This window comes from Garra rufa, chromosome 4, assembly GCF_049309525.1.
Source record: "Garra rufa chromosome 4, GarRuf1.0, whole genome shotgun sequence".
Taxonomy (NCBI): domain Eukaryota; kingdom Metazoa; phylum Chordata; class Actinopteri; order Cypriniformes; family Cyprinidae; genus Garra; species Garra rufa.
The window spans coordinates 18,888,086-18,995,834 of NC_133364.1; the positions used below are offsets into that span (position 1 = coordinate 18,888,086).

The 107,749-nt window shown below is 36.4% G+C and overlaps 3 protein-coding genes across 6 annotated transcripts; 2 read left to right on the plus strand and 1 right to left on the minus strand.

The window, feature by feature from the left end:
- Positions 1 to 23,136: 23,136 nt before the first annotated feature.
- Positions 23,137 to 43,567, plus strand: dnai7 (dynein axonemal intermediate chain 7). The gene is made up of 16 exons (XM_073837770.1): positions 23,137 to 23,250; positions 34,928 to 34,945; positions 35,979 to 36,066; positions 36,149 to 36,240; positions 36,372 to 36,476; positions 38,046 to 38,183; positions 38,322 to 38,456; positions 38,531 to 38,634; positions 38,711 to 39,011; positions 39,096 to 39,204; positions 40,752 to 40,915; positions 40,990 to 41,176; positions 41,283 to 41,497; positions 42,326 to 42,484; positions 42,999 to 43,112; positions 43,218 to 43,567. Exons 1-16 carry the CDS (start codon positions 23,137 to 23,139, stop codon positions 43,491 to 43,493), a joined length of 2,319 nt encoding a protein of 772 aa, XP_073693871.1. The 3' UTR covers positions 43,494 to 43,567.
- Positions 43,568 to 43,849: 282 nt separating this feature from the next.
- On the minus strand, positions 43,850 to 70,985 carry lrmp (lymphoid-restricted membrane protein). 3 transcript variants are annotated; one of them, XM_073838791.1, is made up of 37 exons: positions 70,357 to 70,985; positions 70,160 to 70,270; positions 67,832 to 68,012; positions 67,411 to 67,469; positions 67,222 to 67,297; positions 66,725 to 66,883; positions 66,471 to 66,588; positions 66,133 to 66,183; positions 65,935 to 66,012; positions 65,794 to 65,850; positions 65,511 to 65,570; positions 63,623 to 63,687; positions 63,450 to 63,543; positions 61,973 to 62,110; positions 61,724 to 61,825; positions 61,144 to 61,295; positions 58,748 to 58,859; positions 57,589 to 57,907; positions 55,422 to 55,474; positions 54,866 to 54,953; positions 54,560 to 54,710; positions 54,072 to 54,150; positions 51,081 to 51,127; positions 50,894 to 50,976; positions 50,385 to 50,587; positions 50,147 to 50,222; positions 49,990 to 50,047; positions 49,839 to 49,866; positions 49,569 to 49,709; positions 48,924 to 49,058; positions 48,671 to 48,818; positions 48,539 to 48,582; positions 48,382 to 48,450; positions 48,243 to 48,295; positions 47,909 to 47,995; positions 47,635 to 47,754; positions 43,850 to 44,725 (listed from the first exon to the last, which is right to left on the minus strand). In XM_073838791.1, exons 1-37 carry the CDS (start codon positions 70,967 to 70,969, stop codon positions 44,467 to 44,469), a joined length of 4,467 nt encoding a protein of 1,488 aa, XP_073694892.1. In that variant the 5' UTR covers positions 70,970 to 70,985; the 3' UTR covers positions 43,850 to 44,466. The 3 variants fall into 3 exon arrangements, with proteins under 3 accessions (XP_073694892.1, XP_073694893.1, XP_073694894.1); XM_073838792.1 differs by lacking the exon at positions 47,635 to 47,754; XM_073838793.1 differs by lacking the exons at positions 47,635 to 47,754; positions 47,909 to 47,995.
- Positions 70,986 to 73,480: 2,495 nt separating this feature from the next.
- bcat1 (branched chain amino-acid transaminase 1, cytosolic) lies at positions 73,481 to 92,080 on the plus strand. Of its 2 annotated transcripts, none has more exons than XM_073838060.1 (11): positions 73,481 to 73,576; positions 75,462 to 75,503; positions 86,691 to 86,891; positions 87,012 to 87,122; positions 87,230 to 87,349; positions 87,819 to 87,979; positions 88,335 to 88,477; positions 89,779 to 89,864; positions 90,313 to 90,453; positions 90,608 to 90,682; positions 91,166 to 92,080. In XM_073838060.1, the coding sequence occupies exons 1-11, from the start codon at positions 73,532 to 73,534 to the stop codon at positions 91,202 to 91,204; spliced, it is 1,164 nt and encodes a 387-aa protein (XP_073694161.1). In that variant the 5' UTR covers positions 73,481 to 73,531; the 3' UTR covers positions 91,205 to 92,080. The 2 variants fall into 2 exon arrangements, with proteins under 2 accessions (XP_073694161.1, XP_073694162.1); XM_073838061.1 differs by lacking the exon at positions 73,481 to 73,576 and adding an exon at positions 74,576 to 74,611.
- Positions 92,081 to 107,749: the final 15,669 nt, after the last annotated feature.

Genomic DNA, 107,749 nt, shown 5'->3' on the forward strand with positions numbered 1-107,749 from the left:
AATATTATATACTTTCTATTTCTACACTACCAGTCAAAAGTTTTTGAACAGTAAGATTTGTAAAGTTTTTTCTTCTGCTCACCAAGCCTGTATTTATTTGATCCAAAGTAAAGTTAAAATATTGAAATATTTTTATTATTTAAAATAAGTGTTTTCTATTTGAATATATTTTAAAATGTAATTTATTCTGGTGATTTCAAAGCTGAATTCTAGTCACATGATCCTTCAGAAAGCATTCTAATATTCTCATTTGCTGTTATGTTGAAAACAGTAGAATTCAGTTTTTTTTTTTGATGAATAGAAAGTTCAGAAGAACAGTGTTAATCTTTAGTAACATTATAAATCTAAATATTGATATAATAATAAAATATATTTCTTGAACAGCAAATCAGCATATTAGAATGACTTCTAAAAGATCATGTAACACTGAAGACAAATGTAATAATGAGTAATGATGCTGAAAATGTAGCTTTGATCACAAGAGGTGAGCAAAAGAGGCTTCTTTAAAAAACATTACAAATTTAACAGTTCAAAAACTTTTGACTGGTAGTGTATATCATGTGTCACTGAAGAGTTGAGTAATGGCTGCTGAGAATTCAGCTTTGGCATCACAGAAATAAATTACATTTTAAAATATAAAACATTTATTTGAAGGGGTGACACCCACTGACAAACTGTAGCCCACAATTTATCCTAAATTTAGAAGAAAAACTCTCTCACACACACACACAAACACACACACAAACTGCAAACCTGCTGATGAATAATTAAAACATCTGCACAAGGTTAACACATAAATTCGTTCACACACAAGGTTAGTGAAAGAGACCCAAACTTCTCATAATGAAAAAATGTTCACTGAACATATTCCATAGACTTTCCTAGTTTTCTGGATATTTGAATGTCCCAGAATAGCTCATTTATTCAGAAGTGCTGAGAGGGGGCAAGGGGAGGGGGCAAGCAGCTAACCTGCCACACAACTGGAACTGCCAGGAATGATCCTCAAATCCCATCCAACTAAATTCAAACACTGGACCCCACTAGAAAGAGTTCAGCAAGCGCTCAGAACCAATAAGCGCACGGCACAGATGCACAGGCATCCAATCAGAGAGCCGTACGAGCCCCGAACTGGGGCAGGGAGCGAGAGCATCACGGGTCACGCGCAGCTGTGCGGACGTCCGGCCCAAAGCCACCAGAGTGATGGCCCGAACACATGGCCAGTGCTTTGTTGCTGGGCTGTCTACACAATCCGAGCCCAGAAACTCAGTAACTTTGTTCTTGCTGTGTTTTTTTTTCCACCCCTCATGATAATGACGACCTGTCCCAGATTCTGTGGTTTAGAGAAGAATCACATCAGTTGTATGTCAAAACACAATCACAATGCACTTGGCAGACGGCTCGCCAAAGGAGAGCAGCAGGGAAAGATATCTCTCAATTTGCCAACAATTGAATATTTTATGCTTTCATAAAGAAACTTAGTGTCTTTCATCCATTCTAATCCTGACCTCAAAATTGGGGTATTTTGGTTCCCAATCTATTTCGGCTGTTCTATAAGCCAGCTTCTGCATGGTTAAGTAGAGACAATGTTAAGACAAGCCTTTTAAGCCCATTAGCCTTATAATTCATATGTCTTGGCAAATGCTATTCAGCGTAGTCCAAGATCTGCTAGCACTATCTTCCTGCTGGCTTGTTGGAGCGGGAGAGAGAGGGAACGAGAGTAAGTAAGAGAGGTGGGAGGAAGTGCAAGCTTTTCGCTCATGCTGAAGAGAGGGAGAGAAATGGAAAAGGAAAAGTATGCTCTAGCAGGCCGCCACATGTTGAAGAATTTGTTTACCGTTTCCTGTCCTGTGATCAACACACAGTTCAAACGGACAACAGGAGATGCGGTGGGCGACAGGATTCTGATCTATTCTTCTGTTCCTGAGGGTCAACGTACCTTTAAAGGGACAGTTCACTCCGAAACAAAAAATCAGACATCATTTACTCACCCTCATGTTGTTTTAAATCTGACACAAAAGGAAACATTTTTCACCAATGCTATAAAATGACTTCAAACTAGTCACTTTTCATAGGTTTTTTACACATGAAAGGCAGTGGAAGTAAAAAAAAAAAAAATTAGGAAATTGCAAGGTATGGAGATGGATTTTTCAAAGAGTTGAAGTTCTTTTGTAACCCGAAGGCCGTGTTTTTAGAATGACACTGAAAAAGATGCAATCACAGCATTCAAAAGTTTTCAACCCCTATTATAATGCCTTGGAAAAGAGCAGCTGGTTCACTTGAAAACTTCTCTTTTTGAGTTTCACATACAACTGACGTCAAAATTTTACATCCCCTTTCAGAATCTGCAAAATGTTAATTATTTTACTAAAATAAGAAAGATCATACAAAATGCATGTTATTGTTTATTTAGTACTGACCTGAATAGATGATTTAACATAAATGATGTTTACATATAGTCCACAAGAGAAAAATAATAGTTGAATTTATAAAAATGACCCTGTTCAAAAGTTTGCATCCCTTTGATTCATAATACTGTGCTCTCTTGTTTCTCCTGAACAGTTAAACTGCTTGCTGTTCTTCAGAAAAATCCTTCAGGTCCCACAAATTCTTTGGTTTTCCAGTATTTTTGTGTATTTGAACCCTTTCCAACAATGGCTGTATGATTTTGAGATTCATCTTTTCACACTGAGGATAATTGAGGAACTCATATGCAAATATTACAGAAGGTTCAAATGCTCACTGATGCTCCAGAAGGAAAAACGATGCATTAAGAGCATATTTTTAATTTAGTACTGCCCTTAAGAGGTTACAGAAGATAGTTAAATGTTGGCCAGATGACAAAATAAGTTAAATTTATTTGATCTTCAAATTCAATAAGTTTTCACCCCCTGGATCTTAATGCAGCATTTGAACCTTCTGTAATAGTTGCATATGAGTCCCTCAGTTGTCCTCAGTGTGAAAAGATGGATCTCAAAAGCATACAGTCATTGTTGGAAAGGGTTCAAATACACAAAAATGCTGTAAAACCAAATCATTTGTGGGACCTGAAGGATATTTCTGAATAACAGCAGGCAGTTTAACTGTTCAGGACAAACAAGTGACTCAAGAACAACTATCACCAAACAAAAAAACAAAACAAAACAAAAAAACACAGCTGTGGATCATTCAGGTAACAACACAGTATTAAGAATCAAGGGCATGTAAACTTTTGAACAGGGTCATTTTTATAAATTCATCTATTATTTTCTTGTGTGGACTATATGGTAAATTAATTCACATTTGAAAGATTCTGAAAGGGGGGTGTAAACTTTTGACCTCAACTGTATGAAAAAAGTTAGAAAATTAAGAAAATTCCCTCTAGGAAGCACTCAGAAACTTTTCTTGTTCTGTCTGCTTTCCTTTTCATTATTGAGTTACACTCAATCAAACTGCCATGACTTTTTTGAGTGTCAGTTGAGATGTGGCCTTAGGGATAAGGATCATACCTGGTCTATAAGGCTGTTGTGCCAGAGTGATGTATTCACAAAACCGGTTAAGTGATAATCTGAAGAGCAATGTGAATTTATCTATCTGAATGACGAGAGTAAATGAGAGAGCAAAAGAGAGAGAAAGAGAGAGAGAGAGAGAGAGAGAGAGAGAGAGAGAGAGAGCGCATGCACAGTGATTTTTCTCTCCCTCCCTGCAATCGGAAACCAATCCCTGATTCTGCGTTGAGATATGGAGAAACTCTGCGACTAACACGGCCTAAAATAACTCTTACAGCATGAAGTCTTTTTTTCAATGGGAGTTTCTGTCGGAGTTCTGATATTAAAAAACAGCAACATCCAAGATCTAATGTGTGGTTATGTACTTATCAGAGAGGAATTCATTCAGAACAAAGTCAATGGGTTTTGAATGAAGAAACACATAAATTCCCTCTTAAAAGAGACTCTTGTAAGTGCCTGAGAAAGGAAAAAAATGAGGGGAAAAAGGCTCATTATGCGGCAAGGCTTTGTGGGTAATAGCCAAAACTCACTCCATGTAAAGTGTTAATAAACGTTTGCCAAAAAAAAAGAAAGAAACAGCCATGACCCCACTAAAAAGAAAAGCTGAATTCATTGACAAAACAACAAAAATCATGTGAACTTTTTCTCTTTTGCTCATTGAGCGCTTGTCCTCCTATTACATTACATTTCATTCCTATAATAAATTATAGAAATCACACCAGTTGATTATCTGACTACTTTATCACAACGTTTATGAATTTGTGAACACTGAAATCAATCACCAACGTATTACAGCCAACACTGTAATATACGACTTACTCGAGCAAATTACTTCTCCCCTCTCAACACAAGTCAGCGTTAATTTTTCATGAGATTTATGTGTGAACTCAACAGCTGGATTTTATGGAGTTCACTGCGATCTGTCTTACACCATTACACCATTAAGAGCCATTACAATATTTAAAAATCATAAGCTTTCTGTGCAAGTCAAATTTGTGAATGCAAACAAAATGTGACCCTGAACCACAAAACCAATCGTAAGTAGCATGGTTATATTTGTAGCAGTAGCCAAAAATACATTGTATAAGTCAAAATTATTGCTAAAAATCATTAGGATATTAAGTAAATATCATGTTTAATGAAGATATTTTGTTAACTATCTACCGTAAATATATCAAAACTTAATTTTTGATTAGTAATATGCATTGCTAAGGACTTCATTTGGACAACTTTAAATGCAATTTTCTCAATATTTAGATGTTTTCCACCCTCAGATTGCAAATTTCAAATAGTTGTATCTCAGGCAAATATTGTCCTATCATAACAAAACATACATCAAAGCTTATTTACTTTAAAGAAATTGACCTTTATGACCCTTTTGTGGTCCAGTCTCACAAATGTACAAAGAACGACAGATTGTACAGTACATGCCTGAAATTATAAAATGATGTTAAATATTAAAGTAACAAGCATCTCAAAATCTTGTTCTGAGAGATTTCATAGTTTTATTTAAGAAGTCAAATAATATACACATCTTATTTAATGTCAAAGAGCCTCTAATATGATAAAGTGAATTTAATTTACTGATAAACAGTAATAGTTTTGCAACAGGATAAATTTTAACTGTCAGAAATGCATTACAAATATATATAACCCACTTATCAAGTGCTTATTAAGTGCTTATCTACTGAACATGGCACATCTGTATTCTCTTCATATTAGGTAGTTTAATTTAAGTTTTGTCCTGTTTTAGAATTGCAACATGTATTGTTTTAGCTTAATTTTGGAAACTGTTTGCAAAATAATGCACAGCCTGTGGGCTTGCAGAAAACATATTTTACGAACTCTTCAAAGTGACAAATCTGAACTTGGAGGAAAAACAGCAAATACATTAGTTTAATAAATGCATCTGTGCACATACGCACAGTAGCTAAAAGAAAAGTGATCAATTCCGAGCTGGAGAGAATGGTGAAGCTGACAGCATTCTGCTGCGGTTCAAAGCAGGAATGATCGACTTGCTGATGATTGGAGGGAAACGCGCTCTAATCCCAGCTGGATTACTATGAGTATGGAAAGGGGAAAGATCGCAATAGCAGGCTGAGAGAGAGGGAGAGATCGCGGAGCTCCTGCCCGTTATCGCCGCTCAACAACAGGCAGTCACGGGAGCGCTCACACCGAGCACGAAAACACACGCACATATCACAAGTTAAAGTTCAATGCGGTCTCAATGCACTCACCTAATGCTGTGTACGGCTTCGTCCACGTGTCTCGAAGGAAAACGACCCTCCGGGAGAGGTGAACAGGGTCGGGATGCTTTATTTGGGTTGATTTGCGCTGGTCTCTCAAGGACGAGGTGAAATCCCAGGGCTGGTCACACACAAACAACAACGCCAGAGCAAATTACAAAAGGCAAAGACTTGGGGGAGGAGAAGTCAATTTGTTTCGTGTTCTAAACAACAGGCTCTGAGCCAAGAGTGGTTACCTTAGCGCGGGTACTCGCAAATGTGTCAAAACTGGACCATTTAAATCCAAGACACTGGGCTTGGCTAAAGCGCTACATGCAGTTCAAAGCAGTTAAAATGTGTGCGCTCTACCTGAAGCGCATCGCGAGTTACAGGCGACACGACGTTTTCAGAGTCAGAGTTTCTCGTTCAGGTAATGTCAAATATTTCCGTCTGAACGCAGGCTGTAAATCGTATCCCGCTCTCGAAGACCTCATTTGGGATGTCTAAATGTGAGTGAGCGTATAGGTCAGTTTTGACACACTTTGTTATTCATTCACAGTTGTCCTCAGCCGCGCTTGAACTCCTCTTTACTAGGGTCTAATCAGCGCAAGCCCCTCCAGGTGCCTTATATTAAGGCGCACACGCTTTAAAAATGTCAATAACCATCATGTCATCTCTCGCAAGCGACACTGACTTGGCTACGCGTGAACCTCTGGCTAAAATTACTATCAGGAGGTGGGTAAATGCTTTATACTGTACCTGTGTGGCGCAGGGATGCGCACAGGTGTTCAAAGCGCGCCCCGTCATAAACTCGTGTTTGTTTTAATTCACCTGTCAAGTCACACGCCGGGCATCTCTATTACGCAACACGCTTCAGCTGTACTTGTTTATGTAAATATTCAGGTATTTATATTTACAAATATGTATAATTTATTTAATAGTAAGCTAAAGTATTCATAACATTTCACTGGTTCGTTTTAAAAACAAAAACATAATAGCTATTTAGCTATGAACTCGAAGACAAGGCATTTGCTGTCAAATCTGCACGTTTGATTGCCAAAATGAAATTTGCTACCGATTTGATTTCATCTGTTCGAACAAACATCCGTGGGTTATTTAATAAGGGCTGCATTTAATGGAATTTATTATTTGAGTGAAACATTACATTTCATGCAGCTTAAAAACGATAGTTTTTTATTCACTATCTTTTCAATGAATTAACAATTAGATTTTTGACTGACTTTTAACTGCTTACCTAGTTGTGTGTGTCGAATAGACATGTACAAGTCTGTTTGAAGTAAGTTATCATGTTTTGGCAGAAGTTTGGCTGGCGCCTCACGAACGCGTGCACGCGCATTTCGGGTTCCTCTGCGCGCGCCACCGAACGTGCGCAGTTCTAACCAGATAGGGCTTGTCACGCATGTAATATTAATACAGAATATAAGTAAATATATATCACACGATTATAACTGTGTTGTTGTTGCAGTGATAATACAGACTTTTGCTATAATCGAGAGACTCGGTTTGAAACCACCCTCAATTTTTTTTAAAATAGTGAACTTGAACTCTAGCTCGTAATGACGCTTTTAAATGTGGATAAAAGCTTATTGTGCGTAGACTATTTGCTTGCAAATGTAAGGCCAATTCTGGCATTCAAAACTTCTCCTGACGTTTGTCACATGAAAACAAATGACTGGTTAACATGTGCCAAGTGAAAAGGCATTGATGTTATTGTCCTATGCTGTTAGTCGATCAGGAAAGTCAAGGTTTAAAAAGAAAGAAAGCATTTTCGTTATTTTCTTTTTCACAAAACAAGAATGATGTTTTTTTTTAGCCAAATTAGTTTAGTCAAATAGTTAAAGCTCACCGTATACAGGTTAAATTTTTAGCAGGATATTTAAAAACCTAATGCTTAATCTTTCCAAAGTAGAGGGAAATAAAAAGGGAATACCAAAAATGAGGCTATAGCGTTTTGAATTTTGTCTTGCACCCTTAATAAGCCATATCTAATCTGCTGCATATTATGTTTTATGATACATGCATATGTATTTATAACATAACTAACATGTAAGACATGTACAGCATGTAAATCACATTGAGCGGCTTGAGAGGATATTTTTACACAGACTCCTGTGCTCAGAAATAGTCATAGCTGACCTCTAGCGGTGGATACTTTTTATTGCAGGCAGGTACTGAATTGTTCATTGACAGTCAAACTGCTCAAGACTCTCTATCCCTTTCTCTTTCTCATGTACAGTCATGTATAGCTCATTGCCACGTCGGAAACACGAATCCGTCTGTTCTATTCCAAGCAAAAGAACAAAGGAAACAGTTTAAAAAGACACCCAAAGATATGCATCCTGCGTCCTGTTCAAACCAAACCATATCAGCGATTTTCATCCGAGAAAATGCCCAGAACTAATCCTTCAATTTCTTAGAGTCAGTGACACCCTCGATTAACTGTTCAGATACAGATTTTACTTAGGCTATGTGACAGGCTATGTAAAGGCTAGTCTTAGTGGCTATATTTGTAGCAATATCCAAAAATACATCGTAAGGGTCGAAATTATCGATTTTTCTTTTATGCCAAAAAACATTAGGATATTAAGTAAAGATCATGTTCTGTGAAAATATTTTGTAAATTTCCTACTGTAAATATATCAAAAATGTATTTTTGATTAGTAATATGCATTGCTAAGAACTTCATTTGGACAACTTAAAGACATTTTCTCATTATTTGGATTTTGGATTTTTTTCACCCTCAGATTCCAGATTTTCAAATAGTTATATCTAATAGCCAAATATTGTCCATACATCAATGGAAAGCTTATTTATTCAGCTTTCAGATGATGTATAAATCTCAGTTTCAAAAAATTGACCCATATGACTGGTTCCCAAATGCGTAATAAATAAATGAACATATGAATAATAAAAGTATGATCTTAAATGTTTAGGGAAAAATTGAAAATTGCACACTTAAGGTCATTGCACAAGTTGCATACGTTTTTTTCGGTTTTCTCATATTTGTCATCCTTTCCTATCAAAATGCTTGTTACAGATGCAGAACGCAGAAAATCGAACCTGATCTGAATTTTTAATGATGGACGAAAGTTTCGGAGACAGTGCAAACTTGATTGACATAACGTGAGGTCGTGTTTATTTTTTTTTATGTATGAAAATTCTGTATGAAAATTTCGTACTCAGTGTGCAATGGTTCTCAATGAGAGAAAAAAATATATACAAAGCTGTCAAACCCTTTCAGAAGGTAACAAAATATACCATTTAGGTACTAATATGCACCCTTTAGATGTAAATAAGGTACCAAAAATGTACCTTTTAAAAGGTTACCGCCCCAGTGACTTCTTTTTTACCTTTTTTCTGAGAGTGTGAGGCCTATGTGTGACCCTGGACCACAAAACCAGTCATAAGGGTCAATTTATTGAAATTTAGATTTATACATCATCTGAAAGATGAATAAATAAGCCTTGTTAGGATAGGACAATATTTGGAAAATCTGGAATCTGATGGTGCAAAAAAGCGAAATTGAGAAAATCGCCTTTAAAGTTGTCCAAATGCAGTTCTTAGCAATGCATATTACTAATCAAAAATTAAGTTGATATATTTACAGTTGGAAAGTTTTGGCATAAAAGAAAAATCAATCATTTTGACCCATACAATGTTTTTGGTTATTGCTACAAATATTCCCGTGCTTAAGACTGGTTTTGCAGGGTCACATATGAATATATAACTACTGATAAAAGTGATAAATGTGAGCCGTTACAAAAACACTAGTAACTTTAATTGAAAAATAAGGTAAAAAAAAAAAATAATGACAAAACAAATGGCAAATGTTACATTGTAGGTGATGAATTCAAGAAAGACAATCCAGCTGCCATTACAGTATTTTCCCTAATAAATCTGCTCATGCTGTAACTGAACGGCTTTATTGAAATTAAACAAGCGTCCCAGCACAAAGGCAGCCGGTTCAGGTTTCTCCTAGTAAGTGAACTGAGGAAATGAACAATATTTGTCTCACATTGTTATAAATGCCCTTGCCGCAATGTTCATTTTGGGGGTTCATTATTGGATTCTCCATATTATTTGTTGTGGTTTAAAGTCTTGCGAGTTTTGGGACCCCCATTTGTCTTCGCGGAAGATAAGATGGGAATTTGGTAATCTTCCAGTCTGCTTTTCTTCTATATCTAAATAGCCTATCTGTGTTATAGGCACAGTGATTAATGCTGAAGGGATTTAGAGAGGAGGATACAAATGCAGACAGTCTCTCATCAGCCCATATCAAACAGCCTGGGAGATGTTTAATATATGGGTGTATTTGGTCTCCAGCTTACAGCTGTCTGCTTAAAGCTTTATTACTAAAGAATCATTTGGAGGGGGGAGAAAGCATCTCTTGATAGAGTGAGTGACTAATAACTAAAGCCGACAGCGAGTGCAAAAACGCACTCTCTCTCGCGCGCACACACAGGGCAAGTGACAAGACCGCTCTGTGCGCACAACAGAGTCTAAATGTGACACATTCTTGCTGGCGGTGGGATAAAACTCAATCAACCTAAACCGTCTTCCCTCAGACGAAATTACACACGCATACATGCAACGCACACGAGCGGATACTTAAGGTGATCCCACACAAACCGAGCCACACCAGTCCCACATTTTTTTCATGCAGTGTCCAGTATTTAGTAAAGACTGTCATTAATGCCTTAGGAATGAACTATTAATGCTGTGCGAAAAGCAAATGCCACCACTAAAACGATACCTCACCTCTTCAGGTAAAACAGCAGCCCCACAACCCTGTGCGCTGCATTGGGGAGCAGCAGAGACAGAGAGACAGATTGTGTGAGAGTTGTGTCTAATCCCCATAAGCATCAAGGCAGCAGCTGCCGTGTACAGAAAGAGGGACTTGGGGGGTGGGTTGGGGGGTCACAGTTTGCAAAAGCGAAACATACTCTTTTCCAGCATCCAGTACTGTTGTGAACGTACAGAAGAGAGTACAAGTCTAAAAGAGGTATTTGAAATTATTATTATTATTATTTGTAATAAATGAATAATAATAAATGAATTAAAATGTGAAAGTGCTTGTAAAAAAGGTTATTTTATTTATTACAAATAAAACACACATTATTATTATTATTATTATTTTTTTTTTAATAGTCCCAAAGAGAGTCCTAGTTTTTGACAAAGTTTTTTACAAATAACAATAAAATAGCAACAACAATAAATAATAATAATAAATTACCAAAAGTATTAATGTTTGTAAAAAATATTGTTTTAAATTGAAAGTTGTTTTATTTATTAGCAATAATAACTCTATTTTTTTTATTATTATTATTATTATTATTATAGTGCCAAATAGAGTGCTAGTTCTTGCTTCTTTTAAATCAAATGGTTTTGTTTATAACAAATAACAATAAAATTAGCAGTAGCAATAATAATAATTATTATTATTATTATTTCCCAAAAATGTGAAATATTATATTAAAATATTATTGTAAAATATTATTTAAAAAAATATATATTATTGTTTTTGTTGTTCCAAAAATCTGAGAGTGCTAGGAAAAATGCTTTTTAAAATGAAAGTTGCTTTATTAATCTATTTTATTAAAATTATTAATAATCAAAACAAATTTCCTAAACTCTAGGAGTGCTTGTAAAAATGCATCTTTTAAATGTAATAAAGATTTGTTTATTGCAAACAACAATAAAATAGCAAAAAACAATAAATAATAATAATTTCCCAAGTGTTAGTGTATGTAAAAAATAATATTCTAAATTTAAAGTTGTTTTATTACAAATAACAACTGCATTATTATTATTATTATTATTATTATTATAGTCCCAAAGAGAGTGCTAGTTCTTGCTTCTTTTAAAATTGCGTTTTATTACAAATAACAATAAAACAAAGCAACAACAATAATAATTTCCTGAAAGTGTGAAAGTGCTTGTAAAAAATATTCTTTAAATTTAAAGTTGTTTTATTTATTACAAATAACGACTACTACCATTGTTGTTGTTGTTGCTAGTATAAATGTTTGTTTTTTTACATGACAGTTCTTTTATTAATCTCATTTATTAAAATGATTAATAATCAAAATACATTTCCTAAACTCTAGGAGTGCTTGTAAAAATGCTTCTTTTAAATGTAATAAAGTTTTGTTTATTGCAAATAACAACAATAAATAATAATAATAATTTCCTAAAAGTGTTAGTGTTTGTAAAAAAAATTATTTGAAATTTAAAGTTGTTTTATTTATTACAAATAACAACTACTAGCATTATTTTTATTATTATTATTGTTGTTGTTGTTGTTGTTGTTCCAAAAATTGGAGCAAACAACAATAATAAAATAGTAACAACAACAACAACAACAACAATAACGATAATTAATTATAATCCTGATTTATAAATAAAAATATACTTATAAAAACAAAGTTGTTTTATTCATTATATTTACAATAATAATGATAATAATAATAATCCTTAGGGCACTTTACAATTATTTAGACTAATAAGGGAAAAATAATTAAAAAGAAATTAGTTTATAATATAGTTTATACAGTACTAATTTAGTTATATCAGTTTTTCTTAATTTCATATTTCAGTAACACTTTACAAAAAATGTGTAATTTGTTACCATTAGTTAATGTATTAAACAACATGAACAAACAATGAGCAATACATTACACTATTTATTAATCTTCATTAATGTTAGTTAATAAAAATACAGTCACTCATTGGATTGGATTGGTTCATGTTAGTTCACAGTGCATTAACTATTGTTAACAAAAAAAACTTGTAATTTTAATAATGCATTAGTAAATACTGAAATTACCATTAACTAAGATTAATAAATCAGGTAGAAGTATTGTTCATTCTTAGTTCATGTTAACTAATGTTAACTAATGAACCTTATTGTAAAAGTGTCACCAACATTTCATATCTCAATTTCTTGGTAACACTTTAGTATGGGACCAGTTCTTACTATTAACTAGTAGCTTATTAGCATGCCTATTATTAACATACTGGCTATTTATTAGCACTTATAAATCCTATATTCTGCACAACCATTTTTGACATCCCTCCCAATACCTAAATTTAACAACTACCTTAGTTTATTGAGGCAAAAGTCATAGTTAATAGTTTGGCAATAACAAGAACTGGACTTTAAAATAAAGCATGACCATTTTCTTTTAGATTCTGCCTCCAGGTTTTCGATTTTCAAGGTGATTTTAGGCTTTTGGATTCCACTGTATGTTATGTGATCTTTCCTTGACCCCAAAGTTGCTCCAGACTGTGAACAGTGGGATATACATCTATGTGACGAATTTACTGGACCGTACCGCCTATACCCTCCCGTTCACAGCAAGATAACACGCGGTGACTCAAAATCTTTCAGGCCCAATCCAGTCTATCAACTCAGCCAAAGCCAAGCTTTGAAACGAACTTGACACACATGACAATAGAACAACTGAAACACATTGTGATTCTGCAGACATCTGATAACTTCCACCCCGTGTGATAAAGCGAAAACCCCCGGATAAACAACCCTATTTACGACCTGGACACGTTCTGAGCGAGCTGGGCTTTTTGTCCCGTTCTGTTTTTGTTTGCGCTCCTCGGCGCCGCGGCCTCGTCAATCTTTCACCGTTCAAGCTGTTTAAAGGTGGACGATTTATGGTTAGCGAGGCATGGCAGACGGAGCTGAGGTCACACCATATCAGCCAGCGACAATGGCCATTGTTTGTGCGCTCAACAGGAAGTGGCTGTGTGGGACTTCCTGCGGCTGATACCTAGGGTTGGACGGGGGCGGAGCGGCAACCAGGCAGCCCCGTGGTCGATCACATTGTTCCAGGTAGGATCTCATGGTAACGTCAGTCCCTCGGGAACACATGTTTTCCACCAAAGCGGCCCAGTCCCACAGCCTTAATATAGAGCTGAATACAGTCCCATCGAAACCAATGTAGTCTCCTAGAGTGACACAAACAAAAACACAAACATGAAAACATCCAGACAGAGACATTTTTATATAGTGTTTTTATACGTCGCTGTTAAGGTCAACCTGTTGACTCTTTTAGATTTGCGTTTTCTTTCTTTTATCTGTGCTATAAGACATCTTTGATCATTCCTTTGAAAGAAATTTCACTATATTTCCACCTAGCATTCCTCACCAAAGAGACCCTTTGACCGCTAAAGTGCGTTCTTCAACGCCGAAAGGCTTTAACCTACAAAAACTGTTTTTTGTTGGCAGATTGCAGCTTTCACACCCACATTAGCTGCAACATGCGGTTGTTCGGCGGATCCACTCGAGAACAAATGCCTAGGAATTTGCTGCAATAACCCCCCTATCCAAAGCCATCCCGAAGGGCTCGGAGACATATTTACTCTCGTTCCCGCAGCGGGGCCCGGTTCTTCACAACAGCACCTTTTGTGGCAAGCATTTTTCTATTAACCTTTAAAGAATGGATGAGGATATAGAGAATAGGACAAACAGACCGTGTTGGCGGGCAGTGTTAACGTCGTGCGACAGATGTGCAGATGGTGTGTTACAGTAAAAGATCAAGGCGAGAGAGAGAGAGAGAGCTTTTATACGGCACTCAAACGTTCCTCGTGCCTTTAAAACTCCTCCAACCCAGATTCGGCTCACCAGACCGACTGATATTCGGCACAGGAGATCTGACGCTCAAGTGTGGCCATATTGACGACCGTTTGTTCTCGATAAGAGCGCAATCCTAATGAGAGAAATCAGGCCCTTTGCTAAAAAAAAATAAAGTAGATGTGTTAGTCTGACAAAGGCCTTGTGTGGGAAACATTTTACCCCACCACCACCATCCACTGACGAAAAATAGCCATTCGGCTGATTCATTGGACACAAAGAACGGAATATTTATCGGTCAAAAGCATTCACATCTGTTGATTAGTCGTGAGTCACTCAGCTTTGACTATATATAGTATTGCATCTGACGTTTCCTAGCGTAAACATCCATTGGGTTTGTTTGTCATACCTCTAGTCTAAATGGGGGAGAGCTCTTATGAGGCAGACTGTCCTTCTTCTCCCTTTGGGACATCTGCCAAGCGCAGGGAACTAAATATGGCTGGCTGCTGTCACAGTAATTCAGTTATGGGTGTATTAACATACAATGGGTGTGATTCATTGAAGAGAGCCTTAACAGAGCTAATTTGCTTGTGTTTTCCACTCATAAACGCTGAGATTTCTAAACTGGTCTCTGAATGGTGATGAGCATGAAACTCTTCGCAAAGATCTATCCGGTTCAGCTTGGTTGGTTGCAACCGTGTCTAGGTGAAAAAAAAAATGCTCAGGTAGCACCTCACATCTAATACAGGATGTTTGGGAAGAAAGCAGATCCATGCAACGTTTATGGTCTAAGAAGTTCTGACAAAAAATGACAGTTCTACAGCTTCTGAAGTAAGTCGTAGCAATGGTTTTTGCTACAAGGTGTTGACTGACTGAGACCAAAGATGTCTATAGACAACAAAACATTGCTTTTTTTAAAATAATGAAGGCAAACAGGACACGCTTTCTGCCAACTCGGTCTCTGAACTTGGGTGTGTCAAGAAAACAAATTAGCCAAAACACTGTGTATACTTGCCTTACAGACATGAAAAACATATCTATAGAGAGCGAAATGTCTACTTTTAAATTGAAAACAAATATTCTTAGATTATGTAATCCATATGAGACATGCGTACAGGCGCATTACTACTGCGAAGATGACAAGTCAGTGTCGCCATCTTCATCTCTTAAGTCGAAAACAAGGAAAGCACTAGTTTATCAATAAATTATTAAATTGTTAATGCAGCCTCCTTACTGACACATTCATAATCATTACTTCTGCTAGTGCGCTGTGGCAAGCTTTATGCATGCGTTTGAGCACTTATTAGACTATGTAGGCTCATTATTATGATTTAAATGATTTAATAAATATGCGATTAGTGAACTAATCACTTCAAATGAACGAGTACTAGCCTACCAGAAAAATTTTAGTCAAGGGCAGCCCTAACAAAAATTAAAATGCCATTATTACAAAATATAACATTAAAAGGTGTATAAATAACTTGTTTTTCTAAAGAAACATTATCCAACAGCGACACCAGTGGGTAAAGTTACAGCGGGGAATCCTTGTCTCTCTTGCCTCCCCTAAGCCCATTAAGTTTTAACAGACCCCCTAAAGTGTGTGGTGAGTTTGGTGAGGGGGTAACTGAGAATAAATGAATAGGTGAAAGTCAAGTGAGAGGAGGCAATGCCTCCATCGTAATATAATTGGATATGACTGGTTATGATCAGCTATGATTGGTTCATGCACTTAATCCCGCCTCCCACATTTGCAAATCACTCTGAATGAACAATATAATGGTGTTACTAGGAACACTAATGGAAAAGTAAGTAAACAACTCACGCACTCACAAATAACCACTCTGTTGTGTCAAAATAAGACTTGAAATGGCATAAAAACATGATTTGTGGGAGTTTTTAGTGAGTAATCAGCTTGGTGTATTTTAAAGTACAAAACATCTGTGTCTGTGACCAATATTTATCGAGCTTTGATAGCTGATGATCTGAAAAATTAAAAAAAAATAGTTAAAAGTTCACAAATCAAATATATTGTTTGAATTGTTACTGCCTTAGGTTATTATTTTGGAATAAATGTAAAATGCTTAACACTAACTTGATGAGATTCATACTTGGCTTTAATAAATATAATATTGGTTACATTTATATTTAGTTAAAACTATAAAATAGAATAGTTTTTTTTTTTTTGCTTATTTAACCAAGAAAATGTGACTGGGACAAGAATTTACATTTGATTTTGAAGAAAGAAATAGCTGAAGCAAACAGTTCTGTTCAAGATTTGTTATGCAGCTTCTCCAGGGAATAAATAATTAAGTAATTTTATTATAAAATAATATTGAAGTTTACTATAGTTATATATTTTGATTTTGTTGTCTAGGGTCACAAATGTATTCTGGTCACCAGATTTGGCTTTAGGTCCACCATCGCCCATTTTAAGGTCTGCCAGACAAAAAAAACCAAAAAAAAAACCATTTGATTTGGAAAAAAAGGCCCCCAAAATAGTCCAATTCTGATTTATCATTCACATCAGTAGCACATTTAACGTAGAAACAGTATGGGATGAATTAAATGCCAAAATTGAATTGAGTTCTGAATGAGCAATAGCTGCATTTTGCCTTAGTGTATTAATAGCTGGTGTCAGTGAGCATAAGAAGCTGGGAGGATGTGGAAATGTTGTGTGTTTGGGCTGGGGCCTGTGTCAGTCTCTGGCTGTGTCTCTGTGAGTCAGGCAGGCTGGTGTTGGGGGCATGGAAGAGCTTCTGCAGTGGGCCGCCCAGGCCCTGAAAGAGCTCTTTGTATCCCGTTCTATTTTCACAGGAAACGGCTGCCCTTTTTCGTCTCCTATGGGGAATATGTAACTGTGGTCACCTAATCAAACTTAACACAGGGAGAGGGGGGATGGAGAGAAAGAACAAGCGAAACCGTTAACCCGGCAGCTACAGTTTAGCAAAACACAGAAGCACAATGGCTTGTTTATGTCCTTCTACAGCTCCTTTTCTCTTTCTTCATTTCCCCGGCTCTTTCATTCGATCCTGCTTTTCATAAATCCAACCACGATGACAGCCTGTTGTTTTAGTGACATGGAAGATAGGTATGCAGTCTTAATTTAAACATCAGGAAACGCTAGGGAGGGTTTAAAACCTATCCACCCACTCACAAACACACAGACGCCTCTCATGAGCTTAAAGAGAGACTCTGATACTCCATCTGGGATTAGAGCAGCAGATCCAGACCCTCGGATTAACACTCAAGCCAATCCAGAGCGAGAACGAAAGTTGGGGAGCGAGAACAACCACTGCGAGACAATTGTATTATGGTTAAATATGTCTAGAGCCGTTTTTATACTGCACAGAAGCCACATCAGTGCTAATATATCACATGTTTACACAGATGCACGGAGGCGGCATAAATGTATTTGCACGGATTCACAATATAGGAAGCAGTGGATTACATGCAGATGTTGATGGTTGATTAGCATGTACAGTGGATTGAAAATAAGGCCCCGTTTCAAACACTGCACTAAGCACTTGCGGTTCTTCTCGAAAGTCTTCACTTTGGTTATGTAATGACGCATTTTAATTTTTTTTTTACTGTGGAATCACTTCACTATTTTTATTTTCATGGACTACACATTTTTGAATGATAGTGTCATGTTGTTTACAAAATAAATGAATAAATAAATACAATTAAAAATTGGCAATGTATTCTGACGGATTTACTTAACATTATTATTAACCTTAGGACTCTAGATTTTTGAATTATTATTGTGTTGTTCACCAAAAAAAATAATTAATAAAAAAATAGCAATGGGTACATTAAAAAAAAAAAAAGAATATTTTTAATCATTTAGAATTATTAATAAATCTTATGGGCTCCACATTTTTAAATGATAGTGTCATGCTGTTTGCCAAAAATAAATACATAAATAAATACATTTAACAATTAGCAAAGCATTGTGATGGGTGATTTTTTAAATAACATTTTTAAAAATAAACTAAATACATAAAATAAAAATGAGCAATGTATGCTGATACATTTATTTTAAATAAAATAAAATAAAATGTGTTCTGATGGATGTATTTAATATTATTAATAAATCTAAAACGTACTCCAAATTTTTGAATGATAGTGTCACATTGTTTGCCAAAACATAAAAAAAATAAAAATAAAAAACAGCAATGTATTCTTATGCGTGTTTTTAAAAATAAAATAAAATAAAATAAAACAAGAAATGTATTCTGATAAATGCATTATTATTAATAATAATATTATTAATAAATCTTACAGAAGTTTTGAATGATAGTGCCATGTTGTTTGCCAAAAAATGTATTCAATTAATGTATTGTAATGGGTGTTTTTAAAATAAAATAAAATAAAATAAAATAAAATAAAATAAATAAAATTTAGAAATGTATTCAGGTGGATTTATTTAATATTATTAATAAATCTAAAACATCCTTCAAATTTTAGAATAATAGTGTCATATTGTTTGCCTGGGGTGGGTGTTTTTTTTTTTTTAACTAAAACAAATTTTTTTAAATTAATAATAATAATAATAATAATAATAATAATAATAAAAAGTTTTTTTAATCAATAAAGCCTAATATACTACATCATTGGTGGTGGAGGCGGGGCCTGATTCATGGTTGGTGGGGGAAGGACAACAGATTTGCAATATGCCATTGAGAACAACACTGAAGACGGCTGACAACAGAAGACGTTCAAAGAAGAACAATGAAAGTGCTCAAAAGGAAGAGCTTCAAAAGTCACGAAAAGAAACCCCTTGATACCCTTGAGTGAGTCCACACTGGATTCACAAAAGCGGCAGATCTATGTGGGAAGCAACCCTAGAAGCATCATACAGACAGGCTCTGGTGATTGAAGTAAAAAAAATACCTCTTTCTCCCTCTGTCCTAACCGTGGCCTTGACCTGCTTCACAGCTCTCTTCTCTCCCAGATGAATAGGACCCAGGAACCCAGGCTTGCGTGAGTGTAGGCTTTCTGAAACAGGGTTACACGGGTCATTTTCCAAGCAATTAAGTGCTTTTTTGTCTCATTCATTTTAAAGAAATGCCAATTACAGAAACATTCGCTATATATTAGAGTCACATATACTGACTCTTTAGAAACTGCTGCTATTGTCCGACCGAAAAACTTCAAATCAAAATATTGTGGCATCAAGATACACAGAAAGCAATTACTCAATTCAACCTTTGAAAGAAAGGAGTCATTTTCCTCTACAAGAGTTATTGCCGATTTCTTTGAAGAATAAAAAAAGAGAAAAGGCAAAGCAATCAGGGTGGAAAAAGTTTGAGATGAAGTCTTGAATATGGAAAGCAAGTGGTGGATGAGCAAATTGAAGAGGAGAGAAGAAAAGAGGTGGGATGGAGGGACAGGAGGAGGAAGGCAACACAAAGTCCCATGGCTGCCTCGGGGCATTGTGCAAAATTGATGGAGAGGATGAGAGACCTCACACACACACACACAGCACCTGGGACTCCAATCTCAGACCTCTATCTATGCTTCTCCCTCTCTAACCTTTATAGGCAACAATGAACCATGAAGAAGGCAGGAATTGAATTTTTCTTAAACTAAGCTTGTTTTTTGTTTTGTCTTTGCACGCACTAAACACGCATATGCCAAGTGGCAACAAGACACGTGAAACCAGCAGTTGTTCACACAGGACATGTTCTGTTTTCAAAACTTTAGTCATCATTTGCTTTTGTACGGGGAAAAAATGATGCAATAACAGTGAACAAAACATTTCCTTTTGTGTTTTGCACATGAATGAAAGTCATTTGGTTTGCAGCCACACAGAAATGAGTAAATGATGACAGAATTGTCATTTTTGGGTGAATTATCCCTTTTACATAACTGGTGAAGCTGGGAAATATTGTTGGTTAAGCTAGTCAAAAGCCTGGAGGGAAAACAAGCACACCAGCATCCAAAACACAGCACATGCTGGTGGTCATTTCAGCTGGGAAATACATACCTCTGTCACTTTTTCGGTCTCTCTTTCCATTTTTTCAGCCTGATTTATGGTAGACTTGAAACCATGGACTTGATCAAATCATGTTCTCTGCTGAGAGCGAGGCAACTTTGGGATTTTTTTTCCATAATTCTGTGTATGTGGAACAAAACCAATGGAGAGAGTAAAAACAGACATTCAAGCATGGTACCTTTGCAATGAGCCAGTTTGGGAAATTTCATCCCTGCTACATATTCCATGATCAACTGCAAGTGTATTATTTAAAAAAAGTATTTAGGAAAAGCAGCACTTCCGCAATGAAATGGAAGCCCACCAGGGTTGCCAGGTTTTCACAACAAAACCCACCCAATTGCTACTCAAAAGACATGCAGGGAGTTAAAATACATGTTTTTTGGCAGGGTTCCCCTGGTAAAATTCGCATTCCAGGGGCTAAATATAACGTTATTGGGGTCGCTTTAACCCGCAGACATGAAAAACAATCTGTTGCAAAAGTAGGCGTTTCCATTATAGATTTGCACAAAACTTTAGTGATATTTTATATAAAATATTGATATGAAAGTATTGAATGAAATTAACCGTTCCATTAACCAATGTTATGCGACTGAATTTTTTTTTTGCTGCAGACTTGGCAACACTGAAGACCAAGTAAAGTCACAAAGAGGGGTCACTGAGTGCTCAGCGCATGGTGTGTTAAAGTCACCAACGCTCTGATTCCATAGCTGAAGATTTCCAAGCGTCTATTGGCATTAATATTAGTACAAAACTGTTCATGAGCTTCATGGAATGGGTTTCCATGGCCAAACAGCTGGAGGGGATCTGAGTGACATGGAGTGCCATTGCTGCAATGGACTCTGGAGCAGTGGAAACGTATTCTGTGGAGAGACAAATCACACCTCTTTATTTGGCAGTCTGATGGACAAGTCTAGCTTTGATGGATGCCAGGAGAATGTTACTTGCCTGACTGCATTGTGCCAGAAGTTTCCACAAGTTTGGTGGAGGAGGTGTAATGGCTGTTTTTTAGGGGTTTGGAGTAGGCTCCTTACGTCCAGTGATGGGAAAGCTTAATGCTTGAACAATGGTGTGCTTCCAAATTTGTGGGAAGTGTTTGGGGAACTCCCTTTTTGATTCCAGCATGACCCATAAAGACATGGTTGGATGAGTCTGGTGTGGAAGAACTTGAGCCCTGACCTCAACCTCATCAAAGACCTGAATGAACTGAAACAGAGATTGTGAACCAGACCTTCTTGTCTAACACCAGTGCCTGGCCTCACAAATGCTAAACTGGATGAATAGGCAAAAATTCCCACAGAAACACTCCAAAATATTGTGGAAAACCGAAGAGTGGAAGCTGTTGTGGCCGCAAAGGGGGGAACAACTCTATTTTAAAGCTGTAAGCAGTGTTGAAAGGACCCTCAACCTGTGCTCCACCCACTGGCTTTAGGAAAGCAGCGAACAACCAAATTTGGTGTTGATCTGATCTCTAGGAGAAGTTCGTTTAAATACAACACCTGAAAATGGCACAAAACTTGCAGAGAAATATCAAAACAGACTTCCTATTGGGTTTCGGTCTTCATACTTCATAGACTTTTTTTAGGTAGGTATTGGTGTGTTGGAATTTCCTACATGTATTTGAAAACTTAGCTCGAACTCGATAGGCACTTCATTGAAACTTCAGAAACCCATATCAGATTCATCATATTAGTACATTTTCACCACTTTTGGCGTCTGTGCAAAGTTTAAGCATGTTTAGACCCAAAAATGCAATTAATTTTGGAGAAAAAGAAGAAACTGAGCAATTCCAATATGGCTCTCGCACCATTGGTGCTAAGGTCCCAATTAACGTCCCTGTCCTCGCTACCAGGCAGTATCAGGCAATGACTTTGCAGGCAGCGTTTTTGAATGAAGGCACCTCATGAAACTGATTTCAAACAGGCTTCTGAGGCAGCATAACGGTTTAATGAAAAACAACCAAATAGAATGAGTTTTGATGATAAGTGAACAAATATTTAATTACTATAATGCTGATTTCTCGTTAGAAATAACATAAAAAGTGCAAAAAGTTAGTCAGAAATATACATTTACACAAAAACTATTATTTTTTAGCTCAACTGTCCGGAAATGGAACACACAGATTTGTGGGATATCAAAGGCAGTGAAGGATACATCTATGCTGCCTGCAAAATTCGATCAGAAGGAGGTACCTCCAGAGACAGGAAGTGAAGCAGAATTTAAATTCAGACATGCCTTGATGCCTTCCTGCCTTGGAATGCTGCCTACAAAGGCAGCATTTTAGAGCTTTCGGACACAACCACTGTGTTGCAGTTCCTTTTAAAGTTTTTTTCACTGGGGCAAATGATATATTTTTCGCCAAAGCCCATTTTTTATGTGCATTGGCACTTTGCAAGCTTTAACTGTGGACCCTGGTAGCTCTGAGTCAGTTTGTTATCAGGTGAACTGCACTGAAAATCAAGAGAGAAAACTACTGACTGCTCCCTCTGTGGCTGGCCAGGCAATAAATCGCCGTAATGTGAAACTGAGCTTCTTATTCTCTCATTTCCCTCCAAAAACAAACATGTCTGAATGGTTCACCACAATAGACAATGTGCATTTGTTCAACTGTATAATTCAGCATTACGTGCAGCTCTAGTCCTTAGCATTAGCAATTAGCGCTTGCAAGCAGTATGGTCATTAGCTCTTCTGCACAGCGAGAGAATGGGATCTTGCTTCTGCGCTGGCATGTCCTGGCGCGCAATAATGCCCGCTGGTTGAAATGCCCCATGGCTCCTTGACTGACATAGCGATGGTTTGCTGGATGGCTGAGCTGGCACAGAGATGGCCAGTCTGAGTCACACAAAAAGACAGAGACCGACACACACGCCTGCCGCTTACACACCCACCTGCAGCAAAATTGGCCACATCCAAAGCCCCAAAGAGACTTACTCACCAGTGAGACTTCTCTCTCATTCGTTCAGCCAGGCAGAGGCCCCCCTTTCTCTCTTCTGCTCCTGAACCGAATCGGGCCCCCCGTGTTCAGACAAGGCCCCTGTTGATGGAGGTGATTGGGAAGACGGTGAAACCGCTAGACTCTCAGGAAGGGCCAGAGATGCAGAGCCGCAACCAAGTCATCTGTTAGCAATCGAGCAACGGGGCCTGATATTAAAGTGTCATGCGGGTCACAGACTGAGGTCTCAACGCCCCATAAGGAGCCCTACTGTTTCAAGACACTACTTTCCAGCTGCAAATACGCGTCGGGAGGGTATTGGAAAATCTCTATACAGTATGTTTAAGAGAAAAGACCTTTGTAATGACGTAAATGTAATTATGGTACCAGTGTGGGTGGCTTGAGTGGTTTAGAAAACCCAAGGAACAAGTTGCGATGGTGAATTTTTATGTTTGTAAACACTTCCAAGTAGCCAAGCAGCACTGACGGATGCTTTCAGACCAATTTCTGATCTGCAATCCAAAAAATATTCAAGGTAATTTTGTGTATGGACGGAGGAAAACAGCGAAAGGGTGGAAAAAAAAACCTTAAATGTGACAGGAGACGTTAAGTTGCTGTCCCTGACAAGAGTTTATGGAAAATGAGTGAGGCGTGATTCTTTCCCTACATTACCGCAAGGCCGTGTTAAGCCTTTGAATGTGAAAAAATGGGCTAAAACTTCAGCAGAGGCAGATAATGTGAGAGAAGAGCGGATAAACGCAGATCTAATGTCACAACAACGCGGCACAAAAAAGCGTCAAGGGCCCAAAGCCGCTCTTCATCAAACCCTGTTATTTAAACATTTAACGCAACAGTGGAGGGGAAAGGCAGGAGATGATGATGATTTGCGATTTAATGATTCCATCACTGTATTAGGGGATTAAGATGTCCGTGGAAATAGATTAGTTCTACATCCATTTTCACTCTGACTGGCAGAGACCCAAAAAGCTCAGAGATGGAAATATGAAGAATGAGGCGTGCTGTGACAGATGGCGCACAAGTGACCTGAAGAGCGCCAGCAAGAGCACTACCGCCACCTGCTGGTGGTGACAGGAACATATCACCTAATTTGACAAGGTTATAGAAATAGTTCAAAATAAAAATGTGCTTGTTACAATTTACTTACGTGTGATGAGAAGATTCTAGCTCAAAAGTCAGTGAGTTGAAGCTGAAAACCAGATGAGTCAATGAGATGAGTCAGTTTATAATAAACAGGATGATCTGGATCACATATAGAACGACTCGTTAATATGAGTTCAACTCACCAAATCCAATTCACCAATTCTTGAGTTAACAGCTCACTGGAAATGAAGATTATCTGTCAATAATATGTTAAGTCTGTTTCTCACACAAAGCTACTTTGTAAGAAGTCTTGGAAGATATTTAGGGAAATCTTCAATCTGTTCAAAAGTTTACACCTCTAGCTTTTAATGCATTGTTTTTCCTTCTGGAGCATCAGTAGCATCAGTGAGTATTTAAACCTTCTGTAATAGTTGCATATGAGTCCCTCAGTTGTCCTCAGTGTGAAAAGATGGATCTCAAAATCATACAGTCATTGCTGGAAAGGGTTCAAATACACAAAAATGCTAAAAAACTAAGAATTTGTGAGACCTGAAGGACTAATTTTATGGTGCCGTTTGGCATTTTATGACTGTAGCCAAACTGTTTTTGTCAGGAAAACTGTGTGAAGATTTTTCTGAAATATCTAATTTGCTTTCCAATAAAGAAAGAAGGTCGCAAGCTCAAATCATGGTCATTTACAGGCTCTTGCGCCTCCCGAATAATCAAAATGAGGCCACAAAGTGTTGAGGGAACTATTATTAAATGATCAAATCTTCAGTGCTGACTCGCTCTTCTCCAAACCATCAACTTCAGCGATCTCAAGTCATTACGCTTTGGCTTATGCAAGGTTTAATTACAAGAGCGTGACCCTCCTTCTGCTGTTCCCGATAACATCAACGATGTGGCGGGAACGGTCACATGCTCAAACACGCCGGAGCTCAGGAGTCAATTAGTCGAGAGAACAAAGGAGACTTAGAAGGATGAGGAAAAGACAAATAGAAGACAAATCCTGCAAAGGGAAATAAACAGCAACTTGAAGGGTGTGGGGGGAACAGATGCAAAAGAAAACAACGCAAAAGTGGCTGCAAGTTCATTAATTAGAATTTCAAATCGGACAAACTTGAGATGACAGCAGCGTGCTTGTCAAATCAGATCATGGCCTAGCAGAGCGGAGAACCTCCTGGTGCTTGGAGCCAAAAGCAGGAACAGCTCATCGCAAACAGCTTCCTGGGGACTGTATGTGTATATGGGCGTACAAGCGCGTGTGTGTGTGTGTGTGTGTGTGTGTGTGTGTGTGTGTGCGATTACTGCGGCGTGTAAGCCGTCTTCATCGCCTCTGATTACTGCGGCCTGCCTTTTTCCCGCCTGTCCGCCCTGAGATGTCACTCTCCCCCTAAATGAGAAGTGACAATTAAAACATTCTCTTAAGGCGCTCCAAATCAAGATGTGCTGGCAAGGCTGGCTGAGTGCCTTTCTCCACAGGGCCGGAGCATACGAGGTGGGAGGCCACAGAAACTGTCTGATCTCCCCCCCGGGCATGGAATCAGGGGTTAAAGTGATGACGGCTGTCCTCAGGCCTAGCACCAGCGGGTAAGACAGAGTAACACACCCTCTCAGGGAAGTAGAGGGTCCGTGGAAGAAGAGAGAAGGCTGAAAATGTGTCTTTGAGGGAAAGGAGCGACAATATTAAGGACTTGATTGACTGTGTGCTACTTCAGATGATGAGGGGTAAATAAAGGGAGTGTGAGAAAGCGAGAAAGACGATTTGAAAGGTTTAGCTGAGTCAAGCTAATTTCACAAAGCACATCTTCAATCGGTCAAAAGGGGTTGGGGATCAAGAAGCAAGAATCAAGTACCTTTAAAAAGAAGTACTGGAAACAAATAACTTTGGTTTCATTAATTGCTCTTGACCGTGCCTGTGGACGAAATACTAAAATACATGTACAATGTTTTTGGTATACTATTCAATAACAGTGCAACTGAAGATGTTCAATTCTCAAACTAATGACACTTATGAGCAGCTCATTTTAGTGAATCAAACAGCTCAGATTTAAACTTGTGTAGTTACTGATTGGTTGTTCACATAAGTGCTGCTGTTTTTGTTAATTGAAATGAAGCTGGAACAAAATAAATAAACATATATATTAGATTAGCAATGTAAATTTAAGAAATGAAAATTAGACATGGTGCATTGCCAACTAACTATAAAAATAAATTAAAGCTAAATATAAAAAAAAAACTAATAAAAATGGCAAAAGGTAAAATCTAAAAATCTAAAATAAAAGCTTAATGAGCACTAATAAATCTAAAATAATACTGGTTTTGTCAGTAGTATTTTATAAAAATAAATGGATCAATAAAATGTTACCATATTTTTTTTAATCTGTTAGTAATAAGTATACACATAAAACACAGTATATACTGTAGTTAATTTATGCCACTGTAGATGGACTGTAGAATGTTATTAAAATGTCTATGTAAACACGTTTGCAAGAATTGTTTTAAATTTACTATTACAATTAAATATCAATTGAATTTCATTTCTTTTCTCCAAGTGGTGGCCAAAATTATTAGACCACTAGTATTTTCACCAGCTAAAAAATGTCTTTAAGTCAGTTATTTTTATCTTTTGCTGTAGTGTGTTAGTAGAAAATATCAGTTTACATTTCCAAACATTCATTTTGCCATTAATTGTAATAATCCAGTGAGATTTTTGTTTGCACAAGGAGACTGACAACAACCAGTGCTCCACATAGAGATCTGATCTCATCCTCAAATAGTCTGTCTGGAATGACATGAAGAAACAGAACAAACTGAGACAGACTAAATCCAAAAGAACTGTGGCAACATCTCCAAGATGTTTCAAGAAACCAACCTGTAAAGCTACAGTACTGTTAAAAGTTTTAGGCACTTGTGTAACAATGCTGTAAAATGAGGATGCTGTCAAAATAATGTCATCCATATGTTTTCTTTATCTATTAACTTCTATTAACTGTGTGAACATCAGATCTCTGTGTGGAGAACAGGCTGCTGTCAGACTCCTTGTGCAAACAAAAACCTCACTGGATTATTGCAATTATTGGCAAAATGAATGTTTGACAATGTAAGCTGATATTTCCTACTGACACACTACAGCAAAAGATAGAAATAACTGACTTAAAGCCATTTTAGCTGGAGTGCTAAAAAAATCAATACAGGAATCACTAGAAAACTAAAACAGAAATTATTAAAAACCTCTTCTGAGAGCTTTTTCTGCATGTCAACTTCTGCTTTAGCATTGTACTACTCACGTATTAGAGAAATGTGATATGGTATAACTATTTATATTGTGTTCTACTTTGGATGAATTGCTTCTGCTTTCATTACCATCACATACAAGTCAATTTTGATGAAAGCATCTCAATAATTAAATAATAAACATACATTTCCTGGCAAAAGCACACCACTGCTTACAGAAAAAGAAAGCTTGAGAAAGGGATATGGATTTGTCTCTGTGTGTGGGACACAGTAGAGAAAGAGAGGTTGTTTGGGCAGGATACCAGGTCAGTCAGTAGACAGCTGCAGCGCTAAGGGAGATGAAGCCAAACTAGCCTGGCCTCAGCGAGGGCACAAAGATCCAGACCCCCACCCTACAGAGACCAAAGTTTCGGAGCACAGCCAATGAAGGATCCATTTCAGATTTATCCAAACTCTTTAAAGTAGAACAGAGGTCATCAACTGGAAAGGATGAGAACAAAGGGGCATCAAGTCGAGGCTTATGATTGTCGCACCTTTACCAAGAAATATGTTTTTTCTAGAGACCTTGGCACAGCCACTGAGCAAGAGACAACACAAGCATACAAAATCTGTATTACAAAGACTCTAGAAAGTGAAATATCTAAATGAAATTGCATAAAATAGCAAATTATCAAACCAAGAAGGATCTGCTAATCAATGGACACTAAAACTTTTCTCTGAAATAACTTTGTTGAGATGATTTTCTAGTGTTAAGGCAGATGGAAGCTGTTTTCTGTTTAAATTTGTGACATTATTGCTTTTTATAACATTATATCTCCCGATTTTGACTTGATATCTCACAACTACATAACTGAGACTTTATATTTTGCAGTTGTCTATTCGACTTTTACAGTTAAAGTCAAAAGTTTACATACACCTTGCAGTATTTTCATTTAGTACTGACCTGAATAAGACATTTCACATAAAATACATTTACATAAAGTCCACAAGAGAAAATAATAGTTGAATTTATAAAAATTACCCCATTCTAAAGTTTACATAAGCTTGATTCTTACATTTTCTGAAGAACAGAGGGCGGTTTAACTGTTCAGGACATACAAGGGACTCATGAACAACTATAAAAAAAAATGGTAACACTTTACAATAAGGTTCATTAGTTAAACATTAGTTAGTGTATTAACTAACATGAACTAACCATGAGCAATACATTTGTTACTGTATTTACTAATCTTTATTAACATTAGTTAACAGAAATACAGTTGTTCATTGTTTGTTCATGTTAGTTCACACTCCATTAACTAATGTTAACAAAATTTTAATAATGTATTAGTAAATGTTGAAATTAACATTAACAAAGATTAATAAATGCTGTATAAGTGCAGTTCATTATTAGTTCATGTTAACTAATGTGGTTAAGTAATGTTAACTAATGAACCTTATTGTAAAGTGTTACCAAAAAAATAAATAAAAAAACACAGCTGTGGATCATTCAGTTAACAACACAGTATTAAGAATCAAGTGTATGTAAACTTTTGAATGGGGTCATTTTAATAAATTCAACTATTATTTTCTCTTGTGGGCTATATGTAATTGTTTTTTTTTAATCTGAAATATCTTATTCAGGTCAGTAGTGAATAAAAAAATAACATGCTTTTTGTATGATCCCTCTTATTTTGGTCAAATAAATGAACATTTTGCAGATTCTGCAAGGTGTATGTAAACTTTTCACTTCAACTGTATATCTCTCACAATATGACTAATTTCTCATTTTATTTTAGGTGCCATTTTGAACATGATATCTATAGTTCTGTCATTTGAAACTGTGACTTTATTAAAATTCCACACATTTTTTTTTATGCGACTTAAGTGTCCAAAGACGTTTTAAAGCCACTGTAGATAAAGACAACAAGCATTCTGACGTCCGATGCCCGAAAGGAGTGAGCATAACAACAAATCTCAAGTTTCTGGATGCTTTCCATGTTACATTGTTTAAGCCGAGATTTACAGGAACGTTTAGACGGCGAGTGCCCGCTGGCTTGGCGCTGTCAAGCGTTTGCAGCTTTAATCTGATCTATTATGCTGATGAGTTTGACTCGTTTCCAGAGCCTTCAGTGGCTTCACACTCACACAGCGAGCTGGCAGCCGACTCCATCACCTGCGCTGGTGAGCACACCGACACTTTGTCACTCAGTCACACCTGATCCGAGTCCAAAAGCGGGTTGTTCACACCAATTCTAGTTCACGTTCTCTCCTCGAGCGTGCCAAGAGAACTCCTTTGTCTGTGGAAATTTAAGTAAGAGGAGGTGTGCTTCTCTTCCTTCCTGGGATCCTACGTGTGTATGTGTGTGCGTGTGTTTGGAAGAGAGGCATGAATGAATTAATGATGTCTAAAGTAAGTAGGGCATGTTATAATGATGAATGTGTGTAAAGTGTGTTCATAGGACAGCGGAGCAGGAAGTAAGTGTGAGCGAGTGGAGCTCAGCTTCAGCCCTGCAGCTTCTAAACTCTAAGAGACGCTCTCCAACAAACCCTCTCATATATCATCACAATACACAGTCCCAGCACTCCTCTCCCTCATTCCTATGTGCTCTCGCACCCCCTTCAGCATACATGCACGTTTTCTACAAGAAGCTTTAGAATGTTATAAGCTGGAAAGTAAAGCATAACAAAACTTAAATGGATAGTTCAATCATAAATGACATCTTATACTCACCTTACATGTTGTTCCAAGTCTGTATTTCTTTCCTCCCTGGAACGTGAAAAGAGAAGTTTAGCAGATTGTCCCAGGGTGCTCTTTTCTCTGCAATGTCCAAAAATGCATAACAAAGGAATTTTAGAGGCGCAGAGGAGTATTTTTAGTGAATAATGAGTTCTTCATGAAGCGCCATCACATGACTTTAGAGAACTTAATGATGTTGTATGGATTTTATGGAGCTATTTGTCTTATACAGACCATATACCACCAGTCTATCAGTTTTTATTTTAATATATTTTAACATTTAATTTATTCCTGTAATGGATGCATTTTCAGCAACCATTATTCCAGTTTTCAGTGTCACATTATCCTTCCGAAATCATTCTGATATGCTGATTTGGTGCGTAAGAAACTTTTTTAAATCATTATCAATGATGAAAACAGTTGTTAAGTAACAATTTTCTGATTTTTTTTTTTTTTTCAAGATTCTTTGATGAACAGGAACTTAAGATGAACAGCAACACTACCAGTCAAAAGTTTTTGAACTGTAAGATTTTTTTATGTTTTTTAAAAGAAGTCTCCTCTGCTCACCAAGCCTGCATTTATTTGTTCCAAAATACAGCGAAAGCAGTAATACTTTTACTATTTAAAATAACTGCTTTCTATTTTAAAATGTAATTTATTCCTGTGATCAAAGCTACATTTTCAGCATCCTTACTCCAGTCTTCAGTGTCACATGATCCTTCAGAAACCATTCTAATATGCTGATTTACTTTTCAAGAAACATTTTTTATTGTTATTATTATTATCAATATTTAAAACAGTTGAGTACATCTTTTTCGGGATTCTTTGATTAATAGAAAGATTCAAAGATCAGCATTTATCTGAAATAAAAAGATTTAACACTATACAACATACCATTCAAAAGATTTCCATTTCAGATAAATGCTGTTCTTCTGAACTTTCTATTCATCAAAGAAACCTAAAAACTGTTTTTTTTGAGCAGCAAATGAGAATATTAAAATGATTTCTGAAGGATCATGTGATTGGAGTAATTATGCTAAAAATTCAGCTTTGCAATCACAGGAATAATTTACATTTTTAAATATATCAAATAGAAAACTGTTATTTTAAATAGTAAAAATATCTAAAACCTTAGCTGTTTTTGATGTACTTCGGATCAAATAAACGCAGGCTTGTTGAGCAGAAGAGAAAAAAAAACATTAAAAATCTTACTGTTCAAAAACTTTTGACTTGTAGTGTTGCTGTTAGTTTTAAGTTCTTATCTATCAAAGAATCTTGAAAAAAAAAAGATTTCTGAAGGATCATGCGACACTGAAAACTAGAATAATGGCTGCTGAAAATGCAGCTTTGCCATTACAGGAATAAATTAAACGTTTAAATATATTAAAATAAAAACTGTTGTTTTAAACTGTAATATTTCACACAGTTTTACTGTATTTTGGATCAAATAAATACAGCTTTGGTTAGAATAAAATACTCCTTTTAAAAATGACACCTAACTTTGGAATGGATGAAACAAATAGGGTATCTCTAAACTGTCACTGAGCTGATGATAAAGTAGAAACCTTGCAATCTTCTCTTCATGACTGCAAAACGACAAAACATCCAAAGGCAAATCTGCAAACTCAACGGTAGGAAATTAAAAAAAAAAAAGCCAAAAACAAAAACAAAACATCCCCCGTCCACGACAGGCATGAAGACAAATCCAATTATTTGTGTCTCATGTTGCAAATTTGTTCTAATGGATGGAATAGGAAAATAAATAAGTGCCTGCAAAAGGAAACAAAGGGATGCGATTTCTAATTAACATGAAAGAGAGACGAAGAGACGTGTTAGTAAACCCATCTTTCATCCTTCTCCTCTCCTCATAGCCGGCACATTTGTTTGTGCCCGAATGTTGTCTTTTAGAGGGAAGCGTGTTTCCGTTTCGCCAGCAAATTAAATGTCAACAGATTTAACATCGGCTCCAATCTCGTTTTTTTTCTGGAGCGGTTTGTCGATTTTATTGTTCATTAAGCGTTTTTTTTTCTTTGCATTGCTTGCGCTCAAGCGGCTTTATTTGTCACATCTTGGCTTTGAAGATCACAAAAGCCCGGGACAATAATTAGGTTTAGTGTAATTACGAACTGAGCATAATGAAAGAGTTGAAGGGAAATGTCTGGCCCTATCTGCTCACTGCCTCTCTCCGGATAACCATTAATCCCACATTAGCCCTGCACTGTCACTCTAAACAACGGCTTTGAGAAAGATGGTATGATCAGATGACCCCTTCCAGGTCACACACAAATGCTGAATGTGATATCAAAGATGTGCAGAGGTCAGATCACTCCAGCTGCTGCTTGAAAAACAGGAGTTTAGATCTTGTCAGCAAGCCGCCTGCACCCTTAACAACAGTAATAATGAAGGAGAGGAAAAAAAAGTCATCCATCCAGACTAAATGTCAGTAGCGATGCAAATAAAAGCTTCCATAATGATCTGACTCTACCAGAGAATTATAAAGCGGGAGGTTGGCCTCACACAAGCCTAAACCAGCAATATCTAGTTTGCTGTTGTTCAACTCAAGCTAAGTTCAAGCAAGTGGTAAATGGCTTTTTTTCTCGTTTTGACAAGAAAACACCTTTTTCGATTAGCTTTATAAATACTCCCGTAACTTACCTGATTTAGGGCTTTTATACACTCCATGCTGTGTGTCAATGAGCATGTGACAACTTCTGTGCCTTCTGTGAATATCTGCAAGCTCTTATGGCTGTTAGGAGACACGAGCTGTTTCCGTCACGTAGAGTGTAGATACTACAAAGGGGAAAAAATTGAATGTTTGTTAGTTAGTTTGCTCAAAATTATTATTTAAAAAATGTATATCGTCTCATTAATTACTCACCCTCATGTTGTTACAAACTTGTGCGACCTTCATCTTCACAACACAAATTAAGATATTTTTGATGAAATCCGAGAGCTTTTTGGCCCTGCATAGACAGCAACGCAACTGAAAGGTTCAAGGCCCAGAAAGGTAGTAAGGACATTGTTAAAACAGTCCATGTGACTATTTCATCAGTGGTTCAACTGTAATATTATGAAGCTACGAGAATACTTTGTGTACAAAGAAAACAAAAATAACATCTTATCAATTTCTTCTGTTCCGTGTCAGTCTCCGCCTCCATTCACATGCTTTGCTGTCTATGCAGGGTCAGAAAGCTCTTGAATTTCATCAAAAATATCTTAAGTTGTGTTTTAAAGATGAACAAAGGTTTTACAGGTTTAAAACAACATGAGGATGAGTAGTAATTTTAATAGATAGATATGGCACAACATTATATTTACAAACAATATCAACGATCCAAACAAATGTAATGATGTTATTGTCTGTCTGTGTAACACGCGGCTGCATTTGTCAAGACAATGTCACGCTCCTGTTTCGGTGTCTGGATAGACATGTGGTGTGTAAAAGCACACAGATGAAACTCCAGATGGCGAAGACAGACCTGTGCAGCGTAATGCAGGGAAGAACAGCCTGGGTGTGTGGACAGGTTCCCAAAAGGCTGTATGTGCGGCTTCTGCCAGCCTTCCTCAAGACGGACGAGGACTCTCCTACACATATAAGTGCAACTTACCTTTGACCAGCAGATGATTTTAGGGCAATGACTTTAATAACATCACTTCTCAAAGGTTTACTCACTTTGCAATGGGGCAGTAGCTGAAGATAAGATCACCTTGAGCTGCAACTGCAAAGAAAATGAGAATTTCGTTTAATATTACATTAACAAATAGGCATAACTGGTATTCTTTTATAACTCTGCAAACTTTATTATGACTGGAATGTGTCAGGCTTTTTATAAATAGCATTACTATAACAGTCTAGTGTGAAGTAGAAAAGAAAAGTAGCTAAATTTAGACACTAAATGCTGCATTTTAAAACGATTTCACGGTTTACAGTTTGCATTTGGAATGTCTCAACACGGAGAAAAAATGTTTTAAGTTAACTAATCATAAAGAAAAGCAATATGCAAACAGTGTAGCATGACATGCTATGGAGTGAACATTAAAACAATCTTTGTGCTCAAAAAACAAAAACGAATTTATCTTTGGCGCCATCTAGTGTAAAAAGACTGGGTTATTAAGCGTGACCAGGAGATGGCAATATTGAACCTCTAATGCAAGCTTATTTCTTACAAAATCAATAAAACGCCACTGGACTACGGTATCAAGCCGCTGATAGCACTTTTAATGCTTGTTTGATATTTCATCACCGTATTTTCTTAGGGGACGTTTTCTATAACCGTTTCCCGCTGATTGTTTTCTATCTTGCGTGCGTCGTCTCCATAGTGACAGGACGCCCTGCAACTGCGTGAGAGCTAGTGAACATGGTGAGTTAAGTTTTACCAATGTTTTAAAGACAAATGTCAGTGAAATTACAAACATATGCATATATATGCAATAAATCTTCTTTATATGACTTCTGGCTTCATATTTATTAAACAAGCAGGTAAAGCGAAAGAGACAGAATGTTATGTTATGTTTAACTTAACTTACCATCCTGGTAACTTGTTAGCAGTGTTTGTCTGGTTTATTATTTCCCTTTTTTCAATAATGTTTGTTCCTTAATTAGTTTATTTTTATGTCTTTAACAGCCACCAAAGGATGGAAAGGTATGTTGTTTGATATATGTTTGTAAACAGTTTTCAACTTAAAATGACCTTTAATTGTATTACAATTATAAATGTTTGTAGGTCAGCTTTAGTTAAAAAAAAGTAAAATCTCTTTAAAAATCTTATTTAAAAAATAAAGTCTTTTATGCTCATCAAGGCTGTATTTTTTTTATCAATAATACAGAAAAATACAGTAATATTGTGAAATGTTATTACAATATAAAATAATGTTTTTTATTTGAATATACTTTAACATCTAATTTATTCCTTTGATCCTTCAGAAATCATTCTAATATGCTGATTTATTATTAGAATTATCAATGTTGGAAATATTTTTTTGGAACGTGATACTTTTTTTTAAGGATTCTTTGATGAATCAAAAGTTAAGAACAGCATTTATTCAAAATATAAACCTTTTCTAACAATATAAGTATTTGCTATCACTTTTTATCAATTTAACACATCCTTGTTGAATAAAAGTATTAATTTCTTTAAAAAAAAAAAAAAAAAAAGAAGAAAAATTTACTGGCCCCAAACTTTTAAACTGTAGTGTATATTGTTAGAAAAGATTTATATTTTAAATAAATGCTGTTCTTTTTCCATTTTTATTCATCCTAAAAAGAAAAGAAAATTAGATTTTCCAAAAAAAGTAGATAATAATAATAAATGATAATAAATCAGCCTATTAAAATGATTTTTAAAGGATCATGTGACACTGAAGACTTAAGTAATGAAAGCTAAAAATTCAACTTTGATCACAGGAATAAATCAGATTTTAATGTATATTAAAATAGAAAAACATTATTTCAGATCATAATAATATTAAATTTCTGTATTTTTGATCAAATAAACACAGCCTTGATGAGCATATGCTTTTTAAAAAACATTAAAAATCTTACTGATCCCAAACTTTTGAACGGCAGTGTATATATAAATTTGTAAAATATTTGTAGAACAGCTTCAAACTTAATTTTAATTATGATTATTTTTTAAATCTTGATTTAAACAAAAATAATTTGCAATTTAGGTCCAGTCTGCGAAAAAGAAAGGAGGAAACATCAGCAAGGCTGAAAAAGAGAGACTGCAAAGAGAGGCAGATGAACAAAGACGGAGAGAGGAAGGTACGCCTGCAATATTAATTCAATTAATTTTAAATGCATTTTAATTGATACTAAATCTGTACACTGTGTTTCTGTCCTGTAGAAGAAGCTCGTATCATTGCTGAGCGTGAGGAGATTGAACGGCTAGAGAGGGAGCGCATAGAACAAGAGAAACAAGAGCAACTTGAGTTGAAGGTCTGATGTACTTTCCATTTCGTGTTGCAGACATTTCCCCGCAGGATTTAGTGCATATGCAGCTGTCTTTACTGATGGATTGCGTATGACAAGTTTAAATGTGATTGATTGACGTCTGTCAATGTCCACAGGACAGAGAGCGCAGAGAAGATGAGCTGAATGAACTGCGGCACATTCTAGATGAGAATCACTCTGCAGTCACTGCGTGGGAATCTGAATGCAAGGACAAAGCTAAGGTACAAAACTCATGTACAGTCGTGGCCAAACGTTTTGAGAATTACATAAATATTGGAAATTGGAAAAGTTGCTGCTTAAGTTTTTATAATAGCAATTAGCATATACTCCAGAATGTTATGAAGAGTGATCAGATGAATTGCATAGTCCTTCTTTGCCATGAAAATTAACTTAATCCCGAAAAAACTTTCCACTGCACTGTTAAGAAGGCTTCAGGGCGTCCAAGAAAGTCCAGCAAGCGCCAGGATCGTCTCCTAAAGAGGATTCAGCTGCGGGATCGGAGTGCCACCAGTGCAGAGCTTGCTCAGGAATAGCAGCAGGCAGGTGTGAGCGCATCTGCACGCACAGTGAGGCCAAGACTTTTGGAAGATGGCCTGGTGTCAAGAAGGGCAGCAAAGAAGCCACTTCTCTCCAAAAAAAACATCAGGGACAGATTGATCTTCTGCAAAAAGTATGGCGAATGGACTGCTGAGGACTGGGGCAAAGTCGTATTCTCCGATGAAGCCTCTTTCCGATTGTTTGGGGCATCTGGAAAAAGGCTTGTCCGGAGAAGAAAAGGTGAGCGCTACCATCAGTCCTGTGTCATGCCAACAGTAAAGCATCCTGAGACCATTCATGTGAGGGGTTGCTTCTCATCCAAGGGAGTGGGCTCACTCACAATTTTGCCCAAAAACACAGCCATGAATAAAGAATGGTACCAAAACACCCTCCAACAGCAACTTCTTCCAACAATCCAACAACAGTTTGGTGAAGAACAATGCATTTTCCAGCAGGATGGAGCACCGTGCCATAAGGCAAAAGTGATAACTAAGTGGCTCGGGGACCAAAACGTTGACATTTTGGGTCCATCGCCTGGAAACTCCCCAGATCTTAATCCCATTGAGAACTTGGTCAATCCTCAAGAGGCGGGTGGACAAACAAAAACCCACTAATTCTGACAAACTCCAAGAAGTGATTATGAAAGAATGGGTTGCTATCAGTCAGGATTTGGCCCAGAAGTTGATTGAGAGCATGCCCAGTCGAATTGCAGAGGTCCTGAAAAAGAAGGGCCAACACTGCAAATACTGACTCTTTGCATAAATGTCATGTAATTGTCGATAAAAGCCTTTGAAACGTATGAAGTGCTTGTAATTATATTTCAGCACATCACAAAATCAACTGAAACAAAGATCTAAAAGCAGTTGAGCAGCAAACTTTGTGAAAACTAATATTTGTGTCATTCTCAAAACTTTTGGCCACGACTGTACACTCTTAAAAATAAAGGTGCTTCACGATGCCATAGAAGAACCTTTTTCGTCTAAATGGTTCCATAAAGAACCTTTAACACGAGGAACCTTTGTTTAATAAAAGGTTCTTTGTGGCGAAAGAAGGTTCTTCAGATTATAAAAAGGTAAGGAACAGATGGTTCTTTAAAAGAACCTTTGACTGAATGGTTCTTTGTGGAACCAAGAATGGTTCTTCTATGGCATCACTGTGAAACAACCTTTTAAAGCACCTTTATTTTTAAGAGTGTAGCTCTATTCAGACATCTCAGGTGCATTAGAAGATAAACTGGTCTCTGGTTTTATTAGTGGGAGCGTTACATGCGTTGCGATGGCAGTCCAGATCCATCGGTGCAGCCAGAAATCAACTCCTTCATCAGTTTGTGGAGAGAAGACTCAGAAACACAAATCAAGCAGGTCTTGGAGAACGGTGCTCTGGCTCTTCAGGTGAGTCTATCCAAGCCAGTTTTTAATGACTGAGATTATCCTGGAAAGTCAATAATCACTATTATTGCTGTTCAAGATACCTTCAGTTTTAAACATTGGCAAATAACTCATCCCGCTGTACCCGTTTGCCTTGGACAGTTGACAAACGAACTAGACTTTCTCTTGAGCGAAGCTCCCGACCCCAGTGTTGCTCAGCAGTATCGAGAAACACTCCTGTGTCTACAGAGTCTTATCCAATGGAAACTCAACCAGGCCACTGAGGACCTTCTGAAGGTAAGAGCTATGCTGAGATCATCCTATGAAGCTCACTTCTATTTCAACTTGTGTGTGTTTTGCTTTCCATTCAGTTTGCAAATTCTCATTCTGACATTGAGACTGGCAACATGCAGACTGTAGTCCAGGCTGAAAATATCACTCTTTGCCTGTGGGCAAATCTCAACAAAAACCCAAGGTTAGTCTGTCTTCAAGATGAATTTTAGACCCTATTGTTGGATAAAGGAAAAACTTGATAATTCGTTTTATTCTAGGTTTAAAGGTTTCCGGTTTGAAGAGGCAGGTCTGGGCTTTGAGTTGCCAAAGCCACTTGCTGTGCATGACATTGCTGTTCGGATTCTTCACACAAGATACGATCACCTGTCCCACCACAGCGAGCGAGAACAGCTCCAGAGAAGAAGATCCATGATGGAGAGCGTTCTTCTCACGCCACCAACTGAGAGCGCTGCAGCGGTGCAGGATGAGAAGATGGAGGAGGTTGGAGGGGATGAGTTAGAAAGCTCAAAGTCAGTGGAGGAAGACAGTCGTTCGGTCAGATCAGAGAGCAGAAAGAGGGTGAGTGAGGCTTTGATCATCTGTATGTACTTGTTTTCAAGTGGTTTCTGTTGCTGTTAATATCAGTGTGTGTCCATGTGCCAGAGTGCTGTGAGTGTGATCTCAGCTAAGGAGGGGAGAAAGAGCTCTTCAATCAAGCTGGAGGAGGAAGGAGAAAGTCAGACGGAGGGAATAACAACAGCATTAGAAGCTGGTTTGGTTCTTTCTTTTTATCTTTTCACTTCCTGACTTATTTCTTTTTTCTTATGTTAAAGAAAACCCTGGGTATTAAGACTTGTATGACTTAACATAACATAAACGATGTCTGAAATTAGTATAAAACCCACGAAAGATGTTACAGTGTACAGCTGAGTCAAGTAAGTCAAAAGATTACATACACCTTGCAGAATCTGAAAAACGTTAATTTTACCAAAATAAGAGGGATCTTACAAAATGCAAGTTATTTTTTTAGTATTGAGCTGAATAAGATTAATTCACATAAATACATTTACATATAGTCCACAGGAAAAAATAGTTGAATTTATAAAAATTACCCTGTTCAAAAGTTTACATACACTTGATTCTTAATACTGTGTTGTTACCTGAATGATCCACAACTGTGTTTTTTTTCCCTATGTTTGTCCTGAACAGTTAAACTGTTCTTCAGAAAAATCCTTCAGGTCCCACAAATTCTGTGATTTTTCAGTATTTTTGTGTATTTGAAGCCTTTCCAACAATGACTATATGATTTTGAGGTCCATCTTTTCACACTGAGGACAACTCATATGCAACTATTACAGAAGGTTCAAACACTTACTGATGCTCCAGAAGAAAACACAAAGCATGAAATTGAAGATCAGGGTTAATTTAAATTTATTTTGTCTTCTGGGAAACATGTATCTTCTGTAGCTTCTGAAGGGCAGTACTAAATGAAAAAATACAATATTTAGGCAAAATAAGAAAAATGTACACATCTTCATTCTGTTCAAAAGTTTACACCCCTGGCTCTTAATACATTGTGTTTCCTGCTGAAGCATCAGTACGCATTTGAACCTTCTGTAACAGTTGCATATGAGTCCCTCAGTTGTCCTCAGTGTGAAAAGATGGATCTCAAAATCATAGTCATTGTTGGAAAGGGTTCAAATACACAAAAATGCTGAAAAACCAAAGAATTTGTGGGACCAGAAGGATTTTTCTGGAGAACAGTCGGCAGTTTAAATGTTCAGAACAAAGAGACTCATGAACAACTGTCATCAAGCAAAAAAAAAAAAAAAACAGAATCAAGTATTAAGAATCAGGTGTATGTAAACTTTTGAACAGGGTCATTTTTATAAATTCAATTATTATTTTTCTATATGTAAATGTCTTCAATGTGAAATATCTTATTCAGATCAGTACTAAATAAAAAATAACATGCATTTTGTATGATCCCTCTTATTTTGGTAAAATAATTAAGGTGTATGTAAACTTTTGACTTCAACTGTATATCCATCGCCACCTGTAAACTATTTCAATAGCTGTGTTCATCACATCAGTATTTTATTTCCAAGTTAAATAGGAACGCATTTATCTAAGCATTTCATAGAATGTTTTATTTAAATTAATGAAAACTATTTTAATAGCTTTGGGTAATAATAGCAACAATGCTCAATATTGATTATGTTAAACATATAATGAATATCAAGTGACATGTGCATGACTAGTAATATCACTGTAATGGCTAGCTTCTTATAACTTATTACTTTATCAAATTTTCTCTAGATCAGAATGGTTTTAACTCATCACCAGCCGAACCTGTGATTGACAGTGCTGATGTACATATAGTGGATCTGCAGCAGTTTACACCCCTGGGCGGAGTCTTCTACTTTGATGTGTTCCATCTACCACCGCAGTCTCACATAGTGAAGGGCTGGGAAATGAGACAGGTACGTCATTGGACATAATCTCGGATGTCTGCAAGAGATCATAAAGCATAATGTGCATTAATTGTCATTCACAGCTGTTAGAAACTGGTCTCCAAGTCTTCCCCTATCCCACAGAGCAGTCTCGCGTTCAGAGCTCTACCTCAGTGAGGCCAGATGAACACAGCAGCACTGTTGCCTCATATCCTGTAGGGGTCACTGTAGCTCTGCCAGACTCAATATTGTTTCTGGAGGATCCACACGTGGCCCGTTGGGATCCTAATGGTGAACAAATCACACCACACATATGTAGCATCAGCTACAGCCTCTCAGTTATATTCATATGTTAGTATTTTACCTCAAACCTGTTATTGTACACCGCTTTCTGCAGGTCAGCACTGGCGGGCTGATTGCATTTCTGAGGCATCCTATGACGCAGAGACCCGCAGCATCTCCTTTAAGATGGATGCATTTTATGCCTTCACATTACTGCAGGAGTCATACGCTAATATGCCTTTCCAGTCATGGGAACTGAGGCCTCTAGGCCAAGACTCAGCTGTGTTCACAATCACTGGAGCTCTTATTGAAGTTAGCATCACTGTCAAGGCAAGAGAGGCCCTGTCCAAAAACACACATATTTGACAGTCCATATGTGACCCTGGACCACAATCTTAAGTAGCACTGGTATATTTGTAGCAACAGCCAAAAATACATTGTATGGGTCAAAATTATCGATTTTTCATTTATGCCAAAAATCATTAGGATATTAAGTAAAGATAATGTACCATGAAGATAATGTGTAATAACCATAACCATAACTATATCGAAACTTAATTTTTAATAAGTTTAATTAGTAATATGCATTGCTAAAAAACTTCATTTGGACAACTTTAAAGGCAATTATCTCAGTATTTAGATTTTTTTTGCACCCTCAGATTCCAGATTTTTTTTTTGTATCTCGGCCAAATTATGTCCTATCCTCACGAACCATATATCAATAAAAAGCCTTTATATTCAGATTTCAGATAAAGTATAAATCTTAATTTCAAAAGTGTATATGGCTGGTTTTGTGGTCCAAGGTCACGTATCTTAAACAGCATTTTCAATATTTAAATATATTTAAGGTTTATATGTATTAAAGATCGGTAAGCCAATTACAAATAAATCACTTTATAATTACCATGAAGTATGGGGGGAGTCACACCATGACATTTTGCAACCTGAAGAACCTTTGCATTGCCCAAAAATCTGATATTTTGCCTGTTTGTGCATGTTGATTGGAATTTTTCATGTATTTGACTAAATCTCATTTATCAGTAACAGTATACCATCAGTTCATGGGCAGGCTGTTTGAGATACATACTGAAGACTATAAAAAATTATTTTCTGTCTGTGTGCATCATCAGTACTGATCGTTAGCTTTTTGTTTCTCAGGGTAAGCAGTGTATGCTGCAAATGGAGGAAACAAAGAACCTAGATCATCTTCTAGGGAAGTGGATGAGCCCCTCAGAACTGCAGAAGGCCATGCGGAGAGCTGGAATCAATATATTTGTGAATGAGTATTCAGACAAGTACGTCAGCATCAACCCAAAGGTAACCAAGGAGCTGAATGTCCTTAAACTCTTAAAAATAAATGTTCCAAAAGGACGTTTTTGCAGTGATGAACCATAGAAGAACCATTTTTGTTTCCTCAAAGAACCTTTCAGTGAACAGTTCTTAAAAGAACCATTTGAAAAAAATCCAAAGAACCTTCTTTGACTATAAAGAAACTTTTTTGCATTTGAAAGGTTCCATGGATGTTCTTCTTGGAACCATCCATGCCAATAAAGAATCTTTATTTTTAAGAGTGTACACGCTCAAAAACCGTTTCTGTACTGGCATTGATATTTCCATGAAGAACCTTTAATTTTAAAGTAAACAGTAGGGTTCTTCATAGTGGAAATAGGTTCTTTATGTTATTAAAATGTTATTCTGTGGCATCGATGTTTAACCCTCCTTTCAGAACCCTTATTTAAGAGTATAGAGGTTTTTTCCAGTTAACTAAACCAGTTATAGAAACCCATGACGTAACAACTTACATTTTTATCCATGTTTTTTCCATTTCTAGGACCCCTTAATAGAGCATACAGTGTATGAACAAATGGCTCTAATGTCCTCAGCCGTAGCTTTTTCCTGGAGCCGCTGGAACACGCAGTGCGGACAAGAGCACCTTGTTATTCAGGTGCGTCATACCGTACAGACCGACTGAAGCACTAATGAACTACTTTATATAGATGTTCTTTGTAAGCAGGCAGTACCTCTGACCTTTAACCTTTTGACTCTGTAGGCGTGTGAACAGTTGGAGGCAGGGCCTGTGGCTGAGGCGGCGTGGTCTCTTTACCTGCTGGGTGCTCAGAGGAACCAGCATCTGAAGATGAAGGAGCATGACGACAGCTTCTCTCCTGAGCTGGCCGAGGGCAGCGAGTTCCACTCCACCTTTCTGCACCTGCTCAGACAGGACATGAGCACAGATGGCCAAGCCAGAGTCCGGCAGTCTCACCATCTCTACACAGACACCGTACAGAGGCTTCTGTGTGCAACACGTGTCCTCACATATTCCTGAGAAGAGAAAGCGTATGCATCCAGAAACAGACTATACGCATATACACTGATATATAAAATATTTGATACCTGTTTTGAAGTCATTGCAACATTTTGATGATGCTGAGATGTACTGTAATAACACCCTGTGTACTTCTTTACGTAACAAGCGAGTCGTCCCAAATGACACTGTTGAATGATTGTTTTTGGCATCAGCATTTATAAAAGAACATTTACATTTAAAAATAAACTTGAGAACAGTTGTGCTGTTTAAAAGAGAAGACACCCAAACATTACTTATATTTTAAAGACTGAGTGAAGCTTTGAGATCTATTAAGCTTGTTTTGCACAGTAAATAGTGAGATTAGTTAGATCAGTTTCTTTTATTGTGCAAAGTTTCTCTCCCCCCTCTTTGGAACATACAAAAGTATATGAACATTTTACAATGAACACCAAACCAACAGCTTCATGAGGATAAAAACCATGTGTTTATAACAATAATATCGAAAAAACTACTACTGCATAAAACTGTAAAACAATAAGTTAACAAAAAGGAAAAAATATTTTTTTAAAAATCTCATTTCAATACTCTTTCAAACTGCCCATAAAAATACACTGATCAATTTCAAAATGTTTAAAAAAGGCAGCCTTTTTGAGCAAACGATATTTGATATTTGACATTCACATTGTTGCAGACTGCTCATCTCGCTCCAATCCAAATCTCCACCGTGTGATTGGCTGGCACTGAGTGTCTCATAAAAGTGCTTATCATATTCGTGGGCCAACACGACATCTATTTGTGTACACAGCATCCAAGCAGTCTGCAGTTTTCAGCACATCTCTCTCGAGACGCCCACATTTCTTTTTACCTTCAGTAAGAAATGGTCACAAAGTGTTCTGTTAGAAGGACAGGCAGCAGTGTTGCATCACAGCTTAGTTTTTTTTCTTTTCTGAATGTTAGAACCGGCCACTGCAGCCTTGTCGGCCCCCTGGTGTCACACAGGGGGCTGGCCGTTGTGCCTCAGCCCAGTATAGGGCCACAGAAGCTGCTGGATGGTCATCCAGGAGTCCCCGGTGCCCACAGGTGCTGCATCTACTGCAGGCTGTAACATCAGGCTCGCCAACAGGGCCAGTAGAACAGCTAGAACTACAAGCAAGGCCACCCAAATCCAAATCCCCCTGGTGCCTCTGGACACTGCAGGCCTCCCCTCCATCAGATTGGGTGGAGTGTTATCCGTTGGGCTGGGGCTTGGACTGGGATGGAGAATGAAAGAAACTTTTAAAGAGGGAAGTACAACAGCATACTTTCAGCATACAGTGCTTTCTTATGCTAAATCAGGAAGGAGCAAGTAAAATGTTCATGTTATTGTAGTGAGCTGCAGATGAACACTTTATATATTCTTAGCCATAGAAGCTTGTTTGCCATGGAAAAAAAAAAAAGTGTATTTGCAACTTTTTTTTATTCCCTCCTGAGTTTACATCTCGCAATTGACTTTTTTTTCCTCAGTATAGCTCAATACAAAACTAACAATTCTGACTTTTTCTTAGAATTTAGATATAAACTCGCAATTGCATGTTATAAAGTCAGAATTGCAAGACTTTGTTTTCCAGAATTCAGTTTATATCTTAAAACTGTGACTCTTTCTTCAGAATTGTGAGTTTATATCTTGCAATTGTAACCCTCAAAACTGGATTTTATAATTGCAATTGTGAGTTTAAATCTTACAATTAGAAAAAAAGTCAGAATTGCAAATTTTACCTTGCAATACTGACTTTATTTCTTGCAATTCTGAGTTTGTCACGCAATACTGTTGTGACTTCATATCTCGCAACTGCAAGTTTACATTTTGTAAATTCTGACTTTATTTCTTAAAATATTTCTTATATCTTACAATTCTGACTTTATAACATGCAATTTTCAATTCGGAGAAAAAAGTCAGAATTATGAGATAAAAAGTCACAATTCCCTTTTTTTTTTTAATGGCAGAAACAGGCTTCCACACTTAGCCCAGAAACATACTCTGTACAAGCAGGTAAATGCAACAGTGTGGTTTCACTGTAAATATTTAATGTGCATTCTTTAGCAATCAATAAAACAAAATCAAGTTTTCATAGACTGAAGCACTGACATACACATACTTGTGTAAAGTATGTTATGGGCCACATTTTCATAAGAGAATAGCAGGTCATAAAAAGACAAATGATAAAAAAAAAAAAAAAAAATCAGTCTGAATAGGTAAGACGGCTGAGGCGACCTGAAGAGAAAACATGGAACATTCAGAGGAATGTGAAAAATGACAACTGTTGCTGAAAGCGATACTTGACAAAGTACATGATAAACAAAACAAACAGGAACATTTCAGTGTTTCAAGACAAACAGGGGTTCTGTGATAGACTGATATATATATATTGTTCAGACAGAGTAGTTGGCCAATACTTGACCGTTTTGAGGTCTGCCAATAACTGATTGGCTGATTAACAAAAGCAGTCATTCCAACCATTTCATTACCTTTCATTTTTTACATTATACACACACTTTTCAAAAGCTTGGAGACTTTTTTTATACCCCAAAAGCGAAGTGAATATTCACATTTTGTTACTCACTATAGATTTTGCATCAACCGTGTACTGCATGTAATCTACTCACACAAATAATTCAATTCACTTTTGGTGTGTGCACACCATTATGCTCTCTATGGCTACATTTGTTTGATATATATAAAATGCAGTAAACATAGTATTATTGTAAAATATTATTACAACTTAAAATAACAATTTTCTATTTTAATTCATTTTAAAATGAGCAGAATTTTAAGTTTTCGGTGTCACAAAATTCTAATATGCTGATTTGATGCCCAAGATGCATTTTACTGCAAAAAAAGGCTGATCTTACTTAGATATTTTGACTAGAAACAAGACAAAATTACTAACAATTCTTAAACCAAGAAGCATTTACCAGAGAAGCAAAAAGACAAGATATTTAGTCTTGTTTCCTGGGAAAGGAAAACAATCTTGAAAAATAAAAATAATCTTGTTTTAGGAATAAATTCCTAATTCCCACTGGCAGATAATTTTACTTGTTTTAAGAAAAATTCTATTAAAAATTCACAAGACTAAATAAATGTTTAGATATTTTGTCTAGAAACAAGACAAAAATACTAAGATAGGCCTTTTTTTTAAGCGTTTTCATTATCATCAATATTACAGTTGTGCTGCTTGATATTTTTATGGAAACCTTGAAAATATTCTCAGTATTCTTCAAATATAAAGCTCAAAAGAACATATACAGTATATATACACTGCCCTCCAAAAGTTCCTAGAAAAGTGGGGTTTTGGACAATATTGGCATGAATTAATATTAATAATTTTGCACTGATAAGGGACAACACAAACTACGAAATCATATTTTATTACATAAACAGTTTATACATAGAAAAAACTTAAATTTTAGATTCATCAAAATATCCTGGGCATCCGAGCTGTCAGTTTATTCAAACATTGACTTGATATACTACTTCAAGCCTCCTGAAAGATTGCCCAAAGATGATTCACACTATGCTGATATCATCCAAAACCACACTTTGCCGGGGTGTTTCCAAACTTTTGGAGGGCAGTGTATATATATATGACGTTTTACTGATAATTTTGCTTAGTTTAATGCAATCTTTCTGAATAAAAATATATAAATCAATCTTGACTCCAAACTTTTGAATAGTTTCCCTTCTCCATCCTCCTCTATATTTATCGGTCTACCACTTGTCCTGTTCAAGAAAATACCGAGGAAAGCATCAGCACAGCACACAACTGTGGGATCAGAGTACATTTTCAAATGCCCAAACTGTCCACAAATGTGGGAAAAATAGATTTAAGAACATTGTCTTCTCTCTAAAACCACAGAAGGGCTGCCTAGCTTATTTGCTGGAAACCCAAGCAGAAGACATGCAGTGTGTCGACACTGGTTTCATTTTTCCACTGAAGAGAAAGCAAAGCTGATGAACTTTGTGGGTATCCACATCCAAATACAACATATCTAAAATTAGATTTTCTTAGCTTAGCTGCAGGAGCAAAAGGTAGTTGACATTATTGACAGAAACCCCTCGATTTGTAGTAGATAATGCCTGAATGCTGTTGCAGAGAATAATGGAGGCGGCAGGCACACTAACGTCTTAGTTGGCATTATGAAGGAGGTGATTTTGATGCCTAATTCTGTTAGGCTAGTCCTTCTTTCCTCTGGTTCCTCTTTTCGCTCCTCCTCTGAGTGAGAGTCTGTGTCATGTCCATACCTGTGCAAAGTTCACACTTCACTGAGTGTCCACCATCTTGGCTCTAGGCCTCTACTGTGGCTTTGCATGACAAGACGGTTCGATGGCACATGCGCTTTATGATTCTGGCTCTAAAGACGAAAGGTACACAACAAATCTTCACGCGTGGCCTTACCTATTCATCAGAGTGGGCTCGTCAATGTCAGCCCAAGTACCAGAGCTAATGAAGCGCTTTAGTGGTGGCCTCTTGGCTGCCATGTTCCTGAAAAGCGGTCGAGACACAACCATGACATCTTTTTTTTTTTTTCTCGTGCAAAGACGTGCACATAGTATTATATAAACAACTGGCATGCAACTCTAATAAAGCACAGCGCTTCCAGAGAACCTACTGATAAGTGTTTAAGCCAAGCCAAGTGAATAAATCTTGTTCTGATAAGTTTTGGGTCACACTAGGGCTTTGGTTGTGTTTTGTGGACCATGCAATCTCAAAACAGAATTAGCACACTTACCATGGTGATCGGCGGGAGAGTCTCTCTACCTCACTTTCTGCCATATCTTTGGGCTGTGAATTACAAACCACAGTTTGTTCATAAATTCCACTTCTTTTTTACTAAAAGCATCTCTGTAAGAAGAAACTGGACTCCTCACCATTTCAAAATGGGTTTGTCCTCCACTGCTGCGGGGAATGGTAGCTATACTAATGCGTCGGCTAGTGGTCTAAGGACAGAACACATAAAAATGAGTAAAAATTACCTCAGCAAACTGAACTCACAATCCTGAAGTGGTGTTTTGTGCTTTAACTCACTTTGAAAATGTGTGCGGTTGACTGCTTCTTGTTTCTAAACTCATCTGCAAATCACAAAAGAGAACACATGTGATAGACAAAAGAAAGACTGGCATTGCCACTTTTGTTTAATGAGCATAGATATCAACTTACCCCTCTCAGTGTGTGACCCAAAGGACCTATCATTTGGTGTAAGGTTCTCCCTAAGCTCCAACAGCTCTGCGTGCTCCTTGGTGTACATCCTCCTCAAGTTCTCCACATGCTGAATCATCACCTCCACCGTTTTACCCACTCTGGTCTCCTACACATGCAAGGAATTTGAGATGTAAACAAGCAGGCATCTTTGTTAACTTTGGCTTTAGTGGGCCATTTCAGCACTCTGAAGGGCTCGAGTAAACACGCAAACCTGATGAATGGCCCCAAGCATCTCTGAACGGCTGGACACTCTAGTCATGGATTGGATGAGGACTTCCAGGTTTTTCTGTAGACGATGTATGATCTCCATGGACTGGTTATCTTCCTCACACCTTGGAACCAAGGCCTATATAACAAAACACAGTGTTAAATTTAAGCTACTTGTTCAGGAGGAATTCAGATCAATTTTTTTTTTTTGAGCAACGGACCACTTGTTGCATTGACAACATACACATATATGTGACCCTGGACTACAAAACCAGTCTTAAGTAGCATGGGTCAAAATTATTGATTTTTCTTTTATGACAAAAATCATTAGGATATAAAGTAAAAATCATGTTCCATAAGGATATTGTGTTAATGTCCTACTGTAAATACTGTTATAATAAATAATAAATATAAAAAAATATATTAAAAATGATAATATACATTGCTAAGAACTTCATTTGGACAACTTTAAAAGGTAATTTTCTCAATATTTAGATTTTTAGCACCCTCAGATTACAGAAATATTTCAAATAGTTGTATCCCGGGCAAATATTATCCTATCATAACAAACCATACATCACTGGTTTTGTGGTCCAGGGTCACATATCTTCTGATTTTATCCCAACAGAAAGTGCACAAAATGACAGACCTGCAGTAAACCTTTACAACTGCTCACTTCCTTCCGGACATTCTCCTCAGCCAGGTCCCGTGAGCGTTCCTCCAGCCGTAGCCTCTTCTCCAGGGTAAACATGTCACATTTGAAGCCCAGAGAAAGCCGGTGGAACTCCGCCTGGCAGGAGAGCACATGTTAAACACTCTAGAAACATCACTGAGTAAACAGATACACAGTACATTTGTAAATATTTCAGCTCATTCACTAGATCAGAATTCAGGTCTGTATAAAACGTCATCATCTCACCTCTATCTCTTTATCACTTGGTGAGAGGCTGCAGATGAAATGCACAATTCAGATTAACGGAAACATGAATATGTCAAGTGAGTCATATGAAAGTATGCTTGAATCAGATTAAAATTTATGGATATAAATTCAGTAAACAAAGCATTATAACCTGTTCTTCTCATCTTTGGTGGAATCACTGGCATTTTCAGAGATGACAGATGTGTCACCTGAGGGAGGGAGAAAGAGGAGACTGACACTGAGAAAACACAAGTAGAACAACATGAAGAAAAAAAAAGCAGACAAGGAGAGAGAGACTGTTTATCCACCTTTTTCTGTGGCCACTGAAGGCTCGCCATCCTCCTGTGCTTTTTGCTCCTCGATGGCTTCCATACTGCTCATTTCCTGTAAAAAAGACCACTTAATTTTAACTGTGCAACATATGCATGTCAACATAAGCACATTACAATAGGCATCAGACAACATGTTATGAACGCTCATTCATAGAAACACAATCATTAGTTTTCATTAGTTCATACATTCTAATCAGACCAGAGTGGCTTTTACCTTCTTGAGTTTGCTCCTCAGAGTCAGAGGATCTTTTTTGGAGCCTTGTGCACCAGGGACTGTTGGAAAATTACCCTCGCTGACAGTGGGGTCAAAGGTCATGTCCTTCGCCTTTTCAGCAGGATCCTTCAATGAGTCACCCGAGGCTGCGGAGTTTGAATCAGATGTGACCACTGTCGTATTGCTGTCTGACTTGTCTTTGTCTGAAAAGGAAAATAAAGAAAGAAGGGGCGTTTAGAAGGCAGCTCTGTTCCAAAATCTAATGCCAAGCAGAGAAGGTGAGAGCAAGGTTGATGTATACAATATAAATGATGTAAAACAAATAAATGAATAACAGCTCCTTTTGTTTATCAGTATTGTTCAGATTCATTTTAACATAAAAAGAGAGATAGGCAAATCTAGAAGTGTATTTGATTGTTACAAAAGCAGTCATCTGAAGCAGTACATTCGACATCCCTATTTCAAAGGTCAACAGGGAACATCCTCAGGTGTACAGTATTTCCTCCTACCTGGTGACTTAACCCCAGTTGACATCACCTCCAGCGCCTCTGGCATGGCCTCCTCTTCCTCTGCTACTGGCAACAAGGGAGTCCTAAACAAATAATTAACATTAAATATGATACACATTATAACACTAACACACTCAGTTCAGCAGCCCCTGCATAAATCAATTGCACAAAGAAGAAAAATACTCACTTGTCTGATTTTGCAGACACTTTAGAAAGCTGTCCCTCGCTCAGTTTCTGTAGGTGACAACAGAATGGCATTATGACCCAGTGACACACTCAGAACAGCAACGCATATACATTTGTGTAAATTACCATCATATGCAAATAAGCATCACATGCATGCATTTCCATACCTGTCCCATGACATAGCAGATGAAATGTAAGAGCTACGCTCTGCTTTACAGAGAGAGAAGTGCTAGATACTTACATAATGTGTGTGAGAGCTCTACAGCTGGCAGAGGGAGAGAGAGAGGATGGTAAAGACAGGAAGAGAGAGAGGGAGTGACAGAAAGAGAGGGGGAGGGCTGGAGGGGGAGAGCACTTGTACTGGCAGAGTTCATTGAAGTGGGAGTGAAAAAGTGCTATACTTATTCCAAACATACTGATGAAAAAAAAAACACACACAGCCTGAGCAGCATATTTTATCATGAAGTTAAAAAAACACAAGGAAAATAACAATTAAACAACCAGCAAAAATGGTTGCAGGTCTGTTCCAATTGAGTCACAGTCACCAGGGAAGAAACAAATGCATGAATAATTGGTTAGCTGCACTTTGCAAAGTTAGGATAGCGTAATAAATGGGCTCATGAAAAGCTTCCCATATTTTCTGTTGACGTCAAAGGCTAAGTGCCCAATCTGTCGTTTGGTTGAAGCTAGCCAAATTAGGCAGATCGCAACATTTATTGCACTTGATGTCCAATACAAAACCTGTTAATAAACCAGTTAAGATTTCATGTTAAAAAAAAGTCCCTTTTAACACTTACCAAAAAAAAGAAAAAAAAGAAAAGTGAAACAGTTTAAAACAGGCTATTTTTTCTGATATATTCCTGTGATTACAAAGCTGACTTTTCAGCAGCCATTACTCCAGTCTTCAGTGTCACATGATCCTTCAGAAATTCTAACATTTATTTTAGTAATAGAGTAATCGGTCGATTATTCTGACAACTATTATTTTTTTTATGGAAATAAAAATAGACCCAAGCAAGCAACAGCCTTTAAAATCATTTAAAATGCATATATAATAATAACCGGTTCAAATAAAGCATCAAAAGCAATTAACCATGCGGTTTTAATGGACAAAACTTTGAAAATACATAATGTGTTTAACAATAGCAGTCACATACATTATGCATTATATCAAATGACACCAATGGCTTGACAATTGCTTTTATATACTTTACAGCGCAACCTATCCTTGTTTAATGTTGACTTAACAACAGTTAATTCAAATGCCCACTTAATCTTTAATATTTGCCCATTTCTTTGAAATGCTAAAGTCAGTGTAATTTCTTGAATATGTGACCCTGGACCACAAAACCAGTCATAAGGGTACATTTTTAAAACTGAGATGTATACATCTGAAAAGCCTAATAAATAAGCTTTCCACTGATGTATGGTTTGTTAGGATAGGACAATATTTGGACATACAACTATTTGAAAACCTGGAATCTGAGAAAAAAAAAAAAAAACCTTTAAATTTGTCCAAATTAAGTTCTTAGCAATGCATATTACTAATCAAAAAATAAGTTTGGATATATTTACGGTAGGAAACTTACAAAACATGAAACTATGTATTCCCCTCTGTTGGCTAAGGTTTATAAATATTTACCTTATAAATATGATGAAATTGTATACATTGAGTTTACTGTAAGATTAATCTGGGAATGCAGTCTCACATTAATATGCAGAGATAGAGTTTGAGGTGCTCCACACATATAATTGTGTGGAGATATATAATTAAATGTTAACTGTTTGTGTGGAGCAGCATTTACAGAGTTCATAAATTAAACATGCATTGCATTTGTCCATGGAATGCACCACTTCCTGTATTTTAACAGTTACTCGACATGGGCAAAATGCAATCAAGGATTTTTTTTTATAATAGAGTACTCAAATCAAATTGAATCGAGGAATTGTAACAGCCCCAAATTCTAATATGCTAATTTGGTGCTCAAGACATATTTCTTCTTATTACGATTACTGTTGAAAACAGTTGTGCTTCTTAATATTTAATATTAATATCTTTGATGAATAAACATTTATTTGAAACAGAAAGTTGCAAGAGGCATTAACTGTCACTTTTACTTTTTATTTTACTAACAATTGAACACATCCTGGCTGAATAAATTCTTATTATTTTTTTAATAAAAGCATCTTACTGACTCTAAACTTTTGAATGACAGTGTAAACTAGCTTTTTTCCATTCAGGCTAAAACTGAATACAAAGCATTTCTTTAAAAAAAAAAAACACAATACATGCTATAGGACAGCTTATTTATCCTGTACCTACACCGATGTCTAGTAATATGCTACATACTATTTTAATAGAGGTCTAACACTGCCCACTCTCTATGAATTGAAGCGCAGAAAAGCCCTCAGATGAAGTGCAGTTTATTTTGGTTGCACTCCAAGCTCACCTGAATATCTCCCATCTTATCATTATACGTTAACAACATTGACGAGTGTCAACAATGGGGCAATTAGCACAGTGCATGTGCCAAAGCTTGGCTTTGCCGATTAATAAAATAGACTATATCTGATTCAAAACAAACGGGCAAATTCCACTTACGAAACCAGGCTGTCAGATGTCAGGTGCTTATATAAAATTTGCAAAGCAGCTCACACAAAACAATTCTAAACAACAGCAAAAGCCTAGGCACATCACATCGATAAGAGGGTAGAGGCACGTCCTCTCACGAGCGACCGTTCCTGCTTACCGCCATCCAGAACTCTCTAAATCGGCAAACTGCAGGCTCCCCTTCACGGCACAACAGAAAATTAGCTACTCTTTTACTACACAGGACCACCGAACAGGAAGTTTTTTGCAAAGTAACATGAGAAGAGAGAAGGGCAAAACTAGAAAGAAACAGAAACACAAAAGAGGAAGAGGAAGAAATGGCAAGCCGCGCTACAAACGCAACAAGCTTCCCCTTGGTTTCCTCAGCTTCCTTAAACTGACCTGCGAGTCACTCATGACGGTTGTGGCGGTCGCACTCTCTCCCACAGATCCTCCGTTTGTGGCAGTGGGCTGCTGCGTCCTGACCAGAGAGGAAAGTTAAAGTTGTCACTATATTGTATAGTTGTCACTATACTTTAATTTTGTTTTTCCTGATCTTGTAGGATGCAGCTGCTCTCAGTAAGTGATGGTTTGTGTGCTCCAGCAGAGCATGGATATGGTGTCTGTGCGAGCCTGGCCACACAGGTGCATGGTAAGCATGCAAAGCAATGATCTGTCAGTAGTAATAACTCCTTAATATGTCTACACAAAACAGCCCAACACAGGAAGAGATGTCACACATTTGACTAGCAAATGTGATCTTTGGGTGTGTGGTAGGCATTTCGAACGAAAGCAGACCATAATTTCTTTTTGGTGAATCATTAACTTGCACTTTATATCAGTGAGGCAGAGAAAATCCACAAGCAAATGCTTATATATGGAAACTTTACCTTTCTGTAATGGAATCACCAACTTGAGGCTGGCCCGTGGAGGGAGATACCATTTTGGAAGTCATAAGGGAGGAAGGTTCAGTAGATGAAATAAGGTCTTTGACTGAAGTCACCTGTTCATGGGACATCTCAGAGCTCAAAGACGTATAATCTGGAGAGTGGGGTATTGTAAAAAAAAAAAAAAAAAAGCACATTTTGTGTTATAAAAATCATTTTATTTAAATGACAAATGACATGTACTTCAGTCTAGTACAGCGTTATTAAAATGATTAAGCAGAGAAGGACAGTGAGAGGACAAGCTTTTACCAGCACACTGACTGTGGGTGTGAGGCAGAGGAGCAGCCTGCTCGTGGGCGTCCTCAGGCCCAGTGCATTCTGGGAGTCTGTCTTCCTCCTGCAGTGACCAGGAAAATATTCAAAAAGGCCAGTGAAAACCAATCCTCTACTCTACCAGAAATAAAACAGCTCCCCAAAAAAACGACATTTTGCCATTTTTTAAATGACAATCGGCCGCGAATGCACACTTCAGACATTTGCAATGCAAATTGTGGCCAAGTTTTTTTCAGGTGTGATGTGCAATACACTCTCAATGTGTGTTTGTGTGTGCACTGTACACTAGTTCTAAGGATCATCCAGTTTCCCGCTAGCATTCAGTAGCATTCCCTAGTAAAACTATCAACCTGGCAGTAAGTCACATTAAAAAGGTTATGAAATATTTTGAACTTCAATTTATCAGTGTGCATAAATCAGTTGCTTTTGCATCACTGCATCATAAGATAGACCATAGGAATAACATTTACACAATTATTAATTGATTTGTTGGTTGAGAGGTATTACGAAGATGAGAGAAACTGAAAAACACCTTTAGAGATGTGCAAGGTTTCTGCATTCCTCCCTCACCCACAAACAGAGTTCCTGAAAAAGAGAGTGAAAAAAAAAGAAATGGCATTTATAAACCAGTTTACTTACATAATGTGACATAATTCCTAGCAAAGCAGTATATTCAGTGAGCACAAGAAAGGAATTCACTTTTAAGGTTGAACCAATATTAAAATTATATATTATTTTAAATAAATGTGACCCTAGACCACAAAAGTCATAAGCGTCATTTTTTTGGAAATTGAGATTTATACATAATCTGAAAGCTGAATAAATAAGATTTCTATTGATGTATGGTTTGTTAGGATAGGACAATATTTGGAGATACAACTATTTGACTATTTAAAAATCTAAATATTGAAAAAAAAAAAAAAAAAAAAAAAAAAAAAAAAAAATCACCTTTAAAGTTGTCCCAATAAGTTCTTTGCAATGCATTTTTCTAATCCAATATTCTAATCCAAAGTATACTATTGCCAAAATGCAACCTGGGCTGTTTTTTTTTTTTACTGTAAACGAGACAAACTTATATCTAAAAGCATAATTTTGACAAACGAGCCGTTTTTGAGATTGACTGTGATTTCGTTTTGTGGTCAATGGCCGGTGAACGGGAGTTCTTGGGGCATAACTTTGAGCGCATCAAAATCAAACACTAAAAAGGCTCGACACACCATGAAACTTTGCTCGAAGTATCGCCTGGGTCTCTACACATGAACTCGAGCATTGAGAACATTGTGTACAAAGAGTTTACTAAAAAGAAAGTTTTTGAACAACTCACTTTCACTGTTTGAGTTTCGGCTCGCGGCCGTCTTGCCGGTCAAGAGGTGTCGATCTCTGAGTGCGAGGATGGATAGCTCCTAAAGCATATTTCCATATAAATGCACGGCTAATTCGATGTTTTGTCGCAAGTGAAAAACAATATTAACCTTCTAGTTGTAAAAAGAGCCTCACATAAGCCTAATATTTCCTCCTATGGAGTCTAATCATTCGCATTCGGAGATCGACACCTCTTGACTGGCAAGACGGCCGCGAGCGGAAACCCAAACAGTGAAAGTGAGTTGTTCAAAACCTCTCTTTTCAGTAAACTGTGTACACAAACAATGTTCTCAATGCTCGAGTTCATGTGTAGAGACCCAGTCGATACTTCGAGCAAAGTTTCATGGTGTGTCGAGCCTTCTTAGTGTTGTAAAAATATAGATTTTGATGCGCTCAAATTTATGCCCCTAGTACTCCCATTCACTGGCCACTGACCACAAAACGAAATCACGGAAATCATCAATTATGCTTTTAGATATATGTTTGTCTCGTTTCCAGGTTGCATTTTGGCAATAGTTATCCTTTAAGTTTCAATATATTCACGGGAGGAAATTTATAAAATATCTTCATGGAACATGGAATCTTTACTTAATATCCTAATGATTTTTGGCATAAAAAAAATAAAAAAATAAATCTACAATGTATTTTTGGCTATTGCTACAAATATATAATACCTGTCCTACTTAAGACAGTTTTTGTGGTCCAGGGTCATAAAAAAATAAAACATTAAAGAAATAAAAATCAATTGTTTTAAATGTTAATCAGAAAAATAAAATGTTAAAAACTTAATATCAGTCACTGACCAATATGGTACCAATACACTGTGCATCCCATAAACAATGTTCATTGTAAAACAAAGCCTAAATAGCTAAGCCCAAGTGTTAACAACCAAACAATTCCTCAGTGTCATGTCCAGTTGTTATGATCAGACAATGAGGCTTATGAAGTGATAAGCCCCTGGTGTTATTCGGCAGTCATGCGGTCAAGGATGGGGGACAGAGGATAAAGGTTTACTTCACATACTACCAAAAGATGGCAGAACAATGGTGAAAGGAAAGCCAAAAAAGGTCTGGAGCTAGAGTGATCCTGCTTTACCAGCTTGTGTTTAAGCTTCAGGGATGGCTGCCTGCCCTATGCTGCTAGAGGTTAAGGAAGGATTATACGGCCTGAGGAAACTGACACAAACCGCTTGTCCTTTACATGTGACCATTTACACCAGTTCAAGTTCATTTTAATCCATCTTGCAATTTCAGGTACTAACTTTAAAAGTTATTTAGAATCTTGTTTGGAATTTGAACTGCAGAAATATAACCCTTACTAATCAATTCATTTCTCACCCTGTGATTCTCCGTCAGTGGTGTAGTCTTGTAGAGGCGTCTGAGAGAGAGTGGAGCCTCTCTGTAGCTCCTCGGTCTCTACTCCAGAATCCTGTGTTGCTTCACCTTCTCCTTCAGTCCTTTCTGTGAGGTCCCTCACAGCCTCTGTGTGTTCCACCTCCTCCTCTTCCACTTGTTTCAGGGCCTGTAGTTCCTCTTCTTCACAACAGAGCTCCTGAAGCATCTCCTGGTCAGGCCCGAGCTCTTGTAAAGGTGGAGACTCTGACAACACATACTCCTCATCCCATTCAAGAGAGGGACCATCCAGCTCTTCCACAACCTGAAGGTACAGAAATCACACACAAAAGCTATTTGTGACCCTGGACCACAAAACCAGTCATAAAGGTAATTTTTTTATTGAGATTTATCATCTGAAAGCTTATAAATAAATTTGCTACTGATGTATGGTTTGTTAGAATATCTATCTGGAATCTGAGGGTGCAAAAAAAAATAAAGTTCTTAGAAAATATTACAAATCAAGAATTAAGTTTTGATATATTTACAATAGGATATTTACAAAATAATTTATTGGAACATGATCTTTACTCTGCCATGAAATAATTAGGATTTTTTTTATTAATATTAATTGACCCATTCAATGTATTGTTGGCTATTGCTACAAATATACCCATGCTAATTATGACTGGTTTTGTGGTCCAAAGTCACATATTAAAAGTATATGGGCTTCCCCAGCTGACTTCTAGATCTTACTTAAATATCTTGAAAAGCTTTCAGAGATTTTGGAACAACAAAGTAATATAAATAATAAATAAATGAATTTGGAAAATAATAAAAGTGAATTAAACTAAGACGTGAGCCAAGATCCAAACACAAGAACATTGTGGGGTAATCGGTCAACGCCGTCTAATCCCCTGAGATGAGTTCAAGATGAAGTCAAGTTTCAAACTGGCTCACAAACCACTCTTGCCTCCTACACACACAGCTCTCAGCATCTTGTAATGAGACTGTTAAAGTATCCATCTGTGATCTGCAGAAGCTCACAAAAATCTTTATTTCTGTTTTGCCCAGAGCTGAATCTAAATCTGTCATGAGTTTTAAAACCCACATATGCTAAAGCATGTGCAGGCAGTGAAATAAAGTGTTCGGTGAGGTTCAGTACCTGCTGTAGGTGATCTGGCGTTTGGCTACTGGCCTCTCTGTTGTCCAGCGGAATCTTTAGTCGGTCAAGCTCCTCTCGCAGTTGCTGTTTCTGATTCTCCTGCTCTTGTACCCTAAAAAAATTAGACAAATCCACTGAATTCACAAAACTTCAAAAAGAACATTATTAATAATATTTAATATTTATATTATTAAGAATTATAAATATTCTGGTTATTGAAAAGCATTACACAAGAAAATTTGAAATACATCAACAATCGGATCACAACTTCAATCAAAACCTATTAGTGAGGTACCTAAAGATTCTCCTGTTACACAGAAAATACACTCTAACAGACAATCTCCATACGTCCTTAGCAGATGTCAGAACTCTTCAGAAATGCCACAAAGCAAAAGCTTTACCCAATCCGCAGGCCCAAGCAATGTCCCATTGCTTTTTCACCCCAATCTTAGAACACCACTGGACAGTGCAAGCCTTAACTTTCCTGGCTTCTCTCAACAGCCTTTCCCTTTTATCCAGTACTGTATCCTTGAAAACCCTGTTATGTCAGATTAGAGACACCTCTTCAGTGAACCAAAAACAGCTTGAGGGGATCAACCGGAAAAGCCCCTTGATAAAAGCTTCTAAAGACATTCACACAGACATGGACTAAATTGGTAAGGCCTTGCCTTATAATCCTTCCACTGCTTTAAAAGGGGTGCAGTCTTACCAGTTTTCTTACACAACATTTCACCACATAAATAATTAAGGAAGTAGTACTAGTTTGTAAGTTATCTTATAATCCATTACAGTGTACAAAAAAAATGGCAGCAGCTTCATTTGTATGAAACAATAGAGTGAGTCCACGATACCAGAATGACAGAATTAAGAAATTGTCCACATAATATTAAATTAAACTTTAATAATTTATTTGCTAACCAAACACAAAGCTTCCCCAAGAAAAATGATCAAGCATATAGCACTGATTTAAATTGCCCTGAATGTCGTGACTGACCAATCAGAATCAAGCATTCCACATTTTTTTTTTTTTTTCTCTTTTGGGGGGGTCTTTTTATGCCTTTTATTGTGATAGGACAGTAGAGAGATGACAGGAAAGAGCTGGGAGGGGAGAGGGGAGCGGGATCGGCAAAGGACCTCAAGACGGGAATCAAACTAGGGTCACCGTGATCCGTCATAACAAGATCATAACATAAATAACATCATGAGAAATAGTTTAATAGCTGTGATACTGGGTTTGAAATTAAATGTTTGCATAGTTATGACAGGAAACACGAGCATCTAACAATGCCTTGGAAAAAAACAATCTTAAAAAAATAAAGTATATTTATAAACCCAAATAGGAAAAAAAAAAAAACAATAAGCATGTGTCCTATTCTGTGTCCTAAACTCCTGAAACATTGGTGTCTAATTTTAGAGCATTCAATGCAATTTATGAAAGAAGTCAATTAAATCTGTAAGTGGGGGTGAGTGTGTGAAAAAATTCAAATGTAATCCCCTTTGTAATCTCTGGCATTTTTCAGAAGTAACTGTAATTTAATTACACATGTTTTCTCAGTAACTGTAACTAATTACAATTACATTTATTTTGTAATTAAATTACGTAATTCCGTTACATGTAACTAGTTACTCCCCAACACTGGTAGTGATGTATGAACTATGGAAGACCGTTTTCGGGTTTAAAAACTCGCAATTCAGACTTTGTCATAGCAATTGCAAGTTTGTATCTTTTTCCTTGCAATTCTGACTTTATTTCTCGCAATTGCAAAAGTTGTTATAAAGTCCAATTTTGAGAGGGAAAAAAGACTGATATGTTCTCAGAGTTAAGTCAGAATTGTGAAATATAAATTCTAAGAAACTGACTTAACTGAAATTCTAAGAAAAGTCACAATTGCGAGAACTAAACTCGCAATTGAAAAAAAAAAGTCATAATTGTGAGTTTATTCTCGCAATACTGACTTCATTTCTCAGAATTGCAAGTTTATATCTCATAATTCTGACTTTATAACTTCTTGTAAATCTCATAATTACAAGAAAAAAAAACGTCATTTGCTAGTTTGTACTCACAATTGAAAGAAAAAAAGTCAGAATTTTGACATAAGTTGCAATTACCTTTAAATGTTTTATTCAGTGATGGAAATGGGCTTCCATAATGAACCACCTAGCTGCTTTATGTTAGTCATTGCCGCATTTTGCTAAACCAAACTAAACCGGTTTCAAAATCTCACATGATGAATACGTATATTCCTATATAAGTGGATTTCACCAGTGAAAATTCATAACACAAAGGTATATGTGACTGGAACATGGGGAAATAAAAATGTTATTTTAGTAAACTGTCATTAAAAAAAAACACATATCATACAATAACATCTGTGCTACCATATGAGTCCACTCACTTGACAGACAGGTGCAGGATCTCGGTACGAGAACGTCGCATGTTGCTAGCCATCTTTAGAAGCTCCCTCTCCAAAGAGTCGGTGTACTGGTCCAACTGCTCAAGACTGCGGGTCCAGTCACTCCTCCTCTGCTCGAGCTGCACCTCCAGGCCCTGCAGGAGTTCACAAGATAAACAATGAGGCTCAGTGACTGAATAAAAGCAAGTCATTAATACCAGCGAAGTCTTACTGAATGCAATAAGCAAAAAGTCCATCTTAAGGAGAGTCACAGAGTTACTCTGACCCGACACACTGCCCCCTGACTGAGATAAATATTGGCCTGTTAAGTTGACCACTGGGGAGGACCTCACATACTGATGCGGTCCACTGAATACACACAATAAGAATGACCATGTCCAGCCAGGCAGTTATGCAATGTGGTAGATAAAAGTTCAGATAAGGGGAGAGGAGTTCTTATATAATTTTTAAATGCCCATGTGTATCTCCATATAATGTGACCACTCTTACTTACTTACACATGTGCCAAAATGTCCATAGCTTGATTAATACTTCCCAATTTGAATTTAAGAAATCCTCTTACCTGTATCTTGAGGTCAGTGTTGACCTCCTGAGCTTCACTGTTCTCTGTAAGGCCTCTGAATGCTGTGAGACAGGTTGTGCCATCTTCCTTAAACTCCCTTTTCTGGAACAATTCATATTTGACACACTGTGAACACTCTAAATCATTTTGGACCAGCATGATTGAAGCCAGCATTCAGATGTCTAAAAATGTCTGTATAGATGAAGTTTGCCTAAAAATTGTGAGTGTGATGGCTGGTTAGTTGGTTACCAGTCTGTTGATCAGAGTTTTGAACTCCAGAGACAGCTGCTCTGGAGTCGGCCCTTGGAGGAGCAGAAGAACCTCACGATCTAGAGTCTCATCCAGAGAAGATGCAAAACAAACAGAGGAGGACAGATGTTCCAAACCCTAAAACACAACATATAATTAGACAAAACACACACAAACGTATAAATATACATATGAACACTATTATGTACACCTGTTCAACTGCTTGGTGACGCAAATTTCTAACTCAACCCATCACATGGCAGCAACTCAATGCATTCACACATGTAGACATGTTCAAGACGATCTGCTGAAGTTCACAACGAGCATCAAAACGGGGAAGACGAGTATTTAAGTGACTTTGAATGTGTCATGATTGTTGGTGCAAGACAGGCTGATCTAAGCATTTCTAAAACTGTTGATCTACTGGAATGTTTCTGCACAAACATCTCTAGGGTTTACAGAGAATGGTCAGAGAAAATATCCAGTGAGCAGCAGTTCTGTGGGCGAAAATGTCTTTTTGATGCCGGAGGTTAGAAGAAAATGCCAGACTGGTTCGAGCTGATAGAAAAGCAACAGTAACTCAAACAACCACTTGTTACAACTGACGTCAAACCTTGAAGCTGGTGGGCTATAGCAGCATAAGATTGCACCAGGTGCCACTCCTGTCTCACCAAAAAAAACAGGAAATTGAGGGTACATGAGGACAATAGATTGAAATGAGTCAATTTCTGCTGCAACATTTAAATTGTAGGGACAGAGTTTGGCGTAAACAATATGAAAGCATGGATCCATTATGCTATGTATCAAACAGCTCAAGTTGCAAGTGGTGTAATGGTGTGGGAGATATTTTCTTGGCACAGTTTGTGCCCTTTAGTACCAATTAAGCATTATTTAAATGCCACAGCCTGGCTGAGTATTGTTGCTGACCATGTCCATTCCTTTATGACCACAGTGTACCTATCTTGTAATTTCCAGCAGGATATCATCTCAAACTAGTTTCACATGATAATGAATTCACTATACTCAAAAGGCCTCCAAAGTCACCAGATCTCAATCCAATAGAGCACCTTTGATATGTGGTGTAAGACTAGATTTACATCATGGATGTGCAGCCGACAAGTCTGCGGCAACTGCGTGATGCTGTCATGTCAATACAGAAATTAAGGCAGTTTCAAAAGGCAAAAGCAGGTCCAACTCATTACTAGGTACTACTTTTTTAGTATGTAGCCATCACCAGCTACAATAATGGAATCTCCCTCATGTAGTCGGACTCACTGTAATGCCTAAAGTTTGGTGTAAAGCACAGAGAGGGTGTGGATTACTGAGTGCACTCTATGGCTTTGGAGTGGGAGAGAGAGAGTGGGCGGACGGAGAACAGCACATGAGTGTTGGTGGGAGTGAAGAGAAAGAGACACTCCAAATCATGGATGGGACAAAGACAAGGGAACTACAAACACACACAAAACACACTGCAAACCTCCAGGGGATTCTGTGCCAGTGCCAGTTCTGTCTGAAGAGAGCCTGAACTCATCTGATTTAGTCTGTAGGCCACAGAGAGAGAGAGACCTGGGCTGCAAACACAAACATACACAGTTAAAAGAACATGTGAAGCAATGTCTGATGTTTGTGCATCAGAATAAGACTACCTACATTGTCATATCAGGCTGCATCATCTGCATTTGACTCTCCAGTTTGTTCTTGTCTGCTCTCAACAGCTAAAGCAAGCAAAATGAAGACAACAGACAATAATTCAGCACTCTGGAGTAAATTATTTTGCTTTTTAGGAAGTGCCATTTTGACACTGAAAGTTTTAGCACACTTTGATTTTTAAGCCTTGCAAACTTAAACATTTGGTTTTGTTTTCTCAAACGGATTTTAAATTGCGGTTGCAAATTTGGCTTATGACACACAAATAGTCATCTATTTAGTAAGTAAACTGCAAAAATAACTTGTGGTAGTCTTGGTAGCATCAACTACAAACAAATCAATAATGGTTTAATGAAAAATATAAATGTTTCTAGAAAATATACAAATATATTGTTATAAAATAAAAAGTGAATGTCTTTTTGTGAAATCATTGATACTGGTCTGGCAAAAGATAAATCCTTACTGTTGAGTTCTTTGTAGTAGGCTGTATAGCTCTGTGAAACTTACAGACATGGCAATATGATATCTAAATAAAATGAGGTCACCCTAGAACTATACTAAAGAGAACAAAATCTTTCTTTCTTAAGCTGAAAAGAAATTACGTTTTTTTTTTTAGAAAAACATTCCAGGGTTTTTCCTCCATGTTGCGGATATCAATGGGGATCAACAGGTTAAAGGTCCAAATTTCAGCTTCAAAGAGCTCTAAACAATCCCAGCTGAGGAATAAGGGTTTTATCTAGCAAAACGATCTGTCATTTTATTACAAAAAAATTATATACTTTTTAACCACGAATGCTTGTTTTGCACTTCTACGACTTCACACATTATGTAATCATGATGGAAAGGTCATGCATAGCTAGTTTTTCATCTGTGTACTCCAGTTCAAAAAGGTAGGCTAGAGCTAAAAACTAATTTGTGACCCTGGACCACAAAACCAGTCTTAAGTCGCTGGGGTATATTTGTACCAAAAATACATTGCATGGGTCAAAATTTTAGATTTTTCTTTTATGCCAAAAATCATTAAGAAATTAAGTAAAGTTCATGTTCCATGAAGATTTTTTGTAAAATTCCTACTGTAAACATATCAAAATTTAATTTTTGATTTGTAATATGCATTGTTAAGAACCTAATTGGGCAACTTTAAAGGGGATTTTCTCAGTCTTTTTTATTTTTTTGCATCCTCAGATTTCTGATTTCAAATAGATGTATCTCAGTCAAATATTGTCCTATCCTAACAAACCATACATCAATAAAAAGCTTATTTATTGAGCTTTCATGTGATGTATAAATCTCAGTTTTGGACTGGTTTTGTGGTCCAGGGTCACATTTTATCCTCCAACTTCGAGAGTATTTGACTTAGTCTTTGCATGTTTGCTTCGTAAAAAACGGGTCGGTGCTTCCGCCTACATCACACGTGACCTTTCCAACATGATTGCGTGATGTGTGAAGTCATGGATGCCGAGCTAGTGCAAGACGAACATTTATGGTTAAAAAATATAAAATTGGTAATTTCTTTCTTTTCTTTTTTAACCTATTGTTTCACTAGATAAGACCCTTATTCTTCAGCTGGGATCGTATAGAGCCCTTTAAAGCTGCAGTGAAACTCCAATTTGGACCTTCAACTCATTAACCCCTATTGAAGTCCAATATAGGGAGAAATCCTAGAATGTTTTCCTCAAAAACCTTATCTTCTATTCAACTAAAAAAAAAAAAAAAAGAAAAGAAAGACATCTTAAATGACATGGGGGTCAGTAATTTATCAGGACATTTTCATTCTGGAGTGAACTAACTGTTTAATAGCCAAGCAGTTTTAGAAAAGGAACATTAAACAGTGTTGTGGTATAAATGACAGATCACTAATGTTAGAGACAAAGACAAAGAAAAAGAAAACCTCTGTAACTGAGGAATACTCCACAATTGCCACCTTCAGCTCATCGATCTGTTTATTTTTCTGAAGAAAGAGGGCAGATCTGTTATGATACTGGACATATCATTTGACATGATTGCAGATTGTATAAACATACCACATGAATATAGACAACACTGAAAGATGTTAGTAACAATTAAAGAAAAGCTAAATTCTTCTGTAAAGTTTTATAAACAACTTGAATTTATTTGTCTGGTAAAGTTTTCATATCAAATCATTGTCTTTGTAATACGCAAAATGGACTGACCTCCAGAATTTTTGACTCCTTGTCAGCCAGAATGGCATCAAATGAATGAACTTGGACCTGAGTGTGCAAGAAAACATTCACCAATGACAGAGCTATTTTTTAATAAAAGACCAGAAGTAAACAAACTAAATTAAGGCCTACCTGAAGGTCAGCATTCAGGTCACAGAGGTCATTGATCTTTTTCTGAAGCTCTTCTGCCTCCAGTGTGACTTTCATGTTCTTAGTACATGATGAAGGAGAAATGTGAAGGAAGGAGGACAAAAATGAAAAAAATTAGAACCATTCACTAAACATGTCTGACACTTAGGTGGATAGATGTGTAAATGCATAGAGCCATACCTCCTCTTGTAGAGCAGCAATTTTAGATACAAGACTCTGGTTTTCCCGTTCCTGTACGAAACCACAAAGAAAGGTTATAAAAGTGCTCATGTTTGTTCTAATAATATATACGTCAATGTCAATATGTGGCCAATAAACACCAGTGTGACCGTGGTGTTCATCCGTTACCCAGATTGTTTACTCTGGATGTTTGCATATCCTTGGTTTATGTAATATTACTATCCATCTCATTACGAACATACTGGACGTTATCTGTTTGCATCACTTTATGAGACCTATGGGTCTCATATTGTGGCTTATTAACATCAAAACAGCCTTCAATGAGGTTTGAACCTCACCATCTGCTTTCTTTGAGCTGAGGCCTGAGCTCGACTTTCTTCTGAAGATGTCAGGCTCTGCTTCATCTCCTCGACTTCCTCTTTTAGCATCTTCTCCTTCTGTAATAACTGCTGCCCCCTGCAGGGAAAGCAGTGACGAGGAAAGTCTCAATGTGATGTACACGAGAATCAATGATGATTAAACTAAGGATTTGCATCTTCAGCGGTTAAGAAAGAAGACAGGTGAGACAGAAAGCAATATATGAAGTCTGTACATTTTAGCTTGTGTTTTGAGCTCTTCATTCTCCTCGATGAGTTTCTGGTTGGTGTCTTCCATGTTTTCCACCGCCTGCTTCAGTTTACGAACCTCCTCCTGTAGCTTTTGGTTATTTAGCTGCAGATCTGCCACACAGAAGACCAGATCTGATGTCTCCCTGTACAAACACATACACACACTAAATAAATGCATCTGAAATGGGAATTATGTAATGACCAAAAATGTATTCATATTTACAGCAGTAGTATATTGATTGCAACTTTCTTGTATACATATCCATTTTTTTCTGTATAAATGGCAGAAATAATTCATTTTTCAAAAGCTTCCAAGCGAAAACCTTTAGATCAAAAGGATTTAAGATCATAAGAAAAAAACTCTGTCAACTGTGTCCAAAGTTTTGCTTGATAGATTCGGTTGATAGTCTCACAAATCACATGTGCACTACTGTTAACTCTTTAACTGTCACAAGCATACAACTCACACTCCTAAACTTACAAGTCAGCTCTGGAGGCTTCCCCTCCGAATGCTTCAAGACTACCCGAGGTCATATTTAGTAGAGCAGATCTTCTTGCTAAAGGAAGCAATAGGTGATTGATACAAAATTATAACAACATCAAAGAAAATACTACGCATGAAAAACATTGAGCTTTTAACCATTTTGACATACTCCTGAGAAGATCTCACCTGATAAACTGTCCAGTAGTTTGAATGATTCCTGCTGGGTGTCATTCTTTGAGTCCTTTCTAAATAAAAATGGAAAATCTGAGTCGGGTTTTTATTAAAAAAAAAAAAAAAAAAAGAAAAGAAAAAAAAAAGGTCATGGAGGAAAATGCTGGGAAAAAAGGCCTTGTGATTAAAACTGATTGTTGATTGATAGCAGACTGATGAAAATCTGCAATGTGTCTACAGCAGAGTTGATTGTAAAAACAGATGCTTCCTGTCAACTGACCATAGCCTTTAGCAAAATGATCAAGAAGTAAATAATCAGCAGATTTCCTCAGTTTATTTTTGTCCTGTGCACTATTTCTCAAACTAAAAATGGCTTTATTAAAGTACATCAATGGCAATCAGTGTTTTGAAGTGTGGGGCACGCATATCTTCATACCCCTGGTTGCGGCAGTCATCGATCCACTCCTTCATGATGGCATGGTACGTGTCCAGGTCTATGGAGATGTCCTTATGCTCCGGGTCCAGCATATTGCAGAGTTCCTCAAGGCCGCTGTCCTCTGAACTGCGGCAAGTGGTGTGTCTCAAGAAGTCCACGATGTGCGATACATAAACTTTACCTGCAACAGAGGTCTCTGTGTTACTATGGTTACAGTGGCTACAATCACAGAGGACCTGGGTTTCGTCAGATGTCATCCCAACAAGAAACTCAAACAGAAAGTTTGCGAAGTAACACCTACTTGTTCTGAGTCACCATGACCGTGTCTGAGCATATCGAATCTGTATACACATTATTATATATATATATATATATTATTTTTTTTTTTTTTTTTTTTTTTAAGTCTGCCGCTATCATCTCTTTTAAGATGCGTGAAAAAACATCTTGCATTCATCTAAGTTGCCGTTGCCTTCAAAAATAATGGCTGTAAATGAAAGCAGCTTTTGTCTCCTGTTAGTTTAGCAGTCTGGTCACCACAGAAAGCACATCAGGTCAAATACATCATAAGGAGAGAGCAGGGCTTCATTGAGGACATATCAGACGGTGTTTGCCTCTAGGTTTGAATGCTAAGAAGCATCTCTGCTGCTGGGTCAGAATGAGTCAATGTTCTCAGATGCTCTTAGAGGTTACTTTAGTTTAACCAAACAAAAACACAAGTATATTAGTCAGCTTCACAACCTGTTGAGGAACCTGTGGATTTGAAGGGAGGAAGCAGTTAGAAGCTGTAAGATATCAGAAAATGGCTGATTTTAACACATATTCCTGGTCTTAAAGGTGCAATCATATTAGTGAAGTTTCACGGGGTGAAAAGGTCAACTGTCAATAGTACAGCAATATATGAAACAGCTTACATTGAAGTCACTTTGAAGCCAAGCTTTCTGTTTGTCAACTCAGTCGCAAAATCTGCATAGGTACACTGCCGTTCAAAAGTTTAGGATCAGTAAGAATTGTAATGCTTTTTTAAAGAAGTTGCATTTATTTTATCAAAAATTCAGAAAAAAATGTAATATTCAATGTAAAATATGTTTTCTATGTGAATATATTTTAAAATGTAATTTATTCCTATGAGGCAAAGCATCATTACTCCAGTGTCACATGATCCTGCAGAAATCATACTAAAATGCTAATTTATAATCAATGTTGGAAACAGTTTTGCTGCTTAATGTTTAGTTGGAACCTGTGCTACTTTTTTTTTTTTTTTTTTCACAATTCTTTAATAAATAAATGAAATGAAAAAGAAAAGCATATTTAAAATAGACATTTTAGGTAACAGTATGAACTACCATTTAAAAGTTTGTGGCAAGTAAATATTTATTCTAGAAATATTAAGAAATTAATACTTTTATTTACTAAAGATGTGCTAAATTGATAAAAAGTGACAGCAAATATTTATTTATTGCTAGAAAAGATTTATATTTTGAATAAATGCTGTTCTTTTTAACTTTTTATTTGTCAAAGAATCCTGAAAAAAAAAGATTCACAGGTTCCAAAAAGTATTTTGTTTTCAACACTGATAATAAAAGTAGTAAATCAGCATATTTTAATGATTTCTGAAAGATCATGTGACACTGGAGACTGGAGTAATATTCAGCTTTGCATCACAGGAATGCATTTTATTTTAAAATATATTAAAATAGAATACAATTATTTTAAACTATAATAATATTTCACAATATTACTGTTTTCTTTTCTGTATTTTTGATCAAGTAAATGCAGCCTTGATGAACATAAAAGAAAACATTAGAAATCTGACTGATCCCAAATGGACGTGGAATCCTATTGAAATTACCAAAAACTTGCCAAACAAAGGTAAATGTGACTACGTGTGACTTTGTCAATGCTTTATCAGCACATTATTCTATAAATAAATGGCTTGTCTTTTAAACCTTAAACATACAAAAACACGCATGCTGACACATAAGAGAAGAAATTGTTGAATGAAGTTGTTATTTTTGTTTTCTTTGCACACAAAAAGTATTCTTGTAGCTTTATAAAAGTACGGTTGAAGCATTGATGTCACATGGACCATTTTAACAAGGTCCTTACTACCTTTCTGGGCCTTGAACGTGGTTGTTGCGTTACCGTCTATGCAGGGTCAGAAAGTTCTGGTATTTCATCAAAAATATCTTAATTTGTGGTCCGAAGATGAACAAAGGTCTCACAAGTTTTGAACAGCATATGAGTAAGTAATTAAATGGCAGAATTTTCATTTTTGGGTGAACTATGTCTTTAAAATGCACAAATACACAGCATGATGTACATATGTACCTCTGCACTGTATGTCACAGGCCTGAAAAATTGTGTCCAACAGGTCTTCCTCGCAAATCAGACTGACCTCAGCCATGCTCTCCTTCTTGGGCTCGGAGGGAAACAGAGACCCTGTTCCAAACACAATAAACACAGGTTTTAGCAAAACATTTATAAAGTTAAAAAAAATATATAACCAAAAAGAGACAATTCATTACCCTCGCCCAGTGAAAGTCTCTTAACCACGAGGGCAGGGTAGGCGAGTTCACCGTCCATGCTAGAAATATCTGAGGAGAAGTTCAGATTATACGAGAACAAGCCAGGAGCTGGGATCTTTGAGGTCTTCACCTCTGTGTCGGGCCCCTCCAGCAGTGTTTGTGTTGAGTACCGTGGGGTAAAGTTAAAGTAATTGTCCCCAGCCTGGGCTGCCGGGGTGGAGCAGTTCCGCCGCAACGGCCGGCTGTACGTTCCCATATTTCTCCTCTCCCCTATCGTGCCCAGCGTGCTGGTGATGGTATAGGTGGCATTGCCAGGTGTGATGGGAGCACGAGGGGTGTTGGCGGTAGACCCCGGTCCTGGGGAAGCTGTAGGGGTCAGCATGCTCACAGAGGAATCGTGGTCAGAGTCTCCATCAGTTCGGACGGCACGTTTCTTCAGGATGGCCTCCAGGTTGAAGCGTAGACCCGAGTGAGGGCTGTCGTAGCTGCTGGACTGGAATTTTGGGATCTGAAAGGGCGAGTTAATCTCTTGATCTCGCCGCTGGATGGTCTGCAGCTTGCGGCAGATGCTGTCCACGGGGTTGTGCCGTCTCGGGGTCACTCCGACATCCATGTTGGAGCGAGCAAAGAGAGAAAGCCTCGATCTACAGAAGAGACATGAGTTAATAGTATTTGGGGGATCATGTGACCTCCATGTAGACAATCCCCATATGGTGACCCACTCAATGAATGAAAAAAATAAGTTAAACACATACACTACCAGTCAAAAGTTTTCAAATGTTTTTTTAAAGAAGTCTCTTCTGCTCACTAATCCTGCTCACCAAAATACAGCAAAGGCAGTAATATTGTGAAATATTTTTACTATTTAAAAGAACTGCTTTCTATTTGAATGCATTTTAAAATGTAATTTTATCCTATGATCAAAGCTAAATTTTCAGCATAATAACTCAAGTCTTAAGTGTCACATGGTCCTTGAGAAATCATTCTAATATGCTGATTTGCTGTTCAAGAAACATTTTTCTGGATTAAAATGAATAGAAAAATCCAAAGATCAGCATTTATTTAAAATAAAAAAAGCTTTTGTAACATTATACCATTAAAAAGCCAGTCAGTATATTTTTGTTGTGTGTGTGAGAAAGTAATTAATACTTTAATTTAGCAAGGATGCTTTAAATTGATCAAAAGTGATTATAAAGACATTCATAATGTTACAAAAGATTTCTATTTCAGATAAATGCTGTTCTTCTGAACTTTCTATTCATCAAAGAAACCAGAAAATTTTACTCAGCTGATTTCAACATAATAATGATAATAATAATAATAGTTTGTTGAGCAAATCAGAATATTAAACTTATTTCTGAAGGATCATGTGACTGGAGTAATGCCTAAATATCCGCTTTGAAATCAAATCACAGGAATAAAATACATTTTAAATGTATTTAAATAGAAAACAGCTATTGTAAATAGTAAAAATATTTCAAAATTGTACTGTTTTTGCTGTACTTTGGATCAAATAAATGCAGGCTTGTTGAGTAGAAGAGACTTAAAAAAACATCTTACCATTTTACGGTTTAAAAACTTTTGACTGGTAGTATGAAGAAATAAAAACCTCACACTTTTACCTTTTACATATTTTCAAAGTCTCATCTCACATATACAACTAAGACCATCAAAAACAGACAAGCAAAAAAGGCAAACCAACCTGTCAAAATCCGACTAACGTTAATGGCGAATCAAACATAAACTTTGCACAAACTGACAGACGCAAAACGTTCTTGCCACTTTCAAGATGAAAATACCGGCCACCTTTAGTTTCATACAGGGTGTCTTTTATCTTTAGAGAACGTTTTTAGTGGACAAACAAATATTGAGACGCCAAGGTTGGGAAAAACAAACACACCTGAATCTGTTCAAATGTTACCGTCGCGGTCGGTTCACAAATACAAGCGTGTGAAGCGCCAAGCAGCTGATTGAAGGCCGTATTAAACCCTGTGGCGCACTGACACCGTGCGACCAATGATGGAACTGCAACTGACAGAGGGCGTATCATTCATAATTCCCTTACATTTACACTCAAATAAATGCGCATTTTATTCGTTTTTGAACAGTAAGATTTTTAATGTTTTTAAAGAGGTCTCTTCTACTCACCAAGGCTACGTTTTTACCCAAAGTACAGCAAAAACAATACAATTTTGAAATGCTTTTACTATTTAAAATAACGGCTTTCTATTTGAATATATATTTAAATGTAATTTATTCCTGTGATTTCAAAGCTGAATTTTTTAGCCTAATTACTCAGTCACATAATATTTATTATTATTATTATTATTATTATTATTATTGTCATTATTATTATTGTTTCAGGTTTCTTTGATAAACAGAAAGTTCAGAAAAACAGCATTTATCTGAAATAGAAATCTTTTGTAACATTATTGTCTTCATCATCACTTTCGATCAATTTAAAGCATCCTTGAAAAAGTATTCTTTTCTATAATTTCCCAAAAAAATTAATGAATTAATTAATGCATTAATTATACCGACTGCAAGCTTTTGAATAGCATAGTGTATAAAGTTACAAAAGCTTTTTATTTCAGATAAATGCAGATCTTTGAATCTTTCTATTCATAAAAAAATCTTTAAAAAAATTTACTCAACTGTTTTAAATATTGATAATAATAATAAATGTTTCTTGGATAGCAAATCAGCATATTAGAATGATTTGTGAAGAATCATGTGATACTTAAGACTGGAGTAATGATGCTGAAAATTCAGCTTTGATCACAGGAATAAATTACATTTTAAAATACATTCAAATAGAAAACAATTATTTTACATAATGAAAAAACATTTCTACATTTTCTGTTTTTGCTGTACTTCAGATCAAATAAATACAGGCTTGGTGAGCAAAAGAGACTTTTTTAACATTAAAAAATCTTACTGCTGTTCAAAAACTTTTGACTGTTAGTGAATATTTGAATATTAAATAACCTTCAGGCCAAGTGTCTATATGATATCCATCCCATAATTTCTCTCCATTACACAATCAATAATTTCTAATGATTGCACAAAACCTGTATTTCCATCTTGGTACACTTTCAAACATGTTTTGTTTGTTTTACCACATTGGCTTTGATATGTGTAATCTGTAAGGTTTACAGACGGCGCGCATTTCATCATGGCGAGCGTTGCATCAGCCACGAACGCACCATCATCTCAAGAGGTAAAGACGGGCGCGTCGCATTCATAGCGTTTTAGTTATAATAGACACACATCTATGGTTTTCACCTTCGTGTGTTTTATGATATGAATGTGCTTAAACAATTTCATAACATTTTTGTAATAAACCGCGTATGTAGGCACGTGCGCGCGCGGTGGTCGCGTGCGCGTTAAGACGGAGATTAATGAAATCTCTGTCGTGGCGCATAGGTTTTCACAGTTTTGAAAGCGCTATTCTGTGTTGTGTTGAAATTGACACCAACGTAGACGATATATTGTGTTAAACTGGAAATATGTCGTACGTTATATAACGTGTATATTATCTTTAAAGGTCATGCGTTCGTCAGATGTACGTTGTGTTTACGCACATCATGATGTAGGTTATTGATACACATACGTCACCGGACTACTGAAATAGGGAGGCAAAATGCCCTGTCAGGGTTTTTTAATCAAATATAAAATAAGGTTCTAGTTGCATTAATGTTGACATACTTTCCAGGTTAAACACACGTGGAATACTATCTTACGCTAACAGCGTATACAAATATTGCTTGTTAAATCGAAATATGATTTTTCACAGTTTTGCTTTGCTTGATATATAACAGGTACAAAACTACCACTAATTGTTCTGTAACTATTGCTTTTAGCGTGACCTTCTTTTTAGACTATTAGGAAACATCTTCTCCCAAACAACACTTGAGATAAAGCAATGATCACATTGACATAACACCATTCTCATACTGTGATACTCACAGTGTGAGTAAAATGTGAGCTAATTGTAAGCTAAAAATATTAAGCAGGTCAAATGTCAAATGCTGAATGTGACCTCACATTGTGAAAACATCCTGGGAGTTCACTATGAGATCAAACTGTTGACTGAACTGTAAACATTGCAAGTGTAATGAAGGGCAATGCATGGAGGTGTGCCTTTAATTCAATCCAGCTGATTGGTCACTAAAAATTGGCTCACTCACATATCATTTCATGTTTAAGCAACTACACGTTCATTTCATGACCGAACCTGACGATGTCTAAGTGGGTGAGTTCCTCAGGCATATGAAGTACTTTTTTTTATACTTACTATTATTTTAGGAGGGATTTTACTGGAACAATTGAATATTACAATAATTTTACAATAGTTTTTTGCATTTTCATTTAATTAAAAAGGTCATATTGTTTAGGCCATCATATACTTAAGTATTATTTTGGGATAATTTGCACTTTACTTGAGTGTTATTCAAATTGCTCGGTTACATTTGTAAGGCAAAAATATACTTTTTACCCCAAAGTCTTATTTTTCACAGGACATCAAGTCTTTTTCATCCACTGAGATTACAACCCACAGCTAATGTTCTATAGCACAAATCTGATTCAGTGTAAATTGTATATAGACAAAAATATGCTCTTTCGTCCTTGTAAGAAAACGTGTTATCATTTACCACAGCACAGTCTTCGACCTAAAGAAATATGTTATAATTATAGCTCTTGCTGAACACTTAAACTTAGTTGGTGACCATTCTATAAACAGATAGACTAAATATAAAGGTTTCAGTTTCAGGATGGAGGTTGGTGTCTTCTGTAGACAGGACATTTTTTGCATCCTGATTTCTTCAATCTGTTTCTAAAAGGTTTTACTTACACTCATGGATGTACGTTTTTGACTAGATAATTAAATTCAGCATTATTTTTATATCTTAGCTCATGCATCTTTATATAATAAGACATGAAGTGAATTTAGTTTAGCCTATGTATTCCCATTTTAAGGTACTTAAAGGGCCAAAGAGCTTTGCAAATGTATTGAATCGAAAATTTAAATGAGTTTGCATATGTGATTGCATATTTCAGCTTCAGTTATGCTTGTTATATGTTGCATTTTTGTTCCCTTTTAGGAACTTGAGAATGGTGTGGCTGGCAATGCCTCTAGCTTTAAGGTAAGACATATTATATACACATATTAGAGATTACTGTAAGTGACCCTGGACCACAAAACCAGTCATAAGTAGAGATGCACCGATCTGGATTTTGGGGGCCGATCACCGATCACCGATCACCAAAAGCAGTATCTGCCGATCCCGATATTACCGATCACAGCGTCAAATCCATAAATTCTTCAATATTGTTGTCTCATGTACAAACATTGACATTGTATTATTAGTATAAAAAGTAGGAAATGAGAAAGTATCATGAATTGACCAGTTTTATTGCAGGCTGAGGCAAATTTCAATATTGAACACTCTCAAGACTCTCAGACAACTTGGACTCAGCTTACATAGAGTAAGTGTTGCTTACTATCTTAAACTGTCTTTTGGCAGTAATTATGTACAACACAACATTTCACTCTTTTAGAGCTGACACAATTTGTAAACTATGAACCTTAGTTTTTCTGTGGAAAAAGTTAAATCTAATAAAAGAGTTAAATCTTAAAATAAAAAAATGATTGTGCAAAACACACATGTGCACCATAATAAACATTTAACTCTCAGGAGGCTCTTTCTTAAAATCACAATTTAGAGTTTAGCAACAAGCTTTTTGTGGAAAAATAAAATAAATATGCCATACATATGCATATACACATACATATACATATACAGGGTGCAATTTGTGAAAAAAAAACAGAAGGGGGGATGCTTTTAGAAACTTTTTTTTCTCTCTCCATAGGGAGAGGTTGACCAAACTGTTACTGTAATCTGTTAACAACGCGCATTATACCCGTCTTTTTAGACAAGAACCAGATAATGAGTGTCAGGTCATGCATTTTTTTTAATATGACAGAAGCTGTATTATGTGATCACAATTTAATAAAAACATTGTATTAATAGTAATGGTTTAATTTCAAACAACGAATACATTTTATAGAGAAGGTGAGCAAAGTATCAACGGAGCTTTTTGGAAACTCAGAATCAGTAAACCACTGCGTCGCAAAAAGATTCACTGTTTTGAAGCGCTCCAATCGGATCGCGAATCATTTGATTCAGTACGTTCAACTTCAAAGCGCGTATGGCGAATCATTTGATTTAGACGCCTTTAAAGCGCTTATTGCAAATAATTTGATTTAGATCGGGACGTAGGAGCGGCTTCGCGGGACGTTTTATCCCCACCGTGGATAAAAATAATTCAGCAGAGGCAGGGATGCATAGACCAGAGGGGAGGAAATCCCCTCACCGGCGACGTCATCTTCAGTGTTAATGCGTTGTAGAGACAGCCGCGCCCATTAGGAGACCCTAGTCTGAGAAGTGGGAATGCGTGCTCTGGCGGCTGTTTGTTGTTGTAAACGTCATCTGATCGGCCTGCTTATGGCGAGTTGATAATGCCTTTTCTAAGGCTAAGCAGAAGAAGACGAAGGCGCAGTCTACCCTTCCGTCGCCGTCAGTCCGTGTCAAATTTTGAATGGGATTAATAGGGAGGGCAGACGACGTACCCGCGGCGATGTCACGGCGACGTCACTGTTGGAACCAATAATGGCGGCGACGTGACGGCGGCCTACATGAGAAATGTATAAAAAAATTATGTGTGATAAGTACGTCTGAACTAGGTGCGTCGCCCCACAAGACGCCTGATTCATACGTCGTCTCCTTCAACTAAATTTAAAGTTTGCATTAAAGTAGATGTAGGCTATTTGTTATTGGCTATTACTTTTATTTAGTTAAAACAGTGCATAATAATTGCTGCATAATATGAAGTCTTTTTCGTGTATGATTAAGAATATGTGATAATGATATTTCATGTTCTGTTTAGCTATTACATTAGTTTTGGATTATGTCCGATGCTTCTTTTTCTTTTTGTAATTATTGCATGAGGAGTAGACACATTGTATAATGTCTTTTAAAATGCCTTAGGTCTATGTTAAATTCCCTTAATTATAACATTTTTAGCGTGTTTTTAAAAACATTTATTTGAGCAATAATACATCTCATGTAGACCATTCATATGTAACACGATTTCAAGTCAATAATAGAATCAATTAAAGAGCAAAACAAATAATAATTATAATTTAAATCGTTTTTTTTCTCCAGTCGAAAAAAGTAGCCTAAATTATGTCAGTGATTCTCTCATTTTTAAAGAGTATCTAAAATTATTTTATTTCGATCTGCAGTATAATAAAAAATAAATGAAAATTATTATGCAGAATATTAAATGAACATTATGCTAGCCTAACGAATTTTCTTCATAACGAATAGCCTACTTCAAAACGAAGTCTACATGTATTCATTAATCACGAATATGATAATATAGCATTATTTGTTCATGCATCAATCCATTAAAGAGCAAAAAAAAAAAAAATTCGTCTGCTGTGTATCCAAAATCCAAAATAGCAACCTCCTTTTAAGAAATTGCACAAATGTTTGCTGATTTTAGCATGCACTGAGCACGTTTTTGCACTTTAGAAGAATAAATGAAGATTGCTTACCTAACACGGCAAACGAATTTCAAGAAATCTTTTTTTTTTTTTTTTTGATGGATTCTACAATCAGGGATTAAAATGAATTGTCTGTAGACCTAAGTTAAATGCAGGCTATTTTTTTATTCGTTACATTTCCCAAGTTAATGATTACAACGAAATAAAACACTACGTAATAAATTCCAGTCACTGTAATATCAAAACCAAAGTATACAAAACCATATATATATGGTTTTGTATACTTTGGTTTTGATAATAATATATATGTATATGTATGTGTGTGTGTGTGTGTGTGTGTGTGTGTGTGTGTGTGTGTGTGTGTGTGTGTGTGTGTGTGTGTGTGTGTGTGTGTGTGTGTGTGTGTGTGTGTATATGTATGTATGTATGTATGTATGTATGTATGTATGTATATATAGTTTTGTATCAAATGGATGAGGATATTATATATCTAGCCTATATCTACATATAATTTTGTTTCGTCATATTCGTGATTTATTCATTTATATATGAAAACTTCGTTTTGAATAGGCTATAACTTATGTATATAGGTTATGAAGAAATTCGTTAGCCTAGCCTGAAGTTGTTTTATTCTTCATAACAAATTTTTAGAAGTTAAAAATGAAGGAATTAGCCTGTATTCTAATCTATAGATGGGGCAATAAGCTTAACTTGTGTTAGACTGCCGATCGAAATAATACTTGATCATCTTTAAAAATGAGAGAATCACTGACATAATTTAGGCTATCGATTGAATAAAAATGAAACTATTTAAATTTGCAGGTAAACTTACGAATTGAAAAAGACAAGAAATAAAGCACAACAACAGAGATTTTTCCTATCAAGCAAAATGTTTGATAAAATTACTAAATTAATGCTGAATGACATATGACAGGAAACGCTTCTCCGCTATAGCTGCAGTGACAAATATTAAATGTTTAAAAAATCTTTGTGAAAACGAATGGCAATGACTGGTTCTTGGATTCTAAGATTATTATCTTTAGACACAGTCGGACACTTTTTTGCCAAGAACAGACCCAGACCTACTGGGCACGATCCGTCCTTAAGACCAAATTCCATTCATGGCTGTAGCGTAGCGTGTCGGCTTTAGTTTCAGGAATTTATCATTGGGACGCTAATCGGCCATTTTAATTGAAAGATGAAGGCGGTGATATTAATGTTGTCCACTAGATGGAGCCACAGGAGAAGGAATCTTCTACCCCTAATATAAGTGGGACTGACAGCTTGACATCCATTTTTCCCAGTGAACTCATCTGGCCACAGCACAGAGATGAGATGAGCTATGGCCCAGTGGACCAACAGCATCACTTGATATATAGCTTTCTGATGAGCCAAATCTGATAACCTTAAATATTACTAATACTACTGTACTTATATATAAGTACTGTACTTATATATATACTACTACCCTGCTCACAAACTGCTTCAAAACAGCCCAATTTAGATACTATAAAACCCTTTTTTATTTTGCCTCTGTCCCGTTTTTTAGTGTGGTGTAGCCATCAAAATTTGTTTATATTTACAAAATATATTTAAGTTGGTCAGTGAAACTTGGAAAATCTATTCTTTGTACTTTTGTCAATTAAATAAAAGTTAAAGAGAATTATCAAATTTACAGATTCCTGATTTTTATTGCATTTTACAATTTGTTATTAAATTATTAAACATTTATCTGAAACATTACGTATTGTTCTTGTTGGGATTTTTATTCATGCTGTAAAATGTATTAATTATTTTAAAAACATTGTGTCTATTTTGTATTTTTTTTAGTCATCAAAATTATTGGATAATAAAATGAAAGTGTACTTTGATTTTTATTCTTATGATTTTTTTTCTATTGATCTAGTATTCTGACAATCCATAACTTATGATTTCATTCTTAGCTTTATTCCATGTGCAAGGAGAGTACGAACAGTGCCTTCAAGTGATGAGATTTTAAAAACAAAAACTTTTGTTTCACAGAAGAAAGAAAATAACAAAAGGACTGAAATGAAATTAAAATGATTAGCCTATAGTGATTACTTGGTTTTGAAGTTCTTCATTTTCGTTAACTATCCCTTTAAGTAAAATGCAAATACATCCCTTTAAATAAAATAAAACACAAGGCTATATCCATCAAAATATACTTAAGGTATTGTTTAATTACTTATTATGTTACTTGATTTTAAATAAACATGTTCATCTTTGATTTTTATTGTATGAAACTGGGGAAATTACCGCTGTGCTGACAATGTATTACAAATTCAACAAATCTAACAGAGACATTCTTATCAGAATCAGAATTCCTTTATTTATCCCCGAGGGGAAATTCTATTCACACGTCTATTGAGGCGACGTAACTTATCACGCGTCTGTTGAGGCGACGCACTTCTCCACGGCGTTGGTGTCACGCGTCTGTGTGGCGACGTAACCCTTCTCAAACGAAAAAGTACACGACCGTCGCCTTCGGCTGGTAATCCGTGGCACGATCCACTCGCCATAGCCTGCTCTGATCTATTTTGAGAACTCCGATCAAAACCGATAGCGCCCCTATCGGTCGATTGCGATCGGATGCCGATCGATCGGTGCATCTCTAGTCATAAGGGTAATTTTTTTTTAAATACAGATTTTATCATCTGAAAGATCATTTGAATAAATAACATTTGCATTGATGTATGGTTTGTTAGGAGAATATTTGACCAAGACAAATATTTGAGGGTGCAAAAAAATTTAAATCTTGAGAAAATCGCCTTTAAAGTTGTCCAAGTTCTCAGCAATGGATATTACTAATCAAAAATTATGTTTTGATATATTTACGGTACAAAACGTACAAAATAGCTCCGTGAAACATGATCTTTAATTAATATCCCAATGATTTTTGGCATAAAAGAAAAATCGATAATTTTGACCCATACAATGTAATGTTGGCTATCGCTACAAATATATCCATGCTACTTATGGTTTTGTGGTCCAGGGTCAGATATATAAAAATACAGATTGCTATATATTTAATACAAATATAGTGTAATAAACAGCACTTGCCTTTAGCGGAATGTCCATTGGCATCATTCTGATGTTTGATTGATACACCAGACAATTAGAAACTCTCCTCCTCAGTCAAAACTTGATTATTTCTCTGATAAATCCACTTTTCATACAGTCTTATGGTCGTCTCAGCGTCCGCATACTGTTTCCAAGCATTCTGAGTGGCTATACTGTCTCATTTGAGTTGACTAATGGTAGACTCCTTGTCCCATAGTATACAGTATTTTGACCTCCATGGCTCCAAAATGTGACCTTGGACCCTCTTTTTGGCAGTTAGCAGAAAGGTCCTAGCTCTTCCAAGAGGTCCCGTGCTGAGTAAAAGAGAATCCAGTCTCTCAGATCACTGTAAGCCCTGTCAATCAAGCTTGGCTTGGCTTTGGGCATGCTCTCTGTTTCTCTCTACCTTTCTCTGACTCAGGTGGTGATTAAGCCTGAGTTCTTTTCAACACACAAGCTAAATCACACCAATAAACACAGTATTATAGTGAAATTTCTGCAATCGTGCCTCAGTTTGGTGGCTGCTTGCAAAGTTAGAGCATTAGTATGTGCCTGAGGGAAAGATGTAATATTGAAGCAGTAAAGTACACTCAAAAAGTAAACTTTAACTCACATTCATGTTGTTCCCATATGACCCATATGACTTTCCTACTTCCTTGGAACATGAAAAGAGACATTTTAAAGAATATGTTGGTCAGTTTTTTCTTGCATTATAATGAATGGGCACTGAAGCTCTTATAGTTCAAAACTGACACAATTTTTGTTTTGAAAGTTATATGATACTCTGTGTGAGGAACAGACTGAACTTGAACACATCATTTAATTCTGATCAGCTTTACAAAATTAACCCCCCCCCCCCCCCCCCAAAAAAAAAAAAAAAATTGCATTTGCTCACAGCATTGAATGCTTTTTTTCTCAATTTTATATTATTCATTATATCACCCGCTTTGCAGGTAAATGCAACATGTTTTGCAAGCAATCAATTCAAATGAGATTTGCAAATCAACTGAATAAATTTTTCTCTAGGTTTGATGAAGGGAATATTTTAGATCAGAATATAAGTATTATTAATTTATTAATTCAGTCAGACCAGAGTGGGCAGACAGAATTGATCTTACAATTTAACAGGTGAGGAGCACTCTTAAACAATTAAACCAGAGGAAGGCTCCAGGACCAGATTACCTCAGTGCATTCATTCTGAAAAATTTTGCAGATGAGCTTGCACCTGTATGGCAGCCTATTTTTTAGAGGTCGTTAGACACCCACGTTATCCCTGATATGTGAAAGACTTCACATGTAATACCTCTTCCAAAGAAATCGGGGGCAGAGGAATTAGGTTTATTAGGTTAGATTTTCGGCCTACAGCTCTAACTCATATTATTATGAAAACCTTAGAGAAAATTGTGGTAAAACAACTCCTAAAGTCAGTGGAAGGCAATTTAGATGCTTGTCAGTTTGCATATAAGCAAAATCATAGTGCTGAAGATGCAATAGTAACATTGTTACATTTGATCCAGAAACACATGAAATTATTCTAAATTAATACATTAATGAAGAATAAAAAAAGAAAGTAAAACACAACACAAATGTATGGTTGCTCTCTTGAAGCAAAACACACACAGTTTGCATTTGAGGATCCTCAGATGCTTAAATATCCTCTTTGGGGCTTAATATGTTAGGTTGTATCTGCATTTTTGGGTGGAACAGGCTTATAGAAGATAGAAGGCCACTGAATACAAAGGGATTTGTAACTTTATTTGGAATTTATGTCACAGTTCTGAATTTTTTTCTCACAATTGCAAGTTTACATACTTTTTTCTTAAAATTGTAAGATATAAACTCACAGTTTTGAGTAACAAAGTCTAATTGTGATATAAACTCGCAATTGTATGTTTTACACTCAGAATTGTGAGATATAAACTCGCAAATCTGACTTTTTTTCTCAGAATTGCATGATATAAACTTGCAATTCTGAGAAATGAAGTCAGAATTGTTTGATATAAACTCGCTGTTGCGAGTAATACAGTCTGAATTGTGAGATATAAATTCTGCCTTTTTCCTCAGAATTGCGAAGTATTAAGTCAGAATTGTGAGATATAACCTCATGGTCTTTTTAAACTCAAAATTGGACTTTATAACTACCACTATGAGTTTATATCTCGCAATTATGAGAAAAAAATCAGTTGCAATAAACTCAATTGCAAGAAAAAAGCTTTTTGCAGAGGTGTTTATTTTTGGGTTCATCATGGCAGTGTGCAGAGCATTGTTTGTCTATTGATCAGGATAAGCGCATTTAAGCTTCTTGAAGGGACTGTATGAGGACAAACATGGCAATGACTTGATGATGGCCACAAAGCAGCTCTCATTACAGTGAAACCTCAACAAAATTATAGCTTTCTTAAAAATAGCACATTCTTTATACTATGTAAAGTACTAATTAGCATACTAACTAAAGAACTGAAAACACCATCTTCAACAACAATAATAGCACTCCTGTTGACCACCACTGTAAATCTGCCAACATGATTGCTTTGGAGACTCAACAGAGATTACGGATGGTTGTTCAATTGGATCTAGCATATTTATAGTCAGGTAGTCACAAAGTACTTGTAAACTGAGGTGTCAGACAGCACAGTCCTCAGATTCCTGCTGCTTTACAAGTCGGTGCCTGAAAATGTAGAGCTGCTGTCACTGTGCACAATTAAATTTTAAAATGTCATAATTCTTTGCTTTCAAGTAGCACAGGACAGGTATATTTGTAGGAACAGCTAAAAATACATTGTATGGGTCAAAATTATAGATTTTTCTTTTATGCCAATATTAGTAAAGATCATGTAACATGAAGATATTTAGGAAATTTCCTACTGTAAATATATCAAAACTTAATTTGTAATTAGTAATATGCATTGCTAAGAACTTCATTTGGACAACTTTAAATGCAATTGTCTTAGTATTTAGATTTTTTTGCATCCTTAGATTACAGATTTTCAAATAGTTGTATCTTGGCCAAATACTGTATCAATTTAAAGAAAATTGACCCTTATGACTGATTTTGTGGTCCAGGGTCACACGCACACACACACACACATATATATATATATAAAATCTGTATTTTATCACAAATTCCATTTTTTCCATTTTAATTTTTTTTCTTAATTTTAGTTTTTATATAAACTATTTTTTAATGCATAAAATAAAAATATTAATCGAAAAGCATGTCTAATTAATTTAAATCATGAAACTTACACAATTTAACAGCAATTTATTTAAAGTTGAACAAAAATTACAGTTTTAAGGCCCTGCGAAATGTTTTTTTTTTTTTCAAATTCAGTTTTATTTTAACCAAACTCTGTGTTTTCCATTCATTTTCTGGATTCTGTTTAATGGTTTCATACAATTTTGTCTAAATAAATGATTTTATAATTATTTATTATTAAATAAATATTGAATTAATTATTAAATTATTATTTTAAATTAAATTATTATTTTTCCCAGATATATTGTGTTGTGTATTTAAATTGTTCTGGTAAATATTCCTTTAAAAATGTTTTAATAATAATTTTATTAGTAGTAGCAGTACTATCATTACATTGAGTAATGTATTTCTGTCACAATTTCTTCAAGTTAAACCAAACCTTTTCTGTTTCTTTATGATCTGATGATAGTTTTTCTCAAAAGAAACAGTATTTTTATCTGTTAATGCACTATATTTAGGCGGTAGAGGCTGAAAATACAGCGTCACATTCTGGATTCCATGTCCATCATAGAACCCTATATATACAGTTGCAATCAAAATTATTCAACCCCCTTGACCTGCAAGAGATTTTGCTGCAGAGAACAACATTTTGTGAAAACAATTCAACAAAGGCATGAGTAAACTATTAAAGAAAGTTTATTAATACACATTTGAGTAATTCTGAGAACGTAAGTTCATGAATAATGACAAAAAATCGAATTGTCTCTAAACATTCATGTTCAAAATTATTCAACCCCTGAAAGTAAATTTGGTGTAGAATCTTTTATTCTTTAAAACCACCAATAAACACTGCCTGGAAGTGCTTAGATGCGTCTGTCACCTTTCTGCTGCAATCTTGGGCCATTCCTCCCCTGAAAAAGCTTTCAGATCACTGATCATCTTTGGTTTTTACTTTTCCACTGCTTGCTTCAAATTCAACCATGTATTTTCAATGAGAAATAAATCTGGAAACTGAACAGGCCACTTAAAAACATTCTGTGACAGATTCCTAAACCAAGCTTAAGTAGATTTGAACGTATACTTTAGGATGATTGTCCTGCAGGAAAGTCCATTGATTATTAGCTTCAGACTTTGCTCAAAAGGCATCACAATGTTTGCCAAAATGGTCTTATACTTTCATAAATCAATGACATCCTTTGTATGGTCATGTTTTCCACATCCTGCTACAGTAAAACAACCCCATAACAGGACTGGTTCACCTCCATGTTTGACGATGGAGATGGTGTTCTTCTACTTATAAGCTTTGTCATTTTTGCACCAGACATACTGCTGATCTATATGCCCAAAACGTTCTAGTTTGGACACATCACTCCATAAAACAATCTTCCAGAACTCCACAGGTCTATCCAAATGAATTTTGGCACGTTCAAGGCAGCCTTTTTGTTCTTCTTGGTCAAGAGTGGCATTCAGCAAGATTCCTCAACATGAAGACTACACTTGTCTAGTGTTCCTCTTGTACACAGCATTGAAATATTTTTCCTCCTTTCGTCGGGTCATCTTGCAAGTCTTTGGCTGTACATTGCAAGTTTTTCTCAGTTGATCTGATCAAACATTTTATGATATTGTGCTTTTTTGTTCAACAGCCTCAAAGGTTTTCTGGTTCAACACACTTTAATCTAAGGAATACGGCTGCCAGCTGTGTCTCTAGGAACTAGGAATCTTCATGTAATTTTAGACTTTCTAATATAGCAAACTATTTCTTCTCTATTGAGTTTGTGTGAGCTTTGTTGACTTTACCATATTTGCTACTCACCTTCAGCACATGCATGGGCTAAGAGTATACTATCTGTAACACCCTAAGCTAATTCCATTTTGAATAAGTTTGTAAAGGCTTAAGGCAATTTTTTAAGACAATTTTGTTCCTGACCATAAAAATAACTGTCTTAAAACAGCAATGTTGAATAGGGGTTAAATAATTTTGGCATAGCTGTGTTATTAAAAAATCCTATAACTCAAAAACATTAAATTATATATTGACATTATCACTTTTTAATATGCCAGAAAACTGTTGTAGATACAATTTAGTACTGGATCTTCAGAAAGAGCAAAAAAAAACATTTGTAAAGTACTGCAGTCTCTGGGGGGATTGAATAATTTTGATTGCAACTGTATATATATATATATATATATATATATATATATATATATATTGCTAATAAACACTGAGGTCAGTGTGGTGCTTACCTTTCCACCGTAATCTGGGATTACAGAAGGCTGCTGAAGGAACATGTAATCTGTGAGAGTGTCTAATCCCAGAGTTTCAGAGTTTGAGTGCATTTTTGTCAGGCAGAGTGATTCATAAAACTGACTACAGGGATAGTGAGATGGATTTCACAGACTGACCCTATTCTGTGTCTGTAAAAAACTCTTGGCTGGTGTGTTATGTCATCTGATGCTGAGTATTTTTGGCTATGTTCTGTTTAGGCCGCAGACACAGTGCTACAGTTAGCACAGACCCATAAACCAAAACCTGACCCGAATGGCCTGGTGTTTGGGACTGTCTTCACTGACCACATGCTGACCATTGAGTGGAGTCTTGAGGAAGGCTGGCAGAAGCCGCACATCCAGCCTTTTGGGAACCTGTCCATACATCCAGGATGTTCTGCCCTGCATTACGCTGTACAGGTCTGTCCACACCATCTGGAGTTTCATCTGTGTGGTTAGACATCATAATATGTAAAATCGTTTCCACAGTTAATAATTAGCGTTTATTTATGTTTAAATGTAAATACATACTGTGTGCAGCTTTTTGAAGGTATGAAGGCATACCGGGGACCAGATAACAAAGTGCGTCTCTTCAGACCCATGGTAAACATGAAGAGGATGATGAAGTCTGCCCACAGAGCCTGTCTGCCTGTAAGATTGACACCTCTTTCCTCTTTATCTCACTCACATTGAGTATTTAATCAAGATACAGACACAAAACTGCATGTCTGTTTCTCATATTCTCTGTTTATATGTAGAGTTTTGATGGTGCAGAGTTGTTGGAGTGCATCAGGAAGTTAGTGGAGGTGGATCAAGACTGGGTTCCTCACTCAGACTCTGCCAGTTTGTACATCCGGCCCACCTTCCTGGGCACAGAGGTTAGAGCTATATAAACACTCATGCTTGCGATAATCTCATTTTGACTATTTTTCAGGTTTTCATATTATGCAATTCACAAATGCATGTGGCCCTGGACCACAAAACCACTCATAATTTTGAGATTTATACATCAGCTGAATAAATAAGCTTTCTATTCATGTATGGTTTGATAGGGCAATATTTGGCTGAGATACAACTATTTGAAAATCTGGAATCTCACGGTGCAAAAAATCTAAATATTGAAAGTTGTTCAAATTAAGTTAATAGCAATGCAAATTACTAATCAAAAATCAAGTTTTGATATATTTATAGTAGGAAATTTACAAAATATCTTCTTTAGACTTTTACTTAATGATACTTAGATGAATGCATAATAGCTATACATTTAAAAATTACTTTTGCATTGCATGAATGAACACATTAAGTTTTCATAACTTATGTTTTCTTTAAATATGCCTTTGTGAGCAGCCCACCCTTGGTGTCAAGAAGCCCAACAAGGCATTGCTGTTCGTCATCCTCTGTCCTGTGGGCTCTTACTTCAGCACGGGAGTTAAACCAGTGTCTCTGTGGGCCGACTCCAAATACATCAGAGCCTGGAGAGGAGGCACAGGCGACTGCAAAATGGGGGGGTGAGCAAATGAATGAGAGATGGAATGAGAGAGAGAGTATTTAACTATAAAACACCAAATGAATGAGGAGCATTGTTGCAAGCTAATTGGCACATTCCTAACTTTGTTCCAAATGTTTGCAAGCTTGGTTTAATATTGTAACCTCATAGTAAACTTTTGGATTTGTGTGTGCAATCTAGCTTAAAACTTCTCACATGAGAGCAGATTTATATGCAGAACGTATCAGCAATGCAGTCAGTACTGAATTATTTTCGGAAGGAATGATAATGCCACAAGACAATGGGGTTTTTCAGGGCTAAGACAGATCTTTGATTGTGGAAAAATAGTACAATGTGTGAAACCTCCATTTTTTTAGGAACTATGGTGCATCTATCTATGCCCAGTACAAGGCAGTGGATTACGGCTGTCAGCAGGTTCTGTGGCTGTATGGGGAGGACCATCAGATCACGGAGGTCGGCACAATGAACCTTTTCCTCTACTGGATCAATGAGAAAGGAGGTGATGGCTGTTTACATTTGTAAATGGTTACTTTTTTACTCTTTGTTTTAATAGACAAATTGGTTATGCATATTTACTTTAACAGAAAATACAAAGTATGTGCAGTTAAAAGTAAATTTGCAGGACCTTCAAAAGGCTACAATCAATTATTTACATTTTCATGGAAGCTAATTTCTGCCAGAGAATACAAAAAGTAATTGTGGCTTTAAAAAAAACAACAACTCTGAATTGCAAGTTAAAAGCTTAGTAAAAAAAAACCTATGCCATCATTTATTTAAAATACATATATTTCATACTAAGTATACTTCAAAAATCCATTAACATGTTTATTGGCATATCACATAAGACTTATAATTAAACCTCATTTAGAGTATTTCTTTATTTCTTTTTTTCTTAATATTATGGAAGCCTGTTTCTGCCACTGAATAAAAAATGTAAAATAAATAAATAAATAAATAAGGTTATTCCGAGTCTTTTTTCACAAAATTGTGATACAAACTCGCAATTCTGACTTTTTTCTCAAAATTTTGAGATATAAACGTACAATTTTGAAAAATAAAGATATATTTTTGATAAATAAAGAAATTCTGACCTTTTTTTCACAATTGCAAGTTTGTTTCTTGCAATTCTGACTTTTTTTCTCACAACTGCAATTTTATATCTCGCTGATCTGACTTTTTCTCACAATATTGACTTTATTCTCAGAATTGTGAGATATAAACTTATAAATAAAATAAGTCCAAATTGGAGGGGGGAAGATTGATATATACTCACAATTGCAAGTTTATATCTCACAATGCTGACTTAACTCGCAATTGCACAAAAGTGTCACAATCTTGAAATATAACTTCACAATTCTAAGAAAAAATCTTGAAGTTCTGACTTTATTTCTCAGAAGTGCAACTTTATCTCGCAGTTCTGGCTTTATAACCTGAAATTGCATGTTTACATCATGAAATTCTAAGAAAAAGTCAAAATTGTGAGTTTATATCATGCAATTCTGACTTTATAACTCACAATTGCATGTTTATATCTCACAATTCTGAGAAAAAAATGTCAGAAGTGCAAGTTTGTGTCACACAATTGTGAGAAAAGTCAGAACTGCAAGATGTAAACTGTAAAAAAAAAAGAGTCATCGTTTTTTATTCATCGGCGGACACAGCCTTTCATAGCTTCCCTACTAAACATCTATATTGACATCTAGTGGTCAAAAAAAGACAGCAGCAGCAACAGTTCACAGCAACTTTAATATCTGAGGGAAAAAGTTTAAAATAAAAAAACATATGTTTTTTTCTTTCCAGAGGAGGAGCTGGCAACACCACCTTTAGATGGCATTATTCTGCCAGGCGTTACACGGCTAAGCATCCTAGAACTTGCTCGCGAATGGGTAAAACTTGTCAAAACCATGCTATCAGGAAAAAAGTACAAAATTGTATCTTTATATGTACAACAGCTTGTTACTTTCACCCTCATGTTGTTACAAACCCGTATGACTCTCTTTCTTTTAATGAAACAAAAAAGATAACAATATTTGGAAGAATGTTCATTTCCCATTGACTTCCATTTCATTTTTTTTTTTGTCCATACAATGGACTTCAAAGGGAACTGACACTGTTCAGGTACTAACATTCTTCAAAATAGAAAGGTTTGGAGTGACATGAGTAAATTACAACTGAATTTTCATTTTTGTGTGGACTGTCCCTTTAAGGTACTACATTGAACCTTTTAGGGGCAAGTAAGGTAGAAAGTTGTCCGTTTTAAGGGCACTACCCCAGTGACATTATTACACATTTATTCTCAGAGAGTTTGGTTCAAAGTTTCATTTTATCTAACAGGGAGAGTTCAAAGTATCCGAGCGCTATTTGACCATGGCTGACCTGCGGCAGGCTCTGGAGGAAAACAGAGTGAGAGAGATGTTTGGTTCTGGAACTGCTTGTGTTGTTAGTCCAGTTGGCAGGATCTTGTATCAGGGAGAGGTGAGTTCAGTTTGTTTTGGATGGTTAGAGCACCGCACAATGGTTCAGTATCAAAACTACTAGCGAATCAACAGATTTTTACCCCTGGGTCAACATTTTTGGAGTTTAACAAATTTTCTATGTGTTTTTCTTATACTAATCTCCTCCCATATAGAATCTACATATTCCATGTGAAGGAAACTTTCCTCCACTTGCCTCAAGACTGCTAAAGGAGCTCACAGATATTCAAGTAAGACACCACATACACATATTTCATAGCCTTTTATAATGTATGTTAGTGTTATTTGTAACAGAATGTAATGCATATTTCATGATTCTGTTAAATACATTAAAACTATGTTGAAATTATTATTTTATTGTTTTTTTTTTCTTGTAGTTTGCATTTTATTCTGCTTAATATACCTTTTAATATTTAATTTATATAATATTAATAACATTTCATAAAATAATATAATTATTTGCATATTTTTTGATGAGGCCTAAAAGTTGGGTTATTGCACCCTCATGTGGTAAAATGGAAAAATTAGGCTTTAATTTTTTTTTCTATGTTGTAGAGGGGTTACAATAAAACAATTGTATTCTGGCAACTCCTCAACAAGAACAAAAAACATTTAACCTCTGTTTTTCCATCTCAACCTACATTGGGCAAATAGAACTAAATCATATTATGCCATTTTGTTTTCATCTTTGCAACATTTTTGCTTTTTTGCAGTATGGGCGGACCCCCAGCGAATGGTCTTGCATCGTATAAAGGAACCTCACCTATGTCAACGAACACTAGCTCTTTAAAACATTTCAAACATGCACAATATATACAAAATAGCTTTATTTGTGGCTTCATGGAATAATTACTTGCCAAGTTCATGTGTGTTTTGTTTTGTATAAAGTTTACCAGCTAACTAAAACCTGGTCTAGCGATAATATGTTGCTTTTTAGCATACTACACAACCACTTATATGCCTCCTTATAGTCACAGTTTATTCTAATCATCAGTAACCAGCAAATCACAGTTGGTGACCAACCAATCAATAAAACTTGCTGATATTGCTGTTATATGAGGTATATGAGATCGAAACTTTCAGTGGAACTATGATACACTTCATTATTGATGGTGTTAATAATATGCAGTTATTGTCATACTGCACAAACTCTTTAAACTTATGAAAGACATTTATAGATATTTAAGGTTGTATGTTTATGTGGTAGAACCTTATTTTTAAAACCTTTTTTATTTTTGGATTTCAATGTTCAACATATAAAAAAATGTCAATGTTGTAATGGTTGTAATGTTTACTTTTAGATGACAATAGTGGTTAAAGATGTTTTAAAACGCTTCCATTCCAAGCGCACAAACTCAGAGGTATATTTGATGGAGATCCTTTTTTGCACCCAAAGGGAACCTTAAAATCCATCTTATGTTTGTTTGAAGATGTTTGTATGATCCAACTGAACCATCATATGATGTAGACCTTTGTTGGTAGGAATAAGATTTTAATAATTACAAAAGCACAAATTATATAATATAGATTTAGAGATATGTAATACCATATTGTTAAATGCCAAAGTATTTTAGTGATGTATTAAGTATTTTGTGCAATGATATCCGAAATAAATATTTTAAAAAGCATCATTGCTTTCTTTTATTCTTTCTTTCTTACTTGCTTAATTCACTCAAATATTTATATAATATAACAAATGCATATTTTATTTGTATATATTTTATTTGCTGTCATGTTTACAGTAATAGTTCACCCAAAAATGAAAATTCTGTCATTTAATCAGTAAACTCAAGTTGCCACAGTTGCAAACAAAAATGTTCGTCCCCACTGACTTGGTAAAAAATATGAAATAAAAAACTGAAGTCAATGAGGACCAGAAACTGTTTGGTAAACCACACTCTTCAAAATATCTTCTTTCATGTTCAACAGAAGAAAAAAAATCATACGGTTTGGAACAACAGGAAATTGACTAAATTATGACATTATTTTTATTTTTGGGCAAACTATTCCTTTAAGTTTGCTCATTATGCTCTCATTTTTTTCATAAGCAAGTGTGTATGTGTGCTGAAGGGATACAGCAACCATAGATGAGGGAAAGGAGTGCTAGGACTGTGTATTGTGATGATATATGAGAGGGTTTGAGTTCCACTTGCTTACACTTACTTCCTGCACACATTCATCATTATAACATGCCCTACTTACTTTAGACATCATTAATTCATTCACACCTCTCTTCCAAACACATACTGTACACACAACATAAAAATGTCCTCAAAGTAAAATAGTACACCTTCTCTCACTTACAGTGCCTTGCAAAAGTATCCATACCCCTTCATTTTTTTCACATATTGTTTTGTTGAAGCATTATGTTAAACTGCTTTAAATTAGATTTTCCCCACATCAGTTTACACTCCATACACCATAATAATGACAAAGCAAAAACCAGATTTGCAAATTTTACAAATTTATCAAAAATAAAACACTGAAATAAGTACATTGCACAATTAACTCAGTACATATTTGAAGCACCTTTACAGCCTCAAGACTTTTTGGGTATGATGTGACACGCTTTGCACATCTGCATTTGGCAATTATCTGCCATTCTTTGCCTCACCTTTTCACCTCTCAAGCTCTGTCAGCTTGTTCAGACATTTTCTAGAGTCCTAGTTGTTCCAATCATCTTCCATAATGGAGGCTACATGCTTCTGTGAACCTTCAATGCAGCAGATTTTTTTCTGAACTCTTCCCTAGATCATTGCCTTAACGCAAGTCTGTCACTGAGCTCTACAGGCAGTTATCTTGACCTCAGGACTTGGTTTTTGCTCTGATATGCGTTTTCAGCTGTTAGACCTTTTCTGAGAGGTGTGTGCCTTTCTAAATCATACTCATTCAAATGAATTTGCCACAGTTTAACTCCACTTGAAGTGTAGTAACATCTAGAAGCAATATAAATGCTCCTGAGCTAAATTTTGAGTGTCCCAGAAAAGGGTATGAATACTTATGCAACGGGATCTTTTCAGTTTTTTATTTTTAATAAATTTGCACAAATGTTAATTTTTTTTTGCTTTGCCATTATGGAGTAGGGAGTGTAGATTGATGTGGGAAAAAAAGTTATTTAAAGTAGTTTAACATAAGGCAGCAACATAACAAAATGTGAACAAAATGAAGGGGTATGAATAATTTCGCAAGGCACTGTAAATTTCAGAAAAAAGACATTCTGTTTGTTGTTCTTCCTCCCTTAGTTCTCAGTCTAGCTCTCTTCCTTTTAAACTGGGCGCCTTTGACCCTGCCCTTGATAAAACACAGTGGACCAACACCAGCAGCTGACATGGCACCCCAGACCATCACTGACTGTGGGTACTTGACACTGGACTTCAGGCATTTTGGCATTTCCCTGTCCCCAGTCTTCCTCCAGACTCTGGCACCTTGATTTCCGAATGACATGCAAAATTTGCTTTCATCCGAAAAAAGTACTTTGGACTACTGTGTTTTATCAAGGGCAGGGTCAATGCAGCTAGCTATCAGGAGATTTTGGAGCACTTCATGCTTCCATCTGCTGAAAAGCTTTATGGAGATGAACATTTCATTTTTCAGCACGACCTGGCACCTGCTCACAGTGCCAAAACCACTGGTAAATGGTTTACTGACCATGGTATTACTGTGCTCAATTGGCCTGCCAACTCTCCTGACCTGAACCCCATAGAGAATCTGTGGGATATTGTGAAGAGAAAGTTGAGAGACGCAAGACCCAACACTCTGGATGAGCTTAAGGCCGCTATCGAAGCATCCTGGGCCTCCATAACACAAGTATTGAGTGCATAACTGAACATAATTATTTGAAGGTTGACTTTTTTTGTATTAAAAACACTTTTCTTTTATTGGTCGGATGAAATATGCTATTTTTTTGAGATAGGAATTGGGTTTTTATGAGCTGTATGCCAAAATCATCAATATTAAAACAATAAAAGGCTAGAACTACTTTCAAATGTGTGTAATGAATCTAAAATATATGAAAGTCTAATGTTTATCAGTACATTACAGAAAATAATGAACTTTATCACAATATGCTAATTTTTGGAAAAGGACCTGTATTGGGCGCTCCACCAACCACCTGACCGCGCTGCGGCGAGATCAAAGCGTGTCGCAACTCTCTTTCTCTATGGCTCTGGTTTCACTTAAAAGCATGTCACCACATAGAATAACGCTGCGTGTTTCAAGGCACTTCAGTGGACCTTTAAACGCGGAGCCTGGCAGTCCCATACTCTCCATATCTGCATAGTTGTACATTTAAATGCTGACAGCTAAACACTATCATAACGTGTTTACGCTAACGTTAGCTAGCTAGCAATAATTCCCTTCAAGAACATCTTAATCGTATTCTTGATAATCACTAACTTGCCTTCATAGTCATGAACACATTTTTAAAATCTTGCAATATTTTAAAGCCTTTAATTTAATTATTATTTTCTAACTCTACAGCTGTGAAATAAAATTTACTTCAAGGACTCACTTTTCATTTATAAAAACGGCATCGGGGGAAAAAAACGACTTTTCACGGAAAACAACGTCTTTTTTAGGCTAAAATAATATGGAATTACCCATATAACCAAAAGATGGCAGCAGAGGATTAATTATTATGCAGCCGCCATTTCAACTCCCCATATTTTTCAAGACGTCTTGCTTTTCGATTTATTATAAAATCACTAGTATAATAAATTGTAGTACTTTTACCGCCCTTAAGTATATATATAGTAAGTGCAGGAAGTCATTAAGCTCACACACAAACAGCCTATAAGGGTGAATTATTTAAATACTTATATAGTTCACTACAAATACGTTAAATATTGATGGTATAAGAATTAAATAATGCACTCAATATGAATCGATAGGAATTTGAAATATTTTATATAATTTAATAACTACATCTTTTAAGTTTCATCTTCAACTGTAAAATCTATTAAACAGTCTTTATTTAACCAACATAAACTTGTTACTGCTGTAGTTTTGTTACTCTGAAATTAGTCTGAATCATTTAAGCTCTTTTTTTGACATCAGCTTGTCAGATGTCTGGTCTGGTTATTACACTCTAAAAAGTGCTGGGTTATTTTTGTAAACACATTGCTGGGTTAATTGTGCTGGGTCAAAATTCTGGGTTGTTTGAGGCACTGTAAACACACAGTTGGGTTGATCATGCTGGGTCAAATGGACTTTAAGGGGTTCTTTCACTATGAACACCTGGGTTGGGTTATTTTGACCCAACCGGTTTGTTTATTTTTTTTTCACTTCATCGAACATTCTGGATTCTTCACTCGTCTCGTCGCCAGGCGGACACGCACCTCGCAGCAAGCAGGATTATAAGGTAAATTAATATGATTATATAATTATTTACCTTTATTTTTAATAAGTTGTGTTTTAGAGCACACTGATTTCACTGTTTAATGCAATATTTGATATTTCGCTGTGCGGGGTTGGCATTTTATTCCGTGAATGACGAACGTTGTAACTTAAGCAGCCAAGCGATGTACTTTTTTGCCTCAACAATCGCTTTATTGTTATATAAAGTGTGTGTGTGTGTGTGTGTGTGTGTGTGTGTGTGTAGTGTAGTGTTATTTGTATAACTTACAGTATACATATGGCCTTTATTTTAACGCCTTATGGAAAGAGTAGGTCAGAAATACGGGGGTAAGTTCATTTACTGTCTGCATACTGTATGGCTTTGTAATGTTTTGTCGAAATTAGATAATTTCATACAAAAATTTATCTTTTAAGGGCATATTTTTTCAAGTAAATGTCTGCGACGTGCCGAATCCAACGATAGATCCATATGTTTTATGTTGAGCATTTTCGCGCTTTTTTCCTTGAGGTAACTTATCTGAATTAGCTAAAACGCTATGTCCCTTACTTTAATTACGTTAAACCACAATATGACTGGTATGTACTATTGTTTGTTACTTAAATGTAATGTTGTCTTAGCTACAGTATGTAAAGTTAGACTTTAATCTCGTGGTGTATGTGGCCGTTCATATGTCGCGTTTTTTGCGCACTGAAGTTCGTTATGTAGATGTCAAAATATACGCTCATATTGGAAGCTCGTTTTTCCAGATGCGGGTCATGGTTGCTTAGCAACGGCAGACGCCATGGGAGAGCAAGCTGCGTTTTTGGAAAGAATGAGAGAAAGCGACGCGTCTTGCGTTTTCACGCGTTTAGGCGCGGCATGTGAACGGCCCCACTCTTCCTCTATTTTAGTGAATGCCTGTGTTGCATTACAAACTAGGAGACCAGTATAAACCTTAAACTTATTGAACCACATTTGTTTTTCCGATTTTATCAGATTTCACAAGACAAGGAAGCTATATCCAGAGGCAGACTTTTTGAAGACTGGGCTACAGTTGCAGACCTTCATTCCTGGGTGACATGATTTAAGGTAAGCTTTTTCTTATAATATGTCAATTTATAAAAACAATATGCAACTGTATTTGACACACATCAACTGGGAAATACAATGTTACAGTAACACTTAATTAGTTGCTTATTAGCTTGTATACTGGCTGTTAATTAGTACTTATGAAGCACATACTGATGCCTTATTCTGCATGAGCATATTCTACATCCCTGAATCTGACCCCATACCTAAACTTAACCTGCAGTAGTTGAATGAGGGTGGGAATTAATGTGCATTATTTAAAGGAATGAAGAAATCTTCATATGAAAGTGTTTCAATTTGTTGTTTTGATTATAAAATATGTTTCACAGTTTGCATATTATTCCTATGGTTTAGATGCTAAAGGGGAAAGTGCTTTCAAAGTCCTGCCAACTCTGGAGAAGAGGTCTTCAGACCCACAACCACGGAATCCCGGAGGCCATTCATTGACGTACAACCTGTAAGTTTTGTTTTACGTTTTCTGCTCTAATAAGGGTGTATATATATATATATATATATATATATATATATATATATATATATATATATATAAACACAGTGGTGGCCAAAATTATTATAACAGTAGTATTTTCCCCAGCTAAAAAATGATTTTAAGTCAGTGTTTGTTACCTTTTGCTATAGTGTGTCAGTAAGAAATATCAGTTTTCATTTCCAAACATTCATTTTGCCTTTAATTGTGATAATCCAGTGTGGTTTTTGTTTGCACAACAGCCAATCCTCCACACAGAGATCTGATCTCATCATCATCCAGTCTGTCTGGAATGACATGAAGAAACAGAACAAACTGAGACAGACTAAATCCAGAAGAACTGTGACAACGTCTCCAAGATGCTTCAAGAGACCTACCAGCAAAGCTACCTGAAAAACTATGTGCAAGTGCACCTAGTGTAGGGCAAAAGCTACTTTAAACGTAAAAGGATGGTTAAACCAAATGTTGATTTAATTTAGTTAATCAAGGTTAATTGATTAAGAACATTTATTTATGACATTATTTTTGACAGCGTCATTTTATGACATTTTTAGACAAGTGCTTAAAACTTTTAACAGTACTGTAGCTTTGCAGTAAGGTCTCTTGGAGCATCTTGGAGACGCTGTCACAGTTCTTCTGGATGATGATGAGAACAGATCCTGTGTGGAGCACTGGCTGTTGTGCAAACAATAATGTCACTGGATTATCACAATTAATGGCAAAATGAATGGAAATGTAAAGCGATATTTCCTACTTACACACTACAGCAAAAGATAGAAATCACTGACTTAAAACCTTATTTAGCTGGTGAAAATACTAGTTTTCTAATAATTTTGACCACAACTGTATGAAAAGTTGAGAAGTAAAATGAGCATTTATTTCATGCCTCTGTGTTTATGTTCATAAAATACACTTAACTTAAAATGTTAGTTATGTTGCAAGACTAAATGCCGTATAATTAACAGGTGGGGACCAACATGGTGGATTTGAGCCTTGGGATGAGACAACAACATTTCTAGACCTTCGCCATTGTTCCAGGCCATGCCATTGAAGCGGACTTGTTGCCTGGGAATTTCTCCAGCTTGCAGTATATCATATTGATGGACATAAGTCTTCATGTGTGAAGTTTTTGGGGGCAAAAGTTGTTGTTTTTTGGCCACTTGTAACATGTTTTAAATTGTAAGTATTGTCTGGTGGAAAAGTATTGTTTGTTTGGCTTAGTTTTAATGGCACGATGTTTGGAATGATTCTAATGTGGTAATAATTCATTTTTGAGTGTTCTGCTGCTGCAATGTTGACATAAAGAATAGGAATAGATTGTGCCTTGTTTACAGTTTTGTGTTTAAAAGAAACTGATCTACTAAAACCGTTATTTGTGTCTGTAAGGGTTGGACAAAATGTGTGACAGCTGCACCTATTTGAAAACTGTAAAACTGTAAAAAGAAATATGAAAACTCATTAAATTGACATTTACAGATGCATTTTTTTGTGTTGTGTAACTGTATTACAGAAAAACAATAATAATTTTACATTCTTTTGTGATTTATATATTATTATTGGTAAATATAAAGGTAGCAAGGCAATTAGACAATAAATAACCCAATATTTTGGTAGTTTTTAACCCAGCAACACAGTTAATCTGACCCACTGGTTGGGTCAAATAAACAACCCAGCATTTTGGGTCAAATGATTTAACCCAGCACTTGGGTCAAAACAACCCAACGCGTGTTCTGTCCCATAGTTACCCAGCAGCTGGGTTATGGTTGGGTTATTTTTTAACCCAGCACTTTTTAGAGTGTACTGTCAATCATAGCAATGACTCGCGCATATTTAGCCGATTTACTCGCGTATTTTTTTAAACTAGCCTTTGTTCTTGAAACGGTATACATGGACGTTTGGTCCTCTTAGACAAACAACAATTTTCTTCGATTGTGAATGGATTATGTAGAGAAAACAAACAAAGTACGCTCATATTACGGCACAGTACAGTTGACCGGAAATGACTTAGCTGGCTTGTCTAAACAAGGAAGTAATTCGTGCATATGGTCAATTGCGTAAGTCTCACGCTGAATGCGTGAGAGTTGGCAGCCCTGTTAAAGGTAAGTTTCTTCTTTAACTCGGAAGTAAGCTTATATGGGTGAGACTTCCGGTCCATTAGCCACTATAAGGAAATAACAAGAAGAATAACAACATGCAGTGAAGGGTAAAAGTGTTTGCACTACAAACCAATGTGTTCAGAATTAAGACAATACATTAAAATAATATGGTAACTGGCAGATCTGTCACATATACATCACTCATTGTTTACACAGTGCATAGCAGCTACTCAAAATGGTGATTACTTGTGCTTATCCTGATTCTGGCAACTGATTAAAAACTAAAAGATTACGTTTCTTTGTGCAAACTCATCTGGGAGTGTTGACTTTTCAACGACTACATCGCCAGAGAACGTCATTGAGGTGTCACGCGCCGCATATTGTGAACGCGCTCAACACAGTTGAACCTTGAGGAGAATCAGAGGTAAATAATGATATAAATACTGTTCAGTTTCTTGTACAGACCGATGGTTTTGTGTCTTAACATCTCAATGTATCGTCACGAGCCGCAGGGTTTAATTTGGTTTTGTCTGTGTATGTTTTTTTACTCTCAAAGATCTGGTGCCCATTGACTGCCATTATATGACTGACAGACTGCAAGGGTTTGAGTTAAACATATTCGTTTGTGTTCTACTGAAGAAACAAAGTCATCTACATCTTGGATTCCCTGGGGGTAAGCAATTAAAGATCCAATTTTCATTTTTGGGTGAACTATTCCTTGGGTGTAAACCATTGTCCACTGCTGTATAGCAGAAAGAAGGCATTGTACCTTTTGTTCGTTGTTCTTTTGTTTTGTTCGTTTTTTAATCTAATCAAGGTTTTGTTACGTTTTTAATAATTTATTAAAGATGACATGTAATAAGAAGAAACAAGAAAGATGCAGTACCAACTTTTTACACAAGATGGCGAAATATAACAAATGATGTAAAGCACTAATGATGGGAATCACTGGAATACTTTTTCTGACTGGAAGCATATTTATATTGAAGAAAGGGGTGAAAGTCAAACATGCACTGTCAATGTCAAAACAAAATATAAATAAATTAAAAAAAAAATACTAACCCCCAACAAGGCTCAGGTTAATAGTTACATTCAAAAATGTGAAACTGACTGAATGTCAGCCCCATCCTGAGCAGGGGCAAGTGACCTAAATCACTCCTGAACTGTGAAATAATGCTCTTGCCTTGAGAAAAGGGGAGAGAAATCAAAATGGACCTGAGGGAGACTGGATCCAGAGCATGCTGGGATCAGATCACTTTTTTAAGCAGAAGCATATTGATTTATATGGAGCTGTAATTGCTTCAATATGTTCTGGATGACTCCCCCGTAATTGAGGCCTGGCAAATACGCACTCCTGGAAATGCCCAGTGCCAGGCAGCGGGTAGAGAGGCACCCCACCCAATCCCCCGTGCCAGCAAGAGGGGAGAGCATCCCCAACCCTGCCTCATCTTCACTTACAGCAGAGGCTTCCCTGTTTGCAGGTTCACTGAGCATCTACTCATCTGATAAAGGGCAGGATTTTGGCAGTGCTGAAAGCTGAAACTTGCAGTCCATTGATGATTTTGTCCTTTCATTGTACCTAACAAACGCATGGGTTTGTCATAATGGCTTGTACTTTCTTGTTGCTCTAATTAACATAAAAAAGCAATAAGTTCTAGTAGTAATTCTCATTGGACATCAAGTTGTTTCAGCCGTTCATTTTGAAAATTAAAATCACAACAGCTCTGTGGCCTATTTTACAGTTAGTATCAAGGGAGTTTTTCTCATTTTCTTTTTCACACGCATCAACATTAAGCTGGGTGTGGAAAACAGAAGTCAAATGTTTTACACAGATGACATTTCCAGTGACGGGACCCACAATGACTTTGTTCTTGATGTATGAAATAATGGTGATGGGTTTCCCATAAACCCTTGATTCCAGCACTTTCACCCAACATGAACGTCAATCAGAGGAGGATATTTAAACAGACGCAAAACTTGACACCCCATAGCAACACTCAGTGGCTAAACATAACATTTGACTGATGTCAGTTTGATAACACATCATGACAGGATGAACATACACATGTGCATAGCACATAGACACTCATTTTCTCTCTGTCTCGCCCACTCAGAGGCGTACAGTATCCAGTTTATGAAATTCCAGCAGGAAGCGTTGTGTCCAGTCATTATTAATGGTAGCTGACAGAATGATTGCAGTCCTTGTCTCACAGGCTAAATGAAGGACCATGTTTCCACAAATGTCAATGCACTATGGAAGTGGATCGTATTGGGTTACCTAATCAGAAAGGTCTTTTGTGTTGTGTGTGTGTGTGTGTGTGTGTGTGTGTGTGTGTGTGTGTGTGTGTGTGTAGATGCCTGGAAATTTAATAGATATTACAGGAAGAATCCATTTAATTAGCAAACCATGCATTTTAAATCACTTATTTTTCTTTCAAAAGTTTTATTATTTATGTCCATATGTACAGTCTAACCAAAACGTATTCAGACACCCTTAACATTTCTTGCATTATCACAGTTTATTCACTATAGCTTAGAAAATGGTAATAAAATATGACAATTCATCTTGATCATGTCAGATAACTTTGATAGAAAGGTATATAATGGAGTACAATATTTATACAAATATTATTTGTAATAACCACTTAGTTAAATAACAGCCATTAAAGGAGAAGTTCACTTTCGGAAATTTTTTTTACAGATAATTTACTCACCCCCTTGTCATCCAAGATGTTCATGTCTTTCTTTCTTCAGTCGTAAAGAAATTATGTTTTTTGAGGAAAACATTTCAGGATTTCTCTCCATATAGTGGACTTCTGTGGTGCCCCCAAGTTTGAACTTCCAAAATGCAGTTTAAATGCAGCTTCAAAGGGCTCTAAACGATCCCAGCTGAGAAAAAATGTTCTTTTTAATATCATTTATATACTTTTTAACCTTAAACGCTCATCTTAGCTCTGCATAAGTTGTGTATTCTGGTTCATGACAGTTAGGGTAGGTTGAAAAACTACAATCTCATTTTCTTCTCCAACTTTAAAATCATCCTACATCGTGGCAGAAGTACCGACCCAGTGTTTACAAAGTGAATGTGCAAAGAAGATCAAACGCTCTTTACAAAAAAAAGGTAAAACAGCAATGTAGGACGATTTTGAAGTTGGAGAAGAAAATGAGATGGGAGTTTTTCGACCTACCCTAACTGTCATGAACCGGAATTCACACAGAACTAGACGAGACAAGCGTTTGAGGTTAAAAAGTTTATAAATTGTGATTTTTTTAAAAGAAAATAACCAATCGTTTCGCTAGATAAGACCCTTCTTCATTGGCCCTTTAGTGCCCTGTGAAGATAAATTTAAACTGCATTTTGAAAGTTCAAACTCGGGGGCATAGAAGTCCGCTATATGGCGAGAAATCCTAAAATGTTTTCCTCAAAAAACATAATTTCTTTATGACTGTGGAAAGAAAGACATGAACATCTTGGATGAAAAGGGGATGAGTAAATTATCTGTAAATTTTTGTTCTGGAAGTGAACTTCTCCTTTAACCACAATTTGCTTCTTGTTCTATGTTGCAGGTTATATTAGAGGGTGGGACATTCTCATTCTGGAAAACATTTCATTGGATAAAATCTGTGTAGTACAAGATGAGTCATCAGTATCATTAATTCTGTTTTTCCTGAAGAAAAAAATAAATTTTTTAACATTTAAAATGTGGGTCTTGATAAACCTAATTCTGCTTGAGCTTATGATGCTTCAAGGGATAGTTTACCCCAAAATTCTGTCATTAATGACTTCTTTACCTATTTTAGTATATTTTTGGAACACAATTTAAGATATTTTTGATGAAATCCACAGCAACGCAACTATCACAACGAAGGCCCAGAAAGTTAGTAAGGACATTGTTAAAATAGTCCCAGTGGTTTAACCGTAATGTTATAAAGCTACGAGAATACTTTTTGTATTCGGCTTTATTCAACTTGTTCATGAGTACCATGACACATGCATGTCAGATGATCTATGGGTCTATTTAGGTCAGAAAGCTCTTGCATTTAATCAAAAATATCTTAATTTGTGTTGTGAAGATTAATGAAGATCTGATTTGGAACCACATAAGGGTAAGTAATTAATGATAGAATTTCTTAAATTGTTGCAAACACCGAGTGGATGCAACATAAATCAACATATTGTGTCTAAACCATCCAAATGGTTCAGGGCCAGCATGAAATCCTCCTTCAGATCATTTGATATTGTCCCTGAATGAAGCAAGGACCACAGTCTCAGAGTAAAGCAGGCTTGGCAGGTTGAACCAGACAGATAACACTGTCAGACATTGTCTCTCTAGAGACTGGAGCGGGTAAAAAAACCCTTTTTTTCTGGTCAGTGGGTTCACACAGACAGGCAGGCAGACAGCTCCAAGGAAGAGCAAGTTGGCAAAGGTACAACGAATCTAAGTGCTACCCAGTGCGAAGCAAGGAGAGAGAGAAGGTCAGCCCACTGCATCAGACACTCTCAGACACGCAGTGAGGCATCAGCACAAAGCCCACTGTATTACTTTACATCTAGCCATCTCATGACACTGGGGGGTTTAATTCATTCATTCTGTAAACACGATCTTGCGGTTTGAACTCAGCTTACTGTTACTCTTCATTCACAGCTGTTGTGGAGAAGAACCACAGTCAAAGGGTTTATCCTTAAGTACTTACACGCATCAGAAGTGATTGCGTGACTTCCCTCATATGATACATGGCTGCGCATACAAAGTAGGCCTACATTACTAAAAAAATAAAATCTCTCCAACTAAAAAAAAACATTCAGTGACTGAGTCCATCTGAAATTTCTAGTTGGCTTAAACGTGCACTCATTAATTTTTTGGTTGATGTTGCGCTGGCCAATAGAGCATTCGTCTTGGACTAACTTAGGCCTACTTGATACTGACACCTGGTGGCATGACTATAGGAGTCATTGTAGAAATGAATTCAAAGTCAGCCACAAACTGCTGATTTTGTTATACCAAGTAGCTATTAACATGGGATTACAGAGATAATGCTAGAAGCAGTCAATTGGGCATGTAAAATTAAAGGGATAGTTTACTCCAAAATGAAAATTCTGTCATTAATTACTCACCCTCATGTCGTTCCAAACCCGTAAGACCTTCGTTTGTCTACGGAACACAAGATATTTTTGATGAAATCCGAGAGCTTTCTAACCCTGCATAGACAGCTATGCAACTGACAGGTTCCAGGCCCAGAAAGGTAGTAAGGGCATCATTAAAATAGTCCATGTGACATCTGTGGTTCATCCGGAATGTTAAAAAGCTTTTTGTATTTTTTATTCAACAATTTCTTCTATTCCGTGTCAGTCGATGTGCGTTCACGAGAGTACCACGATGCATGTGTTTTAATGTGGAACTGATTACTGAAAGCTGTGGATTATTGCATTTGGATGACAATACTATTATGTGGACTCAGATAGACCCATATTTGTATTTTTGCATTTTTAAACAGTTTTTGGAGGGGAAACAACTCTCAAGTAGGACTTGTGTAAGTCCATAAGAAATAGTTGAATAAAGTCGTTTTTTTGTTTTCTTTGTGTACAAAAAGTATTCTCGTAGCTTCATGAAATTAAGGTTGAACCATTAATGTCACTGACTATGTCCTTACTACCTTGAACCTGGCAGTTGTGTTGCTGTCTATGCAAGGTCGGAAAGCTCTCGGATTTCATCAAAAATATCTTAACTTGTGTTCTGAAGTTGAACGAAGGTCTTATGGGTTTGGAACGACACAAGGGTGAGTAATTAATGACTGGATTTTCATTTTTGGGTGAACTATCCATTTAAGTGGCCTTTTAATATTAAATTATTTGATACGTATTTTATGTATCTTTAAGATCTGAAATAAACTACAAGAGCACACTAAAGTAAGTGCACCTGTTTTTTACAAGGTTGGGATTTAAACCCACGACCTTGATGTGTGCTTGCACCATGCTGTTTTAGTTAAGCTACAGGAACACCATGGTACTAAAATGTCACCAAAGTCAGCTTAACTGAGAAGTCCTTTAAGGAACTCGCCATTCATTTGAGTTTTGCAATGTTCTTTTCATCCTGTACATACTAATTAGATTCATTGTCCACTGTTGCTCAGCAAATATCGATTTTTTTTTTACTGCAAATAACCTTTATTACTAAAGTGGCATTATATAATAATTGATTAAACCCAAATTCTTACTTTCTAATCCAAACAGTATCTTTACAGTGAAAAGTGCTTGATAGTAGAATTCATTTCTTCATTCTGCAAAAGTGAGATTAGCTCTCCATGTGCCACTGCATACTGTAGCAATGGTTTGTAACAACGTCACTAACCATTGAACAAATCCTCATCCCATTGGCCGACCCAATGCCGACACCATCAGTGAACATTGTTCTTTGATGAAAACATGAGAAAAACATCACAGTAATGTCTGTGCCAGTCTAACTCCTTTGCCCAGTAAACACTGACCACACACAGCAGGAGGTTGCTGGGTGGTTTCAAAAAGCTTCCAGAAGCAGTAATACTGTCCATCTATTAACATGTCCCTTCACATTGACTACTGTGTCCCCTCTAAGCACTTTTCTGTGAGCGTGTGAGAGAGAGCGTACTATGTAAGCACTCCTATTGGCTCATCGTGCGAGCTACTAGATGGTATTAGTGGAGGGAAATCTTCTCCCAAGTCTCAGTGAATGCACTGTCTGTTCATCGAAGCAATGAGAGAGCTCATTCCTCTGAGGTCAGCCAGACCGTACTTTGACAAAACTTACCCAAGAAGCCAGACTAAGCATCAATCATCTAGACAGGAATTATATCAAATAAATACTCGACAACCCCTTTTCCACGGATTATGTTATTGCAGTGTTTTACACATGTATGCGCTGATGAGTGTGGATAATGTGGTTCGGTTTCTAAATCAAATCAGATCATTTTATTGTCACGTCATCATATAGAGCGATGATGGATGAAAGTCTTGGCCGCATGTTCCAAAAACAGTGCAGTGGTGTAGTGACAGATATCAGACCACAATATACACAATATGCAATGTAATAGACCAATTTGGCGTAGACGTCACAGTTACGTCACTTGCAGCTGCGCGTGCATTGTGGTGGCAGAAAAACACTGCTAACAAGTGGAGGGAAACAGGTAAAATCCATGGAATAACAAGAAAAAATTGATTGTTGTGCATTCGGATGTCTGAATCTGAATGCTAATCATTTTTATGGAATACTGTCGTCAAAGACGACATTTGAAGTTAAACGCAGATGTTTGAACAGACAGACTATGGATGAAACCTTCTACGATTACTTTACTTTTAAAGCATAAATTTTATTTAAACAATAGGCCGACATTGTCGGTTTTGAGGGAGAAAAAAGCCAGAAGTGTAGGATATAAACTTGTGATTCTGACCCAAGGGGAAAAGAGAGTGACAAGTTAAAATTTCTTATCAGAATTGTGAGATATAGTCTCGAGAATAAAGTCCGAATTTTAAAATATGAACTCAAATTTAGCGTAACTTATTATTTTATTTTATTTATTCCATGGCTTTCATAGACTGTGACTTGACAAAACTGTCATTTTCTGATGCTGGAGAGGCTCCGCCCACATCGCTGTTTGCAAACACCGGAAGTTTCCTCAATGCGATTCATTATCCACTATAGGGAAATAACGAGAAGAATAACAACGTGCAGTAAACGGTAAAACTGTTTGCACTACAAACCAATGTGCGCATAATTAAGATAATACGTTAATATAACACCAATTTGCAATATCAGGCATCAAAACCAGCTGTTTTGTACAGCTAAAAATAGCTAGAAGCATGAGACCAGAAGCCACACCCATAAAATTTACAAATGGCTGCGTTCACTTTTACAGTATGAAAAAGGTGGATTATGCACAGTAAAAAAAAGTAGTATGCAGAATATCGATAATCGTTTTAAAGTGATATTTTGTTTTACAGGTATATAACCTAAACTTAGGTACTTTATGGTATAATTTGTGCAATCAATGGAAAACAGCAGTGTTTATGTTATAAATATATGCTATTCACCTTTTTCTGAACACAGAAGTCGCGCCCGACTGGAACGTGCTTTACTTTTCCGGTCTCTGGTGTTTCTAGTTAATGAACATATTTTTCCAATATAACGTTACACGTACGCATATTTTTTTATTTAGTTATATTGAAAAAGTTTCAATTTTTTTACTTAGTTTTAACATGAATTTCTACGGAGACTGGACGAGGAAAGCACCCAAGTGGAAGTTAGAATCCATCATG

What these genes read in the sequence shown, in the direction of transcription:
- dnai7 (XM_073837770.1), top strand. Translation starts at nt 23,137, where the DNA reads ATGGCCAGTCTGAGTCACACAAAAAGACAGAGACCGACACACACGCCT. An exon ending in ACGGTGCTCTGGCTCTTCAG is followed by an intron (nt 38,184 to 38,321) that starts GTGAGTCTATCC and finishes TGCCTTGGACAG; the next exon opens with TTGACAAACGAACTAGACTT. An exon ending in AGGGCTGGGAAATGAGACAG is followed by an intron (nt 40,916 to 40,989) that starts GTACGTCATTGG and finishes TGTCATTCACAG; the next exon opens with CTGTTAGAAACTGGTCTCCA.
- lrmp (XM_073838791.1), bottom strand. Translation starts at nt 70,969, where the DNA reads ATGGATGTCGGAGTGACCCCGAGACGGCACAACCCCGTGGACAGCATC. An exon ending in AGGAGTCAAAAATTCTGGAG is followed by an intron (nt 65,571 to 65,793) that starts GTCAGTCCATTT and finishes CTCTTTCTTCAG; the next exon opens with AAAAATAAACAGATCGATGA. An exon ending in GAGCCCACTCTGATGAATAG is followed by an intron (nt 47,755 to 47,908) that starts GTAAGGCCACGC and finishes AACTTTGCACAG; the next exon opens with GTATGGACATGACACAGACT.
- bcat1 (XM_073838060.1), top strand. Translation starts at nt 73,532, where the DNA reads ATGGCGAGCGTTGCATCAGCCACGAACGCACCATCATCTCAAGAG. An exon ending in CCCACAGAGCCTGTCTGCCT is followed by an intron (nt 87,123 to 87,229) that starts GTAAGATTGACA and finishes GTTTATATGTAG; the next exon opens with AGTTTTGATGGTGCAGAGTT. An exon ending in AGGAGCTCACAGATATTCAA is followed by an intron (nt 90,683 to 91,165) that starts GTAAGACACCAC and finishes GCTTTTTTGCAG; the next exon opens with TATGGGCGGACCCCCAGCGA.